Source organism: Excalfactoria chinensis, chromosome 3, assembly GCF_039878825.1.
Source record: "Excalfactoria chinensis isolate bCotChi1 chromosome 3, bCotChi1.hap2, whole genome shotgun sequence".
Taxonomy (NCBI): domain Eukaryota; kingdom Metazoa; phylum Chordata; class Aves; order Galliformes; family Phasianidae; genus Excalfactoria; species Excalfactoria chinensis.
Genome location: NC_092827.1, coordinates 55090095 through 55217512, shown reverse-complemented (window position 1 = coordinate 55217512; position 127418 = coordinate 55090095). Strand labels below are relative to the sequence as shown.

At 37.3% G+C, this 127418-nt stretch overlaps 1 protein-coding gene across 4 annotated transcripts; it reads right to left on the bottom strand.

Annotated features, from left to right (window-relative positions):
* Nucleotides 1-13965: 13965 nt before the first annotated feature.
* ADGRG6 (adhesion G protein-coupled receptor G6) lies at nt 13966-121575 on the bottom strand. 4 transcript variants are annotated; one of them, XM_072331935.1, is made up of 26 exons: nt 121392-121575; nt 120969-121135; nt 115340-115440; nt 78383-78724; nt 72102-72722; nt 67038-67106; nt 63852-63935; nt 56725-56810; nt 54669-54721; nt 54528-54587; nt 45888-46030; nt 45076-45190; nt 43020-43081; nt 41296-41503; nt 40693-40858; nt 38602-38742; nt 36176-36292; nt 34530-34575; nt 33178-33284; nt 30407-30534; nt 29390-29658; nt 27636-27750; nt 26312-26595; nt 22374-22475; nt 20639-20791; nt 13966-16301 (listed from the first exon to the last, which is right to left on the bottom strand). In XM_072331935.1, exons 3-26 carry the CDS (start codon nt 115437-115439, stop codon nt 16123-16125), a joined length of 3750 nt encoding a protein of 1249 aa, XP_072188036.1. In that variant the 5' UTR covers nt 115440; nt 120969-121135; nt 121392-121575; the 3' UTR covers nt 13966-16122. The 4 variants fall into 4 exon arrangements, with proteins under 4 accessions (XP_072188036.1, XP_072188035.1, XP_072188038.1 ...); XM_072331936.1 differs by lacking the exon at nt 120969-121135 and adding an exon at nt 18719-18765 and having other exon boundaries at nt 16180-16301; XM_072331934.1 differs by lacking the exon at nt 120969-121135.
* Between the last annotated feature and the right edge of the window lie 5843 nt (nt 121576-127418).

Genomic DNA, 127418 nt, shown 5'->3' with positions numbered 1-127418 from the left:
ATCATTTCTGTGCTGGAATATGTGAAACTGGATACTTTCAAAACAAATATCGAACAAAATTAAACACCAGTAGAATAGCATAGGAAATTACAAATTGAAGCACTCAGTTTGAAACAGATGAGTGCTAAGGTAAAATTGGTCTTTCACTTAACACTGCTCTACTGCTTTGGAAACTATGCACCAAAATACAGTGAACAGTTGCATTATTTGAGGCTATAAAATGCTGTTGGCAAATATAAGTCACAGAATAAATAAGATGAGAAAAAGAATTTACAGACCATCAGGTCCACGTAAGTGGACACTGAAGGGACTGCATCACTCCCAGGATGTTGCCCAGCACCATTTTCCCAGTTGCCTGTCCCCCTGAGTGGCCAGAGAAGCAAAGAAGGAAGAGGAATGAAACATCTAAAACCAGGACAGGCTTAGCAGAGAGGAAGAAATTAAAGTGAGTGAGAAGAAGCCATATGGCGAGAACCTGTTATTATTAACAGAACAATTCAGCATAGGTTGTAATTCCACTGGTATGACTGAGCTGATTTATGCCAGCTGAAGCTGGGGTTGTTTGCTTGCCTGTCTTAATTGAATTTCAAAAGTAAAATATTCATTTTTAATCCTCATGTTTCTAGAGAAGTTCTTGAAATCCTAAGTACATCTAATTGTTCAAAAAAGAAGAACAAAATTATAAGAGAAATGAATGGTGTTATTACTCAATCTCATGCTATTTAAACAAAATATTTCCTCCTTTTTTCCATCTAGTCTGAGAATTTGATAGAGGATTGATATAATGGTAGTTTTCTATACATTTCTGTATATCGATCAAGCAAGTGCTAAGAGAAAGTAAACATTATTTGGAGTAAGAAAGGCTTAACAGAAAAATTAGGCAAGTTTCATGGTAGCAGGTGTAGTGAATACAATAACAAAAAGAATTCCTGCTTGTCTGGAAAAAATGACGGATTGCATCCTGTACAAAGATGCCTAGAATTTTTTTGCAGATGTTCCTCATCAGAATCTTTCAACAGAATAGCTGAAAACTCTTTTGACCAGGAAGAGAAAGGTGAAAGCCAGGACTGCATTCATGTTAATTATGAACTTCTTATCCATTTCAGGAAGATTTTTCTGATTAATCTAATATTTTTACAGCATACTTACTTGATCATGTTAGAGATGGAACTCTCTGTCCACCAGCCAGATACAGACCAAGGAGCAACGTGTACAGTCTATCAAAACTTTAATTACTTTTATGGCTCACATTTAGAGGTGATCTGCTGATGTCTGTGATTTATTGGTTTTGATGCTGAATCAGCTGATAGCGAATGCCTTTTTCTAGTGGCATTTTTCTGGGATCTAGAAGAGGTAATTATTTTCTTATACTTTTCAAAGAGTGCAAACATGGGAGAATGGGGGAATGAAGGGCTCAGAAAAGAGGTGGAGAGCATGACAGCTTTCTGCTGCATGTCTATGTGACCACACAGTGGGTCTGCATATTCTTGGAATAGATTAAACCTATTTTGATACTAATGCATTATTCCTGTCTTCTTTGCTGCCCAGTATACTTGGCAAGAGCCATCTAAATATAGGGAAATTCTTGATGAAGTGACATAGATTGCAGCACATGAGCATTAAGCATCACGAAGATCTAAATCTTCTTCTCTGCCCAGTATTCTTAAAGAATACAACAAAAAAGCACTGAAACTGACATTGAGGGAAGTGTAGGACCCTTTTAGTCACAATGACTTGTTCTGTGCTAGGAGGCTTTGTACATAGAACTGATCAAGGATTTCTCTTGCAGCTGTTTCTCATTCACTCCCTCCATATCTTTTTGTTCATGTTATTTTATTTTCTTTTATTTATTTTATTTTTCCCTTTCTTCTTTTATTTCTTTTTCTTGAGAAGGCTGCAATATTGATAAGCCTAACAGTTATTCAACAGCAGGTAGCAGCCAGGGGACTGGCTTTGCCCATCAACAAACACCAAAGAGAAGAGCCTCAAAGAATGCTCTGTGAGCCAAAGATATTTGTGGAGCAAAATAATGGAAGAGTGTCTTGTGGGTCACGCTGCCACCACATCAGCCCACCAGGAACCCAGTCCTACAGCTGGATGCAGGCAGAGGTGTTGCAGGAGAGCTGGGAATTAAACCCTGTATGTGGAACATGTAACTGAGTCACTCAGTAGACATTAGGTGAGAAAAAAATAATGCATGCATAGAGCTGTCTGAAGCCCTGCAAACTAGTTAAGCTCATTCAGAAGGCTGCCTGAGGGGGTGATAGGAGGTAGGGGCAGCTCTTAGTTTCACTAATGCAACTTTACTTGCTCACTTCAAGGACAGGGAAACTATTTTTAATTCAGGCAAACCCTGTATGTCCTCAGTGTCCTGTGGTGTCTTCAATTGCTGGACCTCTGCACTGAGTGAACTTACTTAGAAAAAAATTACACCGATGCCTTGAGTTATTAGATCTTTTTCTAGGTGGTGTTCTTTCAGGAGATTTGCTCTGTTTTAATCAGGAAAACTCCTAGGTAGTTTGCTCCAAAAGCAATTCCTCCGATTTATTTCCATGGAAACGAGAGCAGACTCAAAGAGCAAAATAACACTGACAGAAAATTCTGATACAAAAGGCTATTTTTCAACAGTCATCACCTTTATCTATTTCATACAGATGAGCTGATTGAGACACGCTTCATTTCATGGTGCGACAGCTGCGCATCATACTGCGTCCAGAACGTGGCTTGTCTTTCATGATGCTGTGTTCCTCAGATTTGCTTGCAGTCAGGTAGCATCCTTCAGGTGTAGAGGGGCCACAGTAAATGCACTGAAACATAGGCCTGAAAACAGTGTGGGCTGAACAACCATATCTGACAAAAGAACCAAACCAAACAGAACCAAACAACAAAAATCATCAAACATTTTGACCACTACCTTCAGTATTGCTTTTCTCACTGAAAAATATCAATTGGTACTCTGTGTACCAGTATAGACTGGGGCTGACCAGTTTAAAAGTAGACCATCAAAGAAGGATCTGGGAGTCCTGGTGGACAAAGGGCTGACCATGAGCGTGCAATGTCCCCTTGTGGCCAGTTCCAGTGGTACCCTGGGCTGCATTAGAAAGAGTGTTGCCAGCATGTTGAAGGAGGTGAGCTGTTGAGGACATGTCTTGAGTTCTTTGTGCAGCTCTGGGCTCCTCAGTACAAGAAAGGCTTAGAGCTCCTAGAATATGTCCAGTGAAGGGCTACAAATATAATTAGGAGGCTGGAGCATCTCTCCAATGAGGAGAGGCTGAGAAAGCCAAGACTCTTCAGCCTGGAGAAGACTGGGAGGGGATCTTATTAAGGCGTACAAATATCTTAAGGGAGGATATCAGCAGCTTGGGGGCAGGTTATTTTTTATAGTGCCCAGCAACTGGACAAGGATCAATGGGGACGAATTGAAACATAGGAAGTTCTGTTTGCACATGAAAAAAAACTTATTCACTGTGAGGTTAACAGAACATTGGAACAGGTTGAACAGAGAGGTTGCACAGACTCCTTCTCTGGAGATTCTGTGTTCAGGATTACCCTCCTTGAAGAAGGGGATTTGGACTAGATTATCCCTAGTGGTCCCTTCCAGCATCAACCATTCTGTGATTCTGTGAAACCAAGCATGTACAACAGCAATTTTCACAGGGAGGAAACATCTCCAAAAGATGTAGAACCCTCAGTTTAGTATTTCTGGTGCTGCTATGGCTACAGGTGTGCAATGAGCACCATCTACAGTTAGAGTCAGCCGTATGGCCTTGGGTGGCAAAGGTTTCCATGTGGGTTATCATGACTGTCTCTATGACTGCTTATTGCTACCTATTCCTCTTGATTTCTAGATGGAATCTTTTCAAGTTACTCAGAACTCGGGCCCCAGTTCATCTTGGTTTTAATACCTAAGTGCCTTCAGCTTGTCTGAGACTCCAGGGCAACATGGCAAGATGGTGTCACTGCGGATTGCACTGTTTTGTGACCTTCCACACAGCTCTACACCCACAGTTGCACCTGCTGCAGGCCGCCTACTAAGGACAGTGTCCTTTTAGAGGGATTCATCTCTAAATTTCAAGTGAAGGAACATAGAGAGTGAAAATCCAAGTACAGCTGAGGGTTACAGGAGAAGTCTTGGATAAAGAGCATGAGGCTCTTATGCTGCCAGCTGGGTGCTTTTAAAACACTATCATCTTTCTTCTCATGTGCCTACCTCTGAGCATTTATGTTGTGTAAGTGCCAGAGTATCCACCAGATTAATCACTGGGAGTCTGAAGACAAGATGACATTAATGTTTTCACAGAAACTGAGCTTTGCCCAAGGCTGCTGCCAGGAGGAAGGTCTCATTTCAGCAGCTTAATGACCACAAGATGAAAAGGGCTGGGAAAGAAAGGGAAAGGTGATATGGATCTTCCTGGTGGTGGAAATGCCTTTCATTCTGTGGTGCTTTAGAAAAACTCCCACTGAGCTGAGTGAATTGAGTTCACAGGACTGGAGATCTATTAGTGCTCTATTGTCCTCACAGTGCTCAGGTTCACAGAATCACAGAATTGTAGGGACTGGAAGGGACTTCTAGAGATCATCTAGTCCAAACCCCCTGCCAAAGCAGACCCCCTAGACCAGGTTGCACAGGTAGATGTCCAGATGGGTCTTGAATATCTCCAGAGAAAGAGACTCCACAATGCCCCTGGGCAGCCTGTTCCAGTGCTTTGTCATCCTCACCATGAAGTTCTTACATATGTTTGTGCAGAACATCCCGTGCTCCAGTTTGTGGCCATTTCCTCTTATGCTATTGCCACACACCACAAAAAGAATCTGTCCTTGTCCCTTTGCCTCCCATACCTTAGATATTTATGGACATCAGATCAGATTCCCTCTGAGTCTTCTTTTCTCAAGGCTGACAGTTCCTGTCTCTCATGGTGGGCTCACCTACACTGAGGGGAGTGCAGAATGCAGGAGATCTCCCTGGTCAGCAGTACAAACACAGATATAGTGTCCACGTGCTCAACCCCCTTCTGCTTCTTTGTCCCCTGATAAATGGAGAATGGAAGTTTACACATGTATCCCAGTAGGTTGCTTCCTTGAGGGTCAAACTGAGTGCAAAGCCCTGTGCTGAGCTGGGAATGCATATCTCTCTAAAACCACACTCAAGCCTGTACCCCTCATCATCTGATATTCTTCCAGAAGTAGCCCTGGGGCTCATTCAACTGATGCATGGTGCCACAAGTGTCACCCCTTACCCATCCAAAGGACAGCTTCACAGTCCAAACTTTGGGGTGGTTTCAACCCCTCAGCTTCATGGCTGCAGAATACAGATGACATGATTTAGGACTACCCTTTGGCTTGATTTTTAGCTTTGACTCATTCCTGAGTCTTAGCAATAAATTTGACATTGGTTTAAACTATCTGACAGTTTCTTGCAATTGATAGATTTATTGGGACAAGTGGAGACAGTAAATTTGCATTTCAGTAAGTGTTCTTGCAAATATTTTTTTGTTCTCTCAGACAGAGAAGATCAAGATGTTCTGTTGATTCACTCTCAGGCAGTGACTGACCAGTTGGGACTCCCTACTACTTGCTCAGGACTTTCAAATCTGTTTTCATCTGGAACTCCAGTTCAATATGCTCATAAGCAGCATTCCTTTTACTGATAAAATATGGGAAAATATGGGAAATCCACTGTGATGGACAATTTAGTTTAATTTTAATTTATTCTTAAGGTCACAATTAATTATACTAAAAAATGCTGTTACTTTAAGACATTCCTTACACATTAACCAGTGGTCTTGTAAGTTGATGTTACTTACTTTTCTTGTTAAGAAATTTATTTCACTTGCATATAGATGTTATGCCATGCCATAACAAAGGCTATAAATAGAATTGCCTCATTCAAACACACCGATATAATTTGTTCTCAAGATCGAAATTATTATAAAGACAAACAGCAGTTTATCATTTTTATGTGGCTGGTTACACCCTGTATCATAGACAAAACAAGAAGCCATTAGTAAGACAACACACTCAATAAATCAGTGCATTCAGGTCTCAGGAGCATGATTCTGTTTTGACAATTCATTGTCATCTGAGCTGGGATTCAGTTCAACTCTGAACTTGTGGCAAGAGTTAGAGAGATTAGAGAGAGAAGGAAGTGGAAGAAGAAAGTTCACCTTCACAGTCCCAGTGAGTGGCAGTAGCTTGATGGGGCGTTGGAGTCCCATGATTTATAAAATGGGAAAGCTGAGTGCTTGAGAAAAGGTGCCAAGATTTGTGGATGTGAGAGACCAGCCAAGAAGTCTACAAATGGCCAAGTATCAGCTTTAAGACTCTACTGCCTCGTCAGTGAGAAAACGTCACACAGCTATCTGAATTTAAAAGTTATTTCTTTGCAGATAAATTAATTCTGGTAAGACAGAAAAGCAAATAACCCATAGGGGTTATTTGTGCAAGTCCTGGGGAACCACTGCTCCAGTGAAGGGATATCCATGTCAGAAAACCAGAAATGATACAGAGAGATAAAATATAACACTAGGCTCTGATTCCATCAGGGAAGAGAAAAAATGTGTATGTGTATTCAGCAATATCTATCTATCTATCTATCTATCTATCTATCTATCTATCTATCTATCTATCTATCTATCTATCTATCTATCTATACCAGCCATTCAGTCTGAGGAATGACTGAGCTAATGCTCCTCCTTTCAAACAGTGTGGCTTAATAAATAAATCACAAGTGTTAAAGCAACTGGTCCTGTTTAAGCTGATATAAAAAACTGTTTTCTGAAAGAGTTGCAAACCTTGAATTTGGGTGTTGGCTCAGTGCACCTTATTCCTCTCAGACTGGAGAAAGAAGTTGTACAAGACAGACTGAACCTTTAATTTTCTGAACTCAGGTACTTAGTCATCAGCATTTATTTAGATTGGGTAAATGAGCCAAAACACTTCATAAAGCAATATATTTTTTGTAGTTGTTGTTTCTTAGCTACTGCATCTACTGCTTTTCCACAATCACTTTAATCTTAAAGTGCTTCTGTTGGCATTGTGCCAGCCAGGGGTGAAACAATCTGGATGAGAGTAGACATATGCCAATCACAACCATTGGGCTGTTCTACAAACAACAAAATATCTGCTTTACAAGAATAAGCCACAGCAGCTCCTATCATCAGGCATCTACAGCCTTGAGATCTGTATGTACCATGACAGTTCAAGGTTTCTGCATAGAAAAACTCTGTTAGGCAGAGATTGAGATTGAAGGAGGAAGGACTCTGCCAAAAAGAGATCATTTTTTTTCCCTGTAATATGAAGTAATAAATGAGCCATTTAATGAAGTGACTAAATGTGGAACTGGGTTTATCTACTTGCTTGCAAGCATCCTTGAAGACTATCTGTGCTAGGACAACTGTCTCTAGTATTTGGCTTTTACACCAAATCCTGAATGCAGTCTGGAAGAAAAATGGAAAACACAGCTTGATTTTCAGATCTGGGGGTGATGTGTGTGCACTGGGATAGTCCTTGTCCATGTGCGGTACTGATATGCATTGTTACAAACAGCATTCCTGTCCCATTGACTCCTACCTGCTGACTTGGTCACCTCAGCTGGGAGCACTGCAGGGGCCTCTGTGCCTGCATTCCCATCCATTAGTAGAGTAAATCCTAACTATCCCTGGCAAATGTCAACACTTCAAGTCAAACTTCTTCACTTTAACATTATCCTCAAAGCTTCTTTCTCAGCTTCTTTTTTTCAGCTTTACTAAAGAAAGTGCTGAAGTGTCTTTTGCAGCATCTTCAGTAATGTACGGTTTCTTCTCAGTGGGAAATTAAGGCCTGTCACCTTCCACTGGCAGATTCAGAGGAGATGCAGCATCTCACACAACTGCACGAGTTTAGCACAAAGGCTGAAGAGGGAAACAAATTTATGAACCTTTAGCGCAGTTTTGATCTATGTCAAAATCAACCTGGCAGTATGTATGTCTAATCCAGAGGTTTGTATTCCACCTTTAAGAGGGACCAGGGCTGAGAGCTGGTGGTGGCAACAGCACCTGTGACTGACTCCTCTAGATCCAGGGGATGCTTTTAATACCAACTGTGTTTCAAATAGCTGTACCGTGGAATCACAGAATGGCATGGGTTGGAATGTACCTTAAGGCCCACCCATTTGCCACCCCTTGCCATGTGCAGGGCTGTAGCGCTTTAGAAAAAGGAGTTACTTGGAATTAAAGCGGATCAGAGGGCAGGATGCTGGCTCTGTGTGTTACTTGATATTGTTGTCACTGTTGCTAATGAAATCTCATGAGTAGATTTAGAAAGCCTGGGTTCAACCTGTCCTTAGACACTTGCAGTGATGGAGAGTCCCCTCTGTCCTGAAAGTCTTCTGATGTTTCACTAGGACAAAGGCATCTCCTGGGGCAATTTATAGATGATTCTTATTCCATTCTCCTGTCAGCATCAAGTCTGATCACCATCAGAGGTTTACTTTCCTTGAATGTAGAAAGCATATGGAAGGATAAAACATAGCCAGAGGATTGCTTGCTGAACCAGAGTTTTCCCAGAGTTTACCCAGAGTTTTCTGGGTAAATGTACAGGCTAAGTGAGAAAGACCCATCTTTGGGAAGAGTTAAAAATAAACAAATGCAAAAGAACAGGATGAGTTAGAGTTATACATCTGTTACCCAGCAACAGTATATGACAGCTACACTCACAGGAGCAGGCTTCTTCTGCCTGTGCTAATCTTTTTTGGGTTGATCTTTTCTGCAACGAAATGTGTGTTCAGCTTTTCTCCTCCTTCTGCTCAGCCACCTCAGAAGCACAATGACAGAGACCCACTTCACCATGCCTTTATCTGATGCTGGTGAAAAGACCTGGAGCGAAGAACCTCCACAAGGTAATCTTTAGAGACACCTACTAGGAACTGGCAGACTTGACCTCAGCTCCTCTTCAGTGCAGTGCAGATAAAGTTCATGTAAGTTCCTTATCTCAAGCAAGAGCTGTCACCTAACAGGAGTGGGGGGTGAAAGCTGGTTTGGATCACTATTTTAAGGCTTAGCCTGCTTAAATCCTATTTTAGCTCTGGCTCAAAATACATCCTGCCAGCTTGCAAGAGGTGTTTGCTTTGGCTCTTGCTCCACAGTCACCACCATCTCTATGTTACAGAAGAAGACATCCATGTATACAGTTCCAGCTCAGCAGTTGGAGCTGTATTGCCCCCAAGCTGCATTACTTGGAGAGCTTGACCTGAATACATCCCACACTGCGTTGTTGTAAACATGCACAAAACTCTCCTGAGTACTCCCTGAGTTGCTCTCTGTTTGGGAAATCACAGTATTTCAGACCCCATACTCTGGTGCTCCTGCAAAGCTTTTCAAGTACCGGGTTTCCCACAATCACAGTCCTTCCTTGAACAACTTTTGAAGAACATTAGACTGTTCAAACCTGATGGCAGCTCTGAGTAGTGTTCTGATTAGTGTTGCCAGCACCTGCATAATTCCCAGCTCACCCTTGAATATTTCTAGAAATGACTAGATATTAGCAGTGAGTCATGCCAAGCAAGAACAAGAAGCATACTGGCATGCCATCTCATGAAGTGACGTTCATTGTATGGATCAGAGAAGTGACAGGGGACTCGTTCTGACTCCTTCCATGCACACAGCCATACCTGTGTAAAGTTACCAAGAAGGTCTGTGCTGGCAATGCAGTTGTGCCTTGACTCTGTATGTGTACAACACCAACACCACAAGTGTTTCAGAGAAGTGATGGTGTCACAGCATCCATCATTCCAGTCTTCTGCCACTCTCTGTACAAGTGCAGGTTGTTCCAGGGTATACCCTTGCTCTACTGGACCTGCCTCACCTGCCCCAAACCACCCCCTTCTCTTAGCTTGGTGCCAGAGAAAAGCTGATGGGAAGAGAAGTGCCAGTCCAGGTGGATTCCCAGGACAAGTGTGGTGATGGACGGATGAGGTGATCCAAACTCTTTCAGATTTTTTCTTTTTCTTTCTCTTTGCAGTTCTTGCCAGAATACCTGCTGAGACATTTTAATTTCAACAAGGTACCATTTGCCCATGGAGCAGCGTTCTGGTCAATCCTGCCCCATGATAGGGCAGTTGAGGGGTCAGCAGTGTACCTGCACTGCTCACATGTGACACAAGGAAAAAGTGTGTGTCCTGTTGGAAGCAGATCTGTCCTGATGTTATTGAGGGAAAAATGTGGTAGGAAGGTATGGGCCTGCATGCCACTGTCAATACAGATCTTCAGTTATTTTCCTCTCTGGACAATTATCCTACAGTGAATTTCTGAGTCACAGGATGGCAGCCCATCAGATCAAATCATTTGCCCAGTGATGGAACAAACTAATGTGCAAGCTTGAAATGGAGAGCTGTCTCTGTTTGCTCAGCTGACAGCAGTGCAGCAGTTGCTATTTCCATTACAACCCCTCAGAGCAAAAGAAAATGTAGCAACCAGCAAAAGAAAATAGAGACATACTGTATTACTCTTTCCACTAAATATGCCCAAATGCAGGCAGACAGCTCTTTCCCCTCACTTCCCTGAGTGCAGAGCATTTGCTTTATCCGCTGATGCAACAGATTACTGAATAATAGACAAACCTGATATGAACTCTCCCACATATCTCTGTGCCGTTGCTTGCATGAAGACTCTTGTTGCATTTTTTGCTTGATTTTAACAGCATTACTACCAGCAATATGCCACTGCCCTCTGCTGGAAAAAGCTGTGCAATCATGCCAGGGGAGTGGAATGGAAAACCAGACTGGAACTTAAAAAATGCATAACATTATTGCATTTACTACATTTGGATATGAAATGCAGCATGACAGGGACAGCAAGAGTCCCAGTGACTGTGAGCTGCACTGCTCAGCCACAGTCCACTTCTTCCTCTGCTTCTGCAAGATGTCAAAAGGGAAAAAAATGGCAGTGGAGGGATACATCTGAGCAGCGCAGTTAGAAGCATTTGTTCTCGGCCACCCCCCCTCTACACACACACACACACACACATACACTTTGCATACAGATTTTCAGCTGTGATTTTCAGAACTCTTTCTAGAATAGTATGTACACTAAGTGCCTAGTGGTATAGCCTAGAATCTGTGGCTGACTGGTCCATGCTGGAGATTGAAACTGGCATTGATTTTGTGGGGTAAGTAGGTCAACTAACACTCCTGGTGAATACTGTATAACTAATACCACTTTCAGACAGCACTGCTTATACAGTCTGTATGGACACAACCACAAAAAGCACTCAAGATTCTTGAGTACCAAATGTGGGATTAATGAAAAAACAATGGAAGCAGTGGATTTCAGCAAGCAGATGTATCTGAGGAATGGCTGTCTTTCAATAAAAGGTTTCCAGGAAATTTGTTTAGCTATTTCAGATGTGATGCCTGGAGCTTGTCAGGCTGATTTCTTATCATGGGGGGTGAATAGGGTGTTCCCGAATTACTGAGATAGATACTGTTGTTAGACCAGTCTCCAAGCATGGAGCTGCTGCCTTGAAGAACTGTGGCAGATCTTCAGCTTAAGCCTGAAGAGAGAAAAATATTCACTTTGATTTACAGGTGCACATATAACCATGGTGGTGTGTTCCATCTTCTCCATTAGCCTACATCCATCACTGGTCAAAGTAACACATCCTGGGGAGAGGACAAGAAATGATATGAAAAGCATAAGAAAATGCAAGGCAGGCCTTGACAGCCCTCTATTCCTTTCCCTTTTCCTTCCCTTTTCCCTTTCCCTCTTTCTTTCCCTTTCCCTTTTCCTTGCCCTTGCCCTTGTTCCTCGTCTTTCCCCGTCCTCTTCCCTTTTTCCACTTCCCCCTTTCCCCTTCCCTTACTTTATGTTTTTTTCTCTCCTTTCTCCCTTTCTCTCCCATACCACTTCCTTTACCTTTTCACTCTTTCTCTCCCTTTCACATCCCCATTTTTCCTTTTCCTTTTTTTTTCTCTTCCTTAACTGTCTTTTGTTTTTTGTTTTCCTTTTCTTGCACTGCAATGAATGTATGTCTTGAGGATGAGAGTGCCAAGGCAGGGCCAGGAGCACTCCAAATTATATGGAACAAGATAGAAAAAGATTGACTAAGCAGAGGGAAAAGCTTCCTTAGCACAGCAGTGCCTATGGCTGCTTCACAGACTGGTTTGCATGACAGATTTGCCTGACCTTGTCTTCTACGACCTTTGCCTGATTTTCTGACCTGTATATGGTTATACATCTTTATATACAGAAAATGTAAAACAAATCTTTATAACACCTCCATGAATGGCACTGATGTCCTGTAAGTTGGTAGCTATCCTTGTGGTTACACAGATGAGTCTGATTATAGATCAGCCTCGCAAGAGGAACAAAGTGAAGTGGCATTTTATGTAACTCAATGGGTTACAGTAGGAAGCTGTTAACAGTAGAGGACTAAAATAAAATTGTTCTTGATATTTAAAAAGTGATAAAATGAGGAGAAAAATAAATCCACCCTCAAATGCTGCAAATCACTTCTTACAAGTTTGATATCTGCCAAAATCCCACTTGAAAAAACCTGGACTTCTTCTCTCAGAGGGTCCTCCCACACCATTCAAGGCACAAAAGCCCCAAAGCAGTGTTCACTGTCCACAAACACACATGGACATGCTGCCCAGGGGCACACCATGCATCCTTATTATTAGGAAGTGTTTTATTTCCATTGCATTCTATAAATACTATCACTGAATCTTCAAATGCTGTTCATTTTCTGGGGTGAGGTTTAAGTACTGGGGAGCAGGTCTGACACATTTCATCGAGTTTCTATGTTCTTTAGGTGTTAACATTTAAAGGTTGTGTTGCATTTAATATTTATGCATAAGTGTGCATATTTAATTGATTTGCTGACTATGACATTATAACAGCAATCAATCAAAATATGATTACAGGCTAAATCATGTTATTCAAAATGAAAGAATAAATTCATCTGGAAAGAAACATATGAATAGAAGGAACTCCTGAGTTTTCAATTATTCATTTGATTACTTCTTGCAGCATGCTGTCCATTGCCTTGATGTTCTTTTTTTGCTCTGACATAAGTTCTACTATAAATAAATGAACTCACCTAACTTGCTGATCACTCACTGGGTCTGGCATCAATTTACTACCAAAAAGGAGAAGTACTCTGCAGGATGCATTCCTCTTCTAAAATGGAGTTAGTCCTGCACATTTATTTCCACCATTTTGGCTACACATGTACCTGTCTCACATATTTAATAAAGACAAGATTATTTTTCAGAATTCCACTGAGTAATTTTTGCCATGAAACTTAAAAAAAAAAAAAAAAAAAAAAAAAAAAAAAAAAAAGAGAGAGGGAGAGAAAGAGAGAGAAAAGAAAAAAATTCAACCATTCGCTACTAAAAAAACTTTAATTATTTGTTACACTAACATCAAGAATGTTTACAGGAAAATGTTTTTTTCCACTTTAGTCCATCTTTGAGACTGTTACACTACATTCCACTGACTAGCATTGCAAATTATGTTGACATGTTTCCTCATCCAGAACTACAGTCAATTTTTTCACAAAAGTGTTTGGAAAAAAAAAAGAAAAAAAAAAAAAGAGAAATTATTATTATTTCCCTCCTTTTCTATGGTGAAGCAGAAGCTAAACAATAACAGACATAACAGAACTAAGTATATTTGACATTTTTAACCTCACAAATAAATAAATATGTACAAGAGAGGTTACAGTATGTCAACTACAAAGTAGAAGCTTTACATTGAACTGAGAGCATTCCAGAGCATCTAATGGACACAGATAGTTTAAGATTACTACATGGTAGTAAAAGAAAAAAGAAAAGAGAAAATCTTATTTCAGAAAAAAATATATATGTAGCTGTACATTAAACTGATAGTTAGATTACAGTTCAGTCAGAATATTGTTTTTTTTTATTATATTTTACTAATCTATTATGTTTTATTATTCCTCTTTTTTTTTTTTTTTTTTTTTTTTTTTTCCTTTCCAGGAATGTTTTATTTTCCTTCTTTTCACTTCTGAATGCCTTAATCAGGTAGAAATCTCACAGTAAGCTGCTATGTGAACTCTATTACCTACAGTAGTTAAGCAAGTGGGACGATATATAAATTCAGTAAATGCTTGTACATAACCTCTCCCTATGTTATTTTCTCTTTCAAAGATACCTGACAGCATTCATCCGTACTAATAATTACATGTTAAGTGTATAAGGTCAACTTTCATTCATATCACCATGTAGGTGCTTGCAGTTAGGAGACAGACTGAGGTTTTGTTAAGGTGTGTGTAGCAACAGCAGTGTTTCTGGACAGAATACAGTTAGGACATACTCCTCCTGCAAGGTGTTTGCAGCCAGGGAAAATACTCCATTTGTGCGGTCACAGCATTAAACGTTCTTTGCACACAAAGATGTGTGCAAAGAGCAGAGAGAGGCACAAATCCACATCCCTAATCACTGAGTATTCACCTGCTTAGCAACTGAACATCTCACAGAGTGACTTTCTGGTTATCTTCCCAATGCAGCTAATAAGGTTTTTGCCTAAAAATACTTTGGTAAAAAGAAGTCTTTTTATTTAAAAACAACAACAACAAAAAATTCCATTAGGAAACATTTTCCTCTGAAACAGTAATTGAGAACACCTTTGATGTTCTGGCCCATTCTTTCTGTGACATGTGCAATAACAGCTTTTACGACACCTGGCAAAGGGTGAACAAGCTTCATGTATTTTGGCAGACGTGGTCACAAGCTAACATGCCACAGATTTATAGACTTTAAAACAAGTAAGCATTTTATGCTCTTGTCTGTTGTCTGCACACACAGAGAGATCAGTGTAATGATTTACACAGTACAGCAATGCCAAAATTCCTTCCCATTGCCTCAACACTCTTTAAACTTTGTGCCTCCAACAACCTCAAGCCAGTCAGCCAGTAGGAGGGCAGGAGAGGGATACTGATGCTGATAGGGTCATGTACCCAGAATGATGTCATTTGTTTATTACTGGTAAATGGAACTCAAGTTATGCTAACATTGCAATGCCACCTGATGGAGATGCCTATACATACAACATGTCTGAAGTAGACTGACAAATGAACCTGTGGGATCACAAAGTATTCAACTTGTATTCAAGTTTACCACTGTTTGCCTTTCTTAGATTGTCTGTAGCACACATTGTTTCCTCAGTAATATTGACCGTGTGCATATTATAAAAGTATGTGTGGAGAGAAATCTAAATATGTATTTATACATTTATATAGAGATGTTTTCTGTTTTGTTTAGCAAAAGATAAGACTGTACACACTGGTACAGACATTACAGAATACATGTTGCAATGGGAGATGCAGCTTTTCCTCCATGCTGATCAATAAAAATTGAAACAAGAGTTTGCATAAACTTTGGATTCACCTTGTTCTGCACCAATGCAAATTGCCATACATATATATAGGCTTAAAATTTGCAGAAGATTTACTAGCAGCCTGAAGGTATTCATTCCTCAGCTAGCAGATCTATGTAGTAAGACTGCTTGTATGTATTTCTTTTCAGAATAGCCTGAATTTACAGAATATAGAGTTTGGTAAGCAAGATTTGCATGATTAGGTCTATTTCGTCAAAAAAATGTTGTAAAAAATCTCTTTAACTGGTCTTAGCATTTTACCCACTTACAAAAAAAATAAAATAAAAATAATAATAATAATAAAATAGAACAGGCAGCACTGGACAGACAAAAAGGAGAACCTAACAAGTGCGATAGGGAAAAACTGTTAGATAAGAGCTTGTCTCTACTACATGACATGCTTGCTATTTTCTCCAGGAGTCGGGATATGCTTTTGTTCACTCTGTATAATTTGGAGTTAGGCTTATGGCTCTTCTGTCTTAAAATATTTACACAGGATTATGATAAGCTGTCCTGGTACCATGTTGGTGGGAACACACTATAAAACAGCTCAACTTCATGGCAGAAAATGGTCCTTTCCTACAATAGGAAAAAGGTAAAGAAATTGGTCCACAAGTGGAATCTGTTTATAAGATAATATTATAAACTGGGAAAAATAACTGGGCAGATCACATTGTATGATATCCAGTATTGTCCATTCCAGGCAGATTTTTTGTCTTCACTTAGTTCAAAGAATCCAGAAGTCCAGTTAAAACTTTGTGCTGTGACTGAATGTGTCAGACATGATGATATTTTTATAAAAGTTGTCAGAGTGAGGATTGCAGTATCCCTTGACCTTGTCAATAACCTGGTGGACAGGGATGATTGACGTCTGCTCTCCATCCTCTTGGGCAAATTTTGAAGATGGCTTGTCAACAAAAATATTCTCTAGGAAGAGGAAAAAGAAACAAGGGGTTAGGGTTTCTTAAGCAAACTCATATTTTAAGAGGCGTTTCACTCTTTTAGATTTGCCTTCAATTGCCACTACTGCTGAATGAAATTACTGCCCTAGAAGCCAGCAAGTAACTTTTTTTGGCTTCACACTGCTCCTTCTAAGTTCTTTTCCAATGTCTCGTTTGGTGATCATGCTCCTCAGGACTGTCTCAAAATTATCTCACTATTCCTTTGCCTGGAGTTCTGTCACTGTCCATTAATATGTTAATTTAGTTTTTAATCTTATAAAGTACTATAGAAGAAGAGGGATGTCCATACAATATGGCATCTCTGTGTGATAAAGTACTGGAAAATGACCTTAAGTGGATTTAATTATTTCACTTGTGGAAATTATAATCCATGCATAGGAATAACTGCAGAATGTAACATACAACTTACTCTTAAATCAGATAACCAGAACCAAATCAGGACTACGCTTTTCATTTGCATAGAATAAAGTTCCATTTTCCATAAGAAAGGACAGTACAGACTGAACAACTGTGGGGATGAAAAGATGCAGAAAATCCACATCCTTTAAGTGCTATGTGCCAATGGAGTGAAAGAAAGAAAAAAGGAATAAGATATTTTCCATTAAGGCATTTTCTAGAATGGTAGGGAAATTCTTCAGAGGCTAACTGCTATTCAGAGGATGGGCAGTAGGTAGAGCTCATGTATTAAGCAATGAGAAACAGAGACTGTAACTCATTTTCTCAAGAACACTGCCTTATTGAGTTTTCTTATCTTTTCCACTGTAGTGAATATGGCTGAAGGTAACTCTTAAGCCAGACAAAGCTTGGGCCATTATAAGCCAATAGTAAGATGGAAGATCCTGTGCAGCAGTGTGTTTTACAAGCAGCATTTTTGATGGCTGATTTGAAGACCTAGGTGAAATCACCCTCAAAAACTCGTCAGTAAAAGATCCTTTAAAAACACAGCACACAATTTATGATTAGATTTCACACCATACTTGTCTTTTGTATGAATGATTATTGAAAAACCAATAGAAAACACCCAATGCAGAAGTAATGATATCAAACCGTAAGGAATGTTACAGTATAATGCATTGCATGAAAGAGAAATGGATTGCAGAGCAAGAAATCAAAACAGCTTTGCTCATTGCAAAAAGAAACAGGCATGTTCAGGCATATCAGAATGATTTTCTCAAAGCACGCAAGAATGTCCATGAACAGCAGCAAGTAACTCCATGTCCAATAGTGAATTGCTGGTACTCTGCCTCTCAAGTGTAGGTATTTACTAGCCAATGGTATTACATTTTGGAGTATTTCTACATATTAAATGACTTATTACAATGATTAAAAATTTAGATCTTAGATTTTAGAGAAAGTTTTTGAAACTCTTGAAAGTTTCACCTTCCACCTGCCTCCCTCCCCTGGCCCCAGGACACCATTACATTGTTAAACAGCTATTTCCTCATGAAATTTGCTTGCATGGTAATTATGTAAATCCTTTGAAATCAGTGGGACCCCTTTTTTTTTTTTAAGATTTTTTTTTTCTTTCTTTCCTTCTTTTTTTTCTTTTGTCTCTTTCATTTCTTTCTTTATTTCTTTGTTTATTACTAAGCTGAACAGACTTCAAAACAATGTACAAAGTTAAAAAGAAGTAAAAAGAAGTAAACAAAGAAGTAAACAGGAGTTGCACCACCAAATCCTATGCAGAACTAATTTTAACTTCTAAGCCACAGAAACACTATCTGGTATTTAAGTACTATCTGCAAGTTTGCATCCGTCTCATAGATGGCAATGTCACAAGGTGCTAAAGTGATTTCTTTTGTCCACCACAAGTATTCTAAAATGTGCTTTCTGGATTCAACTGATGATCTGCAGTACAACTTTCAGAGTTCCACAGTTTGTCATTCTAATCCATTTTGGGTGGCTGGATATGAAATAACAGTGGCTTCTATTCATTCTATAATCTTCAATGGCCTCTGACCAGATATACTGTATGCTGTAATTCCTATATAAAATAATATGCTTTTGAAATCTTTAGATTTTTTTTTTTTTTCTAGGTATGTATCAGGTTGTTTTTTGCTTTTTTTATATATGCTCTGTGTAGGTTTCTTTGGTGCTTGATCTCCTTTCCCCAGAGTACAGTACACAAACATTAATATCAGGACATGGTCTGTTTTCTAAAAGAGCATCTTCCAAATGCTTCATGTACCATGCAGAGTGCAGAAACTCAGAGTCTGAAGCACGCTTATCTTTTGATTCTGCATCAGTGACGCAAGATGTAACAGTGAGAAACAAGCAGTGATTCTGATAAGCATTTCCTTTGTGCCAATTAGGACATCATGCAAATGGCAGCCCTCCACCCTGTCCAAACCATGCATTTGACAAAAGCAGTTCTCACTTTACCTGTAACACTCCACCACTGATGAGGAAAGGGCCTTAGAAGACATTATCTATACCACAAACACACGAATGCCTGTGTCAGTTTCAGGATGCACATTACAACCATATTAACAAGAGCTACCAAGACATGTAGTTATTACACTGTTTACCTGCAATGTAGCTAAGACATCAAACCAAGAAGTTTAGCTGTTCTGAAAATGAGAACCATTGACCTTATTTTCTATTATTTTAGAACTGTGATTGAATTGGGTTGGTATCTAAAAACTTCAGAAAAAAGATTTGAAGTGTATAAAATACAATAAAATGTGAATTTTCAGAGTTCAAAGCAAAATGTAAGGAAATTACAAATAAAAATTTCAAAAAAAATATTGAGAAAACTGTGGTATTCCCTTAACATCCACTAAATGTTCACAAGCTAAGAAAATATGCTACGATTACATTACTAATGATAATCTCCTTCAGGATATAATTTATGAATGGGATTAAGCTCACCACTTCTAAGAAAGTGCATGATCATGCTCCTAACTGTAAGTTTCTTCAAACTTAATTCTTATCTGGAACTGCCTTAATGTTTGGCTTCAGAACTGCACTGAAAAAACTCCAGGATGAAGTCACTTTGGTAGTCAGACCAATTAAAAGCCCTGAGGCCAAGAGAAAAGATTTATCTGCAGTGCTGAGGGCCTATTTATTGATACAACATGAGTACCAATGGGAACTCTCTATTGGCAGACCTAAGGATACTTTGCAGCAGCAAGGGCACGATGCTCACCTCCTCAGTCATGTCCGACAAGTCCACAGGAACAGCTGAGGTAGGGAATGCAATCTGCTGCCATTAAGTTAATAGTATGGATTTCTAGACAAAAATTGTTGTGTGCCTAATGGAACCAGGAAATTACCATCAATAAAAATAGGAAGGTATTTTCTGGAGAGTATGCTAGGTAACTAGAAGGAAGATTGGAATACCAGAAATGAGAGCCTGGGGACTTCCAGTAAATTCATACAATTCATTTCTAGAAAAGTGCTAATAACATACATTTTAAAACAAGAAAATAAATCCCCTTGGGTTAAATATGTATGTAGATTTTATTTCTGCTACATTTTAGGAAAGGATTCTGTGGTAATGTTATGTGACTATGCGATAAGACAACATGAGTTAACAAAAACTCAGTAACTAAAAAACTATAAATAGTATTTCATAAGATATTTAGGTGATTTTTTGAAATAGTTTGACATAAGCAAACAAACTTGCAAATCATTCCAGCTCCTCTCTTTTTGTGTTCCTTTAGAGTGTTCTCAAAATAAGCACATTTTTACAGCATGAGTGGAATACTGATGCCTTTTATTACATACACTGCTGACGTCTGAATAGATAAGCAGTAAATACAGCATGCTATTTGTAGAATGGAAAAACTGGGCATACTCTGTGAAAGCAGTATTAATTTCCAAGAAGCTCCACTTATTTCTTTACCCATGAATGTGTTACAGTCTAATGGAAGCCGTTTTGCTGAGTGAATCAACTGAGGACTTGGATTTGGAATACTTGATTCCTATTTCCAACTGTGCTGCTAGCTTGCATGTTACCTTGGATAACAAGCGTCATCCCTCTGTGCTTTGGTTACTATTTGTTTACAAAAGGATAATAGAATTTATCTTTTATCCAGAAAGGGGAAAGTGCTATAGAAAAAAACTGTCATCATCCCTACTAGTTTAGCATGGAAACATACTCAAATCAGAACTATACATAAGTTGTATTGTATTTTTGGTTAAGGTGCCTATTAAACAGTAACATATATATGAAAAACATTGTAATTATAAAAATTAGTGATTTTTTCTCATATTAATCTTTGGGTAGAAGTCACTAGTGTACCTTTAACACAAAAATAAGTATCCATAGATCTACTGTGCTACATTACAAGAACTCACCTGTATGGCTACTTCGTTTGCAATATGTATTTGTTGTACATTTGGATTTGGATGTTAAGTATGTTGAATTGGAGCCAATGGAACTAGACGATAGGGATTTCCCAAGATTATCAGAACTCTTCTTTATGATATTTGTGGCTGTCTTGCTCCAATCTGAAAATGATTGAAAAGTTTAACATGAAGAACTACTATCAGTAATTGTACTAAATGCCTAATGTATTCAGTTCCATACATTTCTGGCATTAGATACATTAGGAGCATTTACAGTGGTCCTACTGTTTGTGTGATTAACCTGCTGAAGTAGATAATACACAAGCAATTTTTTACTTGCTGTTACATGACTTTGCATACTGTTGCACCTTTAATAACAATGAATAATAATGGTTACACAGTATATCACAATTTTTGGCAGAACCATTAACACTATAGGCTCTTACACTGGAACAAAAATTAGACTAATTAACTAATACTAATAAAATTATTGGTGAAAAATGACAATGAAAATCTCATCATATGTTTCCCAATACCAGCATCCTTCAGAATAAATGAACCACTATGTTTGCATCATATACTTGCAGGTAGATACAAGTAGTTTCACACAGCTATCTTGGTAATCATTCTAATTCACTTTTTGTACTACGGTGAAAATCACAGAAGGCATCTAATTAACATGATTTGCTTTAGCTCTGGTTTAAATCAAGAGAAGGCTTTTACCCCAAAATATTGCTACAGTATATAAGTTACTACTTCTCTGATTTAGCAATGACACTGTTTCAGTGTTTCTTTGCATTATCATAACATACCCTAAAGTTCACTTCAATCAGATAAGAATGCAGGATAACATTTGGCTCACTGCTCTGTCTGCAAACCCTGTCAGATTCACAGAGAATAAAACCAACCAGAGGTGATGGACTGGCTGTAATGACAGCACATTAAGTACATCACAGACATACTTGAATCCTTCAGGTTTTTATTTCTATTATCTCCACAGGCTGCCCAACAGCAGCATAAAAATCTGGAAATAATTTGATCTATCTGTGTTTTCCAGAATCTTGCAGCAAAAACTATGAAATCATGTGTAGCACAGGAGGACACAGGAGTCTAACATCATCCAAGATGACCAAAAATTCAGGAGACACTCCGAGGAGTCCAAAACAACTACTGCAAAGGATGGCTCTAGCAGTGCTCTCCTTCCATACAGATAAAGATGAACAACTCTTCTGGAACCTAACCTGATTTCCGCAACAGGAATTTCCTGTATTTCCAAGTGTCTGCTGCCCTCTTTCATTAACATGGGGAAGAGCAGAACAGTTTCAAATGACTTTTTAGAATCAACCTTCCATCAACCCAATAGCCAACAATTTAGTCAGCATAATTTAGTTAGCAGGGAAAAAGGATTAAGATTAGATTTTGAATGACAGAATCTGAATATCTGGATCTTTACTCATTTTTTTAAGGCTCCAGAAGGCCTTCTAAATCCATGTTTGTAGCACTACAAAATTCACCAGTTGCCTTCAGTGGAAAACTGAAAGAAAGGTTTTCAGACTGTTTATGAAGTGATATTTGAAAAATCCCTTGGCAATTGTTGTTTATGAAGTGAAGTGATATCCTATGATTAATCTATTTTTCAACATCTCTGGCTTATATGGTATCATATTAAAAATAACATAGCAAGCTGGCTGCTTGGACTTTTCCAGACCACTGCAGAAAATATCAAACCATGACTTGTTTTTACCTGAATTGTCTGCCAGTCGGAATCTGCCACAACATAGATGTCTCCTCCATTGTTTCTGCACATTTTCTTTCATTGCACAGTGGAATACAAATATAAATAAACCTTTAACAAAAGCAAATAAAACATGTATTTTAAATGGATAAATTGATTGTCTAAAATCTGATAACAAAAGACTATGAAGTACAAGCAAAGATAAATTTTGTCACCTATCCACATGCCTCATTTAATATGTTTGGGAATTAATTAAAGCTTTCCCATCCTCTTGCTGCTATACAAGTGTGTCTGCTATATCAGAAGAGAGAGAAGAGAGCCCTTTAATTGACATTCATATCCAGCTGATTCATACCCAGCTCAGTGTGGATCTTTTAATTATGTTTTGGCTTAGATGGAAATCATTAAAAGATTTTGTCTTTGAACCAAATGAAAACTTTGCACTCAATGGGACTACAAGAGCCAGACTGCAAACTAAGTACAGAGACTGTTTTGTTAGCAAGAAGATATTTTACCTCTTCCTATTCTATATCCACAGTACTGTGGGCTGCATGCATTCACAACCTGAAATCCTGAACTTGGTACTTAAGCATGCACCCAGATTTACATGTATCACATGAATGTACTTGAAATTATTATGAGAATGGTAAGAATATGTTTGCAAGTAGTAATTACAGATACTTTTGAAGAAAATTACCTGTTTTGTACATGGAATTGCAATAGAAGAGTTTAAGAATATTTTTGTAGTTTTCACTGCTTTAAGCAATAAAGCTACTTACATTCAAGACAGAACACAGGCATCTATCATGGGGTAAATAGGTTTCCAGTAGGGCATATGGTACAAGTTAATCATCCTACAGAGATATTTTGAAGCTAAGTATAGCACTTGGACATCTCTTGTGCCCTTGGCACTCTCAGACAGGCACTAGCTGTGGAAACTTCCATCCTTCCCTGTCCTAGTCTGTTCTCATTCTCTTATTTCCTGGGAGCTAGCCAACATCAGGCTGAACACCTGATGGCAAATGTTACTACCAAATCCCTCATGATTATATCTTAAAGTTGATTAAATGCTACATAAAGCAGGCAACATAATTAAGTGTCATCCTCAAAGACTGTTCCTTTAAGATGTTAATGTGTATCTCCATACGCTAATGGCCCACTAAGTTTCAGCTGGTAGAATGCAATGGCAGGATATAGATTGGAAAAGCAGATCTGATGCATAAAGTTATCCTATTTCCTTCAAAATGCTGAGGTAATTTTGGTTGGTCATTGAATGTTGGTCATTGAATTTTGAGTGTATTTGCTTATGACACTCAGGCCAGGCTAGTTAGAGAGTCTAACCAAGGTTAGAGAACCAAAATGGTGAACTTTGTTAACATTTGTATTAATGAAAAATGGCAAGAGAAAAATGAGAATCACAATGTAAGGAAGGAACCTTGATGCGCAACATACTCAAGATCTGTTCAAATCTGGTTACTGTGTTTTCATTTAGTAAGATATCTCTGTGTGTGCTTCGCTTTAAGCACAGAGTAATTCCAATGCAGTCTCTAGCAGCCTTTACTTGATCATAGATGTGTAGTTGTTTGTACCCCAAGTACCTCTTAGGACTTCTGCATTACTACCAACTTATTAAACTGATGTTTAATTAAATTGTGGTGAACATTTGAAACATTTTGAATGGTTAAAAAAGAAACTGCCTATGTCTAGAGTATTATAAAATGAATGCACTGCATTAAGCACTTTGCCTTTGCCCTGTCTGGGCTTGGTCTCTGAAATGTTTTTCTCTGTATTTCATTATTCATTAAGTTTACAATGTGCTTTAGTAACACAGCTTCGGTTTTGTTTCCCAGAGACAAATTAGACCCTAGGCTTGGCTCTAGCTTGGCTCTGACTTGAAAGTATTTGGCTTGCCCAGGCATATATAAAATGAGCAGCCAAAAAAGAGATGTTCCCAGATTTTTTACTCTAAGTGTCAAAGAGAGAAAAATCATTTCCTATGTCAATGTAATAGCAAAATACAGTAATACCAGTAGTTGCAGCAATATACTGTTTTCACTGCCAGTGCATAGAAAACTAGGTCGACGGAGGCTTCTGGTACAGCTTAAAACACTAGCACAGTTTTCACAAACACGAGACAGAACAGACATATTTATGGGAGGCTCAGTAGTTAAGCTCATGCTAATACTGATGAAAGACCTGCCATACTGAATTATTTTTGGATGGTAGAAAATCCTTCCCAATAGAAAATGCTTATTTTTCCTTTTGCGCTATTTCATCCCCTTACTTCTAGGTATATGTGTGCTGCACCAGTTATGGGTGATTTGATATGTCTTTTCCTGGTTCCTTTAGCTTTGCCTAAAGCTAGAGAGACATCAGTAAGCATTTTCAGATACAGGATTATTATCTTCCTGTGCTTGCTATAACCTGTACGAACGTATACTATGCCATCTTTGCTACCGCAATCCATGAAAAGCACATCGTTCATATTCTTGTGTTTACTCCTCAGGGTTTTTGGTTTCATCTTCTGACCTACTGTTTTTCCATTGAACAGCACTATTACCCCACAGAGACTTAAGCAGTGGTGGTCAACCTTGTGTTCACTCTGCATGCACATGCCTTATTGATTGCGCTGGAAAATCCGGTTAAAGAATTTGTGTTGAATTTGATCCTTGGCATGCTCTTCAGAGTTTTAATCTTTTTTTCATGTTCTTCCCATGCTTTTAATCTCTCTAGGCCTTTCTGAATTTCTGACACAGACACATTACAGCAAATACTTCATTATGCGCCTGGGGGAGTATCACACTCGGTCCATCAGAAAAAAAGCCTTTAGTAAGAACACCATATTCAAACAATTTTTGCCATTTTGTCTAGCATTTCAGGTTGAAACTGAACCAAACCAAAACTGACAACATCATTCTCTTTCTACGAAGGCTCAATAAATCTTTTTAGTGCAGTAAATATGTCTCAACCCTAACAGATAAAATCCAAACAGTGTTACATTAAGCACTTCTTTCATTAAGGGAAGGTAGTTTGCTGACCCTGGGAAATTATGTATTTTTTTTTATCTCAGTGTTTGGGCGGCATAACACATGCTCCTCCAATGACATCCTTGGGTTTACCTTTTCTTATGCTTTTTTCCTTTTCCCCTAGTAAATTTAAGCTTTTCATTTTAATACATGTGTGGTTTAACACAAATCCCTCTAATGACCTTTGTGGGTTTTCCATATGCTTTTGTTCTTCTATATTAATGGGAAGAGTAAGCAGAGGTGGAGATTCTTACATCATTTGGTACAGAGTAAATCAGCTCTGAGCTGAAATTCTTCTAAATGCCAACAATATGATTCTATAAACTATAACTGATTGCAATTTATAGCATTTTTCAGAAGGATTAACCACAGTGGAAAAGTAAAATATTCAAAACTCCAGCGAAAGTAAATAAAAAGAAACTGCCTAGATTTTCACTGGATTTTCCTTGAGGAACCAAATGATATAATTTATCTCTGTGCCATCTCTCCATATTGAATGCTCTTTATGAGCTTTTTATGGTTTAATAAAGTAGTTATGAGCCTTACAAATTCCCTACAGGAATAAATAAAGGAAAGAGGCTTCCTATATTTGTTGTAATCAGTGAAAGGAAATATTGAAGGTCATACAGAGTCTATCAGCAGAAATCACTGCAGACTGTTAGCTAGGAACAGCACTATTTATAATACTGTGCATTTTAATTAAAAGGCCTTGAAATGTTAATTAATCTAACAAAGACCTTCAACCCATATGTTGTAGGTACAAGTGTTCCACAAAATGGTAAACTAATGATGTTCTGGCATCAGAGCAAGATCCAGACAACTTGGATCCGAGTTCTCTAGATGGATCACTGGATATAAGATTTCCCAGAACAACAATAACTCAAATATTGTTTGTTCTCAAGAAAAAGAAATTCAGCTTACCTTGCAATGAATTGAAAATGGAAAAGAGGTATAAGAAGGGCAGAGTTAAGGGACCCCAGGCAAAAAAGGCAAAGCCCCATGTCATGCCCAAGAGGAAGGTCAGGCTGACCACACTACGGAGGTTCCTTAGGATCTCTTCCTTTAGTGTTCGATTAGTTCTTTTCCCATTCCTTCCGCAGATCTGCACCATCACCACCACAAACATGGCGACATTCAAGAGAAACATGATTCCAAAGTATCCAGCACAAGTCACATAAAAGACAACTTTATTCTTGATCCAGCAGCTGTAAAAAAATTACCATCATTTTTAGGAAGCACAAGACATCATTTATTTAACTATAAGGAAAATCTGTCTATATCTGGTTCCTGTGCTGCAGAGCTATAATTTTAAATGAATTTTGAAATTTTTAAGTACGATGAAGCTCAGTGACATCTCAAATCACTATAGCCTATATAAGCTTCTTGTCAGAAATCAGAGGTTTGTACCTCACTGCAATTAAAAATAATTAGAAAGAAAACTTGATCTCAGATATAAGCATTGGGAATTTCAGTCTCGTCTGCAGCTCAATCCAAGTAGCTTCTCCACCTTCATCAGTGTGAAGCATAGGGAGCTTTATTAACAGAATAGGAAAGCTTGGATCTTCACTGCCAAAATCTCAGGTTTCTGCCACTTCAACTACAGGACAACTCATAGGCCTCTAGAGAAGAAGCAGTATAGGTAGTCCTTTGAGGCACCAATTTGCCAGTCAGCTATTTAAGAGATCTAGTTTATTCCTCTAGTATCAAGTGGCTGAAATGCTTACTACGGTACTATGGTAAAAAACACAAAGTTACATTTTTGTCTACTGTGACTAAGCAGTCAAAAAAAAGAAAATGAGGTAATCAAGAGCCAAATATATATATATATATACATATATATATTTGTATTTGGAGATTATTATCTGAACATCAAGAAAAAAACACAGAAAGTTAATGACATATTACAGTCTACTTTATTTAAAAATTAGATTATTTTTATTTTACTTTTTTTGTGTTCACACCTAGAACACGGAGTTTTTATTTAAGATAAACCAAAAGCGGTATTTTTATTTTTTTGACACACAATATATTCTTTTTTCAGAGGGACATTTGGTAGTAGGTAATGCTGATTATTCTCCAGTGTTCCTCACAGCCTTTTTGCACTTCAGATTCAAAAAAATTAGAAGACAATTTTGTCCATTTTACTTGCTTTATTCACATTTGACTTTTCCAGTGCTATCTGGATAATGCTTTTTCTTTTTTCTCCATGCTAAATGCTAAATTGTAAGAGAATGTAAATACTTACAAGTCATCTCCTCCTTGACCAGTAGCATCTCTGCCATACAATTCCTTGCCATAAACGCGACTTGCATTTTTATTTGTGCTCGCTAAAACAATTGCTATCACTAGAGCTGGCAAACCTGTAACACAAGAACATTGTAGTTTGCTCTCAAATCCCTTAAACAAGATAACTGTGCAAAGCTGAATTTTCAGTGTTTCCAAAACTAGTGCTTTAGTTTAGAGTATCCCAAGGTAGTTCTGTGTCAGAAGACTGCATAGAGAAAAGTACAGGATTTTTTTTTTTTTTTTTTGTAAACAGTAAAAACATAAAATCTGCTAAGTATCTAGTAAGTATTAATGAATCAAAATGTCCTTTAAGTTAGAAAAAGCTATATTAGGATGTGACAAGGTAATTCTCTCAAAGCACTTGCAAACAGGCTCTCACAATGAAGTGAGGAGACTAACAAATTACTGACACAATAAGATCAAAGAAGAGTTGGGATTTGGATATTTTTGGAGGGATTTCTTTCCAGAGACGCTGATGTCATTTCAGAAGGACAAAGAACCAGGGAACATGAACTCAAACCTGCAATTTCTCCTCTGCTTCTCAGCTGAAAATATCTTCACTTTTTCTAAAACACTAGATACCCTTAACTTAAATGTCAATAACAACAACAACAAAAAAACCCCAAACAAACAAACAAACAAAACAACAAAAAAACACCACCCCAAAAAACAAAACAAACAAACAAACAACCCCCCCCCCACCTCCACCCCCCCCCCCAAAAAAAAAAAAGAAGGAAAAAAGATAAAGAAAAAAGTATATAGTGAAAAGAATATTTTGGGAAAATAATAAGAAAACTATGTGGAAAAGAATTATGTGCAGAGGGAGATACAGCTCAAGTGGAGCTAATGTACATTTCCTGACATGACTTATTTACTTGCCTTATTCCTGCAATGACAAAACAGATTCAAAGGGGGAAGAGGTTAATTTGCTTTTCCTACCACTCAGTCCACGTTCTCTGCTAATGTTGCCAAAAAGGATGCTAGTTGCCGATGGAAAGACATCAATTACCAGCTGGACTGAGGTCAGTGCTCTAGTCATGAGGTTAATGGTTTTGTATTGTGCTGTATTATTTCAAACACAATATGTGCATTCAGGCAGAAAGCACAGATTCCTGATATTAAAAAAAAAAAAAAAAAAAAAAAAAAAGCCTTTCTCCTTGAGCCTTACAGTTATTTTTCAGTATTTCCAATTCAGTCCTACAGTGCATATTTCTTAGGGCAGGAAGGATCTCTCTGTTGTTTAAATACTACTGAAGCTCAGGAAAGTTTGGTCATTTCTGATTCCACCATAGACCATACTTTTTGGCAAGATACTGCAGACTCAATTGAGAGCTTCTTGAAAGCCAGTGTGAAGACTCCCGCTGACTTTGTAATAACTGCTAAACTCAGATGGTTTCTGAATTTATTTTGTGTCATCATTTTCTGCCTCTGATATAGCAGTAACATGCTGGCCTCTCTGGAAAGACTAGTGTTCCGGACTCTCTGCTTCTCCTCAGACAGATATTGCCAGTTCCAGTGTGTTTTCATGAAACTATCCACAGGAACTCTGGTGTCTGTGACACAGAGTCCTTAACTGGATGTGTGCCAGCACCTCAGGGTGAGGGAAGGAAACTTTAGACTGATTTTGATTCTGTTTTGTATCTGTGATACTGGCCTGTTATAAACTTTGTTTCAAAAAGCACACTACGTAAAAAATGCATCTACTGAACTCACCCCAACCAATGACGCAAAACTTCAGTATATATCTCCTTATATAGGTGTTAAACACTTTCACTAGAGCGATGTACATATGAACAGCTTCTAGTCCCATCCATGTAAAGGTGGCCAGAAGAAAATAGTGCAGAAGTGCAGCAACGGCTATGCAGAGGCCATCTATGTCAAACGATGCTATCCAACCATCAAGCAAGAAGATCAAGTTCAGAAAGAGCAGAGCTGTGCTTAAATTCATCAGGATTTTGGAAGGATAATCTCTTCTTAGTTTCCTAGTAAGAGAAATACAGAAACATAAGATTAATTGCTTCCAGCTACCCAAGGGAAAGCCAGCACACTTTTGGGTCCTTAACAAGCTACTTAATTGTCAAAATATTTTATCAACTCATTTATTTGCATTAGCAAACCTTCAAATTAAACATAATGCAATGTGTTGTGTACCTAAAATAAGGACAGAAAAAGCTTAACAGCAAACTTTCAAAATATAGCTGGCAAGAAGACCAACTCTAACTACTTCATGCATTAATATCTGCACCTTTTTGGAAGGTATCATCCAGTGCAATATATTCTGGTTTCTGTTGTTCCTGTGGTTGTTGTCAGGGATTTCTGTTTGTTTGCTTTTATTTGCTTGCTTATTTCTCTCTTTTTGTAACTGAGACACACTGAAATGGGGCAAACTGTAGGGCAACTTCTGCCATCTTGGACAAGAACACTATACCTTAGGTAATACAATAGCAATGCAAATATTAGAGATATTTAGAACTATTTTTGAAGATCACAGAAGCCCCCTGTTCTTTCCCCCAGAAAACTATCATTTAGTAGAATGGCAGGATGGTTGTTTTGCATTGATGTGACTTCATTTTCTCTTTTCACTCTTTGTATAACTGTATTATTTCAAAATTTGCATTTCCTTTAGTCCCTTGTTAAAATTGCTGGAAAAGTAAAGTATATAGCTAATTTATTTTATTTATCACAAAGGTGTACTTCATTTGAGTTAGTTTTTACAGAACTAGTACTCACTCAAATGCAATGTATGTCAGAAGAGTTGCAGCTGAAAATATAGCAGATATCCCACAGCCTATGTAAGTGATGAAAGTAAGGATCTTGGTATTCTGTGGGTCTATTTCTGTAGCGGTTCCCTGAAGGTCCTATGGGAGACCAGAGGAAGAGGCGTCAGTTGCAGCACAACACTCTTACTTGGTAATTAGTCAAGTGAAACTTAGAAACACTTTGGCAATAACAGCATAACCCTGTTGTCAGAGTTCATGTTTACTGAGTATACTTAGTTTATAGTTGCTACACCTCTCACTTCCTTCCCTTTGCTCTTGAAAACATTGTGCTGTGAGAATTATAACTGCTCGGATCAGCAGATAGACAGAGCCTGATACTGCTCCTTACAATTCAGTATCAGGAATTCCAATGTTCTCCTGTGGAAAAAATCTTCCCATACAAAATATATTTTTTACTTCAGTTGTTTATGCACAACTCCCTTTAAGAAGATACTTATGTTGAATGACTATTGAAAAAGTAATTTAAAAATTGTTCATAAAAAATGCACAATGTTCTGGGGAGATTCTGACATCATTTCTCATTATTAGAAGCTCATAAGAATCAATTTAGATAATTGTCTATGGGTGAAACCAAGGGCAAGATATTGCTCTTTGCATTTATGGTCTGTTTTGACATGCAAACTATAGTTATATATAGAATTGCTCAGAAAAAAATAGTGACAACATTTCAAAAAAAGATTGGAAATGAAGTAGGAACATTCTGGGGATTTTTTTTTTTACTTTTTTTTTTTTTTTTCCAGTTCGCTGTCCAACTGTAATTGCCACATAGTCCTGTCTGAGAATAAATACCAGGGTTATTTCCTTTTTTAAGGGAAAGGAAAAACGAAAGTGCTTGGATCTGTATCACTGGACTGAGTGTAAGCAAATACTAGCATTTAATATCATTTGTTCTATGGTCAGTGGAACTGTCTCCCCCAGCAAAAAAGATAGCAACATCTAGCAGAAAGAACCAATAGAAGTCTACAGAATGTGCTGTTCTTCAGAAAATAAATTAAGGAGATCTATGCAGCTTTTCAAATTCTGTCCTAACCTTCTAACAGTTTATATATATAAAGAGATTGTTATTTGAAAACAATTTAATATCTGAATTAAAGTTAGATAAGATTATTGAAATGGAAAAGTAATTGGAAGGGTCAAAACTGTGTAAAAATCTATTGGAACACAGCCCAAATTCAAAGAACTTCTCCCTTATTTCCTAATGTCACTAAAGCATTTAGGGAAGAGAAGGAACTCATTGAGTATACTCTAAAGAAAGCCCTTCCCCTCTCCTCCACCCCCTTCAAGGATGAAAAGTGAAACAAAACTACAATTTAGCCTGCAAAAAGATAAAAAGCTTATGACTATTTCCCATTAACATCTGAGCATGATGTGAAGAGAGCAGCTCTGTTAGGAAGGCTACGCAAAGCCAAAGCTGAATAAGTCAGTGCCTGTAACTCCCTGTCAAAGAGAAGTCCTATTTGTCACTGCAACAATTAAAAAAACCAACCAAACAACCAGATCTATTTTCACTATGAGCTGTGATAAGTCAACAAATTTTCAGCAGTTTTTAATTACAGGCCAAGTAATACTAATTTTGGACCAAAAAAAAAAAAAAAAAAAAAAAAGGTTTGACCTATTACTGAGGTTAAACGAAGTCACAAAATCTTAAGCTAAGATAGAAATAATGCATCCTTTTTATGTTGAGATTTTTTTTTTCTTTCATAAGCACATCAAATAGACAGATTGCTGAAGACACTGAATATTAGAGAAATCATGCTCCTGAAGCGGAAGGTACCCTCATCCATCTTCCTGATATGCTAAGCTTTACCTATCTCAGTCACACAGTCTGGAGGCTTTGCCTAATCTTCTGATAAAATAGGAAATGTATATGTTTTGTTCCCACACTTGGTGGGCTTTGCAGTCTCTACTGCAAAGCAACAACAAAGCTGATCGAAAATATATATTTTATAAAAAGAGCAATATGAGTTTACCATTTTTGTAAAATGAGGTATTGCAATTTATCTCCTTGAATGAGGTGGAACTACTGTGTTCATTGTCTTGATTTTTCATTCTCATTAGCTATTACTCTGACTTTAGGACACTTTTTTGCCCTGATAATTTTTCCTAAAGATACGGTGCTCTGCTTTTTGTTCTGAAACCAGCGCCTCACCTCTTCCTCTAAAAAAAATAAAAAAATAAAAAAAAAAATCATTTCTCTACTTCTTTTTTATGTGAACATTGTCCTACTTATTCCATTTTGCTAGTGGGAAACAGAACTGTGACTTCATTTTACAGTGTCTTATTCTGGCCTTCTTTCTTGCCCAGCCATGTCCTGGCTTTGAAACTGGGTAATATAATACGTTTTTTGCTCAGAAGTCTTTGCCCAAAGTCTTCTGTGGCTTATGTACTTTTCAAAATACAGAATACCTTTATTGGGACATTTTGTTATTTTTTTAAAATTCTCTCTCTTTTTTTTTTTTTTTTTTTTTTTTTTTTTTTTTTTTAATTTAGCCGCTTCACTTTATTTGTTACTTAATTCTTGAATCATTATCATTAGATATTTTGTTATGAAAAGATTTTATAGCAGTAAGGAGGAAAATGATGTATGAAAATCAGAAATCATGTTCAAAAAGAATAACTCACACTGCAAACATGAATGAAGATAGCTGTCTTTACCGATGAGAAAAACAACACTACAGTTCCTAGGAAAGATAACCTAGAGAACAATAATAGTTTGCCTACCATGAGTATCCCAAAGTGCGTGAGGTGGTTGCACAAGCAAACTGTTTCATTTTCATTGGAGTCTGCTTGCACTTTGCAGCCCGTAGGGTTCCAGCCACCATTACCACCTATAGAAATGAAACAGGAGTAACCTTACTTCTCAAAAGCATCTATGATCTTTTCACTGGATTCCTCATCTCATCTTGAACAAACTCAGAAATGCACAAATAGTAAATATATAACAAAATTCAATATTAGAAGCAATCAGTCATGAAAGATGAAAGTGTTAGATTTCTTAGTTTCTAAGAGAATTCCATCAGACAAGTGTCCAAATAACAGCCTACTGAGAAGAAACAAGGGTTATAGTAAAGTTAGGGAACTTTTTGGTTAATGAACAAGGATCTTGCATTTAGACACACCTTAGTTTTACCCAACAGTACAATGGTTTTAGAACTCCCTTTTACCACCCTGATGTGATGTTTGCACCTGCCTTCCTCCTACTCACATATCCCCAGGCACATGAAAGCATTTACGGCCCACAAGCAGAGGGTCCCACCCTTCCTCTCTGCAGTGTGTGATACAGAAGGTCAGAGAGGATAATCTCAGATATTCTTAAAGAAAACATGAAGTAAACTGTCCTCTTCCTTTTCTTGAAAAATAAAAGTTAGAAAGATTTTACTAAAAAAAAAAAAAGTAAGAAAATAATGTTTGTATTTCTGATAACTTTTTTTTTTTTTCCCACTCAAATATGAGCTAATTTTGAGAAACTGTTCATGTTCTCTAAACTCTTAAGAACATTTTACTAACTCTAGCAAAAATTCTGCAAATTATCTGTCATACCTTATAACTTTTCCTCCAATTCAAGACAAAATCTTTCAAAAGACTGTGATGTTCCAAAATTACTAAAAACTGAGTTTCTCCATGGATGTGTTTTATAAATTTACATTACTAATTAGTTCTTTCATTTCTCTCTGTGTTTTCATTCTTCTACATTCTCCTCAGCACTTCTGACTGACTTTTCTATCTACTTTTATCTGCTATGTTGAAAATGAATTTTAACAGGATATCTAAGAAACACGTATGTTTCTAATTAGCATTACTGTTTAGTTTTCACACACAGATGGTGTGTGAAGAACAGTTGTCAGATAGAGAAAAATAAAGAAACATTACAAATTTTATATGTTAAGCAAGCTTACAAACAAAATTTTTAATAAGAATATTTAACATCTGCTTTTACAAGTGACTTTACTAACAGGAAGAAATGGTGTAGTCTAAAGATGTCACCTAATTTTTCAAACTGATAAAGAAGCAAAAAAGGACAGCGATGGATTTTTCTATTCATGTAGTAGAAATTATGGTATTTCTAAACTTACCATTTTTGGCCATATCCCAGAAGACACAGGTAGGCTTAGGGTCTTCCTAAGAACACAGAGAAAAGAAGACATTTTATACCTCTTCAGATACATACCTCATCAATGTGTACATTTTCAGAAAATGTTTTTCTATGTACATTTCTGCTCGAAAGATCGTACAGTTCTATGTACAATTCTGCTAGACCTTGTTCTGCTGGAAAGACATATTTACACAGATTACAAAAAGGAGTATTATTTGTCTTCAATGTTGTTTTTTGCATCCTCAGAATGAGAACATTTTATTGTCTCACTAAAGTAATCCTTGAGTATGACGTCTCTACCAAGTCTAAATATTTTTTTTTACTGTTTACATCCTCAGAACTTCTCAGTGAATCCTCTATCTAACTGGCCTCACAACTGTGCAGAGGTCTGCTGAATTTCATTGGAGGTTGCTGTGCCTAACCTTGAAATAGTTATAAAACCAAGAAGTAAGGTGAACTTAATTGAAATGTGAAAATTATCAACCAGCTTCTCACTGTGTAAAAGATCTACTTACATACTGAATTTCAACATCAGCTTTCTTCATTTTTCTAATACCATTTTCTCTTTCGCTGTAACTACTGGCAGCTGTGGTTTTATTTTTTTTAACTGAAACTGTAGGTACCAAAGGGTAGCACTGGGGCTTTATTTCCATTAATTAACTGTATATTTTAAAAATGTGGTTCTGCCCATTCTTCTTGTACAGGAAGCCACATAACAAAAAAATACCTTTGGAAATTATTAATGAAGAAATTTCTGTTGAATCAAGGAATTTCAGTCACTTTAAAATTCCAGTGTAATAAATGTCCCTGGTCATGAGCATTGTCATAAACTGAACAGGGGTTTTACCTACAGTTATTGGCACAAATTGCCTCTGAGTGTCTGAATCAATAGTCCTTCAAGTAAATTATGGATGGATTAGGAGTGTGTGAGAATGAGAGGTTTTTTATGTTTTGCTTATTGTTTACTTGCTTTGTTAGAGATTTTATTTACATTTGAGTTTATATACAAAATCTGCTAAATCAATGAAGCTATATGCTCAGCTTTTACTACTAGGTCACTCCATAAGTAATGCCTCCTAATTATTTCCATGGAAACTACAACAGATACAAAGAACAAAATGCCACCACACGATGGAGCAAATTCTCAGTTACAAAATGTTATTTTTCAACATAGTCACCACCATTAGCTATGAATTTTTGCAAGCAAAGAACAAGAACCTGCATGTCATGCTTATTTTAAAAATGTGCCCCAGTGGAGGTGACCCAATGCTGCTGTTGCCATTGCTTAAACACACCACTCACTGCCTCACTGTGCTCTCATCCACTGTTTGGTCTCCACCAACGTTCAGCAATTGTTGATGAACATCAGTCAGTGACTTTTTTTTCCCATGGAGGAATTCAGTGACACACCTTTGCTTCAAATGCACTTCCATGTCAGACAGCATCTCGTCAGACTGCCTGTCTGCTACCATCTGTCACACAGCAACAAAATGTGCAATCTCTACAGCCACCATCTGCCGCAGAGGTTGTGGGACATGATGATAAGATAGGAGGCATTAATTTCGTATCAGCCCTTTTATATGTAATATGTGTTCCTGTTCTTCTGAATAATCAGTCTATCCTTACTTGAATTTTGGTATGTTTAATTGTAATCTTCACATATTCCTGAAGATCTCGAATAGTTATGTTTCCAATACTGCATGCCACCACAAAACTGGTCAAGTTGCCAGGAGTTTCTGCATCCTTTAAAAGATTCAGGAAAAAAAAAAAAACAAAAACATAATTGCTTACACAGCACATAAAAGAAAAGCCAGAGTACACTTCCATTTCTGTAGCATGCCAGAACAAATAAACTGTCAGCGTTTTTGCACTTTTGATCACATAATGTAACAACATTCTGTTTATAAAATAAAATAATGGATTTTCTTCATGGAAGTTTCCATATTTTCCTCACAGTCGTAAATATATATTGGCATTATTACAATGAGAGGTCAGAAGGCATCCTTTCCCCTTTTAATCATTTTGTCTAAAGAAGCTGTAAGTCAAACAGTGTTGCAGATAACAAACCATGATATGATAAGCTTATTTCCCTGCAGGAGAATGAACCAGCTTTCTTGTCAAAGTTTTTGGAGAATATCCTATGTCCTGTGTATAGTTGTTAAGTCATACCCCGTCTTATAATCATATAGTAAAGAAATTCAAAGGAATACTGTAAGGTCTTATGTAGTGGGAACATAAATAAAAGACTGAAGATACTAATACCATCTATATCTTTAAGTGAAAAATATCAGGTTGAGAATTTTCCAAACGAGTTTTCCTTGGAATCTGAGAATTTATTAAAATGGTAGTGCTTTGAAAATTCAGTATTCCTGTGAAGAAGTTTCATCAAAACATGAATGGCTATACAGATGGTTGTCTTTTTGGGAAACCAGAAAGTTTAAACTTCCAGGACACTACTTACTGCAATTGCCTAAAATTAAGTGCTCACTTCAGAAGTTTTAAGGTGTCTTCCTTGGTCTCCAGATGGCCTCTTACCAGTTCACTGTCACATCTGTTAGACAGTAGCGCCTCTGTAACTTAGGGGGTTGCAGCTGGCACTGTGCTCCTTTGCTTGGGGCACTGATGCCTGTTCCTGAACTAGGATGTGTGTATTCCTTTCCACAATGAACCAGCTTACAGAATTTCAGTTACATATTTCATTGGATTTTTTTTTTCTTTTGGTTCTATGATTTTTTGTTATCAATATTCCACATCATAACATCATGTATTGTATTATATTATGCTATATCACATTCTGCTATCATATTTAGTAAATTAGTTTTCTCCCTTAGCATGTTGCCACTGTTTTCTTTTTTGGACCATCTCCCTGCCTTCTCTCTTTTTCCCCCTTCCCACTCTCCTAGGGTCTGTGAGTCCCTCCACTCCATTTAGTCATGAAACTGAGCCCAAAAACCACTGATGGGTCTTCATCGAATGATTAAGAATCACTTAAAATCACCATTAAAGAACACATTTAGACTTGGCATAATCTTGCGTAATTACGACAATCCCATATCTGCATTTTCCTGGTTTCATTATTAAAGACATTCATCCTGTTTCTCCTAAAAGTGGCCTTAAAATGAATACTATTTTAAATAGTTAAACATTATTCAGGGTGTATTTTAGAAGGTAACTGAGGGTCATGGGTAATTTCTTGTCTTGATTATCTGAAAAATCTGGATACACTGCCAATAAAAATGATAATATAGGAACAATACAATACTACACAGTTCTGCGGATGCACAAGTGTCAAAGGTCACTTAAAATACTAATGGAAAAACAAACTAAAACCTTCTGAGTTGTAGCCTACAGTTCACTATGAAACATTTCCTTATTAATTATTTCTCCCTCCCCCCCCCCCCCCCCCCCAACTTTTTTTTAAGAGTAAGTATTCTATTGGGCATTTTTTTCCAAGGAACTACTTATTATTACTATATGTAGGGTCACAAAGAAGAAGAAAAAACCATCAATCTGGGTCCCTTCTGTGTTCAGGTACAAACAAAGTTATTCTTATTCCATGACTAGGTTGTCTGTAAATAGATCCAGACATAATTAAACTAACATTTGCTTATGAGAACACAAAAATAATTGTATGTATAGAAAAAAATGCTGCTTCAATCAACTCTTTCAAGGAAAAGAGAAAGAAAGAACAGTAAGCAGCATTATGGGCCAAATTCCCAACTGATCCCAGATCCACTGAACATCACTTGTATGAAAACACCTCTATGGAAGACATTCCCTTTCAAGGGCCTTGCTACTTTACACTGATTGAAATCAGATGAGATCCAGCTTGCTGTTGATTACTCTAAAAAAAATGCTTACGTCAATGTCACAGGAATGCACTACAATTAAATTGCTCAAGTTAATTCAATGTGGATGGCTATTTCGTCACTCTGAATTTGAGTGTCACTAATGTCTACATTTCCTATCACCATCTGATTCCGACCGGAAATTTTTAGCAGCTGCCTTTGACTTGTGCAAACTGAAATTACTTCAAACACACAGAAGTTTACCTGAAAAAGACCATTTTTATTGAAGAAAGTAAATTGAGCCCTCGATATAACTTCAAAGTCATCTTGACTTAAATTCTTCAGTAAGCTTGGTGGCAGAATCACAGAAGCAATGGCATTTGTCTGATCCTTGTCAAAGTCTATCTGTTAAATCAAATCAATAGAAGAAAAGAACATGTTCAAACAAAAAGCAAGCATCCTTTGTTCACAACTGTGTTCAAACCCTTCATGAAGGTATCTCAAACACTGGACTAGAACTTTCAACATTAATTTTAACTGTTCCTATGGAAGATCCTATTTATTTATTTATTTATTTTTTAATTAGCTGTGGAGGTTTTTTCACACTCAGCATGAAATCAAGCTTTTGCTACAGGAAGATAGTAGATTAAAAAACAAAAAAACCAAAAACATGTTTCACTATATAACAATATAACGACGATTTGAAAATACTGAGATGGCAATAGTAGCAGTCTTAATAATTTTCAGTAACCATTATGATATATTTCCTCATACCAAACAATGCTGTAAACACAAAAATATGTTCTGATCCTTCTTTCTTTAGTTGTAGTTTTTGGCTTGATCTAATATCTGAATTAATTCTCTCACTACCTTTTATAGTTTCTATGTAACAGAAAGGAGAATTTAAAATAATAATTAGTGTCACCGCTCTACAATTATCATGCAATGAAGCACAAAAAACCACATTTTCTATCATGAGGATAATCAATATTGGCAACATGCCAGACACCTGAACATCCTCCACAGCACAAGGATTCAATGTGTACCAGGTTATCCATCGGAGAGAGGGGAGTAATTCATCTAATACTGTCTCTATTGTAAAAGCGTTAAAGAATTTTACTGCAAGATAAGGAAATTCACACTCCTGACTTCTTCAAAGGAAAGTTGTATTTATGTTTCTGGTGATCAATCATATGATTCTAAAAGCATCATTAGCTATTAGAAAGTTACAGGTCATAGGCAACTGACAGATTTATTCAAATTGTAAATTTTCAGTGAATTGCTGTGATTAGATAGCAACCTTGGAAATTAATATCAAGTAGTTCACAGGTATCTCCCAACAGGGCTAAATGCACTTGAATAAAAGGTTGTCAAATTGTAATTCTACCACATTAAGTAAAAGATACGCAAGCAATGGAGATGTCCCATTAGGTACGGTCTGCAAATGCAGTGGAAGAGGTTTCTGTGAAGAAGCAGGGATGTATTACAGGAACAATTTAATAATATGAATCACCATAACCTAACTTAGTCAAAGGTTTGGCAAGAAACATAAAGACAAAAGGGACTAAAATAGAATCTTTCCAAATTACCATGGTTACATTTGCTTGATATCTACTTCAAGAAAAAATATGAAAGAAAATCTGGAAACACTCTGACATACAGCTTAAAGACTTTAAGGCTCCCTGATGATTCTAGATCATCACACTGCTGGTAAAAATCCTGTGCTTTCACAGGAGAATCTTCTTCCAGCAGGGACAGCAAGTATCTTTCTTCATGGGCATGGAAAATAGCAACTGTGACCACAATAGTTCCTGACTTTTCTGGTAGGAAGGGTGCTAAGAATTCTGGAAATGTAAAAGTCTTTGAACAATCTTGTGTTCCAAAAGGAACATTATAAATAACTTGACGGAGTTTTGAGTTTATGATTATTTAGACAGTGCTCCAATAAATTATTCCAGGACAAGAAAATTCCTGGATGTTCTCAAGAAACAGATGGTAATTCTTATTGTACATGCAAACAACCCAAACCCAATTTCAGAATTTTTCCTTTCCTCTTTCCATAAGTACAGAATGAAATCTGGAGAAGAAATATTCCTTTGATAACAATCAAAGAACAATCAGCTATTGAACTTCAGGGATGCTCCATCCCTGGAGGTGTTCAAGGCCAGATTGGATGGATGGAGCCATGGGCAGCCTGACCTAGTGGGTGGCAAACTGTTTGGATGATTACAGGAAAAAGGAAATAGAAAGCAGGGGGGTGGGAAAGAGGGAGTTGTAAACACTTTTATAAACACAGTAAACACACTTGGAATAACAGTCACTTCTCATGTTCAAACACAACTGCTCATGGCATACCTGGAAATCAGATGCATTATTCTGTGGACTGACACTGAAAGAAGAACCTTTGAATGAAGTTGAGTTTACAGAAGACACACCAAGTGCGAGATTGCGTGTTGAAATACTCATGGATGGTCCTGTGAATTGGATCTTTAAAGCCAAGGCATCAATAGTTTTAAGAGCTCTGAAAACAGAAATAGAATTATTTTATTCTATTCTATATGCTCTTAATGTATTCTCTTCACGTTAAGGCAATCTTCTTATTATGTTTCTGTCTCCCACCTCTGTATTGACGAGGAGACTGTCAGGCTGTAAATACATGTGTATCTTTTGAACACAGAAGGTTTTGATAGATAGAATTTGTTTATTTACATATCACAAGTCCTGAAATAATTTTCTGACAACACCTAAACATATGCTGTGTCATTCATCAGAAGTCTTCTTTTCCATTAAAATATTTTGTCATGTACATTAATTTTATTACAAGAAGAAACATCTGCTTATCTCATTTGGAATTTCTTTTTGTGGAAATCGGAAAAAATGTATTTATTTTACGGCATTTATATGGAAGAATGAACCAATCTCCTAAATTTTCTTAAAGGCAAATGCAGAAATGCTTACTCTGAAGATGACGCTGCCAAAACACTGTCTGAACTGTTTAGAATATTGGAAAAAATTGTCACCACGGTAGAACCCAGAGATTCATCAATTTCCTCATCGTTCACAATTTTTTTGAGTTTCTGGACGACATCATTTACTTTGTCTGAGGTAAGCTGCTGCCCTTCTCCAGTGAGATTCAGAAGCTGATTGGCAATATCAGCTGCATTTTCTGTTGAAGCAAAAATAATAAATAATCTGTACCAGTCCTGACGTAATTTAGAAATACAAATTTTTATTCTCATTACTGAAAGATAGAAAATCTTTTGTGGTACATGTAATAAGCATGAAATTGTATTATTTTATCACATTCATGTTTTTATTTAAATCATATATAACCTGTTAATTCTTATATACTGTTGTTAAGACACATTGGTTGTGTCATTACATTAATTTGATCGGAGTTTGTAATTCAGAACAACTACAGAAAAGAAGTTAGACTGATAAAAGACTGATAGAAAGGGGGAGTAAGAAATAAAAGCATATTTTCTTTTTTCTTGTCCTTATGATATCATCTCTTTTTCTATGGGAAAAAGCAAAAACCAAACAAAAACAAGCATAGAAACAAAAAAACCCCACCTGCTTCTGTCTCCCCCTTGAAGTGAAATCATAATGTCACAGAGTGACAAAACATTCACTTTTCATCTCTAGGGTGAAAGTCTGATCCCACTGTGAATGTTATCAATTTGTTTGTGTGACTGCACTCTTAGTCAGAGAGCTGGACAAGCACAATGCAGAGGCAAAATTGAGAAGAATCCTTCTACTAAGGAAAGGTTGATATTGTGTCCAGTGGCAAAGCATAAGTATAAACTGCATGTTAAACAATGCTTCGTGCCATCTGGATAGAAAACTATGTAAATACTTACATTTTACAGTGTCAAAATATTTTATATTTACTGAATAATCACAAATAAGATTTCAAGAGACGATCAGCCTTCTTCAGTCTGCACCTGACTATGGGTTTTTTTAAAGCCATATTTTATATTGCAGCTTTTGCTGTATTTACTGTAGAATGTTCATTCCACACCAAAAAATGTTTTCATATAGAGTGACTGTAAGTACTCATCACAATCCACTGCATTAAGTAGCCAGGCTCCATATGAAATCCCTATCAGTGGTGTAAGATAAGAAGTCTTCTAAAGGAAAGCAATGCATAAGCTTGCTGTAGCTCTGAGTTACCTTTGAGAATATCCTGCCCTTCACTAACTGAGGGCAAGAAAAAGTTGTCTGTTTTTTAACTCCTTTAACACCAGAATGACATCAAGGGGTATTTTTCAAACTGATAACAAATCTGAAAATGTGTGATCATAAGCTCAGTGAAAAGAGTAGAATTCTTCCCCCTGGTATCCATGGGCATTGGAAACATTTAAAAATTTGTACGAAATTGAGTATCAGATTGGTGCAAGCCTCCTGCCTCCATTCTCCATGAAATTACTTGAAGAATTTGATTTATTTCACTAGCTGATATCCAGAATGGGTGGGTTGGATTCAATTTGGTGCACTTCCCTTGAGTTTTGTCCTTATCTTTATCTTTAAAAAAAAATAATAAAAAAATAAAAATAAAAATAAAAAAATAGTACAAATGAGGAAGATATTATGCCTTAGTGTGACTTTCCTCCTCATAGTAGTTAGAAACCAAAATACACAAAGCTGCTACTTTAGCCGAATATCAGTATCTATACACTTACCTGTGCAATTTCTAAGATCTGGCTGGCCCCAGTATGATGTATAATTCTGCAAACCCAAATAGCTAAAGAGGGAAAATGACAAAATGCACATAAAATACAATAGTGTAGTTATATAGACGTTTCATAATTGTTTTGCACATGTTATAGTGGTACAATATTGTTGATTTACAAATTTTCTTGCAGTACTAGCTTGACTAAAATTAAATGTATGCTAGACAGTAGAAATATGTGGTCTGTAGTGTGATGGAGTTGAGGGAAACTCCAGTTCCTTTGGACAAATTTACTGCTGATTGCTTTACTGACTTGACCAATTGCATCAGCAGAAATTTTGTATTTCAGAAAAGACCCAAATGTTGACACAAGCTATTATGTCCCTATTTAATACAGCCTAATCAGATGCTGTTTCTGTATTTTTCCTTTGATATAAATGGCTTTGATCAGGACTATAGCAAGTGTTAATACTCCCAGAAGAACAAGAATAGGAGCTGTGTAGAGACAGGTAGAATGTGCCACCTATGAAAACCAGAAGGTCACCTTCAGATACAGGTCCAAGAGTAGCAGCAGACATAAAAGGACAGTAAGTTTTCTCAAAACATTTTTCTATAAAAGCTTACTATAGCAAAATTCCTAGATATAGCTCTGAAATTAAACACACTTTTTCCTAGGTTTCCTATCAGGAGAACTATGACACAATAGTATAACAAAGCCAGGATGGAGACAGGGAAAATTTATCCTTTCACTCAGTATATGTTTGAATAAGGTATTTCTCAGTTGATCATCCTTATTATAATAGCACTCTTGGAAGCACAAATCTAGAAGACACCACTGGGCCAGATTCTTTTGTCTGTCAGAATAAAACATGCCATGCCTGTGCTCCATATAGGTAAAAACTAACGTGAGCAGAGAAAACACAGTACAACACAGAACACAGTAGCTTTTTTTAGAAGAAGTGTAGTGGACAGACAACCAACAGTATTGTTTATACCACAAATGAATAATAAAGATAAGCAATACTGGGGCAGCAAAGGCCAGAAGCATTAATTTTTAATGATTCTGAGTGTCACATAAAAACAATCTGACCCATGCACTACTTAATTTAAAACAAAAGTTGGTCAATCAGAATCTAGCTGCTCTTGTATAAGATTATGAGTCTGAGGAAGTGAGTTAGTTAAAAATAATGCTAGTTGTTTTCCTGTTTGGCACAGAAACTCAAAGTTAATTCCTACACATGTTGACATATTGTCTGAAAAAAGTGAAAGATCTAGTCTTCTCAGAACATGTTCCAGATGCAGTGTGGGTGGATGAGACTACTGTATTGCAGTAGGATGATTGGTGATCATCCCAAATACTGAAGAGATTAATTAATACTGCACTCAAGGCACTCAAAGGAGATAAAAGCCGTATTATTTTAGTAGAATATCAAAGGAAGTCATAATATTCCCTTTTTACAAAGTGGAAATAGAGTTACAGTGTTTAAATGATTTGTTGATGTTCACAAAGAAAGGCTACAGTAGGGAAAAATTATCCTCAACCTTAAAAGCATATGTCCAAATCTTTAAGAATTAGACTATCCTCACCTTCATATATGACTAATTACTAATAACATTCTTGTTTCAAAGGATATATTTTACATTCATTTAACTGGACAAGAAATTCTGGATTAAATTAAATAAATATGCCACTCATCTTGTCAAAACTTTTGTTGAAAAGTTTCTTGTACAAGTTGAGATAGTAGTAGCCAAGTAGTAGTTGATATTTGATTTGGCAACATAAACATCACAAACTCAAGAAAGCAATTTTGTTCTGTAAGACGGTGCTATTTTCACTTTGATCATATATTAATTGTGGGTCTTAATATGTCCTACAGAAGTAGTAGACAAACTTTTTTCTCTTATTAATGAAGTACACTCTTACTGCACACACATGATCTCTTACAGCATAGAAATCATCCTTATGAGATGTGGTATCATTCAACAGCATCTGTTGTGGAGGATGAAGTCTAACTATATGACCAGAAAGCTGAAGATCTCAGCTTCTCTGGTCTTTGACCACCTACCAGGTTCTTGATGCAATCTGAACTGAACTCCCATGGCAAAATGTAAAGTTGGTAACTGTTGGTCTGGTATCTGGCCAAAAATAGTTTGGAGGGTTTTCTTCAGCTAAACATTTTTCTGTAAAAATAAGAATATCCCAATCAGTGTTAATTGCAAATTTCCTCATCTATGTTCCATTTTTTGTCTTAAGCTCATTATCCATTCTGCATCACGTAGCTCTCTTCAAATGAAATGTCTGAATGCTTTCCATAGACTAGTTGTAAGGGAGGGGAGAAAATATACTGCTGCTGATGCTGAAGGAAAAGCACTGAATGTGTAAACTGTATCCACTTGTGTTTCACTAGCCCCTCCCTCTTCCCTATCAAAGGAAGGGCAATCTCTTACTAGAAGATGACTGCAAAAGGGTCTGGGATACATAAGAGCAGGAAGAAGACTGGATAGAGATTGGTAGAATCACAGAGAGGGCTGAGGATCTTTGAGGATCATGAGGGTCCTCAGTGGTAAAAAAATGTCTCATAGCATCTCCGGCTGTATATCATACTTTATCCTCAAACAGCCAGAGCAGTCAAAAGCAAATGTTCTAGCCTCTTCGAACCAGACAACAAGACTCTACCTGAAGCAATCTTGATAGCTACATTTGTTTTAAAAGAGATATCTTGAGGATGTCTCTCTGAGATCAGTGAGGCTAAAAGTGAGAATTCAAAATCTGAAATAGCTACTTCGTTTGGAAATGTATGATTATTTTAATACAGAAGATGCTTATTTTTGGACAATGAAATAAAATCAGTTGTGTAATAAGACTGAATCTACTTACCCACTGGATCAACTTCCACTGTATGAAGCCTATATCCCTCTGCTATGGACTCATTATTATTTATGAGCTTTTGTCGGATGTCTTGCTCTTCTAAATTGATGTTGTTGGTAGCATTATAAACCAGAAGGGCTAAAACCTCAAAACTGCAAGGAAAATTACCCAAATGTTTGAGTCAGAGCAGCAGATTCCAAAGATGTGGAAATAAAAATATCTGACAAACTCTAGTTTTCTCAGTAAGTAAGTCACCAAGACAATATTGTTTGTTACTTGTAAATCATACACGAACAGGAAAAGAATGTATGGTTGGGAAATTTCATCCTGCAGTTATTGTTAAAGAAGCAGCTCATTAAAAGAGCCAGTAAGTATTTTCAGAAGATTTAGATTACTGCAAGATATATTAAGAGATGAAAGCAAAAAATATTCTCCACTGTGAGTGTCCAGTGTCCAGTTCTAAATGGGTCCTAATTAAATCCAAAAAGTGTGGTTGCCAGTTTCTTAGGAACTTTAAAGCTGTAAAGCTTAAAAGTTTTACAGAACTTGTCAGGCTGGGACAAGTCATCTTCTGGAGGGCCTTTCTCTCCACTGACTACTGAATAAGACTAGAAGACTAACAAAGAATAGATCCCTAACTTTAAGATGCTCAGATCTTGATGGAGTTAAAAACATCCTCACACACTTCTGAGAATTTTAGCTCTAATTAGGAAAATCTAGTTGCTTGGATGAGTAATTCAAGTTTGAGCAGTAATAGCTGTTTTGTACTCCAGCCCACTGCTACCTTCTTGGGCTTAAGAAGTAGTTCAAAGTGCCCAAGTCTCTTTCCTGTGAGAGAAATAAAACAGTCTCCACCCTTATCCAAAAACACAGCTTTTCTGGAAGAGAAATAATGAACAAGAAAGAAGTTCTAGCAGGACACAGGAAAGAAGTTGAGAGTGGAAGGCTGAAAAAATTCCCCCTGGGACACAGAAAACCCATGTTGGAGAAGAGAATATGTTGGTACCCAAGAGCATTGCTTGGCTATGGTAATTGAGAGACGACGACACTGAAGCATGGAACATTGGATCTACATGGGAGCAGAAATGTGGAAAAAATGGAAAAAGCTTGCCTGCTTTGGGCTGCCTTCATCTTAGCTTTGTCCTTGTATACCCAGAATCTTGAATAAAGACAGACCTTCCTGGTGTGTGAGTAGTTCCTGGCAGCCTGGGAAGTGGCAGCACTGCCAGCACACATACAGCGAGAAGTGCATGCACCAAACAAAGCGTCTTTCACTGGGGGGCCCCAAAGCCAGGAAGTAGCAGTGAGCTGCTGGGTCTGGAATGCTTCTTGAAGAGTAGGAGACAAAATCTGCAGGGGAGTTGTAGAGGAGCGGATTGGTAGGGATTTCTGGGACCCCTCTTATTTAGATTACTGCCAGAAAGCCGGCTCCAAATGATATCCCAGAGGTGTGCTTTCTGGAGGTGGTACAGTACAAAACTAGCTTACTGTACAGATGTTGCTGACAGACTCAATGATCCTTCTGTCACAACTCATGTTGAAAACTGCTTACCTCCAACAGATGCTTCTGAAAAATTCTCATTATTGAAATGGCATTAAAAAGGCTGGCATTAGAAATAAAAAACTTTTCCTTGTAGGGGAAAAAAAGTAAGAAAAGCAAAGCCCAAGCCTCATAAAGCCTTCAAGTCATGAATGTGAACTAAATACTCCACACATTTCACTATTGTGGATGTGACCTACAAGTAAAGAATTACATATGTTACTGGTTGTTTGCTTTGTTTTCTTTTGAGCATCTACACTCTATTTTTTTATTTTTTTCCTTTTTTTCTTATATCTGCAGTTTTACTTTTAACACATTGCGGAAGTTATTATATTATAAAAATGTGGCCACAAGTTACCTGCTGGCTTGACTTGGTTTTTTGGCTTTTTTTTTTTTTTTTTTTTTTTTTTCCTTTTTCTTTTTTTTTTTTTTTTTTTTTCCCCCTAGGGATGTGTTTTAGCAGAGCAATTCCAGCTATTTCTAGCCAGGCCAAACTTGCCCTGCTCCCAGATATACGAAGTTTCTCTTAACATTCCTTTGGTCTTAACAGAGTGGTTAACACATGGCAATAGACTAAGCAGGGTGAATGCACAGACTTTTGCTGTATATGTAGGATATATTATGAGGCACCTGTTTATTATGGCATTTATTTTTAGCAGAGCATGGAAATTGCCTACAGGATTGCCAATACTTAGAGCCCTCCAATGCTTCAGCCCCAGAGTATCCTGGAACTCATCCATCTTTCCTAAAAGATTCTGGCTTCACTCACGTATTCCCTTTACTTAAGAAGAGGAAAAAATATTACTGATGCCACTCCCTACCTCAGCACTTGGCTGCAAAGCAGAAGTAGTAAGGGAAGAGTCACCGCTACTACTGTGCTGCTTATTGTGATACTCCCAGCAAAACAAAATGATATTTAGTACCTGTAACTGCACAAGACACACTAAACAGAAGGGATAATTATAGATCAGGTTGAGTTGGTTAGAGTCATCTCGAACAATTATGGTAAAAATGATAGATGATGTTGGACTGGCTACATTTGTCTTGAGTGATTACAGGGAAAAGCATTGATTATGAAGCACTCATGAAAATAATCTGTTAGACCATTTATTATTTGTTTTCTGAGAAGCTTGCAGAGCACAGGTCAAGTGTACTGTACTAAGAGCCTGCTCCATATTATGATGAAAATAAATTCTATAAACTTTTCAGAATGACTCATGCTGGCTTCCCAAAGTAAGTAAATACCTACTAGCTTGACAGCTGATGCAATATGAAGCCAAGTGCTTCCTTCCACTTTTATCACACTTGGAGCCCAGAAAGAAAACATTTTAATAGTGAATAAAAAATTCCTTGATTTGTGAAACAACAGATCCAAACTCAAATAAATGGCAATACATGCAATAGTGCCATGCTGTGCTGGTACCATGGGATTTTACACAGCCAACCTTATGCTCTTTATTGAGTGCCATATAAATGCAGATGGGTTCTTGCAGCAGCAATCTATTAGAAATTATATCACCCACAGTAATCTGTAGCTATACAGTCAATATTAAAAAAAAAAAAAAAAAAGTGGGCTGTGGTGTGGGTAAACAAAATAAGGTTCATTTTTCTGTCTCTCTTGTCTTTGATTGTCAGCTGGAGCAAGCAGGGGAGCCAGAAAGATTACTGTCTGTCCCTCTTTGCCCTGGCCTACTGAGCTCAGCAGAGAGGAGGCTGCAGGCACTGCAAGCTGTACTGGGGGTATGGAGACGGTTAGGATGGGACTAATGCTGCCACAACACTGGATACAAAGGCAGCATTCTTCTCAGGCAGTGTGACTCAGAGCTATTCCAGGACAGTGTGCCTACACATGGGCTGAGCTCTTGCTTCTGCATGGCACAAGAAGCCCAGAGTGAGGATTAGTGACTAACCATGTGGCAGTGGTGTACCTGCTGGTAATTAGCAGCATGTGTCTATTCTCTTGTTTAGGTCTACCAGACAGTATGAAATAATTGTGGCTCTCAAACTGTTCAAACAATTCACTACTTACTTGTTTTGCTGTTAATGTTCTCTGATTTAAAGTGTAAGAAAGAATAATTTTTAAAAGCATTTCAGTACTCAGTAAACAAGAACTACCACTGAAGATGGAATTCTTCTCAAATACCCAGTTATATTTGAGAAAAAAAAAAAAAAAAAAAAAAAGCAACATTAAATTCTTTACAAATCTTACTGTTATTTTGGCTTTGAAGATAAGTAGTGATGAGTGGATATAATTCAAGACTGGGAGCACAGGTGTAGGCCCCACTTCTAAACACTGCCAACTCCCAAATATTAACTAGACAGCTAGTTAATAGTTGAACAGGAAAGAAAGTTGAACAGAAAAGAAAGATGACTGGCATAAGCTAGTCAGTGTAGACTTAGTAATATAAATAGTAGACAAGATGCTAGAAAACATTCAGAATGAGTGAGAAAGAAATTTGATTAGTCTGTTAATGAAATCCAAAATGGAATTTGCAAGAGCATTCCTCTCAGGAATACTGAGCTCAGTTCTGCAACCAAAGAACTACAGCACAGTATAGAGAAGTTAGAAGTATTCTGCAAAAGCATCTTAATTGTCAACAAATCTTGACTTGATGTGATAGCACTAAAAAGTTGAGAATTTAAAATATGAGAAGATTTGGTATGAAGACCTCTCTTTACAAGGAAAAAGGCAAAGAGAGACAGATGGAATACCTCTTGGTTCTACAGTTGGTCTCGGCTGAAATGAGTATTTGATTATGCTTCAAATATCTTCCAGAACAACAAAGGAAATGCCTGTTCACCCTGAAAATTGCAACCCAGTACTTTCCTGAAAAATGACATCTGACAATGTCAGGCCTGTATGAAACCCAGTTAGTCAGTGGAAAGATGATGGAAGTCAGTATAAGCTGGATCAAAATGTAGCATTCTCAGCAGGAGACAAAGGAGAAATCATTTTCCATTCACTCAGGGAGAATTCCTGAATTCCTATATCTGTTAAAAAGTCTTTCTTTACAGGTCACTGACAAATGGTGCCAGCAGGGTACAGTGCAGAAACATGTGGGTTCAGATGATAACCACAAAGTTAAAGTCAAAGGAAGCAGGAGTGGACCAGTTCCAAGTTTTTCCTAAAACTTCATCTGTAGAAACCAGGAAGACTTAAAAACAAGAAATGGCATTACAGATGTGTTCATTTAGAATAGCATTATTATTTCATAATGTATAATCTGGAACAATTACAATGAATGCAAAAGCCTTCTACTTTATTTAACCTTACTCAGTAAAGATACTTGAGACTATAAAAGCAAAATCATGTTTCTCCAATGTTGCTAACACTTATCTAAAACTATTATACAATCTAATTAGCTTAAACTTAGTATCTAAGTGTGTTCAACTGCCCATGGCAGCCAGGAACACAGCATGCAGGATCCTGAATCTGCTTTACTAACATTGGTGGCAAAACTCCCACAGACTTCAAAAAAGCAAGACTGCGCTCAGGCACCTCACATTTCCTGCCTTCCTCTTTATTTTAATTTCTAAGTGAATAGATTTCTTTTTAAGTTTAGTGGTCTTTCAACAGATTGCGAGCACTGAGGTTTTTAATTTGGATGAGATGTTTAACAGTAGTAACATTAGCATTGTTTCACACAGAAAATAAAATGGAAAACAGGCCAAAGTTATGACAACTGAGTAGTGGAAGCTGCAGAAAACATAATTTGTGTATCAAATAGAGAAAAGTTTATAAATGAGTTGGGGCCTCAGTTCTCAAAACTGCTTGCAAAATGAAAGAAGAAAGGAGAAGCAGGGGAGCTGAGGTGCTTAGTGAACATCAATTCTTCTGCTGAGGTAGCCCAATTATTAGCCATCTGACTACACCTAGACTACACCTGACTACGCCTGCAGGGCCCATCTGAGAAAAGCAGCAGCAGCCACAGAAGAGCATGACATCAATACAGTGTCAGAAAAGGCAAAGGATTAATGGGAGAAACAAACACATTCATAATTTATCTATGTAACAAACACAAATTGGGATCACTTTCAAAGGCTTGTGATAAGTCACAAGGGATAAACAGTTATGGTCATAACCCATTTACATCTTTCTACTCTATTTTGAAGAGCTACCCTCTTGTTAAGCGATGGCAGCAGTATGATGAGAAGAAGAAAACGAAGACACAAACAGAAGTACATAATTAATAATCTACCAAAGTGCTAAGTGTGATACACTGCTGTCATCTTACAGTTTTAAAGGTGCTGATAACAATGTGCATTTTTGGACATCCTGTCTCTCACCAATGTCCATGATAACACACACTAAGCATACTGTCTTCTGAATTTCTGCAGCTCATAGAACTCAGCAATGAAAGAATAACAGTCCATTTCCATATTTTTGTTTTGTTTTGCTCTTCTCCAGAATGCAGTAGAGTTTAAAATATTTATTTGGAAAACACCTATTTTTAACTTGCCAAAAAAAACCCCAGCTTCCTACCTCCCACTAGCAGCTTCTATTTCTCCTCTGAATCTTTCTCTCTAATGATTCTTCTTCTTTCATTTGCAAGAAGACTAGGTGAGGTGACTTATAAAAACAGTTAGTTGGTAAGACAGCAAGTTTAGCAAATAAGGATTGAAACAATGAAAAATTGATAGAAAAGTCTGAGCAAGTTCACTGTTGAGTTGTTGTTTTTTAACTGTTGTATTAAATACTAGTCCAAAAGGTAAGGGGAAAAGATATGAATGATGAGAACTGGAATGTAAAGAGAGGGAAAACTTCTCCAACAGCAGTTTAAATAATTGTGCTAGTGCCCTACAAGGATGAAGACTATGGTTTTGTGCAAAATTCAGAGAAGATGAGAAAGTTTAGTGAGTTGGACTAGCATGATTACTTCTGTAAAATATAAAGGTCATGATAGTTCTGGGTTGTGTCTAAAGTTTTAACTGTGGAATGAAACTGTATTCAGATGAAGATGAAGTAGTGGTGGAAGTAGCGGGTGGAAGTGGTACTTCAAAACTAAGGGAAACACTGGAGTGTGCGTGAGGAATTTATACTTCCTCTAACAAAAATAAGAAAAATGTTGGGCAAATATTTATAGAAATAATTTATAAGAATGTTTCATAGAAACAATTTGAAATTACACTCAGAGTAAGCTACATACAAGAACTCAGCTACAGCATTTCAATAGGTCTAGTTAGACTTGTTAGGATACCCGTAAGAAAAAAATATTACTTCTATTGTGGATTAAATACTTCCAACCTGCAATCTGCTAACTTACTATACTCCAAATTGTTACTCTAATGTGATGTAGGTTTTGCTAAGAATCTTAATCAGGACGAACTCCAGAAGGTTGAAAACTTAACAAAGCAATATTCTGGAGAAAGCTAAACAAAAAAGAAAAGAAAAGGAATTTGCCCTTCAGATATTCATAAGTGCAAATGGGTTTCTCATTAGCTCAGACCACCCTTGAAAAACTTTATGACATATTAATAACATGTAATACAACTGTCTCTGAATTTATAACATGTATTTATGGCACTTTATGGCTCAAATATAGTGAGCAAAGTAGTCAGGAATAGGGTTACCCCACACAACAGCGATGTCTAAAAAAATATAGAAGTAGTCTAGTGTTGTAACCACAGTGCTGTAAGGCAATCATGGGGAACACTTTGTTAATGAAAATACAGTAAACTGCATGGCTCTTGTTTGTTAGTCATAGAACCATACGTTGTCATAAATATTGAAAGACGGACATACATATGTACAAGAGACATACATTTTCAGTCATGGAATTGACTTTGCATGTTTGAATATGCTGGAGTAATTTCTCCCCCTTAACCAGCTTTTTTAATAGACCAGGAAAAAGAAACAAAATCCCAAGGACTGAGTGATGGTATGGTGCCATGAGAGGAAACCAGATGTTCAGTCTGCAGTAGAACACATGCTGACAATCTGGACTGCAAATCTCATAAAACACTCAGCAATAAGGTTGGGAAAAACTTTACATTCCCCTGCAGCCTGGGATTGTTCCTGAGACATGACACATGGAATGAACTTCAAAGGTTTTGCTGGCACAACTGTATCATTTGAAAGTGTGAAAAAAAACCCACAGCCACACGACCATACCTCACATAAATGTAGTTCAAGGAGCAAAATAGCCCTTTCAGAGTCTAGGTTTATACTATACCAGCTAAATATTTTTTTTGCCATTAAGTGCTGTCTTTCTGCTGTGGGTATGTGGGAAGGAGATAGTACCATTTATAAATCCTTTGAAGTCTAAGTAAACCCTACAAAAAAATGGAAGTATTGGTAAACTAGCAATCTATCTCTGGACTATCTCTGAGCTTAAAAAGCTCAAATTTACCAGTACAGTTCCCAAGAGTTGGCAGCTGAAGATTATGCAGGACTTTTGCCTATGCTGCAAAATGATATGTCCCATACCCACATCTTCCCCCTCCCTCCCAAGACTAATTATGGTTTGGTTTCCTCCCTTTAATTTGGTGCTAAGAGTCACTCCCTGTCCAACTGTCCCTCAGAAATCAGTGTGCTGCTTTCAAAGAAACCCCCTGAGGCCCAGTTTTCAGGAGGTGTGATCCATCTAACTGGCTGCCTTTGAGGCCATCCCAATGCTAGTGCCTGAGAGACCAGCAGAAGTCAGGAAATGAGAGCATATGGTAAATAGTTTAGCACATACTAGTTTGGCTTTCAACTCCAGCATGATTTTTCAGTGTTTTGCATCTAGTAAGATGCGTATTAACTCAAAAGGCTCTGGTTCAAGAGAATAAATGTGGTGCCAGTGGACAAGTACCAGAGCTTGCTGCTGAAGAAAGTGCATCCTGCCTTACTACAAATACATCTGCAACGGTATTCAGTTTTGTGGTAGATGAAACCTGAACTCTGAAAAATGATCTATTTCAAAGAGTTCAAAGAAGATCAGCAGGTTTAAATCTAAACAAACACAATAACCGGTATGAGGTTTGTTAGCACACCCAGAACACTCAGGTCCCCAGCAGTCATATATTTACAGACTAGCAGCAATATCAACTAATAATAGGCAATAAAGTCATACCACTTGTAACACCAGCTGTTGACTCTATCAATAAAAATTTTATAAAGACATTACCGTTTACTATCGATGCTTCTTTTTTCTCTTACTGCCTCCTTTATGGTACCAGGTTGGATGCTATGAAGAAAGTAAACATGAATTAGAGTGGGTTAATCCTCTAAAAAGAATGTGGTATAAACATTTTCTCCCTTCATTTACCTGATATTGACCACATATACAGTGTAATTCCAGTTCTGGAAAGTATGGTTTAGCTGAAAAACAGGAAAGCATTGATCACAGAAATGGTACATTAATTGAGCATTTTGTTATTTAAAACAGAACTCTACCTCTCTTTCCCCCAATAAATTCCCTTCAATTTTTCAAAGCAAAGAGAACACACTCCCATCACGGTGAGGTGATTGTTAAATTGTACGAACAATTGATAGTGAAAAATTTACTAGTTTCTTTTACCAAGAGAAGGAAATCTCTATGAGGTCATGACAGTGAATATATGTGATTGCACAGGATGTGAAACATTACTCCCTCTCCATCATCTTAAATTCTCAGAAACACTTCAATTAGAAAAGATTTTCTGACAAAAATGCAGGGTCAGTATTCACTTAAATAAAAGTCTACAGCCTTACCATAGCTTTATTTCAGCCTTTTCTACACCTTATTCACAGTTGGCAATGGCTGCCCAGTTTTCCCCTTTGGAGAACAGTTTGTGTATTCTGCCAGAGCCAAGTGACACCTTCATAGATCCTTTGGCTAAAGCATTGACGGACTTCACTTGGTTACTGCTACTGAGAGAACAACCTTAGCTGGTGTGGATGACTGCATCTGTGGTTTATAGCGAACTATAGATGGTTTCTCTTCTCTAGCTTCTGAAAGCTGAAATCCTCCAGGTTTATTAAAGGAAAATGAAGAATAAATGCCATATATTTATGACATCACATTTTCATGTGAATAGCTGGTAGAAAGACTGTTTGAAGAATGTGTGCCATTATGTGAATTGTCAAAAAAGAACAGAGAATATCAGAATATTCAGGCAATGAAATAAATGTAGGAACTTCAACAATCCTTCATTAGGAAGGCCTGATAAGGAACTCATTTCTGCTAAAATGGGCTGAAAATCTAAAATTACTAGAAATCCCAACACCTGACCCATGGGAGAAAATATCTAAAACAGACAATAATGTAGTGAATTTGAAAAGTGTACTGCATCACACAAATGAACACAGCATGTTTACTGTTATCGCTATCAGGGTCCTGCACCTGGGTTAGGGCAAACCTAAGCACTGATATAGGCTGAGTGGAGAATGGCTTGAGAATAGCCCCAAGGAGAAGGATTTGGTCAGGTTGGTTGATGAATGACTCAACCTGAGCCAGCAATGTATGCTTGCAACCCAGAAGGCTAACCATATCTTGGGTTGCATCAGGAGAAGAGTGGCCAGGTGGTCAAGAGAGGTAATTCTGCCTCTTGACTCTGCTCTCATGAGACCCTATGTAGAGTACTGCATCCAGCTCTGGGGCTCCCAACACAGGAAAGACAGGGAACTGTTGGACCAGGTCCAGAGAAGGGTCATGAACATGATTAGAGGACTCAAGCACCTCCCCTCTGGGGACAGGTTGAGTGTTCAGCCTAGAGAAGAGAAGGCTCTGGAGGGACCTTATAGTGGCCTTCCAGTACATGAAGGTGGCCTACAGAAAAGCTGGGGAGGGACTTTTAATAAGGGCTTGTCCTAACAGGATAAAGGGAAATGGCTTTAAACTGGAAGAGGTTTAGACTAGATATAAGGAAGAAATTCTTTACTGTGAGGATGGAAGGTGCTAGAACAGGTTGCCTGTAGAGGCTGTAGATGCCACCAACCTGGAGACATTCAAGGCCAGGCTGGATGGGGCTTTGAGCAATCTGGTCTAGTGGGAGATGTCCTGCCTATAGCAGGGGGTTGGAACTAGATGATCTTAAAGGCCCCTTCCAACTCAAATAATTCTATGCTTCTATTATTCTATTATTCCATCACAATATAACTTTAAAACCACATTAGTATTTGAAGATAGAATTTGTATACTGACATAGGAACTTATAAATCTAAATTGTTCAGTGGACAACTCAGACTTCCATACACTTCCCAAAATCTCAGCTAGTATCTTCTGTCCTTAAGATGCTGGCTGGCATAGTGGAAACATTTCAAAATTCTATCCATAGTGACAGAACTCCCAAAGTAGACCCAAACTACTCACTGAATAAAGTAAGAAAGAAAATTGCACTTACCCATGCTGCAACCACATCATGTACTTTTGATTCTGAGTTGGAGTTGTAACTAAAGACAGTTATAGATATCCTGTAGAATAGCCCACCTGTCCATTAAAAACAGCAATGACATTTTAGAAAGTGAGCAACTTTGCCTTTTCAATAATATGAGACTCTAGTGTCATGATGAATAAGAAGATTGGGTTGAATCCAATGTGCAAGAACACCTCAAGCTCTGGTGTAGGATACAGCTCAGTACTTCAGGAGCCTGGAGTGAACAAGCCCTATAGGCTTGCTTGTTACCATTCTCACTAGCCCTATCAATTTAAACAGGAATTCCCTCCCTCTCCATATTTATAGAGACACTTGAAATATGACATGGAAACTCAAGAATTAACACATCTATAAACAGTATTCTGCATATGCCTCTATTACAGCAAGATCATGGAAGTATCAGGAATTTTGAAATAAACTGAAATCTGTAACATGGAACATTCCTGTGTTCAGTCATAAAGTTATAATCCATAAACAATCATTACAAATTTGACCAAAAACATTATGAGAGCAGACAAAGCTTATCAGTTAAAAGTCACAAGATGACTGGGAACAGAACTAGGAGAGAGAAGCACTCCAATTCTTATTTTCTCAGCACATCCTTTGCTCTCAGGTCTGGTAATGGCCAGACACTAGAAGAACTCATGTTAGCTTTATTAAAACTGGCAGCTAAACAAACCATCTTTCAACCTGAAAATGTACAACATTTGGCTTAGAGAAGTCTAATAATCACTAAAGTTGTCTTGAGCTGAAACCAGGTATGTATGAATTCTCTTTAAGCTCATGAGTTGGTAGGCAACATTTTGTCACAGAAATCTAATCTAATAAATATTACATCATCTTATGGTTTTTCTCTGTGTTAATCACTTTTACTTTACATATGGTAACAAAATTATCATTAAGCTGCTACAAATTCTATACAATCTTGATGCAGAAAATATTCCAGGATGCATCTGGGGGGTTGAGAACTTCTACATCAACTCAGTCACATGTGTGTACCCATGTAGCATTATTTAGTATTACTACTTAGGGCTATTACCAAATTAGGTCGTGGATCTTGATCACAGACATGTCTTTAGAGAAATCTAATGCAGATATTACAGAGACACTACACAGGACATACCAGGACCTGAAGACAATTACAGTGAAATCCCTTACTATCTCTTGGCTGGAAAGAAAATGCTTTTTCTATGTCAGAATATTAAACAAATGACCATTTATTCAAGTTTTATAAATGCGGAGGAAATTTCATAATTTTACAGCTTCATAGATAATCATTTTACAAGAGCTTAAAATATGATTATCTGAAGTATCTAACTATTTTCCAATTTAATAGTACATATTGGTTGCCATGAGCTATGTTGGGTACTGTTCTTTCTCTTCATAATGGAACTGAACATATTTTCAGTAAGATAAATATGAAAATTCCCTGTGATAAAATAGCAAATAATCACTTTTCTTACAGGAAGATGGTTTGCCAGTTACCTTCTTTGGTGAGTGATATTAATTTGCCTGTTTTTCAATTGATTGCCTATTTTTTTCCTCCCTTAAATCAGCAAATATTCAAATTTAGTGTATACTTCAACAGGAAAATGCTGTGTCCATTGTTATTACTTCTGTGATAGTTTCAATTAAAAAAAGAAAAAAGAATAAGCCCTGATTTTGGACCTTTGGCAAATTGAAAACACTTCAAATTGAGATAGAGTCCTATTTATATGTATATACATTTGTATATACATATAATTTTATATGTATAATGTGCCTCCTATATGTTTTGTACAGATACACATGCATAGAAAATGTGCATTATGTATATTCTTGTAAATTCACATATAACCATATATATAATTATAGTCTCACTTGAATAATTATATATGTGGACAAAATCACCTTAATATAGGAATATGCAAAGTACTTTTAAAATCAAACTCACTATCTACAAACAATAACCAACAGCTTCAAGATCTCCACCAGATGGTGAACAAAAGCATGTTCTAATGAAGCAAAAGAAGAACAAGAACAAAGAACTAATCTACATTTTAAAACACTCTCAGGAGACTGCAGTCACAGATAGTGAAAATTAAAAATAATTTCTCACTCCAAATTAAACAGCGGAAATCCCATCTCAAAACACTAAATGAAAAAAAATATTTTTGTGGGCAGAAAATTGATGAAAAGTAGCCAAAGATAATCTGGAAAAAAAAAGAGAAAAAAAGAAGCTGGACAAACAGTTCACCCACACCCAACTCCAACTACAAACAATGGAATGATCAATGAAATACCACAGGTTTCATTTCTGCTATTTTGTTATGTAAAATATTTTCTTTAGGAAATTAAATACCCAAAAATATATGAATACTGCAAGTGAAAAATGTTCACAATAATTCAAATAAGTGGCATAAAATGCATCAAATACATAGCAACTCAATTTCTATTTTCAAACTATTCTCACAGTCTCATGAGAGTTGATTTAGAGAAGGACATAAAAATTAGAAATCACATGTTAATGACATTCACTATCACCAAGACGTTACAAATTCCCTTCTACTGTAATTAAAATACTATTCTAAAATCTTTTTATATGTTAAATGAATCTATATCTAAAGAATGAAATTCAGCTACTTCTATGTTCAGTCTATGATCTGAATAATAGATAAGATTATCTGTTATTTTTCTACATCTAACTTAGTAGCTTGACATACTGCAGTTGATCTCTGGTCGGCACAGGCAGCCCAACTCAGGGAACGTACAAGATAAAAGCACTGTGGGAGCGCTAGTAAGTTGATTCAGTGGTGGGTAAAGGGTGGTATTCTGGCTTGTCTCGGGTGGTAAATTAGTTAAGAAATGAACATGTGACAAAACTGATGACTGATGGTACACTGCAGGTGAAACTTGCATTTGGGAATCCATGTGAGAGTCATGGATTGCTGCTCCAGCTGTCATCAGAGAGAGGTTCAGTATGGTCTCTTTGTGCTGAATAGTAATTCCACCGTATGAAGATGGCAAAGGTATCACATCATTAATTATTTCAGTTCTTGATGATACCAGAAGGGAAGAGAAGTGTCCATAATCAGTATCTCCAAAATCCAAGACAGGAGTGCTAAAAATGTCCAGAGAAGACATTCCTTCTCTGTGATTGCTGAAGGATCCATATACATCTCCTTCCAAATTCTGATCTGAAAGCTTCAATTTGTTAGTTGATGTCAGAGCAGCAGGATTCTTTTTTTCATTATTATCACCAATGATTTCTTGTTCTCCTGTCCTTGGAAAGTACCTAATACTGTCATCTTGATTTTCGATGGAGTTTTTTCCATCTAAGACTGTTAGAAGACTTCTTATTTCTGTTGTAGGCAAGCTTAATTCTGCTACATCCCACACAGGGGTCAGGCTTGGAGAAATTGTATCAAGGTGGTTCTGAAGACTCTGTGGGAGTGGAGGTGTAGAGTAGCTGTTGGGAGGTACAGTGACTCTGAGTTCTGAGTCCGAATGAAGAGGCTGTTTCAGTTCCAAAGACAATGTTGATATGAATAAGTCAGAACTCACCGAACTGTTATTTTTTATAAAAAACCCTGCATCTATCTGAACTTCACTTCCTGCATTATCACCAGTATTTGTTATAGTATCATTTTCCAAAACGCTTTCAAACTGCAATAATCCTCGTGTTCTACTGTTTACCAAACTATTAACAAGTGTTTTGACCAAGCAAACAGTTTGACTGTCCTTCAAACATGAAGGCTGGATTCCTAAATGTGTTATAAAGACAGAAGCAAGCTGTTGCCTGTTGTTTAGGATGGTCACATTGGTTCTATTGCTTATTACATCAGTTCCACCTTGCATATGTAAACTATGATAAAACATTAATTTTTCCATAGAGTTTGCAAGCACCTTGTCAAGCAAACTTATCTGTACAGAGTGGTGACGCAAAGGTGCTTCAAGAGAAGGGAAAAGAAAATCAAAATGGAACTCATCGCTAGAAGATACAGTTAGATTTGCAGAGTTTACTGTTGACTGCAACTGTGATACTGTCTTGTCATTGCTTTCTGAAATTCTCCTTGAAAGGCCTGGATTAAATAAACCAAAGATTTGTCTTTCTGTAGCTGTGGCATGCCTAGAGAAGTTCATTTCTTCGGCTCTGTGATCTAACAACCTCCCTGTAGAAGTTTGTTCAGAGATACTGTCTGACTTGATAGATGAGCTAATGAATGGCAACCTTTCTGTTGGGTTAGAAAGCAATTTATTAAATGAGACTAATTGATTTTTTGATGAGTCCCCAGAAAACACTTTCAAATGATAGGAAACAGTCCAAAAACTTGATGTCAAAGAAGGGGAAATATCTAAATACCTTGTTGGAAAATCTAAGTATCCTGGCTTCCAGGAAATGCTAACTCTGTTAATATTCTCAGACTCTAATATAGAAAAATCTGACTCTTCACTTTTACTATGGGATGCATCTAAGTTGTTCTCCAGTGCCATCTTTCTGAGGGTCTCACTTGGTTTCTTTTGCATATATGTAGAATACTTTAAATAATTAGACCAGTAATCAATATTAGACATAAATATGCTGTCACTTTCCAAAGACATGTCCGTCAGTGACTGCTGATAAGCAGGCAGTGTTGCTACAACACGCTTAAATGCTGAGTTAGCCCAGCTTGTTCCTACCAGAAGTGCTGACATAAGTTGTTCTCTACTGTATCCTGTCACAGAACTTGTCAGCTGGCTGTCAGGCATAATTTCCGTATATGTTTTTTTCATGTTGTTAGAAGAAGTTATTGGGTTTGTATGTGGCATGTCCACAGAGGTTAATTTTGTAAAGCCTCCTGAGTAACGCTCCTTAATGTACATAGATGTAAACTGAAATTCACTGTTTGCTGCTAACATGGAAAAGTATTTCCTGTTATTGTCGCCTTCTATCATTTCTGAGTAAACATTCTGAGGTGCAAAATCAAGGAAATCTAGCCTACTTTTTTTCAACATCAGCTTCTCCTTCACTGGTGATATAGATAAGCTAGAAAGAGAATTGTATTTTTCTTCTTTGATGTCAGAGGTGATATGATGATGAAATACAGTCTCATTCCAACTGTCAGGCTTCAAGACATCATTTATATGCATGAAATTGAGTGTGTCGTTGTTGGAGGATGAAAGCCACAGGGCTTCTTCTCTGAGTTCATGAGCAGCACTTCTGCTAATGGGAAGAAGGAATGTTGACTCAGAGTCAGCATAATGCAGCCCATCTGCCACAGTCCATGCTTCCTCTGCAGTAAGACTTCTGTTTTGATGAAGAGGAACTGCTGCACCCACAGAATGATCTGCAACATCATCTGCTGCATCATAAATGCCGTCAGATGAAACTCTAGAATCATTCAGAATATTTTCATTTGGTAACTGATTCATCACAGTATTATCTAGGTCAATATTTTCTGTAAAAGCAGCCAAGGTACCATTGCTAGTCTCCTCAGAGGCAGACGATGTGGACACAGTTGGACGAAATAAGCTGTATGTGTTTTTTCTCTCCAGATTCTCATCTGATGAGCTTTCACTGGAACGGGGAGGCCTTTGTTTCACTGGCCAAATAATTGGGGTTGAGATAATTCCTATGGTTTTGACCCCTTCTATTCTAGACTCTTGCTGCCTTTCTGGTCGTGAATGGGAGGATTCAGGTGAATTTCTCTTCATTCTGAAGATAACTGTAGCAGGAAGTCTGATTTCCTGCAGGTCTGTGTAGTAAGCCGTATAGTTAGTGGATTAAAGAAAATATGTGCAATTTAACTTTCTGTTCTTAGCTGACTGTTCTACAGCCATAAACCAACTTACCATCAGGAATTATACCAGTTAGCTGAGAGAAAGTTTAACTTACTTCTACTGTAAATGAATTTGGCCTACTTTTCTCAGTTTTTCTGCTTTCTCTTGGTAGTTTCAAAGTCAAATAAAGGGTAACTTGTCTAGTTTTTATTCATATTAACACTATCAGGGTGATTGGCTCCTTCTGTAGCTAGGAAAATCAAAGCTGAATGTTCATGTTGAACATGGAGTGAGTGGCACCACAAAAGAAAATAAAGCACAGTTTGTAAGTAAGTTTCAAGATCTTCTTACTTCCACTGCTTACTAAATCCAAATAGAATGAGTTCAGATGATACAATGATACAAGGAGTGATTTGCCAAGAGAAAAACCACTCCAAGAATGCTAAATCCTACAGTAACAACTGATACATTTGGGAAAAAAAGAGAAACAAAAAAACAGCAAACAAACAAAAAAACACTTCCTCCCCCTCCAGCCAAAACCAGATACTGATTTACTTCTGGCAAGCACACAAAATCTTCAGTAAAAAGATCTATGAGCCTCATATGAAAACTGATGACTATTTCTGTATTCTTATTAGTGTTTAATAACTTCTCTTAGCAGAATAACTTCAGAAACTAAGTCTCTAGGAGACAGTGATATCATCCATCGATTTGAGAAAACCTCAAAAGAAATCCTTGCTTTTTTCCTGTGCTAATAATAGAATCATTTACTATTTTATTTTTTCCCTTAATCTTTCTAAATGAAAAGTAAATGATATCTGATACTGTCAACATTTTCCCTAGTAGAGTCTGATCCAGCTCTTATTGAAGTCAGTGGAAAGATTCCTGTTGACTCAGTGGAAGTGGCTTTGCTCCATAGGAATGATTCCACTTGGCTCCCCTGTGTTACCAGTGAGGAATAGAGAGTCCCAGCATACTACCATCCTGGCAGCATTAGCTACTCAATGTCTGATTATCCACAGCATTAAAGCATTTCAAAAGTAGAATTCTTTACAGTTCCTTTTTAAAAATACTTCTCTCATCTCTTATTCTTTGCCTGGGTAAATTCAGTGGGTGGCACAAAGGAACAAGGTAAACATAATACAAATAATCACTGAGTTTGGTTCTATTCTCACTTACATCATTCTTACAAGGGCAGGTCTAATGAAATGAAGTTACTCCAGTTTAATTCAAAGTAAATGAAATCAGAACTGAGACATGACCTTTGACATTACACTATGAAAAAACGCATCTTAAAATACAATAAATTTTCTCTAGAGACAGTACAAGGAAAAATGTAACACAGGATTTCTTACCATTGTTTGGCTTATCGGTTCTATTAGTATCAGGCATGTTAGTGGTGACAATGGGTGGTGTAGGAGTAGTAGCATTTACAGTAGCTGGTAATAAAGATGAGAAAGAGGTGAACTTGAATGAAATATGAATGTTAATGAGGTAAGACAAAACGGGAACAATGTATGACAATGTATATTGAAACTATTGACACACAATGTCATATATGTTAAACACTTTCTCTTCTGTACAAGGTGACGAATGGACATGAGCCGAGATCCTAGTCCTGCAATCTTCACTTTCACTGACTTCAGTGGGAATTTTGCCAGTGGGAGGGTTGCAAGACCAGTCCTGTACTGCTTTCACAAATTGTAAATCCTCTTAATGAGAGCATCAGATCCAAACAGCTGTGCAAAGACCAGAAAACAGATCTTAAAGCTCAACGATGAGTGTACTTGGAATAATTACTTGTGAAAAGAATAGCTGTTTCTACTCACGGACTGAAGATGATGAACAAATGTGAAATTAAAACACCCATGTAAGCTTCTAATTAACTCTACATACGAAGAGAATTTAGATCAGACTTGGAATAATTTGAGTGAAATATATATTTTGAAAGCTTCATGTAGGATCTTAGTTGTACTGTTCCCACTGACACTAACAGGAGTCATCCCACACAATACTGGAAAATGTTTCCCAGGAGAACTAGCTAGAACACTTTTCACATTCAGAGCAAGGAGCCAAAACTGAAATTTTCCCTCACTGAAGACTGGGAGGGTATACACTCTAGAGGAAAAAAAGCACTTCAAAGATCAGACTACTAAATTTTCAGATAGTTTGGAAAATAATTTTTCTAATAGCTCCCAGGAACATAAATCCTCTCACTGACAGATTTCTTCTTTCCCTGAAAACTCTTTCCACAATGTGAAGATTCAGGCAGTATAGACTCACAGTATCACATATCTTTTGCAGATCTTGAGAAATAACCAACTTGGAAAGTTTAGGCATCATGTTTTAAATAAGAAATTGAATTTCTCATTTTTGTTAGTTTGTTTTAGTCAACATTTTGAGTCTGAACTTCATAAACTCAGGTCTCAGCTGAGGGAGTGGTTCATGTTCAGGTTTCAGTGAAACAAGAAACTTGAGGAAAGAAAATGAAAGCTGCAGTAAACAGCAGTTTCTAGCTGGGAAAGTGAGCATATAAAGACACAGTCTGTAAGACAAAAAAGCTCTTCTTCCATGCAACTGCAGAGCTATATTGCCCTGAAAAATGATTTTTGCTCCTTTATCAGTGTTTTCAGCCAACACTGTTAAAGGTGATATTTTTCAATGAATGAAGAGCATAACAAAGAAAACAGCTCTGTCATAAGACCATATATGACACAGTCTGGTGATACTGCACAACACAGAACAAACAAACCAACAAACCAAAAAGGAATCCAAAATAGCCTTTCAGCTTAAAATAAGCTTCCAGTGCTGAAAGAAATACACAGACAGACATGTCTTTATGATTTTTCATTAGTAGGACAGTGGTGATGATGATGATGATAAAGATAATGAGGACAATGAACAGCATGAATCCAATTCACCACTTTCAAAGTAGCAAATGTAGAATGTCAGTGACACGACCAAACATTTTTCAGAGTAGGAAAGTATTACCCTTGTGAAATGTACTCATAAAATTTGCTAAGTCTAAGATTGTAAGGGAGGCAAGCTGGGAAGGGAACCTCTTGTTAGAAGTAGTGTCTTCTGCCTAACATGTTAATAAAGCTGAAGTTTTATTAAGCTTTTAGGAAAACTTAATGTTTTTGTCTGAAAGTGAGTCTATTTCTGCAGCTCAATTAGCCAACCTAATGAAAGACATTCTCCTTTCATGTCATGCCCTTTTGGTAGAAGAAGTCTTTCAGAGTTCTTTCAAGAGATAAACATATTTATACAATACCTGTACTACTTTTTTGATAGAAAAAGAATACCACTGAATAAATGATGCTGTCACATTTACATAAGATATTTGAGTACCAGTTTTTGTAACATATTGAGCTTTAAGAGACAGATGCATGAAAAATGCTCTTTGAAAACTGATTATGGACACAACCAGCATGGCATTTCACTTTCCCTATGGAGACCTCCATATGATCCAAGACCCTGAGCAGAATCTACCTTGGAAATATCTGGGAGAAATATACTGGAGACTATGATAAATCTCTCACTGTCTTCCCAAAAGGAGTGCACTTTCCTTTCTACCTTTATCTTTTACCTTTCTATCTGGTTTACTTGCATAGAAAGAGCTCGAAGTCTTCCACCCCTTTTCATATGTTCTCTGCTGTCCCTATCTTTCAACACTCAGCTTGAAAAAAGAATACAGAGCTTGACATTTTTGATGCAGACTCTGTTGTGATTAAAATCTCACATATCACTTCACTTGCAAGCCTCTGTTCAGGAACGTATTGTGGAAATGGGCTGACCTTGTTCATGTAGGTCATTTTTATTGAACTTCAGCCTCTAAGCATTGAAGAACAAAATAAAATAAGTGGAGAGAATTGACTGTATGTGTATACGCAATAATTCAAACAGCATGAAAGTTTTTAGGGTTCATCTCTTGCTTGCATTCAGCTGGTCTGATCTGCCAAGCGACCTAATGAATTTTTGCATGTGGTGATTCTGACACTATTAAATCATTACTAAATGTCGTAAATAGTGTTTTATTAGCACTTGCTGCTGCATTTTGAAGTCTGAGGTTAGGGTTTTTTTTTTTTTTTTTCCTGCTAATCTCAAAGTATTTAGCATCAGAATAGCCTACTGGAAGAACCTGAATCACATGCTTTATTCATATAGAACTTTTTATTTATTTATTTACAGATGTACCTATTCCTTATCCTGTTTTGCATTTTACTGTGAAAATATGCAGGAGAAAAAGAGGTGGAGAGAGAATGAAAGCAGTCAATTAATTCAGATTTTATGTAATAGCGACCATTTGAAAAACTTAGCATCAAGGGAGTGATCCACCCACTGTATACAGGACATCCACACATTTGATGCAACTAAATAATTGCTTTCTTTGCTATTTCTCATTGCAGTTAGGTCTTTTAGAAATAAATAAACTAAAAAAGAAGAAATAGAATAAAATAAAACAAACAAAAAAAAATCAAGGAAAATTAAAATTTAGAAAAGGTGAAACTGTGAAAATGAAAATAACCTGATTGTCTTACCTTGACAAAGGTTTCCTAGGTTTTCACAACTTGTTGGTTCAATTGTAGAAGCAGGAATTAGGTATGAGCCTTTAAAAAAAGAAAGTCAAACAGTTAGACAGGTTTGTCAACTGGGCATAAAATCAACATATATCTTGCAGTAACACAGTCCTTGTCCTTGTTTCTCTTACTAACAAAACTGGTAATGCCATTTGCCTATAAAACTTATGCATTTTCATCTTTTTTTGCTGCTGAGGGATCCACAGAAGCCTCACTGACTTGCAAGTCACTTATATATCCTCCCATAGCTTTCTCATACTCTCCCCCACTGTAGTCAAATAACAGCCCATTAAATGATTGCAGCTTGTGTGTACTTTGAAATGGCTCTACACCGAGGGGTCATCATGGTTGTAGAATTTATAGCACCTTCACAAGCAACAAAACATGTGCCTTGGAGACACATCCATCCTCTGTTTTGCAGCACAGGTTACCCACCACACAGTTCTGAGTAATCTGCCTGTGGCAGATACCAGCCAGATAAAAGGTAATTAAACTTGTTACCGTGCCCAGGGTGTGGGCATGATTAATATTCTGGTATGCATGATTTTTAAGCAGATAATGTTGTAAGTCTGTATCTGTGCTGAATTATTCATCACTATGTGAACATAATCTGAAAATCTAGATACAAAAATGGGGAATGTAAGAATGGCAACAGGAAAAGAGCTAGTGAAACTGCATTAATTACACTTCGTGCATTGCAGCGGGTCAGCTGCAGATACAGCTGCTTCTGCACATTATGTTGAAAATAATGGAGCCATAGAGCATGGCATAATCTGAACCTGCTGGGAATGCTTTCGTTTTACCACTTCAGAATCGTATTGACTCAGTGAGGTTCTCTCATGAAACACCGTATCCTTCCATTAAATTAAAGAGCCACCACCCACTAGCTCGTAAAGATAGCTGAGAAAATATTTCCTGTGATGGAAGAACAGACGAAGTGTGGGGCCTCAGTGCAGAAGTCATGACATGCCACAGATACCATTACACATATTGCCAGCAGAAAACAGGGAAGAATTTAAAAAGTGATCCTCTACAATGATTAAAGCTCTGCAGTTTTGCGTAGGATTTTTTAGTTAGTTGGTTGGGTGAGGGTTTTTTTTGGGGGGGGAGGGTGAGAGGTGTGTGTGCTCATTTTATTTTTTTGGGGGGTGGGGGTGGGGGGAGGAGTTGCTTGTTTCTTTCTTAATAAACTGAGATTACATTAAGACGAATTGAATTCCTTGGCACATATCCTTTCAACTTCAAGAAGCATATTCTAAGTGAACATAATATATCCTGCATGAGATTTTTTCCCCAACATATATTTTCTAATATTAAGCAGTCAACACCAAAACCTGCTGTGAGTAACCTCCTCTTGGTTCTGTACCAGGGAAAAATGACTTGAAAGATGGCAGAAAATCTGCAGACTTGAAAGAACTCTTGAGCCAGAATACTGTATTCCTTTAAAGAGGAATATGTTCAGTCAATATATTAAATGAGCCTTTTAAACTTTTTATCAGGATGAACTCTGGCCAGACTAGACTTTCCTTCAGTGATCACCAAAGACATATAATGGTCTGGCTACAAACAGATACTTGGCATTAGCTCCCTTAATAAATGCAGTAGCATTATCGGTAATGTGAACAGCAGACATAGCCCTACACTACAGACAATTTGTGTGATAACTCTCACCAACTTTAAACGTGTAAAACTCAGACATCTGTACCTGCTTGTCACGCTAGATTTTCCTTAGTCAGTGGAAAGAAACAGGCACTCCTACAGCATAAAACGTCTGACTTAACTGAGACATCTACCCTAATGTGAGTTAAACTGACATCAAGTCAGCCTTTTTCTCTCCTCAACTGAAAAACAGCACCAAGTGTGTTTAGCTCAGCCTTAAACACCCATCCTTCAACTGCCTAAGGAAGACAGATCCCAACCCTAGTTAAATTTGACAGTGAAATCAAGAACTTAGATTTGGGAAATAAGGACTTATGTAAAGTACACGATGCAGAAATTGCAGGCACAAGTGGACATACAGCCAAGTTAGCCTTAAACTGAACAGGTCACACGCTATTCTAAGTGTAGCCATTACATGCTCCAAAATAATTACAAGAAGTTGATTGAATACGGCAGGGTTTCTTTACACTGAGCTCTGTACTCATGCTGCTACAGCACTCTCGCTACCTAAACTATTTATTTTAAAATTAGTTTGGCTACCCAGGCTGTGTACATATACCTTTAAATGCAAGCCTTGCAAAGGTAGAGCAATGAAAACAGAACTCCGTCAAGTCTTCCAGAAACATCCCACCATGATTGCACAGCTGTCAAAACATTAGTCTAAGGAATAAGCTAGGAGAAGGTAAATTAAAGAAAAGATTATCGGGAACAGTTTGTCGGTGTTTTTATCTTCTCTAAGCCTACTTGTAAAAGCTTTCTCTGAAGAATGATGAAAATAATATCCCTTGAAAAATCTAAACACTGTTCAGGAACAAATATGTTGAGATCATCATTAATGCTGGGGCTGATGTGGTTTTATTTTTTTCTGTTATGAGCAGTTCCTGGGAAAGCATTACTGGTGCTCGGAGGAAACTCTTTCCTGCATAAATTCTTCCATTGCAGCTAAATGAAGTCTAATCAGTTAATCTCACCAATGTCAGTGGTTTATTCATGGCTGACAGACTGACGCATCAACCCTCCTGGTAAGGGCTGGTTTTACAATGAAGCCTTTTATTCAATATGATGAAGGGAAGAAAATTCTAACAATTCCATCTCTGAGATTAGTAACAGTTTCTGAAACTGCATTGCACCCAGTGTTTTCTTTTAGGACGTACTTTGTTCTAGGGAAGCCTGTATCATAGTGGGAAATTTAATATCCTTGAAAGAGACTGGTTAGTATTTTCACCCTGCTTAGTTACAGGAGGTAACAATTTTTATATAGAGGAACACTTGAAGCAAACATGAAAAACAGGCCTACACCTTTGTAAATGTGAGAAAGCTCATACGCATTTTCTAAAATAACCTTCTTCTGTAAGAAGAAGACTGAACAGAGACATCCCCCAAAATAAAGCTGTGATGTGGAATGAAAATACTGTTTCTATGAGCACAACTATGATGGGACACTTAATGTCACTGGACTGTGTTAATACAAAAAGGGACAAGATCAATACATCAGTCAAAATCAGATAAGACTGCAGTATGTACAGTCATATTGGTATGTAGTTTAGTAAAAGTGTTGTGGCCTTCATGGACAACCATTTAAGGAAGAATAAGATTTTGGGGGAAATTACTTTGTCTCAGATCTTTACTTTTATTATAGGCAGAAAAGCAACTTCTATGTTCAGAACAAATTACATCAGCCATGACCAATGTTTAGATTGCCTTTTCATTGCTCTGGTAGGCACCTAGAGGCATGCTGAGAGCTGCCTCAGTGAATCAAGCTACTTCATATTTCCGTTTCAGTAAACTAAAGCAGGTAAGATAGAATATACTGGCCACCTTAATCCCTCATGAGCTAATAGATACAGAAACTAGCAAGTCTTAATTATGACAGGTACTGTTTTAAGCTACAGATTCTTAGAATGCTGACAGGTGCTCTGTGAGGAGACGATAATACTATTTAACTATTTTTAAACTCATAAGTACTAAAGTGGAGAGGGCAACATTAGATATAAACAGACCTCACATAATTCAGAACCAGTATTTGTAATTCTTGACTCTGATCTCTTTTCCTTTCCTTTCCTTTCCCTTCCTTTCCTTCTTTCCTTTCCTTTCCTTTCCTTTCCTTTCCTTTCCTTTCCTTTCCTTTCCTTTCCTTTCCTTTCCTTTCCTTTCCTTTCCTTTCCTTTCCTTTCCTTTCCTTTCCTTTCCTTTCCTTTCCTTTCCTTTCCTTTCCTTTCCTTTCCTTTCCTTTCCTTTCCTTTCCTTTCCTTTCCTTTCCTTTCCTTTCCTTTCCTTTCCTTTCTTTTCCTTTCCTTTCCTCAAATGTATATTTGCTACAGTAGGGGGTCTTAGACAACATGAACAAGGAGCTCCATAGTAGTAGATCTTCAATAGCATCCTAAGCAACTACTGGCCATGGCTCCAATTTTACCCTATGCATTTGAAAAATATCCAGATATCTCTGATGCTTTCACAGCAATAAAAGCATTTGTTTCCTTTTTTTTTCTTTTTTTTTTTTTTTTAATTATTTTTTTAATCAAATTTTGCTCCAAACTGATACGGATTTTTCAGTTTCAAATATTCAAATATTCTTTATTTCTGGAGAAAATTGTCAAAGAGCTGTAATAACACATACATACATAAAAATTACACCTAGACACAAATAATAATAAAGTGTTGGAGCCACAGAATGAGAATAGGTTGGACTAAGTATGAAAATTTGTCTTCTGATGTAATCTACTGGAAGAGTGTAGTAACAGATAGTTTAAGGAAGGGCAGACAATATATTGTCAGGATGATAAGAATGAATGATTTTGATCTAAAATGCTTCCTTCCCATCTGTCCCCACTAATTTAATCTTTTTTGTACTTATCTGTCTTGTATGCATTAGACTTTTGCCACTGCTATTACTGGCTCTCTGCACTGAGAGCACAATGCTAACAAGTTCTTCTTCTAGCTAATGAAAGCACCAAAGGTTAGGTACAAAAACATTTACTTAATGGTTAGTTAACAAGCTCTTTTTCCTCTCTGGAGACTGTGGTTGTCTAACCTGACGGTTGCAGGTACTTTCCTGTGATCCTCATTTCATATAAGTAGAATGCCAGTAAACAAATTACTGGGAAAGAACTTTGATCTGTACATTATTTCAATTAGCACCTCCAAACATTTAGGGGATTTTTCCTTTCCCATAGAGAATGAACTTTATGCCCTTTCAAAGCCTCTGTGTACAGTAAGAGTGAAACTAAAGTTGAGGAAAGACAAGTCCTACCTGTTTTTCTTTCAGAGGAACTTTCATTTTTCTTGCTAGGATAAGATATTTCCAGCACAATGCAGAAGTGTTTGTGGGGGGAGAATAAGCAAAAAAGATTGGCAAGGCATACTTACCACAACTCAAATTGTTTTCTGCTTTCAGTGCTGAAGTTGGAATACTCCAGAATTCATTTTCCCAGTCTACAATGTTTCCTTTCACATCGCAGCTGAGGTTGGCCAGTGTTTGAGCATTCATGGTGAAATTCCAGAGGCGGAAGTTGTAAATGTCCCCATTTAGAGAGCTCACTTCATTGCTGTTAGAGCCCAGCACAAGCCTCCCATTTCCAGGGATAACTTTGCCAAACATATCTGGACAGTAGGTATTATGATAGATGCTTTTGGCATATACACCTATAGTGCCTGAGAAAGTGTCCCCTACAACACAAAGCTGTTCAAATGTTCCTGTGAAAAACTCCACACTTTGAGGCAATGCATTGTCAAGTATGCACTGTGTGTCTGAAATGGATATAAAATGGCCTTTTGTGGTCTTCCCGAACCCGAAAAACTCTTTTGATGATGCATCAGTGTAGGAGAAAATCTTCCAGTCATCATTGTCATCACTGCTGCTCTTGGTTGCTTCAAAGCATAGTGTGAACTGGCTGAGCTCTGGAACCAAGACCGTTTCTGCCATGGATACAGCATCAGCATCAGGATCCTGGGGAATGATGACCTTCTGATTCCTCAGAGACACAGCAACTAGAACAGAGAGTAGATATATTAATTAAATTGAAAGTATTCTCATATAAAAATAAAAGCAGGCTGGCAGCAGTTCAGTGGTGCTTTTTATCACTGTGATACGCTAAAATCACACACTGTAGGGAATTTGGCTTGCAGAGCATTCAGCCTAAAATACGTGAAGTTCCTTTGCAGCAGGGTGGAGAATGCTGCACTATCTGTAATTAACTCCCCAAGTTGTATCAAGAGCAATACTAGGAAATATTGCCTGCTAGTTTACACTCATTTGATAAAAATTAACATTTATTCATCAAGGAAAGGTGTAGTAGGCAATAGAGAAAAACATTTGTTTAGAAAACAGAGTATAATTTTTGAAGTTCTATTATTTTGATTACTTGTCTTCATGACTGCATTATACCAATGAAGTTCAGGCCTTACTTCTTTTAAATATCAATACTGTAATAGAAGAAAAATTCCACTGCACTTCATGGCAAACTGAAGTCCTTTGTTCCTGAGTGCTTGTAATGAGTTTCTGCAAAATATTAATGATCTTCTCGTTTTGTCCTCAGCAACTTTCAGGTTCAGTCCTGTAATCACGTATCCAATTTGTATCCCAGCTGTTCACCTTTTGTAAATACTTGCGTTCCAGATTTTCCACAAGTATCTAGAAATGGCTAGTCCTCTTCTAAAGCAATGCACTGCAGTAAGCGCATGGGCAGAAGCACTTTGTCTCTAATTTTTTTAAGCATTCCCATTTGCACTGGCAAAATAGCAGTCTCCAAATGTGAAAAGCAGTATCAAATGATGCATGATTTTTCTCCATGAGTGTATTAATGACAATTCTGCTGAGTCTACTTTGGAGAAAATTATTTTTCAAAATAAAGTGCCAATATACTCAGTTTTATTGGATCCTTATGGCACAAAGAATTCTTCTAGTGAATTTCTCCGCAGAAAGAAATTTCAGGTTATCAGTCATGCAAAGGAATTGAGGTCAACAAGACCAAATACACAGCAGTAGCCCTTCTTTATTTCTGGCTCTTATTTCTGTACTGTGGCAGAAGAAATGTCTGACACCTCCCTAGCACTCCAGTTATTCTGAAACTGAAATTGGATTTTGCTAGACCTGAAGAATAACTGCCACATGAAATGTCTAGTCTTCCTTAGGATTTGTAAGCGGTGCCATGTTACATACAATAACTATTTTACCTGCTCCCTTCTCAGAGTGAAAGAAAAATTTTCCATTTGAGAGGGTAAAATATGTAAGAGAAGAGTGATTATTATGCCCCACTCTGGAACGGACAGATGAGCTATAAAGATCCTACATGTTCACTGTATTACACTTTCTCTTTGCCAACAGTTTGCAAAGAATCTGAGCCCCAAACTACCATATCTGGGTATTCACAAAGACAAAATTTGACCGGTATATATGATACAGTAAAATAACATAAAGCACTGCACTTTTATCTGCCAACCTAGCAACTTGGGAATAGTACTGAAGACAGAAATCCTGGGCTTTTACAATTACTGGATTTACTTCATAGATTTTTCTCCTTTCCCAAGGGCAAAAGTATGTTGTAACAATTTTATAGATAGAAAATGTGTTCAACTTTCCACTGAAAACAAGGGCTTTTTTTTCGTGGGTTAATTATACTGTACAGTTCTTTACGTAACATGGAAAGTGTTCCAGAAGTATAAGGATTCAAGACTTGAGAAAGAAAAAAGCTCATTCATATGAGCACCACTCAGCTGGTGTTGGAGTGGTCAGGAGAGTTACGAACCACCAGGTCACATTTAAACAGTGTAAGAGAAATAAACTGGGAGACTGAAAGCTGCTGCCCTGATACTGAACAAGTCTACTCAACACTGTTGTTCTCCTCAGAGTCTGTTGCTGGCACTTTCCCATACGGCAAAAGCACAAAACTGACAAGCATTTTGTATATGTGGAGAAAAAAAGAATCCTGACATCAACATTAGGAGCTCTCGATCACTTTTGAACAACCAGTCACCACACCGATGAATTTCAGATTATAGCGTTGAAGAAGATGATTATTCTCTGGGGGAGAATACATATATATTCTCGGTCTGTTCATGAAAGTTTTTATGCTACATTCAGGACGATGCTAAACTGTTTCTGTTAGGAAGATAACAGCTTTTATTTCGGACACATTGCTTTTTACTTATGTAAAATGTAAGTAAGTCTTGGCGGCTGAAATGCATCAGAGCGACCAGCAACAGACAGCTCACTGTTCTGAAATCCTCATCTGCATTTACGAAAGTGTTGTCATGACAAGAAGTCTGCCTCTGCTTCTTTTTAGAGCTCCTACCTTACTTGTCTTGCTTTCAGATCATGGTCTCACATAATGTACTTCCCTTTACATACAATAAAAATAACTATTTTACAATCATTTGTGGGGAAAATTGCTTTTCTGACATTTTCTAGGTTCACAGCTTTCAACTGTCCTTCAACTGATACTGGAAGAAATAAACCAGCTATTTGGAGTTCTGCAACAGTCTACACACCACATACCATATAGCTGCACTCATTTACTGCTGCTAAGGACATGGCTCATCTATGTGCTTTTGAAGGGTTGCAGGAGGCAACAATCAAGAAAGCCAGCATTTGTGTAGGCAGCAAACTTGTTATGGATAGCAGGATGAGTTCTGTGAAACTCATTTTGAAAACACTGTTCCACAAATATTGTTTTATTCACAGCTAATTCCCTCCCCAAATTTACCCTTTTTGTCTTTCCCCACCTATATTTTGCCATGCTTACATTTTGTATAAGGATGTACTATTTGTATCTTTTTAAGTACAATTGCTAAATAGAAAACTCTTGTGTATCTTTGAATGGACCTTTACATTCCTTTATCAAACTCAAAACTGAACAAACAATTTTATTGTTTTTCTATGTTCACTTCTAAGAAAAGAAGGAAAACATGGCTACGTAATTATAATACAGTAACCACTCTGTGAGAAAATCATGATATTGCCTGGGTATCATCTTTGTAATATTAACAAATGTCAGTTAGACAAGGAGGCTTTGAAACTCCAACAGTAACCTGAAGTGAGAGGAGGTAGCATTGCTGCTGTGCCTTTGGGAATTCTCTACAAGAGCAGGAGAGTACTGCATGGACATCTGCTGTGCAGATGTTTCATAATTTCAGTGCATGTGTGTTGATGATCTAATGTCTACAGGCTTTTATAACTTATTTTCTATGAAAGGAAAGCAGTACACTATCATCCATTTACCAAAACTCCTTTTCTGTATTCACTGCCTGGCTAAATGTTGCCATGTAGAATGTGGCCTATAGGTTATTAGCCCTATTTGCATGCAGCCAGATCTCCTTCATAACATCTGCAGTCAAATTCAAGTTGAGAGTTACCAGTTTGGATTAATGTAGGGAACCTGCTTTGGCAGGGGGGTTGGACTCGATGATCTCTAGAGGTCCCTTCCAACCCCTACAATTCTGTGATTCTGTGATTCAGGAAACTTCATCAAGGTAGCTTAACAGCAGGCCTTAACAGCGGTACCAAAACTAACACATATGTGAAAAATTTAAATGTAAGTTGCTGGTGAAGGTGACTGACACCTTCAGTCACACTGGAGAGTAGTCTTCTTATTCAAAATAAAAGGGTTTCTTCCAAGGCTATTTAACTGTAAGGGTGCTATCCATGAATGTATGTCACACTTCAATTTGTGGTGGAGGTAATAGAATCATAGAATTACCCAGGTTGGAAAAGACCTTGAAGATCTTTTGCCTTAGAAGAAATACCAATAAATATGGATATAAAAATGATTCTCTCCATGGTCCTCTCCTCCTCATCTGAGGGTAATATTGCCTTCCTAATAAAAATCATCTTATTTGTTAAGACTGAACACTAGTAAAGAGGAATAACACAATAAATAATGTATAATCTGATTACATATCATTTTATATGATATACTTGATTTTACAACTCCTTGAAGCAGAGAAACCTAATTTTGTTTTAAAATTCTGGAGATTATTTAAAAACATTATATGTGTAATAAGAATTTTGATATTTCTTTTAAAGAAAAAGATTTGCTTGTAACTTAAGAGATAGCTGAAAATTTCCTTGCTCTGTGTTTCTACACAACCAGCTGGTAGAACATCATAAGTGTGCTACAGCTGGGCAGTCTCCAGTACAAGGGGTACAGACCAATGGATTGAGAGAAGCCCTGTGGAGAAAGACATGGGGAACATGGATAAAAAGCTGGACACACCTGGTCTAACAGTGATAGAAAAAGGGGGAATGGCTTTGAACGGAAAAGGGAAATTCAGGTTAGATACTAGGAAAAAATTCTTTACTCAAAAGCAGTGAGGCACAGAAACAGGTTGCCCATTGAAGTTGTGGGTGCTCCACCCCTGGACATGTTTGAGGCCAGACTGGATGGAGCCCTGGGCAGCCTGAGCTGATGGGTGGCAGCCCTGCCCACAGTAGGAGGGTAGAACCTGACGATCTTTAAGATCCCTTCAAACCTAAGCCATTCTATGATTCTTTGATAAACCAGCTGTATACACTTGCAGCCCAGAAGGCCAACATGGGCTATCCTGGGCTGCATCCAAAGAGGGGTGGCCAGCAGGAAGAAGAAGGCTATTGTACCTCTCTACTCTGTCCTTGTGAGGCCCCATCTGGAGTATTACATCCAAGCCTGGGGTCTTCAGCACAAGAAAGATGAGGAGCAGCTGGAGTGAGGCCAAAATAGGGCCACAAAGATTATCAGAGAGCTGGAGTATCTACCCTACAAAGAAAGGATGAGGAAGATGGACTTCTGAAGAAAAGAAAGATTCAGGGAGAACTCATTGCAGTCTTTCAGTATCTAAATGGGGCTTATAATAAAGATTCAGAGACTTTTTATCAGAGCTTGTAGTAACAGGACAAGGGCAATGGTTTTAAATTAAAAGAAGTAAATGACCATCCCAATGTCCTCATTTATGTTGCTGTCCTTTACCATCATGTTAACAACTTCTTGCAAAATCTAAAAATGGCAAAATACAAATAAGTCACATACTATTTGTCACCTTCTCTGAGGGAGAAAATCATAGGTAGAAAAGTTACTTTTTTGCAGTTGCTAGAATTTTTAAAATCTAAGCATTACTATGTATTTATGAAAAGAAAAAAAAGGTCAAGGAATGCAGGTAGCAGTTTTGCAATGACAGTTTATCCCTGAGAGTTTATGTTACAGACGGGAAAAAGCTTTGAGGAAGTTCTGCATTTTGCATGAACTTCCCCCCATTGTAGGGTGATTCACTGGTACAGTGGTTTTGCCTCTCCTTGTTTCTTTTGGTTAAGAACTTGCTCATGCTGGTCTTCATATTTCTGTATGTATGTCCCACTTTTAAAGTGCCCAACATGAACTGGCTGAAAGAGGCACTGCTGGGCCTACCATCTTTGTGAGATAAAAGTTCTTTCTAATGTACTAGAGGATGCCATGTCCCAGAATAAAATAATTTACTTTCATCCACAGAAAAGTAAATTAGTCAAAAAAAAAAGCCCCATACAGAAGTCTGTAGCATTACCTTGCAGCTTTCCTATTACCCATCCCTCTCAAGGAGCACATAATTCCTTTATAAAGTTTAATTCTAATAACCTGTAAGAAATTTACTTCTAGCAGGACATTTTTTCTATAAAAGGGATAAACTGGTTTGTGTTTACTTACTTCGTATATAGCTGGCATTAAAACCTTTCTTTTGGATACTGAAGTCACTTTTGAAAGACACAATCATTTCATTTCCAGTAGAATTATATGATAATCCCTTGGCAGTGATGCCACACAGGTTCATTGGGCTCTCTCCATTGTCCAGTGTCAGTGAGTCATAAATGCAGCCCGGAGCTTCTTCAATGTCAAAATCACTGAATGTTAGCTGTATAATGAATCCGTGAGGTGCTCGGATGATCCATTTACAAGATTGGCTGTTGGGATAATCACTTGGGTAGCATGGAGAAGTGAAAACTCCAGAGGGGTCAGTTAGCACAGTCCTACAGTTGTAGCATCCTTGAGCTGGGAATGAAAACAAAAGGAGATATAATTTAACAGGAAATTAATTGCTAATTAATTGACTAAGTATATTTCTATACATAAAAACATGAAGAGATATGGGAGAAAGAAGGGCAAAATAAATCCTCATTTCTGATCTGCCAAATGCTGGAGGGATAGTACAGCAAAATACTTTTTTTATGTAAGGATTCCCATACAAAAGGAACAGAAGTTATACTGCTGAATGTTCATCTATACAAGCAACATATATCTGCCATACATACTGACTCACTGTGAAAACAATGGAGAAGCAAAAACATTTTTGAATTCTCAAATGTGAATGAACTGAAACTTCAAAGATGATGACTGGTATCCTTTCTATCTTTTGGCTGCTGGACAGATGCTGGCTGCTGCTATTTTGCAGCTCCATGCCCTGTCATTGTTCCCAATGGAATGTCCCTGGAATGCAGCAGCACAAGAGATGGGCAGAGGGGCCACAGTAGCAGCATTCTGCAGTATCCAAGGTTAGTCATCAGCACTTCCGGCAAGTGCTTTCCACATCACCCAGAAGGGGAGCAGTGAGCCACTGGCCTCTGAATCAGCACATTACTGAGCTCTTCCCATGCTGACTCAGCTCCACTGAGAAGTTTGTGGCAGTCAGACTCTAAAATATTCTCATCCTCTTCCTCATGCACCTTGTTCACCTGCTGTGCTCCTCTACAAGAATTTTTTACAGTCACCCTGTAGTGTATTTTATTACAGTGAGTTGCCAGCTGTTGAAAGCTGTGAGTTTGCCAAAGCAGCAGAGAGCAAACTAGATGGGAGCAGAACATGACCAATAGATAACTGAAGAAACTATGCATCATGTTTGTGCCAAATTACTTCCCAAATATTTCATTAGGCCACAATTGTGCATCATGCAACAGACTAAGCTAAAAACAGATAAACAAGTTGTTCAGCCCTAAAACAGGAATAAACACAACAAACTTCTCCAAAGTACTCTCAGCTTTTCTTTCCACTGCTTGGTTCCTGATGAATCACATTCATATGTTGTTCAGCTTTTGCAAGACACTGACTCTGTGAACTAACATGGCAAAAACAACAACAACAAAAAAACAACAGCACAACCAAAAACAAACAAACAAACAAACAAAAGTTTACATCTGAAAGGAGAATTCCTAGTTACATTGTGCAGAAAGGTTGTCGTATATCATATGTCCCCTAGGAGGTGAAGAGATTAGTAATTAATTGGATTTCCAAAGTGAAATACAGGCTGACTATGTAAGAAATGTTGGAGTCCTATTTGAGGTAAAAAAAAAAAAAAAAAAAAAAAAAAAAAAAGATTATCTTAAAGATTTTCAATTATCCCTGAGAACACTTCACTCCTAATGTTGGAAACATTTTCTGAGCAGAACAAGCTGGAGTCTGTGTAATCTAACTTCTCTGCAAATCTGTACAGTCAGAGGACTGCACTCATCTGCCCTGAAATCTTGCTGTTCCATTTATTAACTAGATAGAGAATATTTAATTATTAGTGGAATGAGCATAAATTCAGCAGTTGTACAATCAGATGATGACTTTGTGCAGAGGATTTTGCAGATACATATCATTTTCAGAAAACAATCCTAAACTGAAGAGAGGAGGAACAAGAAAAGCAGCTGAGCCATAAGCCAGAGGTCTCCTAGTCCAGAGCAAATAAGACTCTACAAGGGGAAGGTTGGCTCTGGATGAGGCAGCCCTCCAGAGTCTTCCTTCATGGAATACTCCATTATTTATAGGCCTGCCTTCATTATTTCTAAGACAAGGGATACAGTGGCTGAGGAACTGGTAATATGTTGTACCCTCTTTCCTACTCATTCCTACTAAAGAAGTGACACAGAACTATGCGGGCAACTGAGAGCTTTCTCTGTGTATCAACTACAACCAGATCAATCTGGAGCCAAAGGCTAAGCTCTTACATTATGAAACCACATATGGTTGCTAGAGCACTCTCATTCAGCACTGGATCCCTTAAGTATAAATTTAGTGGCATTATAAACCATTGCTGAACTCAAAGAGACTGGAGGAAATGTGACATTTGTCAGTAAAAGTTGTTTGATGCACCTCTCAAACCAGTAGGATATTACATTCAACCTAAGACTGGAAAGGGCAGATTTGTCCACCAGAAAGAACGGACATTCTTAGGATAAGCCTGACTTCACTACTTTTATTGATCACCATCAGCCAAAACAAGACTCATCTCTTTTATTTATCTTTCTCCTGAGCATTTACAATTATCTCAAAACTATTTTTAAAAAATATCAGAACACACAGCAAAAATACTTCTATCTCTGTTGTCACTGTAAATACAGACATGTAGATATTATTTATTTTACTGTTTGCTTGTTTTTTTAAACTCATTTAATCATTTTACACATTCACTGACATACTCTCATGTCATTATGTCCATATTGTTTTGCTAGTTTTATAGACCTAATGAAGTAAAAAAAACACTCCTAAATGGAGGTAGGAAAATAAGCATTGTACACTTTACATACGTAGAAGAAACAGATTTGGTGAGGAAAACAGCTTTCATTTTGGCATAATGGCTGTTCTGTCCATGACTGCAATTTGAAGGAGAAATATCCTGTTTTCATGTAAATGTCCACAGTAGTAAGTAAAAGGGAAAGAAAACAAACAACAAAACTATATATAAACAGAATGGTTTTGAATGGAACTTTTTGCACAGCTTCTCATGAGACAGTTATTTTTCTATAAACACCACCTATTTTACTCATTAAAAAGAAAAATTGCTGTGGCGACTCTAGGCTGTCAGCCAAAGCTGACAGATATTTTGCAATCCCATTGGCCCAGAGCAGTTCTGAACTGTGGATACTGAATACTTATTTCAATACATGCCACAAGCATTTCTGCAAGCAATATGAGATAGTTTATTAATTTTAATGGGAATAAATATAGGTATATTTCCTTGGTCAAGAACTCTAAATGCACAGAACTTGCCTGTCAAGTATTTTGTTATCATCATAGACCACAGGAAATATACTCTGTAAAGTGAAAAAACTTTCACTTTTTCTCCCCTCTTGAATATGCTAAAAGACATAAAGTAAACACTCTCCCCATGCTCTGAAATCAAACACTTATTTTCCACATTACTTACACTGAAAGCTTCACATGGCACCTCATTTGTTTCCTTCATGAGAATATCCTGGATAAGTAGTTTTCATTTCATAATCATATTATTTTTTTCTAAAGGACTTATGCTTCACTTAATAAATGAGTAGTTAAGAATTTAGTATGACACTGGAACACAATACTAAAAAGTAAAACTAATAAATTCTTCTAGAGCATTTTAGAGTTTTCATGAATGTTAACTGACCACAAATGCTGATGGAGAAGCAGAATTTTCCCTCCTGTCATGCCCATTTTGTAAGGGTAAAGTTAGACATAGATAATGGGCAAAAATGGCAAGTTTCCATGGATTTTGAGTTCCCAATCTGAGAAACAAGAGTTCTGATTTTCCTTAGCTACTTAGTATTTGTACAGGATTTTATATGTCCAAAACATACCACCAGTAACTTTAAACTGCAGTTGGGAAAGCAGTCTGCCCAGCTGGTCCACTTTAGAAAATAGAAAAAATGAGTACTTAGTGGCCAACAGCAAACTGTAGTTGTAACAATTTCTTTGCCTTTAAAAGGAACTTATGAGGGAAGGGGGGGAAGAGAATCCTGTTTTCATGGCTGTCAGTTTTTCCTAGCTACGAGACCATTCCTTTTCTTCTGTGAATGTGCTGCCTATTTAACATACCTACCTTTTAATTTCTACAAAGGGTTAACATTCTTGTAGAACTCTTTCTTATACCATCCTGAATCATCTGAAACTAAAGGGCTAAGGGAACCAGTATGTCATTAACTAAAGAGACCAATGCGACATACATGACTAATATAGACATGTGTACACAAAATAGGATATATTACATATATATATCCTATATTTATATAGGATATCATAGAATCATAGATATGCTATAAGATGTATCATATCCTATAGAACAAAATTAATAGCCCACCCTGACCCATCAAATTATTTTGTGCTTTTAGAGCCTTGGCACATACATTTGAATTAGAGAAGACACCTGCAGACACTGAGATGTCATCTGGAAGTGGCTTTCACAAGCCATTCGTGAACAGCTGAAACCACAGAGTTATAATGTTGACCACTGGTTTAGAGAAGGAAACATTCTGTATAACCTCTTTCCATACATTCACACTTCCTTTTTTCCACTTTTTATGCCTAAAGTACTTCAGCACTTACCTCCAAAATCTATGCTAATACATCTAATTTTCTCTAGCTCCATGTATTCCTCTATTTCTCTCCACTGTCATAATTTTTCCCCTAAACCTCATCTTTTGCCTTACCATATTTTGCAGTTAACTCTTAGTCAAGAGTTTTGACTTTTACTTCTCTGTCTGCTTTCACTTCTACTCTTAGTCAACTGTGGAGAATTGATGGACAACAAATTTTGTTTGGCGAATAATTTAAAAAAAAAAAAAAACACAAAAGCAATTCAGCTTGAAACATTGCTTAATTCAGCTCTAACAGATCAAAGTGTGAAAGTTAGGATGAGAAGTAAACTGTGCCTATGGGGAAAAATATCTGCTCTTATAATTCATTCATTATACAGTTTATTTTCACACTGAGTTACACCTTGCAATGAGATTTTTCTTTTTCCATCCACTGGCTGTAGCAATGAACTGGCCCTTCTTTCCAGCATTTTCCACCTGACAGAAGTGCAAATGACTACACAGCGTAGGCAGTAACACAGGATACCAATGATAGACTGTGTGGGTTGAATTAACACTGTTTTTCAGTATTTTTTTAAAATCAATTGAAAGATTCTGTCATAAAAGTAAGATTTTGGTATAGAGTTTAACTCTACTTCTCCTGGTAGAGGAGACATATTTCATATGAAAATATCCTGAAATAAATCTCTGTAAATATGGGACTGAATTTTCAGAAAACGAAACAAAACAGTTTATATTACCTTCTGTCTTACTCAAGTGAACAATAAAATCTCTCCTGCTGACAGAACTAGACAAATCCTAAACCACAGGCAATCTTAGATCTTAGCCATGCTGTATAGCACTTTAGATATATATAAAGTCTAAAAATAATAATTATTTTCTTTTATCTATGCATTTCAGATTCTTTTAGCACTTTGCATACATTTGAAAAGGAAACAATTGCAAGCCCTGTCACTTTGGAATAAGTAAGAAAGGAGCAGATGGAGATGCCACAATGTAGTCACAGAGAGGTATTTGGCAAAGTCGAAAATAGAAGTGAAAACTTAAAATTGTTCGTGGTAACAGTATAAAAAAGTATCTATTATAATGAACATTAGGCAACAAAAAGTCTTGCTTTATAATAAGCAAGTAATTTTTTTCCCTATTTCAAAAATGCCATAGTAGAACAGATCTACAGAGATACAGCCAAACATTAGGTTAAACATACTTATGACATAAATAGATGGGTGAGTGAGGTCAGTAGTGGACACACCTGCAGACAAGTGAGGGGAAGGGCCAAACCACCAAGATGTGGGTGGGCTGGAATGGCTACAGAACAAACAAACCCATGTTATTTCAATATGAGACAAAAACACTAAACCCAGAACAGCTATCACACAGCAAAGGCTTAACGGTAGCCTGTTTCTCCCATTTAAAAAATGATTTCATGCAAGGAATCTGTAAATGCACATAAATATCTATTTGCAAAAGGCTGATAAATTTCTCGCAGGTATGTCTCATCATTCACTCGATATAAATGAAAGAACTATATGCATGCTTACTACCATCTATAAGTTCTACAGAAACTCTTATGCAGAACAATGAGCACTACACTCTTCTGAAGCCTCTTCACACCAAACCACCCTGCCTTCTCTCTGTGTAATACATAATTTGTTTGATTTCTTTCTGAGGAAGTACAGATGAGGAGAGGTGAGAGGTTTACTTTGGCTTCTTTGTTTGCTTTCCAGACTGCAGAGGCTGTTTGATCTGCCAAAAGGATCCTTGTTTTGTCATATTACACTGGCATGAATAAAAACCACTTTCACAGCAGATAATACTAGCACACATCAGAATCCTTGAATTAAGCACACAAAACTAAACTTAACTATCTAAGCACACCCCAAAAATATTTATTTATTTAGGCTAAATAATGGAATAATATAATACATAAAGACTCTCTTTGCTACAAATGGAAGGGATATAAGATTCTGATCATGACATGTATAAAAGTTTGTGTCTGTAGGTATAATGTGATAGGGTGAGGTCACCTTCCCAGTCATGTTTTCAGCCCTTAGCACTGCCCTCAAAAATTCTGAGTGGGGGATCACTACACAGTAGCAGCCACAGGTGAGGCACTGTGTGGACCCAAGCAGTGAACAAGACCATGTTATTGTCACTAATTATAACCACTTTCTTTTTCTTCTAAGGGAAAACATAATAACTGGACCAGCATGAGCTAACACACATGCAAGCACAGAGATCCACTCTGAGGCATATATTGCATATGAAAAGTTAGTGACCAGATGTTGAATTAATCAACATGAAGCATTTTACACCTGGCCTGATGTCCACACAACTATCCATACTGTTTCTTCTTTTCCTTCCAAGGGTAATTCTAGATTTCCAGCTTACTGATTGAATTAACCTGGGGAGAACAAGGGATTGATTTTTTTTTTTCCCCAAACTGTCAGAAAAATAGTTCCTTCCAATCCAAAGTGTTTTTTTGTTTGTTTGTTTGTTTGTTTTCCCAAAACTACCTTCTTCCTGAAGACAAGCTTTCGTTCTAATGCAGCAACAAACTTTCTAAAAACATCACTAAGTCAAGGTGCCTTATTCCCTGTCTTTCTCTCTTGAAAATAAATTCATTATTTCTTTTGGTAGGGTTCAGCCTCATACCACCACACTTTACTAGCTGAATATTACATTATCTTCCAGCTCTGCAAAGGCATTAGTAGTAGGACTGACACTGGTTAATATCTGTGTGAAGAAATTAACTTCAGATTGCCTTTGGGGGGCTTTAGGTTTCTCCTGCTACTGAATAATGAACGTGCTGGTTACAAAACACTTGGCAGTGTAGTGAAACTTATCAACAAATGAATCCCAGTGTAATTTAAATAATACTCTAAAACATTTCTAAAATTTTTATGTTAATAGGTGTAGAATATATAGAATCCTCAACAAGATAAACATTATCAGCTTTTGTGTGAAACCATCTGCATTAGCCAAACTGAAATAAAATAAAAAATTTAGGAACTTTGTACATCTTTACATTATCCTACTTTGGCTGCCACACATAACCAAATGCTTTTTGCACAGCATGAATATAATAAAGATGCAATTACAAATATATATATATATTCTGTTTTATTCTTAGTTTGCAAGTGTGACTTCTGTTGATTTGCAATAAATGCTACTTTCAGTACTATTAAAACCTCAGTCCGGACAATCATTCTGCACTATTCCCATTGCATCATCTGCACAGTACTCCCTGTACCCAGCAAGAATTGTAGGCCTCCATATTCCTGACTGGAAATAGCATATAATCCTGGCAGAGCCTTTTATAATTCAATGAAAGGCAAGACTGTACTCTTACAAAATAATTCAACAATTGGATTTTGGCCATGGAAGCCAGGAGAAAGAGAGTTCTATATCCTGGAAAGTCATATCAGCTTGCCTCCATCTTTTGCTGATGCAGTATGCCTTTTAAAGGGTTGAACCAGTAGTTGCACCTAAGAATAATAAAATTCACAAGATCTCCTTGCAGGCTAATTTATAGACACACATGAATGTGTAACTGCTGTTTGTGAAGTCACTTACTGTTCCTGCTTCCTATTGCTCTAACCCTGCTTACTAGATTATTTAGAAATTAAATTTTTACTTAAATTAAATAAGTATATATGTTTTTTTTTCTCTCTCTCTTATTAGACAAGAATAGGGTTTTTTAAATGTAATTACATGTGGTAAATGGAAAACTGATAAAAGACAATAATTTTTCATGTTACATTAGCCTGTGGGACTCTGACCAGCAAAACATTAAAGCAGGAAATCTTAAATTCAGAAAGCCAACAGACATTTCACTAAGTACCTAGAATACTTCAGAATCTCTGCAAACATATAATAATTAATAAGATAGATATAACTACAGGAATTTTAGATTTCATGGCTTACACCTGAAACTAATATAAAACAGCTAATCGAACAATGTATCAATAACCCCACCTCAATGGCTAAGAGCCACAGAACAGTCCTAGGCTCTGGGAGTTATGTGCCAGTGCCGCTAATGTCCTGGACTAGGCCCTGGCACTCCTTATCAGGCAGCTCATCTCCAAACCATTCCTGGGCATGGCTCAGTAGCCAGCAGAGGCCAGGGACCAGTCCAAACCTATAGCCAATTATGGCTACCGTGGTTTGTATAACAGTGTGAATTTGGGACACTGAGTGAATTGGCCTGATAGGCAGAGAACGCTCCTGGGCCAGCACATGTGTAGGAAAAGGAATGTAATCATGAGAGGTAGAGTACTAGGTCCTATATCATATATCTTGTGTAAGAGCCAATGATACAGTTCTTGCTAGATTTAATGATTCAAAAACTACATGTAAATCAAGAAGCAGGTAGTAGCACAGCCAATTTCCAACACAGTAATCATAGTTATCTTTCAGGATACACTTGATGTCAGTAACCCTAATAATGCAACAAAAATGAGAAGCTTAGCTTACTTTTAAATCTGAGGTTAAGTTTAGAAAAGCAGAAGTAACAAGAGCAAGTTACTGAGTCACACAGTATCTACCAGACAACACGAGCAGCAAGCTGGTCTTTCATAAAAAAACCCCACAAAAAACAAAAAACATCCAAAAAACAAAAACCCAACTAAAAACCAAAAAACCCGCATAAGCTGTGACAAAGCTGTATTGCATGGTCCTACATTTGCAGAGCATTTAATACTTGCTTTTGTAATTAAGTTTCTAAAAGGCAGCAGAGCAATTCTTAGCTCTTTCTGTAAGGGGTACATACAGTGGACTGAAACCGAACACTGGGTTTAGGTTCTTGTTTGTCAGACTGCTGAGACATTGTAGGGAATTACAGAATCACAGGGGTTCAAAGGTACCTCAACAGATAATTGATTCCAACCCCTCTGCCAAAAAAGGTTCACAGATAGGCTTCCAGATGAGTGCTGAATATCTCCATACAAGGAGACTCCACAGCCTACCTGGGCAACTTGTTAGTTGTTGTTAGTCTTAGACTAAAGAAGTTATTCTGTGTGTCAGTATGGAGCTTCCTATGTTCAAATTTTAGGCCATTACTCATTGTCCTATTGCTATGCGCCACTGAGAAGAGCCTGGCATCATCCTTCTCCCTTTCATCTACCTTCAGATATTTATAAACATTTCTCATATCCCTCCTCAGTCTTCTTTTCCCCAGGTTGAACAGACCCAGGTTACTCAGCTTTTACTCATACAGGCGATGCTCCAGGCCCTTTATCATCTTTTTATGCCTCCTGTGGATTCCCTATCTTTTTTGAACTGGGGAGCTCAGAACTGGACGCAGTAGTCTAAACATGGCCTCACCAGGGCAGCGCAGAGGGGGAGGACCACCTCCCTCGACCTGCTAGCCAAACTCTTTTTAATGCACCTCAGGATACCATTGGCCTTCTTAGCCACAAGGGCACACTGATGGCTCATGGCCAGCCTGTTGTCCACTAGGATTCCCAGGTCCTTCTCTGCAGAGTTAGCTCCACCAGGTCATCCTCTAACCTGTATCAATGCTTGCAGTTATTTCTCCCCAGGTGCAAACTCTGTACTTGCTCTCCAGAGACTTCTCCACACAATGGTGTCATCCAGGTATTGACACTATTATTTGCTACATGACAGATCTCCAATATGCAACCACAGTCTTGGGAAAGTCAAAGTCAATGTCTGTCATCCTCTCAGAGTGGTATAATAGCACTAGATAGAGATCTTTAGGAATTCATTATGTTTCCAGATATTCCATTTTGTCCCTAGAACTCATTTCACTCTGAAATTCTGTAGTATTTATTTCTCTTGGGTTATCATTGCCACTAAATGCTCTGACCCCTCTTGATCATTATAGCATATTATATCCTACTTCCTGATAGCAACTGGCTATCACAGCAGTAACTCCAGCAGATTTTGATTGATCTGGGAAATTGAGGGAACCAGCTACAATAGAAGAAAATATGTTCAGAGCCAGGGTGGGGGCCCTGCACTGCCTGTTTCCCCTTAGTTGTTTGGTTTTGTGCCAATGAAAATTGAAGTGGAAACAAACACACTTACTGGGTAAATTTGTCCTGACCCATACGAGTGGAGTTCACATTGTAGACAAAGTTATGGATTTCCCCCAGAGGGAGGGGGTAGTGTGAAAATCCTGTGTTACACCCATTGTAACTTAAGAATATTTTCATTGGCATTCCTGTGATAATCTTATAAAAATAACAGAATTGACTTGCTAGCTTTGGCTGGAGCTGGATTTTTTCCACAAAGTAACAGAACTTTGGGACAAAGAGTGGCACTGAAAATATTTGACAATTCAGCTTAGATGTGCTGGTTTGAAAAGTATTAACCAGTAGGTCTACAGGATAATACAAGTACATAGGCTAACATAAACATGAGTAAAGAGAGGATTAGGTCAGGAAAGGAATCAGGTAGGAAAGGTGAGCCCTTTTTTGTGAAATTTTTACTGTGTAAAATACAATGGTTTCAAACCACATATCACACTCAAACACTAATCAGGCCGAGATTTACCAAAATGGTCACCAACCATGATTTTTTTTTCCCCACTTCACAGAATCACAGAATCACATACCTTCAACAAGAAGGTCTGACTCTTTAGTTGCTGCAAAGGGTTATATTCACTACTGGAGTAAATCCACAAGCTCAGTTATCTTCAGTATGACTGTAACAGCATGTACAAGCTGAGGAAGTGAACAACTAAATAAATTCTTGGGTATCATTCACGCAAACAATTGTCATGCTTGCCTGAGAAACTGTTTAAGAATGTCTGCAAGAATGAGTGGGAAAACAGCCGGGGAAGCAATCTTCTAGTAAGGCATGGTTTGTAGGTATTTCAGAACCCACCAGCCTGCACAGACATGGGGTACAATACAGTTACACCTGGGCACCTGCTAGTAAAACTTTGTCACACATGTGCATACAAGAAACATATTTATCCTACATATGCACTAGACACAGTGCATATATTGATAGGTTGGAATTTCTGGATAACAGAATATTTTGTATTGTGGAGGCAGGGGATACTGCCCCTTCACTGGGTACATTACACCACAAATCTAATACATACTAAATAATAATAGAGCATCCATTACATTTCCATTTCATCATGTTCATATTCCACATCTTGTATTGCTTTGTAAGACTACAGTTCCACTGTAGAGTTTTGTTTCCCAGGCTGCAAAGTTGGAATGCCTTTTTGGGTTACTACTCTCAATATTCTAAGTATCATTTTTCAATTGCACCAAGGCCTCCAGAAAACAAGACTTAGGAATTTTATTATATGGTAGTCAACACAGTCAATATTGTTTTCTAATTTTTGAATGTTTATGAGCTGGATTTTGGTTCACTAATTTTAAAGATTTATTTTATTTTATTTTATTTTATTTTATTTTATTTTATTTTATTTTATTTTATTTTATTTTATTTTTTTATTATTTTTTTTTTGTAGCTATCCTGGAAAATTTGCTGCTAATGATTTGGATCTTTCACAGTACAGGTTAAAACGGCTTTGATTTGATTTGCTGGTATTCAAAGAGATTAAAAAAATGGTGTATAATTACTTAGCACTGGAATTCACTACTAGAGCAATACCAAGACATTCCAGACACAGCGGAAAATACCTACACAAAACTAATTTCTCATGACAATGATTCTTTTTTAGGGTCTTATGATCTGCCCTTTTTAACAGTTTTTGAACTCTCTATTTTAATACAATTTAAGGCACATTTCAATATTTCAGTATTGTCTGGGTTCTTTCAGGAAGCTATAAAAATAGATGCTGTCTGTACTTCATCTGTCTCATCCAATCTTCATTTAATGAAGGAGAAATATAAGTCAAAATATTTGTGATGTTTTGATTTATAAAACACCATGTAACAATTCAAGCTTTTCAATCACACATAATGAAACATTATCTTCATCACAGAATATCAGTCACAGTTTTACATTGCAAAGATAATAATATATTCAGTATTAACGCACCATTCATGCACAGAGCAGATTAAGTTGTTTCTATCAGCAGTAAATACACAACAGAATGGCATATATATATCTCAAAATAGTAAGTCCTTCACTGCTGTATTACTTATTTCCATCCCTGTTTTGTCAGTGTATTTCTCCTTTCCGTAACAGCAGAAGAGGAAAGATAATGTAGACAGTAAAGTTAAACTGTCTAGTGTCACCTTATTTACTCCATTAAAGTTACAATGACTGATATTTTTTGTATGCCTGAACCTTTTATTTTTGCCAGTTTGAGCTACGTGACTTATTTTTCTAACCTCCATCCAGTTCTCCAGCAGCTCTAGCTGCTGAACTCCCCCTGTCATCAACCAAGAAGTATCCCTGCACATTCCAGTGCTTTTTCCAACTCTATTAGCTTTTTCTACCCTAGAAGAGAGTATTTCATAGATGAATGGACTTCAAAGTTAGGAACTTTATTCTGTTCCAATAACAAGCATTTAGACCCTTGAGGACGTACAACATATGCCCCACTTCTTCTTTTGTGCCCTGCTTCTTTACTGAAAGTAAGAAAACAAATACAAAACTACTGAATCAGAAATAACTAATCTGTGTCTGTTTCACCAAGTGTGACTGCTCAACATAAATAATAAGGAATATTTTCTACAGCAAGAAAACTATGATAGCTTTGACCAAGTTTTGCATGAAAAGTTGATAGGTTTCAAAATGCTTTATGTCTTGTTTTTATTATTTGTCTACATCTTAACTAATGTGTCTATAGATACTGATGTGATTTTTTTGATATGTCTACTACAGGTTTCTATGTTCAAAACACGCATCACACTTAACTGCAATATTGAACGGCTTCAGCAGTCAAATACCACGAAAACTCTATTCTTTACTGAAAGAGAAATTCTGAAAATAGACTTATGACTTCTTGTTTCCAAAATCAAAATCAGCAAGTTGTTCAGCTTGAATACATTATAAGAACAAGACTTTCTTAGTCTCAAACAGAACTTGCTTCTTGTGGAGGAACTTACTTTATTTTCTGCAATGGTTCTGCAGTCATCAGCATTATTTGGAAACAACATCTAAAACACTTGCTACTTAATGGAAACTACAGAGTTTTACAATTGACTGGCTTTGTAATTTCTGAAACCAAACCAAGGCAATCAACCAAAGGAAACTTCTTTCATAAATCTGTTATTTACATATAAAGTAGACAGGAAAAAGGTATTTTGTTAGCTCTGGAGGCACAGTTTAAGGAGGTTTTAAAAGATTAGGAAGTATAATGACAGGTGCACAGTGTTCCTTGAAATGAGACAGGAAGTGAGTACGAGACAGAACTTCATGGCATCATCCTCCTATAAAAGTAAACGGACAAATTGTTCTCTTAATAATGACTATACACTAAAATTTACAACCAGTGACTGTACCTTTACTTGACCTTTAACACACTGTACTGCATTAACTGCCTTAACTATTCACGTAATTATATCCAATTCCCAGTTTGCTTTCATACTCCTTTTGCCTGAGATTATCTTAAAGTATTTTCCTGAAATATAAAATTCTGCAGTTGTTTTGTATTCAACAAAGCATTGGAGTTCAAGTAAGTCAACATGTGTCATCATCTCAAAACTTTAAATCCTCACTTTGAAACTTTTTAGCTAGTAGTTCTAGTAAAACTCATCCTCAGAAGACACCAGTGACAGCGATGCTGCCAGTACAGTTTGTCATTACAGTTTCACTAATTCATAAGGAAAGCCTATTCCAAGGCCACGGTAAAAAATGTATCCTCTTACTTAGAGATTCAGTTTGTTTACCAATTTTGCCTGTCATCCAAAATACAAACTAACAGTGATACAAAAGTATGTGATTAATTATGGTCTGCCGTCAGCATTTAATATCTACACAGAGTATCTGATCTCCTCTTGAGATCCCACAGTTTGACTTCAGGTTCATTACTGTTGAAACTTTAAAAACCTCAGAGACTGAATGCATTAAGATATTAAGCCCTTGGTCCTCCAGTGTGTATCCTTACTGATAACCAAAGTAAAACAGGCTTAATAAAGAGAGCAAACACTAATCTACCTCTAATATTTTACACTTAACTCTGAAGTGCTGTGAGTGCTTACAGTTCCCACTGCTTTCACGTTACTTACTTCTGATTATGCTTTTTAATCGCAATTACTTAAAATACTCAAAATCTTTAAGTTGGTGATAAAGTAACCTTTAAGTTAGCATTTCAGTCAGCAGAGGTGCAAGCTCAAAGAATATACGAACATGCTTCTCAAGAAGAGAGAGAGATATTCTGCATCTTCAAGATAGATTTATTTTGCAGACAATAACAAGTTAGAAACAGACAGTTAAAGGGCAGTATGTTTTCACCCATGATTACAGGGTTGAGACTGTGCAGTTAACTGTAAACTTTGGATGCAGGAGGCAACAGGACTATCTCAGTGTTACGACATAGAATAATATCCAAGTAATTCACCATGGGTAAAAATCAATTAAAAAGCTGTGGAATATAAAGTATCTACCAATTGCTACGGCACTGACTACTACCATTACAGTACATTACCAGTATGACCTTTCACAGCGTGCTAAATAGAGAAGCTAGGTATTAAAGGTTACCTCATACAGTAAATAGAACAAAGTAGCATTCTTCAAGCTCGCTTCTCTTCTTACTTTTGTAACATACATTGTGTAACCTAAACGATTAAACTTTAAACTGTAAACTTGGATTTATAAATGAACCTATTTATGACTTCTATCTCAGCTCCTGTATGGCTTATCTTAATGATCATTTCCCTGTTTTGAAAATTCACTTCATGGGTTAATGAAGCATATCAGTAAAGTGTTCAAAAGCAATCTGAGGAGCCTGGTGTGAATAGTGTCTGTCTCCCACACTTGCACCCTATCATTGTGTCAGGAACAAAGCTAGGGTGAACTCTGTTCACTGCCATCCACTGAGATGTTCTAGATACTTGGAAAAAAAAAGAAAAAAAAGAAAAAAAAAAAGTAGGCAGCTTCAAATACCATCTAAATAAGAACATACGTTTAAACAGATATACATTTACTGCTTAGGAATTGTACTATACAAATAATGTGTCACTTATAATATAGCTTATTCTTTTTATTTTAGTTTGAGTTTCTATGTTCACAAGAAGCTTTACTACTTTTGTGGTCCTTTATATGACCATCTAGTTTTGCACTTCATCCAAACTCTTACAACTCCAAGCAATGTTCTCACTGCTCGCAGTGGGATTTGGATCAAACACTCTAGACTCAAACATGAAAAATGGTAATTGATTGAAAAAGAACCTCATGACTTAGCTGGTAGCCATATACGGTTCTTGAAATGCAAATAAATTACCTACTTCACAATCTAAATACACAAAATCTAACAGAAATAAAAAGAGTGCTTAAGATGTTTGTCAGGCAACAGAGCGGAGAAAGTTCTTATTACTTCACTAATCTTTGGTGTTAGTTTTGAGTCATTATTCAAGGCACACAGAGAAAAAAAAACCCAGCACAAACAAGAAGTAATCTCTCAAATTATTCCATTAGTGTTTTTCTATGTCTTTACTATCTATCAAAATGCATAAAATAACAAATATTTCCAAAGGAAAAGAGAAACATAAATGCAAATCCCAATTCAGGCAATATGTAATCTTCACAGATAGGGCCAAGAAAGGCAAAAAGTGGCATAAAAACATGTAACTGTTATTTTATGTGTCCTAGCTATAATTCAAATCATGATAGAAAATCTAACAACACGGAAGATACCCTAAGGCATTCCATGACACCACTTTACTTGCTATATGAACATAGCTTTGCACTCATGTGTGGGTGAAACAGAAAATGGCAGACATATTAGGAAGATTAATCCTCCCATGCAGATCTGCTAAAACATAGCTCAGCATGCTTAGCAGGCTGGTTAATCATACCTTGCCATGCATAATTTCTTTAGCAGGCATATTTCACTCATGCAAGCAAGAGAAGAATGAGTCATGGGCAATTTACTAACAGCTTTGCAGACATCAATCCAACACCATGTCTGTGGCAGAACTAAGCAGGACAAGCTGTCAGCGTATTGAGGAATAAGGAGGGAGAGTACAAAACCATCATTAGGAAACAGAGAGTAAAAGAGGATAAAGTCTGTGTAAACAGGAAGTAAAGGAAGTCTTGCATTTCATCCTGATTGCAGTGTATAATTGTCACGGATAAGACAAATTAAAACAACTCCTTTTAAACTACTTACATACACAACCAAGCAGTTGCTGTATTCTGCATACTGTCACAACTACCCAGATCCAGTTTGTTACAGTCCTGTGAGAGTGTTATCTTTTCAATGGAAGTCAGAGACCAAGTTGTGAACAGTCATAGACTCCCAAGGCAGGAATGGCAGAATGGTAAGGTAGATAATACGAATTTTATTTCAGTTTATGACAGATATACTTTGTTAGGCCTTGGTTTTTCTTCAAGAGTTCAGTCAGTAAATTTTTATTTTTTCTTTCTTCTGGATTTTATTACTATGGACTCAGTACCTCTACCAAAACACAGTCAGTGTAACAAACTCTGTAAGTTATGGAAAATATTCCCTCTTAATTTAAGTACTGCAATCGACTCTAGTACCAAGATCTGCAAAACAGCTGTTTCCCAAGAGCTAAGGATTTCTCTTATCTAATTTCTTAAAAGAGGAGGGGTATACATGATCTCACAGTTCTTACTAAATTAAATAATTTAATTATTTTAATAGCTGTAAGGCTGACACTAGCACCAATCATTGCAATTTTTATTTATTTATTTTCAGTGAAATTTACACACTAGTTTGTGGAAAACAATAGAGAAGTCTTCGGTGTAGCTGAGGGTAACTAACTACACTGTAGCTCTCTGTGTGTACAGAAACTGGAAAAATTGTTTAGTATCTGTAGATACTAAATCTGATATGAATGTAGAACCTGCTCAACCAATCCAGACACGTTAATATAGTGTAGCAAAGAAATCAAATGGAAAATTAAAAGAAATTGACAGTTGCTAATCAGATATTACAATATGTAGCATAGGAATTGGATAGGAAACCGTACGTCTATAAAAATCGGAAAAATAAGGAGCCATCTTTAAAACAAAAATCTGTGAGATAATTTCAGATAAATTACCTCAAGTCAATCAAAACTAGCCTTTAAAACATTTAGACAAGTCCTTTTAAAACACTGAAGTCAATTCAGTGACTCAAAACTTTGATTTGAATTTTCAAGACAGCATTTTTATCCATCATTAAAACAGCATGGAGATCTTCAAAAGCTGCCAGGACATGGGCCTGGACAGCCTTCTCTGTGCATTCCTAATTAAGCTGGGCATTGGATCAGATAACTCCCAGAGGCTCTTTCCAATCTCAGTCATTCTGTGATTCTGTGATTTCATGATCTGAGCTAGAAGTTTTATCCTGTTACATTTCTTCGGAAGTAATACATGTGAAAATCAGACAAAATAATTTCTGTTAGCAGGGATTGAGACAATCTACCAAAAAAATTGAAACCTAGTCTTTCAGCAATTCACACCATTTCACATTAGGTCTGTATAAGCTTTCCACTACAGAATTCATTGTAAGAAATGATAAAAAGAGATGACAGAATGCAAAACAAGCTTGCATTTTGTAAAAGCAATAGAGATCTTAAACTAGTATCTGATCACAAGCTTTGTGAGGCAAAAGCAAGTTACATGTACATTTCATTTTCAACAAAAAAAAATACATTTTTAATAAAACCAATCAAATTGAATAACAACTCAGTTCCTCATTCAAACAGCTTTCCAGGAATTGTGACATTTTCTTTCTTCTTTTAAGTTTTCTCAAACATTATTGTGTAGTAAACTGTGGAAAGACCTGCAGTGTGGAAAGCTTTCAGATGTTCTATATAACCTTGCTGGGATTCTTATTGCTGCAAGGGTTTCTCCATCAAAGCAGCTCCCGTCCCTTTCTGCATTCAATCTCAAGTACAGCCACAACAGGTTTTGACAGTATACTGTACTAAAGCAATTATAGCATTTTATAGCATGTGATAACTGAGTCATTATGTTCAGGCTGCAATAACTACAGAAAATTACTGTAGTAGCATAGGTGGTAACCACTTACATATTTTTTTTGTAATATCTGGATCAGTTTTGAAAATTTCAGAGCACTGTCTGATTGCCTGTCTAAAGTTAAGACAAAGTTAAAGTTAATTAATTTAACTATAAGTTAAACTATTAACTAAAAATTAATTAACTTATAAGTTAATTTAACTACAAGTTAAACAGGGAATATTGCATACTAAAAAAAATTGATTACACTGACTTTCCACAAAGAACACATCAGTAAAATTGAATCACATCACATTTACGTTCAAATCATCTGAATGTTCTTTATCTTAAGAATAGTCTTAATTTGTCTGTCTGTGGTGAAGGTATTGTGTTGAAGCAGGGTCAATGAAATATATGTGTTAAATGCAGGTGTATTTCCAGTGGTCTGGAAAGTCAACCCTGCAGCATCTACTGCTTTTTATGAGGTGTCACATCCTGGTAAAACAGCTGTTATGTGACACTAACAGTGTAATAACTGTGATGATTTTTTTTAATGTAATGTGGTGAAGGGATATAGGGTAAAGAGAGAGTATGTTGTCCTCCTTTATTGGTATTGTAATGATATGTTGATTTTGATGTGAGCAATTTTTTGTTGTTGATGTAAGTGAAGTCTGTGATAATTATGTGATGAATATTGGTGAATGTATATATTAATGTATTTAAACATATGTTGTGGTTTAACCTGGCAGAAAGTTCAGTACCACACAACCTTTAATTCACTCCTTCTGCTTACAGCAGGATCAGGAAGAAAATCAGAGAAAGAAAAAAAAAAAAAAAAAAAAGGAAAGTAGAATTTGTGCGTTGAGATAAAAACTATTTACAAAGAAAAAAAGGAAGATAAAAAAAATAGCAATGGTAATAAATAACTAAATATGTATAACATAGAATGACAGAGCCATAGAATCACCAATGTTGGAAAATACCCCCAAGATCATCCAGTTCAATCATCAATTTATCACCAATACTTCCCACAAAACCATGTCCCTAAGTACACTGTCTAAATATTTCTTTAACACCTCCAAGGTCAGTGACTTCATCACCTCCCTTGGCAGCTCATTCCAGAGCGTAACTACCCTTTCAGAGAAGAAGCATTTCATAACATCCAATCTGAATCTCCCCTGGAGCAACTTGAGGCCATTGCCTCTAGTCCTATCACGAGTTACATGGCAGAAGAGACCAAATCCCACCTCGTTACAACCTCCCTTCAGGCAGCTGTAGTGAGCAATAAGGTCTCCTCTGGGATTCCTCCAGAGGAAATAATCTCCGTTATCTCAGCCGCTTCCCATAAGATTTGTGCTCCAGACCCCTCACCAGCTTCATTGCCCTTCTCTGAACATGCGTCAGGGCCTTGTGTTTCATGTAGTGACAGGCCCAAAACTGAACATAGAACATAAATATATACATGTCACATATATATTTATATATACACATTATTTTGTAACTATAGTTATATATTACAGAACAAATGATGCACAGCACACCATGCAATTTCTCACCACCAGACAGCTACTGTCCAGCCAATGCCTGAGAAGCACCCCAGCCAACACCCCCTGTTTTATGCATGACATCATATAGTATGGAATATCCATATCAGTTTAGGTTAGCTGTTCTGCTTCTGTCCCATCCCAGCTCCTCATACCCACCCAGCCCCTTACTGGTAGGTCAGTAGAATCTAAGAAAATTGAATTGGCTTTGGCTCTGTACAGCGCTGCTCATCAACAATGAAAACACTGATGTGTTATCAACATTGTTTTTTCTCCTAAAGCTAACAAATAACATCATACCAGACACTCTGAAGATAATCAACTCTCACAGATTAAACCAGGACGATACATTTAAAAGAAAGCCCCACCTCCTTCAGCAAGATCCACACATTCACATCCCTTTCCTAAAGGCTGTGAAACTACCTTGGTCTACTTCTAGCAGAGCTATGGCTGCCCTGTTGCCTATAGGAGACTTCTACTCAAAACAACCTGTCTAATCTGCCCAAAGATGGTGCTTCTCCCAGAACTTTGTTGTCAAGACAAACTGAAGATGTGGTTTCATTTCAAAATTTGTAACAGGAAATCACCTTGTCTGGCTATACTCCATGACTCTTAGCACAAATGCCGTATGAAATGTGTATTATTTCATAGCAAATGATAATGACAGTAAGATAACAATTGTCCCAGTGTCCAAATTTTTTAACCTTGCAACGTGCAAGTGATGATAAATACTGTAGAGGACCAAGACACTATTGGAAACAGGTACATTAGAAATAAATATACTACAACCTCCAAAAGTACATGATTTTCTTTCTTTTTGGCATTTGATGTTGCAAAAGATCATACTTTTAGAATAGAAATGTGATAAAATCACAGCAAAGATTTTGTCCAGGTATAAAGAAGCCACTTGCTCATGAGACCTTCCTTGCATGCAAGTAATATCTTTAGTTTCAAAAGAATTCTATGAAGAAGAATTCTAGCTATAAATCATACCCACTCATATCTGGTATTTTATAAACTGGAATAAATGAAAAAAGTATTTTTTCCTTGTACCGCTGACATTCTCAAAGAATTTTAAAATCTAATAGCATAAATACATTAAACAATTTGTGTACTCCACACTAGATTTTCTTATTCTTTAAACCATTTTTGTTATTCCCTGCAAATGCAATCCTTTCTATTTCATCTAAAACTTACAAGCCTTTTTATTCTGGGAAAACAATCACTTTCCAGGAAGTTATAATATCTCAGCTTTTGGATTTACCAAAAGAACAGAAGTAACATAACAGGGTTGTTTTCCACTTAGAACTGACTTCTACATTGTCTATTAAACAGAAAGTTATATAAATCTCTTAAAATCTCTGAACTGGTCATCAATAAGAAATAACCAATCATATTTATCTGACCATATCTAAGTCCATACAAGGTTATGCAGAAGTGCTCCATCCATTTGGATAGAGGTTAGACCCATAACCACCAGATCTGCACTATGCAGAGTTGACAGGCTTGTCTCTACATTTGCGTGAGAGTGTGTAACAATGTGGTGAACTGGAGATGATTTTAGTTTCTTCTCCATTTGTGTTTATTCCTGTCTCTTCCGCATTTCAAAAAAAGGAACAAGAAAAAAAAGGCAGAAAATCATGCGTTCTTTTTGCAGTGACACTCATGCTCTTTTCTCCCCCTCAATCTGAGGCAGTTTTCCACGAAAAACATTAAGTTTCTTCTTCGAGATGATTAAAGCACAGCCTATCCATTCACTGTAACTGAAAAGGATCTTCAGCTAACATTCACAGTCGTAACCTGCAAAAGTGGTTCTAGGGTAGAATCATAATGAGGAACTAGCACTCAAGTGAGCTGCTCAAACCTTTCACTACAGTTTAATAATACTAGAAGCACCACTCAGTCTTTTCCACTGGTTGTCAACATGAATAAACACCAGGTTATTTTCAAGACAGTTCAACCAGCCATTCAACCTGAAGATCTGTTAATAACATTAATATCTTTAAAGGTTGCCAGTAATTGGTGTTCAGGTAAAGTTGTTTAACTCCAACCTTATTTTTCTCACTGGGCACATTAGTGCCTCAGTCACAACAAAGGATCTGTGGTATAAGACATGCTAGAACTAATGAATGCCTAGATAAGTGAAATGCATTTTGGAGAGTCAACAATATTTCTATAGAGTAACACTGTATTACAAACCTTTTGGAGTTCTCTACAGTTGTACTACTTGGATAAACGTGACAGTTTACTAGGCTATCCAGAATGTTTTTGGCAAAAAACTCTTGCCAAGAACTTCAAAGGAAACTAAGCAGTCATTACATAATTTGGAAAGTTCTAACATGGATAAATAATTGGTTAAAAGGTACAGAGTAGGAGTAAACGGGAATCTGTAAAAAAGCAAGAAAGTAACCTGTGGAGTTCCACAGTGGTCTTTGCTGGGTTCCCCATTAGTTAGTATAGAAAGCAGTAAATGAGCACAAATGCAATGACGATACAATGCTATTCAAGACAGTATACACCCTGAAGGTGAACTGTAAATAACTGCAGAAATAAGTCATTTATAAAATAGAGGGACTAGGCTATAAATCAACAAATATAATTCCACGTAGATAACTGTAGACAGAATCCTGAGCGCAGTGAGAGCCCTTAATTGGCTTCTGGTTCCTGCCATTCCCACCCACCTGGTAGCCCAGGCCACATGGGAGTGCCCCAACCTTTGCTTAAATCAGAACCTCGAGCCACAGGCAGAAGATAGATGGGCAGAGGTCCCAAGTGGAGATGATCAAGGCAAGTGAGGGACTAGTGAAATACTCTTCAATCTGGGAAAGAGATGGATGGCGGAAATCTGATAAAAGTCTACAAATAGTCTGTGTGTTATGGCAAAAAGGGACAGGGGGAATATCTACTCATTGTCTTCCATAAAAAACGGCCACCAAATGAAGCCAGGTTCAAAATAAGCAAAAAAAGGTGGTTCTTTGTACAGCAGGAAATGAACATGTGGCCTTCCCTGCCTCAAGACAACTACGGATGTGAGGGTTTGAAGAAAGACTGGGCCATTAGTTGGCAGAAATCCATTCCTGGCTACTCAACAACCCTCAGTAATATTTTCATTCCTGAAATTAAAAGAGCCAGGGGATAGGTGGGGTCTGGGAGAAAGCAACATGCACATAAGTTATTGTAATTCTTACATTCCAAGTGCCCATCTATGACTATCAAGCTTCTTGGACCACTGAGCTAAATCTGCAGCAGATATACTTTTGCTTCAAGAGCAGACAGGGATCAGGACATAGTCCATAGTTATAAAACAGTTAATTTACTTGATTACTTGTAATTCAAAGACTGAAAGTTATTAAACACGTAATTTCTGAAAGACTCTTTTATCCTACCATTAGCTACGTGTCTGAAGTAGGAAAAAAACCCAAAAACTCAGCTTTAGAGGAAATCCTTTTTCAAATTTCATAGTTTATGAATTTAAAAATCCTTGTTCTTTTTAAGGATGTTGGCACCAAACACATTACGGAAGCAAGACGACAATTGGCACTGAATGCCAATTGCAGTCTTTTATGTAGCATATCTTCACATCAAAGATATCCTTCTCTTGACAAAATTTTGTACTTTTTTTTTATTATTTTTTTTTTTTTTGGCAAAAATGGAGACAAGTTTCTACAAAGCTTTGGGCACCCTGCCATTACCTAGTTTATACAAAGATTTTATGCATTTTGGAGAGCCCTACATCCCAGCAAAATGCCACCTTCATTCAAACCTTGTTCTGCATATGATTTACTTATCCAGACTCCAACACTTCCCAAGTGCTCCTTCACATACTAGTACAGGAGAAATAGAAGCCTTGACATTTCTTCTCTAGATGGATATTTTATTTTTCTTTTGCAGACTGTAAGACTGAGTTTTCTGTTTCAAATATAGTGTTGAAGGTAGTATTTTTTTTTTTTTTTATTTTTCCCCAAGAGGACAAATCAATCATCAATAAGCTAAGAACTGCTATATGCTTAAGTATTACCATGGTTTTAGACAACAACAAAAAAACATCAACAAATTATCTGTGCACAACATTGCCCGAAAAAAAGTACTGAATAAGGTGGGCAAAGGATACAAGCCAAATATGAAACAAGAAATCCCCTTGAAGTTATGGATGTGGGGAAAAAAAAAAAAAGACTGCAATAATAATGAAATTAAAATGAAAATTCTACCGCTGAGTAAACTGCATTACAGTGAAAAGGCACAATTATTCCAATCACTGTCAATCTCAGCTTCCTCCAGCTGTCTCAGAGATGTGGTAGAAAACATCCTGATTAAGTGAGAAGTCATGAATGGATAAAACAAGAAAAATGAGTAAATATTTTCTTAAGAAAGCTTTTTGTTAAGAAAGAAAGGCTCTCTGTATGTATGTAAAATTCTAAGTAAGCATCTCTAACAATGATTCTCTCTTTGTATATATGCACAAACATTAGAAACCACTCCCAGGAACATGCAAACTCTATTAGGATTGCAAAATCAAGGACACTGAAGTTAGGAAATGCCAGAGTTAACCTTTGTTTGGCCTTTGTACGTAGATAATTGGGAATAAAAAAAAATCTTCAATTACATAATCACACACTACTGTTTTTGCAGGACCTCATTCAGTGCACAGGAAGAGCAAATCTCATGCAGTAAGCAACTTTCCAGAAGCCTACTTTACCTTCATTCTTCAGTGTATGACCCTCAGCCTTGTGGCAATTCAAATCTTCTCCTGAGACAGAATTTCCTCACAAGCTCTTCTGTTGTGTTCATTAGTGAAACATTTGAATGTCTCTCAAAGAGTCATTCATTAAAAGCTTAAAATCTGACTGTGAGGAAAGAAGGATTCTTAACTTCTTTTTATAGAAAGAGAATTGAGGGCTATCAAGATCAGAATTGTCCTCTGATGCTAGGTTTACAATTTCAGACACACAGGACCTAATATATTCACTATCTGTAGTCTTATATAGATGTTAATATTGTCAACATTTTGCCTATTCACCTCAGCTGAAATTATAAGAGTAAATTCTTCTTCACACAGCTTCAGAACAGGCTCAGAAAATGAGACAAATGAAAGAAAGCCATGGAAACAAGTTAATCAGCAATACCCAGCAGGAAAAACTCAGAGAGCATTTAGTCTTCCAGGACATAGTTCAACCAACCTAGCCACGAGATCTCAAAATTCAGTGCCTCATTCAGTTTACCTACTCCAGCTCTGGGTACACATTAAGAAAAAGCCTTACAAACTGTATTGTTTTCTTCCTCCCAGCAAGTCTGCTCTATAGAAAGCTGGATGCCAATGACAAAAAGCAGCTACATTTGTAAACTAAAACCTATGTCATCATGGTGGATGTGAAAATTGAAGACTGGAGAGGTAAATGCAATTGTTCAATAATGTTATTTCCAGGCTATTGAACTGCTGTCTTTCCAACCTTAGTATTTTCTTAATACTATTTTTTTCATAAGATTTTTTTATCTTATTTAAAATAAACCGAACTTTGAAAAAAGTTTTTGTGTGACAGTCAAAGGAAAATTACACCACTGGTTTATACCTTTATTCCATCACACAGATAACTGACATTTCAAAAGAGTATTAAGAATGACAGATTTTAGATTATCATCCTCTATTTTGGTTCACTATCTGAATCTCAGTCTTTTCCTCACCTCTACACATGATAGGAAATGATTAGAAAGCTAAAAAATCTTATTCTGTAAGAATTGGTAGGAAAGAAAGTTTACGCTATTTCATAGCAGCAACAAACAAGTAAGAGACATTTAATAGCATGTGAAATTTCAGAAATAAAGCTACTGACTACATAACTCGAAAAGATAAATTACAGATAGATGAAAATAACAAGGAAATTAACAGCTGAAATTTGTCCAGATTTCTCTATGCAGTTCAGAATCTGGCTATTCTCCCAATCTCCCATGTTTCTGATGATTGTAAGTCCTATTACAGTGAAGAAGAAAACAGTCATTCAGATACATACAAATACATTTTTCCATGATCAAAGCATCCTTTACTAAAGAACATAATAAACCTCAAGTGTGCACAAAGGCACTGTGCCATTGGACTAAACTTATAAATCTATCAGCATTAAACAGACAGTACAGGAGATTCACCTGCACAATCCAAATATGCTCACATGTATTTCCATGTGGATGTTTACCCTCAAGCAGCTCCAGAAGGTTAGCTCTAAAGTTTGTTATATTAAAGATTAAGATGTATACTGACATATGCTATTTTATAGGGCTTTTTAAATTAGTCTTGGTTATGGAAATGCTTTCATCATACATATGATTAATAATGGTTAACATAAATATTAACTATTAACTAGTATCAAGGACAAGTCAGGCATCATTTATCATGGTACACAAGCACAGGGTAATAGCCAATTGTACATTTAAACAATGTCTCTCCGCAGACCTCTAATAATGCTAACTCCTATTGGTAAATTTAGGGAACATCATGCTACATGGAGAAAATAATATAATAACACAAGCACTATTCTTTAACATTTATAACTTCAAGGGACTCACGGGGTGTCATTATAATTTCAGAAAAATAGAAAGTGAATTGTTAATATTACTGAAAATTCTATATGTACGTATACAGTATAATTCCAAGAAAATTTCACGTGTAAACATGGATCATTGCTCAGGCTGGGCATACTGGCCCATATTGGCCTTCAGCATATTTCACTACTGTTGACAAATCGGCAAGCACACCCAAACAGCGGTATCTAATGGTACAGATGAACTCCTTTTACTTCAGGTAATTGGTGTTTGAATACATAAACTACTGTGGTGTTGTAAAGTCTGCTTACGTACCATGAAAATCAAATGAAGTTTGCTATCATCAGTGTTTGTATACATAACTTTAAGCTTATGTTCCAGTGCTGTACAGTTACGAGCATTTATGTTAAAGGAATAATGAAAATAATTCATGAGAATAGTTATGAGAGCCTGATAAAAAACTGAACTACAAACACAAGGACAACTGAACTACAACAAACTCTAAAGAAAAAAAAAATTACTAGTACCACAAATGAGCTTCTCAGCAAAACAACAAAACTTCCTTTAATTTTCATTGGCTTTCATTAGATAATTAATGTTTGTAATACAAAGTTCATCTTTGGTGATCAGATTCTAGTAGGTATCTGGATTCTTAGGATTTTTTAACTGTTTCTGCCAATTACAGATCACCAATAGAATGCAATAAAGCTAGCTGAAAAGAGGGTGATAAAGCAAAAATACTGTCTTCTCCTTAACTAAGTTTCTGAGATTGGTGAGGATGCTCATTTCCCAGTGAATAACTGGAAATACAAGGTGCTCAAAACTTCAACAAACTGTAAAGTCCTTTATAAAGTCAGAACAGTGTTGAAAGAGAAAGTCTTTCAATATCAGTGCTTTTAGGAGAGCTTATACTCTTGAAGGGTTTTTTTGCTGGGGTTCAAGTGAGTTCTTAAGTACCACGTTGGGATTCACATGACATGGGGATTACACAGACAAAAAGCACAATACAAAACTCTTGCTTTTCAAGCATTACTGGGTGAGATCACAGTAATGTGCAGACAAAACCCACAAGTTACAACACATAATTGCTGCCAAGTGTACACAGCAACTCTTCTTTCAATCTTCAAGCCTCTTCCCTTCTACACTCTGAATAGCAGTGCTGCAGCACCCTGCAAGTTAAATCTTTTAAAAGCATGAGATAGAACTTTGTCTTTCTCTAATATAATGACATGGTTTGGCCAAGATGTCAACTTCCAAACAGTTTCTGTTTGGAAATTTAATGAGGGATTTTCAAAAGTGTTCAACAGCAGCATATCACAGCCTTTTTAAGGGCACAATAACACTTGCTCTAACTTCAGCAGGACCAAAAAAAACCAGTATTATGCATACTTAAAATGAAAGAACCTTCAGTCTATACTTAACTGAACTTTTACTGAAATGTTTAATTATATCTTACTCCAAAATATGTGCAAAAATCTATTTCAAAACTACATCTGTCTCAATTTTAGCATTCTGAGAATATGAAAAAGTAAATGGCATGCTTACTATTAATATTTTCAGTCTTGTTATGAGAAGGAAAATTACTTTTTGTTAGCTTTTATAAAAAGGCTTTTTATCTAAGAAAAGATATTATATTAGAAAGAAGAAAATATGATGAATTTTTAAAACTAATGTAATATTATTTCTTCAAACTCAATATTTATTACACCAGAAAACTGATTAAGATAAATGTTTATAAAAAGAAGTGCATTTATAATCTTGATTAGCATCTGATACATTCTGTTGGTATGATGCATTATTCAGAAAATATCTGTGCAGACAAGTACAAGAAAATGTGTATTTTTTTTTACTCCCCAGATCTTGAGTTCAGCTATAATCCAACTGAAGGTCACTCAATATTGTCATGTTGTCAAGTAATATAGACCAACCTCAGATACTTCTATAGACAGCAACAGTCAAAGTAATTGGCAACCACAGGAGCTGCCTAAAAGAGAATATACGTTATCATGTACATCAACACTGCCAACAATCAGATGGAGGTGTAGGTGGTGTGGAAAGAAACCTCCGAAACAAAAGACAACTGGCCAGACATGTATTATCTCCAGGTTACTTTTGCTTTACTAATGAGTGACAAGGGATTTAGACACCACACATATGCTATTACCTACGTGAAAAATTTGAACAGCTTTTATTAGAGGGAGTGAATATTTATACACACTGAGATTTGCTTTTTTAATCCTCAGTACAACCTGCTGTTTGCCATGTGCCAGCAAAGAGAGAAATGGGTTATTATATCACAGAATCATTTGAATTGGAAGGGTTCCTATAAGGTCCAACTCCTCTGAAATGAACAGTTTACTTTCACTGAAACCCTTCTAAAAACATGGAAGGGTTAAATGCACCTTGTCTGTAGCGTAGTTAAATAATCAGTTTAGCAATAGTAATTCTCTGAGTGCTAAGATAGATGGAGGGAAGACCCAGCTGTTGGTATTGCTGCTATACGGTATCTTTGCCTGTTCAAGAGACAAGATTTTAGCAGAAGCATGCCCAATCCAAAATAAGATCAAAATACTGAACAAAACAGCATAGAAACAATAAACAGCCAAAATATGACAGGCCAGAAAAAAAGAAAAGCCTATGTTTTTTTTTAACTAGTTATACAATAAACTGTAACTAGAGTAGTTGATGCATGCAGCAAATCCAGGTTTGCACAATGAAGGGTTGAATTTCATAGGTGTTTTTTGGTTGTTGTTGTTTTGTTGTTTATTTTTTTTAATTTATGCTTCTATAAAAAATCATTAATAAAATATGTATTTTTTTTAACCCACAAATTTGTAACTTGCACTAATAATGCTTTTGTTCAGCACCAGCATTACAGCTTTTTGTTGTTGTTGTCTGTATACTACAGATATGATTTATTGAAATACAACAATTCTTTAAACTAAAGTTAAAATCCCTGACAAGTTGGATACAATCTGGGGGATTTGGTGTTCATTACATTGGATAGACTGATATACACATGCGGCAAAAAACCTCCTAGTTATTTTAGTTTCCAGTACAAAAGTCACATTATTGGTGTTTCTTTGTCTACATTTAATGACTCAGCTGGCAAGCTGAGTTCAGAATTCCTAGCATGCTTCCCGTTTCTTTACAGTGCTATATGATATATCACTAACATATTTTGGAACTGGAAAACTTTTAGACAGAAATAGAAGGAGAAGTAGTAAAAGATTTAAAATTTAATTCTGCTTCTCAGTATTTCCTGTAAATTCAAGATGAGAAGAGACAAACACACTTCCCCTTGCTCCTCACACAGCAGAACAAAAATCACACAGGACTGCATTACTTGCACAGATGCCTCTGTGACAACTTCAACCATGAGGTCTTTTTCTCCACCTAAGAAGTAAGTTCTGATGAAAAAATGACTTCAGCTTCATAGTATGGATTTGTCACTGTACAATTCTTCACTAGAAGAACTGCAAGAAGCCAGAGCATGAATCTGAACAAAACAAACTCTGTTCGCAAAAGGGAATTGCAGTTTTCTGTCTGACACCCATTAAGAAGCATATTCATGAAGGACAAAGCTAGAGCTGGAAAAACGCTGATTGCATTTAAGCTTTTCAAAAATTAGGTTAGCTGCATGACAGTCTGTTCATGGTTCTACCCTACGTTCTACTAGAATTAACTCTTGCAGAATTTTACCATTAAAAAGCCAGTACTACAATGTACTGGGAGACAGCTGAAGTACTTCAGGGGCATTTTTAAGAGTGGGAACTAGCTTCCCGTCACTTTTTCACAGCCCAAAATATTTTCCAACAAATGCTTTTTCATTCTAGAAGAGGTTTCAAAAAATGTTCTCTGAAATAATACATGTTGCCATGTTTGTAAAACATGAAATATCTTGCATCTTAACTGATATTGGTGTATTTTTGCAACTGTGGTGGCCTCTGTTGTCAAAAGTGATGATTTACTACACTGGAACTTGGACGAAGTACTGAATAACTTAAAAGTTGTTCAGATGCTACAGAAGGAGAAATTCACCAAATGGGAATTGGAGAGCATGCTGGAAGGGGTGAAATCTGGAAACAATTTTGTTAATTGTTCTCAAAGTAACAAACTGAAAACTGTCAGCATACAGCCTAAGTTGATGTTGCCCAGTAGGACAGACAATAGGGTAAAAACAACAAAATGAAAGATAAGGAAACAAGAGACTTATGAGAATAACAAGTACAGAGAGATATCAAACGTACGGCTGGAGTTATGCTTAAAGTGGAAAGTGATAAGAAGAACAATAAAATTAGTGTAAATGACACCTGGGGTCCTGCCTATGTAAGCAGAACAGAATCTTTGCATTATGTATTTCTTTTCCCTGTACTGCAGCAAAGGTTGGAGCTTTGACCCCCGTTTACAGCAACTAAACACACCAATGAGAACTGAATCCAGATAAAACAAGAGGCATTTCTGGAAGCCATCATTTCCCCTGAATTAGGTGCCTCTATTACCATATTTAGGGCAGAAAAAAAAGTTATGGGTTCACTGTGTCACAGTAAGGGATATATTTCTCTGACATAACATCCTTATTATATTAATGCTAAATTCCATTTTGTAGAAGATATTTGCAGCCTACAGTTGAAATAATTATTTTCTCTCATGAGATCTTCCTCTTCCATGGTGAGTAAAAAGTTCAGATACATGTATTAATTATTTCTATACACCATCTATACAAGGATTGCATTTTCTGGATGAGTTTTCTAAGTAATAATACTTATTCCTTTGCAACTAAAATTCCAGCATTTTTTCAAATTCCTGTAAAATCAAAGTTATGTATTCTTCTCCATTTTAATGATATCTGTGCATAGTGTACTAGGGCAAGTATACCTATCTCAGACATCTCTCTGAAACAGTTGTAAGGAAAAGGCAGATATTAACATCTCAGTTATCAGATAATGATATGTGGGGCCTTGATTCAGCGAACATTTATATGTTACACTTTATGCAAATCATTTAAGCAACCACGTTAAGTAAGCAAATCCAAGGTACTAGCAAAACAATCACAGATTTTACAATATATATGCAAAACCTAAAGTTCAGCGCTTCTCGTTGACAAATGCTGACAGGAATAAACACGAATTTCTGAAAGGTATGCTGATATATAAAATCAGCCATTTTAGTCACACTGTATTAACAATAATACATATTAAAATGCATGTCACACAACTGATGGATATATATGTTACGTACTTTTATCAGGAAAAGTATTCTATTCTTAACAAAAAACTCCACTTCATCATGCAATATTTCTCATGTTACCAATCAAAAAGTGACATCCTCCACAATTTCAGTCTTTTAATGAATCTTTTAACTTTGCTCAAATCTGTTCATTAATTTCATTGAGAACAGCAGGCAAATACTATAAGGAATGAATTTCTTTACATAATAATCTCTAGGAGATGCAGCCCCTTGTAAAGTACTGTCCAGTTGGCCACAAGTCACTTTGGAGTCTGTTGTTGAATGTATACCACTGAACTAGATTCTTTCTCAACCATTGTCACATACAATATTGAAAAAAATCTCCTATGTTTTTAACATTTAACAGTGAAAAGAAGAAACTGACAAAAACAAAACAAAACAAAAATAAAAACAAATAAAAACATCATGAATAGATTCTAAAATCTAAAGGTCAAAAAGATGCTATCTTAGTGAAATGTATGTTCTTTCTTTCAAGTTATATTCTTCAGAGAAAAAGTTTAGCCTAAAGAATGTACCTAAAAAAAGAGTGCAGAGAATCTAGGCAGCCTAGTCAGCTTTGAATTTCTGTGATGTTTCACCATATTGCATTTGGTTTTGGCTTACTGTTGCATAGCAGGTAAGGAAAATCACTGTGCTTTTAAAAGTATACCACTATGGTTAATGCAAAGAGGACTAAACACTTCAGGGAAAAAGAATTATCAACATCATAAGGAAAAAAAATTAAAAAATAAAAAATAAAAATTAGGAGCTAAAAAAGTAAACAGAGGTAATGAGAGGCAGCTTCCCATGAAATTCATTCAAACAGTAATTTACTTTTGCATTAAATAAGCTGTCAACTAAGGAAAATACAAGAAAGGCAGTACTAGTCATTTTTTCTCTGCAAGACTTATATGAACAGAATAACACATGCCTTGAGCCAGCAGGAATGTAAATATTAAACCAGACATAAATAATTTCTTTTGATTTGTTTTCTGTAAACAAAATTCAAAAGAAAACTGTCAGGGAAAAGGGACAGAACAAAAACACTTTGCAGCAATTCACTAAATAACCAGATTTCCCCTGATAATCTTCTTAATTGCATGTGATGTATGGATGCCTAGACAAGGAAAGAAACTGACAAACTGAATAATTCAAAATTTTTCAGGTTTCCTGAGTTTTTCATAATATTCAGAAATACAAATTTCCACTCCTTTGTTTGTGATAATGCTCTCAGTCTCATTTGCCATTGGCAGGAATATATACGCACTCATTCCCACCCTTGAGATATTCATGAGAGAAAAATGTCTCAGTGATAATGCTGGAAAAGCATTCCCTGCCTCCACACCGTATGCCAGGGTCACACTGGCTGACTGGGCTAAGGTCTTGGTGAGAAAGAGGGAGATAAGTGAATGTGCTGGCAATTATTTCATCACTTGCCCAGTGATAGGATCTTTGACCCTTGTCTACAGAAGTCAGGCTCAGTGCTATTGTGAGAAAGCTGCCCAATGCAGTTCCAGATAAAACCCATTTCCACAGACAGCTGCTAGCCCTGGTGGCAAATAGCAATGCTTCCAATCTCCCTCCCCCACCTCTCAGCTGGCTTCTGAACCCACAGAGTCTCTAAAAAACCCTCCCAGGACTGTGAGCAGTTCCAACTTTCTGCAGGCCCACTTAAGGAGCACAACAGATAGAGTTGATTCCATACTGGGGACAATTACCAGCCACGTGGGAGAAGAGCTTGCTTCTAGATTTACTCTCATCTCACCCATCTTTTCTTGATGAATTAGAAAGAGCTTTTTTTGTTTGTTTTCTTCAAACCACCACTAAAAAATGACATGAAAATTCTAGGGCCTGTGGTGGAATTAAAATTTACTTTTCACTGGGGCCCTGAGGATTGGTTTAAAACACCTTGAGGACTACTGACACCAACACACTTTACTGATGGATGAACAACAGGACAAGCGCTCACTGACACAAGCTACAGTCGTAATAATGCTGTTATCACAGCAGCATGGGCCATAATGCAGCAACAGTGTAATAAGAATTGTAAGTATGTTTATACCCACTGCAGGTGCACTTGTGAAGTTACACGTATCCGAGGCAACCAATTATTACTTTCTGTGCTGAATTGCTGCTTTCATGTTTCAGATTAAAATGACATTGAGGCAAAACCACACACATTATTTTGTAGGCGCAGCAAGATCTCTGTCATAATCTGAGATGTGGAATTTCCACTGAATCTTCTCATTTCCCCAAATCTGAAACTAAATAGAACTCTCCAGGGTAAAGACAAAAGGAAGGAATACAGAAGCTGGGGAAGTTTGGAAATCATCTAACTTATTTCTCAGTCCCCAAAGGAAGAACACAGAGATTTTAATCATGTCTGGCAGGCATTAGCATACATTTTAAAAGGACTGAAATTCCACAGTCTGCCTTGGCAATCTATTCCACTGCTGTCTCTACTCCTTGATAAGATTTCCTCCCCTCATTTATCTCACTGTAATTTAAACCTCTATTTTTTGCCCTTTCAGCTGTCTAAAAAGATCACTCTTCCTTCCCACTGCAGCTATCTCTTCAAATATTTGAACTTAGCCATTGCCACTTCTGCTTACACTAGAACAAAAACTCTTAGTTCCTTCTGTCTGTGCCCATTTCATTTTACAGAACTAAGCTCACTCTTCTTGCTTCCTTTTGATCTCCATGAAACCATCAAAATATACATACAACCAAATAGATGAGGAATGTCTGAACCTCAAACAAAAGAGGTTTTAATTACTTCTCTTTAAAGCATCACCATTGTAATAGCTCAGCTTCATTTCAGTGCTTTCACTGGAAGACAAAGTTTTGACAGAGGAGACAAGACATATACTTAATCTTACAGACAGAGCTAAATGATTCAGTCACGGCCACCACACTGCTACCACAGACAGGAAAATAAACCTGTGAAGCTGCTTGCCGATCTCATCTGTGTCTTCACTCCACACAACACACAACCTGCAGCCAATACACCACAATACTTCAGGCAGCTGACATTTTATTTTTATCATTTTTTTATTATTATTATTTCTGTGTAAAGCATCAGAATCTGTCCATCAATTCCTCCAAGGTATCAGGTCTATAGTCTGGGATTATACTTCACTGCCTTACCCTACTGATCAGTTTTTAGCTGAACAGTCTTTCCACTCCTACTCTAAGTAAGTTTTCTACTATGTGATCCTTCCCTTAAGCTTTGTTTCTGAAAGTGAGCCAAGTCCTGCAGTTCTTCAAAAGTTAAACCATACAATTATTGCTTTTGCATTTTTTTCCATGTCACGGCATGACTGATATTCTTTTCCTTATGAATAGCCTCATAAATAATCCATAAAACCTGTATCTGATCATCTTAATCCCCACTTGTATGTAACCTCCTTTAGGCAAAGCTTAATAAGCCCCGATTGCTTTCTAAGCTTACAGCTCACTAGCTAAGCTGGGTGAATATCAGGTTTTACAATATTTCTTCTGTAACTTCAGTAAAGCTTAAGGAACCAGGGAGATTATGGATATCATATGAGCACACAGACAAAAAAAATACATTTTGAGGACACAAAATAGAATTCTTTCCTGCCTTGTTTGCCTTGCGCCATTAAAAAGAATGGATGAAAAGACACATTTTGCAGCTGTGGTTTATAACCTATGCTTTCACATTAACAAAAAGGAAAAAAGAAGAAACATGAAACCAAAGGGTCTGCAGGCAAGTACTGCCAAATGGCAGGTTGCTGGAGAGGTGAATGTCTCCTTTTCATTTCAGTCGAGTATTAACAGCAAACTATCTATGATCTCTTTCACTGTTGAACAGCAAACACATTTGTCTATTGAACCTGGGGACATCTAGTGTTGCCAGCATACTGGCTGGAGCCTTCTTGCTCACAGGATTTATTCTTGCTATACCGTCTGAACTTTTTATAACCATATTCTTATCACAAAGAATTAGCAAAGACTAAAGGTCTTTGGACCTTACTGTGCCAGTCACCAGGCAGTAGCCCACAGCAGCTGTAGATTACAGCAGATATTGCTGACTTATTTTACGATGAGGAAGGCAGCTGCAGGATCACAGAGACACAGAGGCCATCAGCCAGCTGATGACAGTCAGGTCCTAAATGTACATTCCTGGCTACACAGTTTAATGGAGATGGAAAACACATATTAAAGTGACGAAAAGCTGGAAACTGCTACTGCCCAGCCACTACATTCAAACATCAAAAAGCCTTGCACATATTATTTAGAGAAAAAACAGTGTCAAGTAAGCTAAAAATTCTTTCTGTATATAACATCCTTTTTCCAATAGCTAGTTTGTAACAGCAAAACTACCCATCAGATATGGAATTAGCAGGGCAGTACAAGCTGCTCCAAAACTTTCGTCTGCTCCAGAATAAACTCCAGTCTTTTTTTCCAGTAAAACAGCTGGAGCTCCTAAAATATTTTGCACTCTAGTGGTTAGGAAAATACATTTAGTAAATGAAATCTCTTGTTCATATGTTTAAAGAAACAGTCACAATGTGTTATACTACTCTGTGCCTAAAATGTTAAGTTTAAGTTAAGTTAATGTTAAATGTTAAGTTTAAACTGACTGCTCAGTACATACAGCTTGCTGAGAAGATTCAATCATTTGATCCATAGAAGACTTTAAAGACAGCAAGTGCACAGTAGTTGTCTTACAGCTACAGCATATTCAAGAGAGAGATAGGTATCCAAGGTAAAAGAAAAAAGAAGAAAAAAAAAAAAAGCAAGAATTCAAAGAAAAAAATAACAACAAATAATAAAAGTAAAAAGATACAGAAATAACAACAAAATTAAACAGTAGGAGTAAATATGACAGCCTATAAAGGCACAGCTAATAATTATAACACACCACTTTCATCAAAATATTATGCTGTACATAACTCAGTCATGCATGAGCACAATCCTTAGTCATCAGACTTTGGCGCCTGGACCACTTATTTAAGCAAGAAGATAATTTGCTAACTTACCTGCTTGCTGCATGCATATAATATACAGGATAAACAAGTAGAGACAGTGCTGCAGCTTCCATTTCCAGTGACAACACCACATTTCATTTATGTGAGACATCCTGTAGGATAAAAAGAGAAAAAAGAAAAAGAAAAGAAAGTAACGATTAAAGATGCTTTTCAATAAGACAAGAATACAAGAAAATGCTGTTCCTAGACAATCTAGTAACTAGCATTAAATAAAGCTGAAAACTTGAAAATTTTGTTTGGCCCTAGCATACCTTGAAAACACACAGAATATATCTATTCTCCCTATAACGGGTCAGAAATATTGTTGCCTGGTTCATAACTTATGACAGGGGGGAAGGCCATCCCTGGGATTCTGATCTGATAGATGAAGTGATATTTCATGAAAAGAATCAAACAAGCCTTATGGCTACAGTTAGAAAGCACTAAGACGGGTTTTGGTTTTCTGGAGATTGCAAAGTTTTATTTTACTATTTACATAATTTATGTATACAAATATTTATGCTCTTTAAATATATGTATACACACACACACGCTTGTTATTAACTGTATAAAGATGAGGTGCAAGAGCAAGGTGCCTAAGCTCTTGATCAAGCCTCCCATAACTTGTAGTGCTAGCACTTTGATAGCTAAATCTTCCACCAACAACTGAAACTTCTGCCAAAATCTAGAGGTGCTGTCCAGCTCTGCTACCAGTGAAGTCAGGGACATGTTTACTATTTAATGAAAACCTGCAATTAAATAAAAAAACATTATTATTTATAACTTGAAATTACAGTTTCCTTTGCCTTGAAGTGAACATGACATTTAATGGCTAAATCAAAAGAATTCCTCCATATCAGGCTGAAGGAGAAGCAAGAAAGAAGATCCACAATGATTATGATCAGAGCTTTAACCACATACACAAAATGAATGGTTTTCTATTACCCTCCTGCCTCATTTTATTGAACAAGTTAGAAGTGAGCAAAAGAGAGGAACAAATCACCAAACAACCATATTACTTTGACCAAATCCTTACCCTCCTCTTTGAGGATGGCAGTCATTAATTGGCTTTAGTTCACTAAGATATTATCTAGTAATACTGGAAGAAAATCTACAGAGAATCCCCAAAATATTTCACAAGTCTATTGCCAGCAACAGCACATAAAGAACCACAAAGGCACACTGATGGACACAGATATCTTCCAGGACATTGAATATTAAATACAGAAAGGAGGAAGGTATTTTTTGCAAGGGCCACTGGTATCAAATATCAAGACAGAAATGTGAAAGTATAGAGGAGTTCATATTCAGCAGCAAGAAAACATCATTTCCCTAAACTTAGGAAAAGAGCCTCCTGCTCCACAGACATTGCTGTGAACCTGCTAGTGAAACCTGAGGGCAAATGTAAACCTCCCGGTATTGGCTTCTGTTTCTTCCCAAAGTGAAGCTCTGTAATGTAGACAAGCCAAACTTAAAGCAGCGAGATAAACCATTGTAAAGGAACAACTAATGTTTCAGTTTTAAAAGTTAATTAAACCACTTTCATGGGCTAGATGCCAATGGGCCCAGGTAAATGACACTCCAACGGAGAGCTGCAGTCAGTTGGGTTTCACTTCAGTGCAGTGTTACGTGGCAAAAGCATCTGATTACAAAAGAAGTTCAGCTCTTTTTGGAAAGATGTATCAAATTAGGGATTTGAAGCTGATTTATCCCTCTGAGATATTGTAAAGTCAAACTTAACAAGTGTCAAAGACAAGCACTGAACACACTGGGCTCTGAAATGTAAGAATCTCTTTGATGAAGCCAGACACACAAAATAACCAGATTATCAAACAATAGAATGATTGTCCTCGACTTAACGACCTATAAATCCCCTCTAAAATCTCAGACAACAGAATGCTGAGGTTTGGGAACTGTTCAATGTAAATAATTCATAAATCCACAATGCTCTTAATATTAATTTAGAAAACTTACTTTGAACAGAAGCCCTTTTAAAAGATGTAGAGTTATACTCACATACAGATACAACTTACATACATACACCTCACAGAGAGATGAAATGGAAGTGCTGAAGTTCATAGCATGATATAGAAGAAATACAGAAGAATACTGCTGTTTCCTCAGAAGGGGTTTACATCTACTGATAAGATAAGCACTAGTAAAGTGCACAGTAATCTATTGATGAAAACTTGAGGAAGTAGTTACATTACCGGATTTCACTTTCTGAACAGACATAGTAAAAGTTACTGGGCTAGGAAACAATCACAAAAGATTTCAGAAACTTTAAAATTCAGAACTAACGCATGTTCATTTTCATATTTTACATGAAACGCATTTTTCTTTGTATTGCTGCAATCACTTTTGATGTCTCTGTAAGCTCACGTGGAAAAATGACCTGATAGGATTTCTACTGCCTAGGGCTGGAGCACATCTATCTGGCCACACTGCCTTCAGTGTGCTTCTTAAAGAATCTGAGGTTCTGTGTTAGTCTGACACAGCTACTATTTAATTTGGCCAATTTCTGTTTGTTAATGATTGCTTGCATTGTGGTAACACTTACAAGCCAGTGCTCCACGGTGCTAGTTTACAGTCCACTTCCTCACCCTCACTCTTGTAAAAAGCACAAGAAAGATTTTAAGAACACAGATAGTCAGTGACAGAGCAGTGCACAAATAAGTGTAAACAAGGCAGGAAATAAATGATTATCACGATTTCTCCCCTGAGGAAAAGGCTAGGTAATTAAACAGCTGCTATATAAAATAATAATAATAATAATAATAATAATAATAAAATAAAAATAAAAAAAATGGACAACTCTCCACCAAAATAAACCAACAAATACATAAAAAATGCCAAGCTTGAATCTTCCACTTTTATCAGCCATTGCTGTAGGAAAGAAAACCAACAATTTGCTTAACAGCACATCCTTTCAGATAAAAGAAAAGATGAAAGGCTAATCAAAGATGAATGACCACAGCAGAAGCACGCACCCAAAACACTTGACTAATCCATGAACCATCAGTGAGATCTGTTTCTTTTGGAGGAGACTTTGGGGAAGACCTATGGCTATCCATAGAACAATGCACAATCTGTAGCAGAGTGCTATACTTGACAAGAAAAAAAAAGTCACTCATTTGCAGGTTTGAGATCTTGTAGGGACTAAAAGAGAAGAAATCAGAAGCCTGATTGTTCATAATGAGCTGCAGAATACCCCTGATCACATAAGATGTTTTCTTGAATGAAATTCAGCTAACACCGCCAACAAAAAGGCTTCTTCCACACCAAAATCCACCTCTTACATTTCTATATGGCAAACAGCCACGAAAAGGAGTTAGAGCAACAGGTAAATTCTTGTGAGAAATTTAGGAAAAAACAAAAAAGAAAAAAAAAAAAGAAAAAGAAGTGTTGCAGGTATTATTTACCTGTTCATACACACTGCTTTTGTTTATTAAATGTTCGTTTTCTTGATTACTAACATTGATTAATGACTAAACCAGAACCAGAACAGTGTAGGAAAATTCAATAGAGAAATTAGCAAACAGTTCTGTGCTAGTTTACAGTTTATCAAAGGATAATCTGGCATGGTTAACTGCTGCAATAGCACTGATTGTCCAAGAGACTCAAGACCAAGAGGCCTCATGTTCTTAAAAAATAAATAATAAAAAAAAATAAATCACAGAATCATGGGAGTTGGAAGGGACCTCTGGGGATCATCGGGTCCAACCCACACCTGAAGCAGGCCCCTACAGTAGGTTACACAGGAAAGTATCCAAGTGGGCCTTGAATATCTCCAGAGAAGGAGACTCTCTGGGCAGTACTCTCATCATTTAACATGATAGAAAGATAGAGAGATGGAATATCAGAGCAACAGTATAATAAAACACACCAAAACATCAAGTAAACAAGCAATCCATAATAAAGATTATGAGTCTGAAATCAGCCAGCTCAGTCTTTAACCCTAGATAAATTAAAATTGCTTAGCATAGTCCATAGTGCTTTCTCTTCCTTACTTTGTTTCAATTTAAATGAAAAAGCACTGTTCTTTTCCCCACTGATAGCAAGATGGCAGCTCCAAATGTGTCACGGTATACCGTCAGATTGAGAACCAAAACTGACATATTGCCAAGTGTATTTGGGGTCTGTCAGGACACCAGTTGTAGTACCTCCATTACAGTTTGATGTAGTCTTACAACAGTAGTCCCTTTTACACACTTCATTCACACCCGCAAAAAAAGTAGAATAATTAGACAGTGTCCTTCCATAGAGTCTTACAGAACTACCGGCTTTTCTATGAACGGGCATTATGGCACTGTAGACACTATGACAAGGCCAGCTATGCAATTCAATAGTCCACTCTACAGCTACTTTCATTTCCTATAACATAGGGGGACAATGGGCTTATTCACAATTCATTCCAGAAGAGCAAAATAGACATGTAATTTATCTAAGCCATAAATGGATGGTAACGACACAGTTAAAGATTAAATTAGTGGGAGTCTTGCTACATGTAACCAATAAACCTTTTACGTGCCAGCAGTCAGCTATAGCAACCTCATCACCTTTTAGGGAGTATAGTGCTATGCAAGAAAATACATATAAAATGTGAATAATCCTGGGGCGTTTCATTTGTATACTGCATGGCCTCAAATCATGGAACAGCTATTTGAATACACCATCTTCCTTGTTCAAGGCTTCGGCAAAGTTCCCCAGAGTGGGATGTGAATTCTGCCCCAGGCAGTGTGACTTTCTTTGGTCTCTGGCATGTCTAAAGTTGGCAAGAAATAAAAAACAACGTTGCTGACAGTTTAAAATGAAAAGAAAGATAACATCAATTTCACAATTTTTTTTTTTTTTCTCATATAGGTTGTAAACAAAAAGATTTTAAGCTTAAGTACTCTTACGTGGAGCTTCAAGTGAATGTTGATTACAATTCACATTTCAGTTCTTGCGAATTAACAAAGGAGTGGGTCTTAGTTTTGAAACCCGGGCTGTAAAGGATTTCTGTAAGCTTAATTACACAACGTCATGCGAAACTTCCAACCTGTTAACTCTGACATGTTCTTAATTATTCTTCCAGCCAACTTTGAAAACACCCTCACCGAATGACATGAAAGTAATGACACTGCACCGTGATTTAACAATGCCAGCTGCACCAGAGCTGCCTCAACGCCTCGGCTTCCCTTCCAAAAGGAACTTTCACGAGTTGCAGGCAACCCACTTGCTGGGAATGTGTCACTCGGTGGTACAGCAGCGCTCGCTCTTCGGGATCCACTTCTTTGTGCCTGAACTTCCCCGATAATAACTACTGGGAAACTCTCCCCCGTCCCCCTGCGCTGACATCCTCCAGGTTCTCCCTCCTCTCCCTTCTCACCTGGCACGGGTGAAACTCCCAACCCCAGAGCCGACAGCGTCTTGCCTTACCTTCGGTAAGAGCGTATCGGGAAAGGCAAAACTTAGGGGGGAAAGAGCCCAGAGGCCGCGACAGTACCCGCCCGGGGACGGACGGGCGGGAGAGCGAGTGGGAGCCCCTTTCCGCCTCTTCCCCCGCCGTGCGCTTCGGGAGGAGCGGCGGTACCGGGATGGAGCCCGTCCGGCCCTCTCCCCCTCCTTCCCTCTTTTCCTCCCTGTTCTGGCACCGCACCTGGAGGGCCGGCAGCGGTGCCGGGGTGTAGAGCTCCTCGGCTGGGACTGGGCGGCGACGGCGGAGCTGGAGGTTTCGCTACTTGCCTCCAAGCGGGGAAAAACGACCGGAGAAGTCCCGAGCTCCCGATTACAGGGCTGTAGAAGAGGCAACGGCTGCCCACGAGCCTGCGGGGCAAGCCGGCGACTAAGCCGGAGCCCGGACGGGGCAGAGCCGTTGCCGTCCTTCCCTCCACGCTCCCGACGCGAAACTCTCCCGTTTCCCCATTCCTTCAGCCCTACCTATCTGCACGGCTCCTACCTGACGTTACTCATCACCCACCACAGGGCGGGGGCGCCGAGAGCCCTGCCTACCTGGCCCGACCGAGGGGTGATCCGCGCTGCCCGACCGGCGGTCCCCGCAAGAGAGTCAGAAGAGACTTACATGATGACATTACTGGGCGGCTCTCCTCCGGCTCTCAGCTACCATCCTTCCTCTCCGCCGCTCACTCTGCCTCTGGACCGATCCCTCACGGGCTCCTCGCAAAGGTCATCGCTGTTTGCCCACCTCTCTTCCACACCCGCCCCCGCACACGCCGCCCGCGGTGGCCGTGACCGCGCCGAGTGCTCCTCCCCCCGCTCCTCGTTCTCCTCCTCCGGAGCCGCGGTACCCCCCCGTGCGGGACCTGACCGGGGAAGCTCCGGGGCCGCGCTCCACCGCTCCGAGGCGGAGCCCCAGGCCCCTGCTCAGTGGGAAGTCCGGAGTACGCAGTCCCTGCGGCAATCGGGGCAGCGTGATCTGTCCCAGACCCTGGGGCGGTCATAGTGTGAGGATTTTCTCTGAGGCGCACTATGGATGGAAGATAGGTACACTGAGACGACGCATCCCCTGCCTCGTTTTCTGAAGCACGCAAGGCCATGTGCTGCCTGCACAGTGCTGGCCCACACCTCATTCCCGTCCACCGCTGTGAGTGATAGTTTACACCGGCTGCTGGTGGTCTGGAATTGGTTTGTTTCACTGCAGGGCATGGTACTGCACTAGAGCTGGGGGTAAAAGCATAGAACTGATAGCAAAGGAACCATGGCAAAACACAAAGTCACTAAGTAGGTCCAAAATTTTCACAGTTCTCCTGGGATTTGGGCTGGCAGGGTTAGGAAGGATGAAGGAAGAGAAGACTTGGCATAGCAAATCATTCAATGAACTACCAGCATGCAGTGCCAGTTAAAAGCAGAGTTCCTCCATAAGGAAAAAAAAAAAAAAAGAAAAAAAAGAAAACATTACTAAATTTTTCATGACCTTTATACTGAACATTAATACTCACTCATTCTGGTCAATTTTTACTGTCCATCTTCATAAATGTAGAACTGTATGTTTCCTGAACATGTTCCTGAGTGCTCCTTAACAGCTGGACTAGATAATCCTAGTGGTCTTTTCCAACCTTGATCCTTATCTGTGATTCTTTTCTTTTTGTTGTAACTTCCTGGCACTGGCCATGGACACGGGACCTGCAGAGTTGGGGTTAACCAAGCCCCAGGGCCAGCACAGCAGACTCTCCCCAGCCCAGAGGGCTCTGTCCTCTGAACAACACTGCTTGGCCTTCCACCCTGCCTCCAGTTCTGGTGTCCCAGGAGGAGCCCCCCCAGCAGACTTGCATGGCACAGGGACAGAAGTGTGTCATCTCTCCTCCCAGACCTGTAGTCAGCTGCCCTACTGCTTTCTATAGCAACCATCCACTCGGTTCCAGAATGTCTAAAGTCCGTGTAAAACACCTTTATGTTGCATATGCAACAAGTTCAATGTATTGATGCGGGTAAAACTTACTGTATTATAGGCAAGAAACCTGCAGGCTCTTGCCACCTGGATTTATTGTACTCATGCAGATTACACTTACATCACAAATGAAGTTTGTGCATCTAAAATGCATTGAACTTGCTGTACAGGTGCATATCAATCAAAGATTACAAGTAATATCTCCTGGGCATATTGGACTCACTGTGTACGTGACGTGCACAGTGAGGTAACAGCATCTGGAAGATGTCAGTCTCCTGCTCGTGTGCAGTTCATATCTTCTGGCTATGTTGGAAACTTAATCTTCCTTCCCTGCTCGGAAGGTATTAGTGGTGACTGTAATTCTGGAGCCCAGGAGTCGAGTGAAAAACAGGAAAAGAAAAAAACTGGATTTTTCTCTTGTCACACTTTCATTGAGCTGTTTCTTATCAGAACACTGGTCCAAATATAGGTATGTTATGTACATATGTTGTATATATGTAGGTAGGTACTTACGTTTATAATTATGTGTATAATAACATGTACACATATTTAGACGTTTCTTAGAAAATATTTGATGGTTCCCCGCTAAGTGGCTTAAGTTTTGCTGGTCAAAACCCACACAGCAAGTGATTCAATATCAAGGGATAGCAGGGAGCACAACAGTGAGAGAGTTTTGTTCTTCACACAGGGAGCACTTCAGGATCCCAAAGCCTAGTTGGGAAATGACTGTGCTGTCCCATGGGGATAACTTGCAGGGCAGATTTGCTGGATGACAAAATAGCATTTTGCTGGAGACTGTCTGCAGAGATGCAGAGCAGCAAAGAGCTGAGAAGCAGCTCAGGAGAAAATGGCCATCTTTATCTGGCAGCAGCTCACTGTGCCACATCTGCCCTTAATCAATAGCAAAACAACTTGGTGCAGGGTGCGTACCTGGAGAGAGATTACTTCTCTGAAGACAGTGCTTTTTGAATCAATGATGAGGCGTCGCATCACTGTTAAAACTATATATAATACTATCTGGAGAGAGTTTCCTTGTAAGAGTTGCAGACATTTCCTTAACAGATACAGATACTTCTTACTAACTTCCATGGTTGTGGGATTTGCTTTCACGACCAATATGGATAAGAACAATGTTCATATTGTGTTTGCAGTTTTGCAGAAGCCTGCTGTGGGCTGTGTGTCATGCTGCTGCCTAGCAAGAGAGTTTGTGTGCCTGTATTAAAGTGATTTTAAGGTCTCTGCTTTACAGTGAGAAACTGCAGGCTACCTCACAAGAACTGTCTCAGGTTGACACTGCATGCTGTGTTCTGCACAATATTCATGAAAGGAAAAACATCATCAAAGTCTGGGAAACAATGCTGTAATCAAACATCTTTGATATGGATTATAAGAGGGATAACAACCAGACCTTTTTATTCCTCTCTTACTGTGTTCATAGTGAAAATGATGCTTATCTGAATTAAACCAGAAGCTGTGGTGGCTGAATATTGTTAGGGACACGTATAGTGTATTCTGTGAATACACCAGTGTGTTGTGAAATACAAATAGTGAAATATTTAATATGAATATTACGGTCCCTGATTGTTACAGCTTTGTTCATATATTTTTTTAAACCCACTTTTAGGATGGTGTCCTTACATTTTGTGCAACATTGCATGGGCCTCTCTGAAAGTATTTTATGAGAATGTTAAATAGCGTTTCATGAAATGGTTATATGAGCTGTCACATTTTATGTATGGATACTTCACTTCAAAGTTTTAGAAACAGGATTTTTCTTGGAACTTTTGTTTTGAAACTTTCTCCCTTAGTATATCAATCAGTTTAAGGAAAAGCTGTGTTTATTTTCCAAAGAAGTGTGAATACTGAAACATTGGTGCCTGTAACAGTGCAGGGGAGAAAACACTTGAACACACAACAATAAAAAGGAAGCTTAAAATAAATAGTGCATTGCTATAAACCTATCAAGAAAATTCAAAATCATATGCATTCTCAAAAAGTCCAAGGGAAAAAATAAATTGGCTTTAGACTCTACAACCATTCCTGGCTTTCTGCCTGGCAGTTCTCCTATCTTGGAGAAAACATGGTAGATACCCCCAGCTGAGTTTGTAAGTTCAAAGGTGAGCTCCCAGAAGTTGGTTTTGAGAATGAGAGTCTGGGCTTTGATCTAGAAGGTGGAAGGAACAGGGCTAATCTAGACAGTTATTCCCAATATTTGTAATTCATGAATTACCTCTGAGTGCCACAATACAGAAGGCAGGGGCTATGTTTCATTATGCTTTAAGTAATGCAATCTTGACTGTCTTGCAAGTCATCTTATTTGAATCTTTTATCCCACCCAAGATTAACCAGCTCCCAGATTTTCCAAACCTGGCCAACTTTCTTTGCCCCTCGCTGGATCACAGCAAAAGCCACCTTTCACAGTCCAGACAAGAATCTGCCTGAACTTTTTCCCTTTCTTTTTTCTATAGTCTTCCAGAAGGGCTCTAAATATATTCACCTTCCTTCTTTTCCTGTATTTGAGTGATCATGAAGAGTCTGATGAAATGTCTCTGATGAACTGCTGAGAGAATGGCCCATACATTACAGTGTCCATACGCATTGCATTACATAAAATTCTGTAAAGCCTACATCTTCAAGCAGAGCAGGAGGCAGTCCAGGCAGCAAATCTATTCTCACTATTCTCTCTATTACAAGTTTTTAATCACTGATATTCTTCACAGCCCAGTTCATCTCATGGAAACATTAAGGTTAGAAAAGACTGGAAGGTCATTGAATCCAACCATATGAACACAGAATTTGAGGTGTGGCCTCACCAGCACTGAGTAAACAGGGATGATTACTTCTTTAGTCCTGATGGCTACATTATTTCTGATTTTTTTCCTTACCCTTGGTCAAGCATTCTGAAGCCCCTAAATACTAGTGAACTGGAATATGCTGTGAGTGGTGGTCTTGCATATGTTTCTTATTGGGGGTGGATGGGATGGTGCTGGAAATCTAGGCTTGCCTGCTTATAATGGCAAAACCTCCCAAACTTCCATTTCTCCCAAGGGGAAGAGGAATCTGAACTTTTTCCTGGTTTCAGATCAATGAACTTGGCAGTAATGCTCACATTACAAGGTTCACATAGCAGTTTATTACTATAAGAACTTGTAGGATGATGTTGGTAATAGCAATGAACTGATGGGACCCAACTTCTGAGAGTTACAACCAGAGAGGGTTTCTGGTATCTGAACAGAAAGATGAACTTGGTTAGCAAGAGCTCGTAGAATCAGAGAATATGCAGGAAAAGCTATTATTTGTGATGTGATGTGAAGTACTGGGAGAAGTGGCATAGCAAAGAGAAGATAATGAATCTACTGAAAACTTCATTGAAGAGATCATTCATTTTTTACTTAGTATACTTTAAACTTATTAGGTATAAGTGATATTTTGAACTTATTAGATAACAAACAAGAGTGTAGAGTGCACCAAGCTATTTAATTCTTTTGTCTAAAAATGTGTCTGTGTGACTGGAGGTAATTTCAGTGCCATCAGCTAAGTTAAAACACCAGCAGAACTCTCCCACCTTCTCTGTGGACTAACCTCGAAGCTGGATCTATTTAAAGAAAGGGACACTGATAGCTAGTTTCTCCCTCAAAACATTCATAGTGGGAAGAAACAGACAGGTGTTTTTGTACAAAGCTGAAATAACCTCTGCCTGACAGGATCTGTGTTCTACCCTAGCATGTATAAATAAATACTTGGCTGGTATAAGAATGAACACTCATCCCTGACAGCTTCCAACATGTCAACAGATTTGTATTTTGCTCTGAGTATGTCATGTATCCATTGATTAAATGTTAAGGAGCAAAGACTTTCAGTTAACCAGGCTACTGTTTGTGGTACCAGTTAACCTGATTCAACTCTAATTCTGGGTTCTTGATCTTTTCAGTAATGGACAAACCAGTTTGGAAGAGTTAATAAAACAGTTATTTTTCACCTATTTTTAGAATCCACCTTTTCCTATAATACAATTTCTGGGCAAGATTTCTCATTTCCGGTTTCTGTCCAGATGTTAAAGATTTGGAGCGACTGGAAGAAAAGCTGATCTCATGGTATTTCCATCAGGTTCCACTAGTGGAACAACTGGAAACCTCCCGAGGAAAGCCCTTCTCTGTCTAAGTGTTCAGACTAGTTTTGCAGGCTCATGAGCGTAGGAAACTTTGGATAAGCTTTGAATAAGCATCAAAATATTTGGATGCTTGTCAGAACTGAAACTAAAGTTAACATTATGAAGTTCATTCATCATTCATTTTAAAAGCCACACAAGCGATAATTAAATAGAAAAATCATGTAAAAACGGAAACGACTGCATATTAATCATAATCAATTAACTTTTTCCCATGTCAAAAGATGATATACTTCTCTTATGCAGAATGGAAACTAGATGCTAAGCATAAGTTCAACACTAAGTCAAAAAAAATTTCATAGGGCAGAATGTTGCAGTTGTAGTGCAAAAGCAATAAACATGCACAAATATGTATAAAGCCTTCATGGCTTTTAAGAGAATGAAAGAAAAAGTGAGACAGTGCAGTGTTTGAGACTAAGTAGTTTTCATCTGCTCTTCTAGGACTTTTCATTATGTTCAAGCTCCAGCTACGAGTTCCACAGCAGTATCTTAAACCAGTACTATACGGTGTATTTTTCAAGGTATTAGTAAAA

Bases quoted from the DNA above. Each gene is read 5' to 3' on its own strand.
- ADGRG6 (XM_072331934.1), bottom strand. The intron at 26,596-27,635 runs GTAAGTATTTAC...ATTTTTTTACAG, and splicing joins GGTCAAGGAGGAGATGACTT to CTGCTGGATCAAGAATAAAG. The intron at 16,302-20,638 runs GTGAGTTCTTGT...TCCTCTTCCTAG, and splicing joins CAAACGAAGTAGCCATACAG to AGAATATTTTTGTTGACAAG.